The sequence below is a fragment of the Myxocyprinus asiaticus genome, chromosome 5 (assembly GCF_019703515.2).
Source record: "Myxocyprinus asiaticus isolate MX2 ecotype Aquarium Trade chromosome 5, UBuf_Myxa_2, whole genome shotgun sequence".
NCBI classification, from domain to species: domain Eukaryota; kingdom Metazoa; phylum Chordata; class Actinopteri; order Cypriniformes; family Catostomidae; genus Myxocyprinus; species Myxocyprinus asiaticus.
This window is the reverse complement of record NC_059348.1, coordinates 1,331,786-1,475,964: the sequence shown is the minus strand read 5'-3', so window position 1 is coordinate 1,475,964 and position 144,179 is coordinate 1,331,786. Positions and strand designations below refer to the sequence as shown.

General features: G+C 40.6%; 1 protein-coding gene and 1 long non-coding RNA gene across 18 annotated transcripts; one reads left to right on the top strand and one right to left on the bottom strand.

Moving 5' to 3' along the window:
- Positions 1-49,363: 49,363 nt before the first annotated feature.
- On the bottom strand, positions 49,364-110,453 carry LOC127440859 (gastrula zinc finger protein XlCGF49.1-like). Of its 17 annotated transcripts, none has more exons than XM_051697876.1 (4): positions 110,139-110,453; positions 109,852-109,996; positions 95,492-96,220; positions 93,625-95,372 (listed from the first exon to the last, which is right to left on the bottom strand). In XM_051697876.1, exons 2-4 carry the CDS (start codon positions 109,877-109,879, stop codon positions 95,299-95,301), a joined length of 831 nt encoding a protein of 276 aa, XP_051553836.1. In that variant the 5' UTR covers positions 109,880-109,996; positions 110,139-110,453; the 3' UTR covers positions 93,625-95,298. The 17 variants fall into 17 exon arrangements, 10 of the variants coding, with proteins under 10 accessions (XP_051553831.1, XP_051553832.1, XP_051553830.1 ...); XM_051697873.1 differs by lacking the exon at positions 109,852-109,996 and adding an exon at positions 96,831-96,958; XM_051697874.1 differs by lacking the exon at positions 109,852-109,996 and adding an exon at positions 96,831-96,994 and having other exon boundaries at positions 110,139-110,238.
- A 6,503-nt stretch (positions 110,454-116,956) lies between these two features.
- LOC127440935 (uncharacterized) lies at positions 116,957-138,585 on the top strand. The gene is made up of 4 exons (XR_007897244.1): positions 116,957-117,052; positions 124,393-124,497; positions 124,996-125,123; positions 137,917-138,585. It is a non-coding gene; the product is annotated as an uncharacterized LOC127440935 (long non-coding RNA).
- The last annotated feature ends 5,594 nt before the right edge of the window (positions 138,586-144,179 follow it).

Here is a 144,179-nt window from a genome sequence, read left to right as displayed (position 1 = left end):
TATTATTTGTATATTGTGTTGTAATTATGTGTATATTAGTTTCGTACATTGTGTTGTGTAAATCTGTTATGTTTATTGTAAATTGGTATATGTCTCATCACTGCATCGCTTTCCAAACAGCTTCAGGTGATGTAGATCTCAAAGTATGAGAGAATTATACAAAAATACAAAATAAGTACAGAAAAAATAGTCAATTATCATAATAATAATTAGTTGCAACCCTACTTTTGATGAACAAATTGCTTCTTTAGCAATCTAAATCATAGAATTGGGCTGAACAAGAGAAAATCCTTCCAACAGTTTTTGCTCAAGACCTTGGACACCTGATGGCCTGGGATCCGCTGGATCCACATCAGGTGTTCGCTCAAGACCTGAGACGCCTGATGGCCCGTGATCAGTTGGGTGTGCAGGGACCTCCAGTGGTGCCACTCTGCAGCAACAGAAGGTGCGCTTTACAGCCTTCCATTTTCTTCTGAAGAATGCACAAATTCCATGCCTCTCCGTAACTATTGTATTTTTTATATAAGAAGAAAAACAAATACAAGCTATTAGAATTTCTAAGCACAGATTAAATGTGAATGATTACCACCCCTGGAGTCACAAGTTTGAATCCAGGGCATGCTGAGTCACTCCAGCCAGGTCTCCTAAGCAACCAAATTGGGTAGTCACATGGGGTAACCTCGTTGTGGTTGCTATAATGTGTGGTTCTCACTCTCGGTGGGGCGCGTGTTGAGTTGTGTGTGGATGTCGCGGAGAATAGCGTGAAGCCTCCACACACGCTACGTCTCCACGGTAACACGCTGAACAAGCCACGTGATAAGATATGCGGTTTGATGGTCTCAAACATGGAGGCAACTGAGATTCGTCCTCCGCCACCCAGATTGAGGCGAGTCACTATGCCACTATGAGGACTTAGAGCGCATTGGGAATTGGGCATTCCAAATTGGTGAGAAAAGGGAGAAAATAAAAAAATAAAAAATAAAAACAAAAGTGAATGATTAGTCTAACTTGGAAGACTTGAGTGTGCTGTTGCGTGATATTGGTGACTTCGGTTCACAGGTAAATGTGCAGCTGTTGCATGTAAATTTCAATGCAAATTATTTATAAAGAAAAGTATGTAGCAATGTAATTATAATAATTGCTTTCCACTCTTTTAACCCTGTATGGTATGATTTACAGTAGGTGTATGGCAACAATTGATTTTCTTTCACTTTCTCAACTTTCAGGAAAAGCCAAAACATAATTGGAAATAAAATTATTGGAAATAAAATTAATCAATCATTTTATTTATGAAGCACAAACAACAATATAAACAACAATAGCTGACCACTGTGTTGTAAAACCACATATACAGGAGGGAATGAAAAATATGAATGTTGACAACACAGTACCACAATGAAGTTGCACTAATGCTTTTTGTTATTGGAATTTTAGATGGTTACATGTATTATATTATTGTGAGGATAACAGCAATAACTGACAATATTAAAGAATGATAATGGGGCCTGGGTAGCTCAGCAAATATTGATGCTGGCTACCACCCCTGTAGTCGTGAGTTCGAATCCAGGGCGTGCTGAGTGACTCCAGCCAGGTCTCCTAAGCAACCAAATTGGCCCGGTTTCTAGGGAAGGTAGAGACACATGGGGTAACCTCAACGTGGTCACGATTAGGGGTTCTCGATCTCACTGGGGCATGTGGTAAGTTGTGCGTTGATTGTGGAGAGTAACATGAGCCTCCACATGCTGTAAGTCTCTGCAGGTCATGCACAGCAAGCCACGTGATAAGATGTGTGGATTGGCAGTTTCAGAAGTGGAGGCAACTGAGACTTGTCCTCCACCACCTGGATTGAGGTGAGTGACCATGAGGACCTACTAAGTAGTGGGAATTGGGCATTCCAAATTGGGAGAAAAGCGGATAAGAAAAAGAAAAGAAAAAGTATGCATGATAATCATTCACTCAATTTTAGTTTGTAGGAGTTCCAATATTAATTAAATTCAAGCAGAAATTAAAAATGTTTAAGAAAAAATTGTTTTAGGACCATTTTCTATTGTGGTACAGAGTTGCCATATGGCTATGTTTCCTAATTTTTTTATTACAAATATATATATATATATATATATATATATATATATACAGTGGTGTGAAAAAGTGTTTGCCCCCTTCCTGATTTCTTATTTTTTTGCATGTTTGTCACACTTAAATGTTTCAGATCATCAAACAAGTTTAAATATTAGTCAAAGATAACACAAGTAAACACAAAATGCAGTTTTTAAATGAAGGTTGTTATTATTAAGGGAAAACAAAATCCAAACCTACATGGCCCTGTGTGAAAAAGTGATTGCCCCCTAAACCTAATAACTGGTTGGGCCACCCTTAGCAGCAACAACTGCAATCAAGCGTTTGCGATAACTTGCATTGAGTTTTTTACAGCGCTGTGGAGGAATTTTGGCCCACTCATCTTTGCAGAATTGTTGTAATTCAGCCACATTGGAGGGTTTTCGAGCATGAACTGCCTTTTTAAGGTCATGCCACAGCATCTCAATAGGATTCAGGTCAGGACTTTGACTAGGCCACTCCAAAGTCTTCATTTTGTTTTTCTTCAGCCATTCAGAGGTGGACTTGCTGGTGTGTTTTGGATCATTGTCCTGCTGCAGAACCCAAGTTTGCTTCAGCTTGAGGTCACGAACAGATGGCCGGACATTCTCCTTCAGGATTTTTTGGTAGACAGCAGAATTCATGGTTCCATTTATCACAGCAAGTCTTCCAGGTCCTGAAGCAGCAAAACAGCCCCAGACCATCACACTACCACCACCATATTTTACTGTTGGTATGAAGTTCTTTTTCTGAAATGCGGTGTTACTTTTACGCCAGTTGTAATGGGACACACACCTTCCAAAAAGTTCAACTTTTGTCTCGTCAGTCCACAGAGCATTTTCCCAAAAGTCTTGGGGATCATCAAGATGTTTTCTGGCAAAAATGAGATGAGCCTTAATGCTCTTTTTGCTCAGCAGTGGTTTTCATCTTGGAACTCTGCCATGCAGGCCATTTTTGCCCAGTCTCTTTCTTATGGTGGAGTCATGAACACTGACCTTAACTGAGGCAAGTGAGGCCTGCAGTTCTTTGGATGTTGTTGTGGGGTCTTTTGTGACCTCTTGGATGAGTCGTCGCGGCGCTCTTGGGGTAATTTTGGTCGGCCGGCCACTCCTGGGAAGGTTCACCACTGTTCCATGTTTTCGCCATTTGTGGTTAATGGCTCCTACTGTGGTTCTCTGGAGTCCCAAAGCTTTAGAAATGGCTTTATAACCTTTTCCAGACTGATAGATCTCAATTACTTTCTTTCTCATTTGTTCCTGAATTTCTTTGGATCTCGGCATGATGTCTAGCTTTTGAAGATCTTTTGGTCTACTTCACTTTGTCAGGCAGGTCCTATTTAAGTGATTTATTGATTGAGAACAGGTGTGGCAGTAATCATGCCTGGGTGTGGCTAGAGAAATTGAACTCAGGTGTGATAAACCACAGTTAAGTTATGTTTTAACAGGTGGGGCAAACACTTTTTCACACAGAACCATATAGGTTTGGATTTTATTTTCCCTTAATAAAACAACCTTCATTTAAAAACTGCATTTTGTGTTTACTTGTTTAAATATTAGTCAAAGATAACACTTGTTTGATGATCTGAAACATTTAAGTGTGACAAACATGCAAAAAAATAAGAAATCAGGAAGGGGGCAAACACTTTTTCACACCACTGTATATATATATATATACATACTGATCAGCCACAACATTAAAACCACTGACAGGTATAGTGAATAACATTTATTATCTCGTTACAGTGGCACCTGTCAAGGGGTGGGATATATTTGGCAGCAAGTAAACAGTCAGTTCTTGAATTTCATGTGTTGGAAGCAGGAAAAATGGGCAAGCGTAAGGATCTGAACGACTATGACAAGGGCCAAATTGTGATGGCTAGGTGACTGGGTCAGAGCATCTCCAAAATGGCAGGTCTTGTGGGGTGCTCCCAGTATGCAGTGGTTAGTACCTACCAAAAGTGGTTCAAGGAAGGACAACCGGTGCATAAAGTTCATTGATGCGCGTGGGGAGTGAAGGCTAGCCCATCTGGTCTGATCCCACAGAAGGTGCGTATGGGGCTGCGTAGTCGCAGACCAGTCAGTGTGCCCATGCTGTCCCCTGTCCACCAGAAAAAGTGCCTACAATGGGCACATGAGCGTCAGAACTGTTCCATGGAGCAATGGATGAAGGTGGCCTGGTCTGATGAATCCTGTTTTCTTTTAGATCATGTGGATGTCCAGGTGCGTGTGCGTCATATACCTGGGGAAGAGATGGCAGCAGGATGCACCATGGGAAGAAGGCAGGCTGGCGGAGGCAGTGTGATGCTCTGGGCAATGTTCTGCTGGGAAACCTTGAGTCCTGGCATTCATGTGGATGTTACTTTGACACGTACCACCTACCTAAAGATTGTTGCAGATCACGAACATCCCTTCATGACAACGGTATTCCTGATGGCAGTGGCTTCTTTCAGCAGGATAATGCGCTCTGCCACACTGCAACAATTGTTCAGGAATGGTTTGAGGAACATGACAAAGAGCTCAAGGTGTTGACTTGACCTCCAAATTCCCCAGATCTCAATCTTATTGAGCATCTTCTAAGGATTATTATTATTATTTAGGGCCCAAGAACTGAAAGTGCGATGGCCCTAGTGTTTGTCTAAGGATTATTATTTTTAGGGCCCAAGCCTAAAAGTGTGAAGGCTGTATTGTTCATCTAAGGATTATTATTATTATTATTATTATTATTTTCATGGGTTTGGGGGCATTTGGGGCTCTTAACATGCTTAAAAAGTCATTAAATTTTGCACACACATCAGAGTTGTTGGACATTAGGGCTATTCAAAAGTTGTAGGTGTTGCTCTGTAGCGTCCCCTTGAACATTGGCATTTAAGGGGGGCTCTGTAGCACCCCCATTTTCACCTACAGTCACCAAAACTGGTAAATATATAGTTCTCATCAAGCCAGACAACTTTCATAATTACAGTCATTAGCTCCGCCCAACAGGAATTTGGCTATTTTGGATTCTTGGGAAATTGCAGGCTCGGAACTTTTAAATACTTCTTCTAGGGGATTCATGTGACTGTCACCAAATTTAGACAACATTATGCTAAGACACTGAAGATGCTAAATTGCGAACTTATTTTTGATATATTGAACATTGTTGCCATGGCAAGGCAATAAATTAATGGTAAAAAAATGGGAAACAGGTAGTCTCATATCTTCTGAATGCACTGTGGGATTGAGATCAAAATTGAGCTGTATTTTTGGTTTTGGGGGCTACTAAGGGTCATGGTTGTAGCGCCACCAACTGGCAGCAGGAAGCATGGCACTTATAATAGACTTTGAAGTAGCCCTCTTATGTGTACCTGAATTGCTTCCAAATTGTTTACAATAATGTCAAGACATTGCTGATGTCAAATTGTGAAGGGATTCTTGATATCTTAAATAGTGTTGCATGTCAACGTGTTATATGTTATCATTCCTTTCTTCATATATATATGTGTGGTTTTGAGGCACGTGGCATGCTTAAAATGTCATGAAATTTGACACACACATCAGAGTTGTTGGCCATTAGGCCTGGGCAAAAGTTAACACATGGGTGTGGAGGGGGGCTCTATAGCGCCACCTTTTGACTAAAGTGGTGGGGTCAGTTTCACCTACAGTCACCAAACTTAATACATATATACCGAACAACTTTCAAAATTGTATTCTGGTTGTTATCGTGTTTAGTTATTTTTGTGTTCTTACCAGTTTTCTCCCTTGTGAGAGTTTTGTGTTTCCCGTTTGTTTTTCTTTTGTTTAATGCGATTGCGTCCTTCTTCCTGCTTGCGTACCTTGACAGAACATTCCGACCAAGATTGGACCCAGGAGGAATGAGTTTGTTTTCATTTAAACCTCGTTCCTCTGTGCATCATCAGGATCGCCAGCCCAAGAGCATCTTTGATCTCCATCAGGGGAACCAATTGGTGAGGGAGTATGTGCTTGAATTTTTAGCATTGCCCTTGGGTTTGGGCTTCAACCAGAAATGCCTCATTGATCTCTTTGTGGCAGAATTGTTGAGCCCATCAAGTCCTGTATTCCTGTTGGGGGTGAAGAGGGGAGTCTTATAGAGACAATAAAATTGGCTTAAAAGTGGGAATATTTTATCTCAGCCTGTGTCTCAGAGGGCTATCTCTCTTCATCCCAGCCCGAGGACAGCGATGCCCTCTCACCGACGGTGGGTGCTTCAGTCCTTCTTCCCATCACTTGTAGGAGGAGGAGGAAGAGACGGCGCTCCACACCTAAAGGCCTGGAGGCGGCGGATGTTTCTGCTGCCGACCACCAGGAGGTGGCGCCGTTCCCACAGCAGTTCTTCCGACGGAGGAGGAGAAGGAAGCTGAGTAAGGTCCCTGGTCACTGCCAGCACTCACGGCCATAGAGGCCGCTCCCCAGTCACTTCCAGCGCTCCCAGCCAAGGAGGCTGTTTCCCAATCGTTGCCAGCGTTCCTGGCCACGGAGGCTGTTTTCCAGTCGCTGCCAGTGCTCACAGCCACGGAGGCCGTTCCCCAGTCGCTGTCAGCATTCTCAGCCACGGAGGCTGTTTCCCAGTCGCTGCAAGTGCTCCCGACCATGGCAGTCACCGTACAGCCTGTCCAGTTCCCCATGGTAATCGAGTCTGTCCAGTTTCCTGAGGCTGTTGATGAGCCTGTCCTGTTCTCTGTGGCCATCAATGAGCCTGTCCTGCTCCCTGTTGCCGTCGATAAGCCTGTCATGCTTCCTGTGGCTGTCAACGAGTCTATCCTATTCCCTGTGGCCATCAACGAGGCTGTCTAGTTCCCTGTGGTCATCAAGTCTGTCTAGTTCCCTGAGGCTGTTGACGAGCCTATCCTATTCCCAGTGGCTGTCGACAAGTCTTTCCAGTGCCCCGTGGTTGTCGACAAGTCCATCCAGTTCCCTGAGGCCGTCAACGAGCTTGTCCAGTTCCCCATGGCTGTCGATGAGCCTCTTCAGTCCCCTGTGACAGTCAACTATCCTGTCCAGTCCCTAGCGGCCATTGATCAGCTCTTTGCTTAGTCCAGTAGCCAGCACCCATCAGACACCAGCTACCATTCTGTTACACATCCCAGTAACCAGCACCCATCAGACACCAGTGACCAGTCTGTTGCTCAGTCCAGTGGCCAACACCTGTCAGACACTAGCTACCAGTCTGTTATGCAGCCCAGTAACCAGCACCCATCAGACACCAGTGACCAGCCTTTTACTCAGTCCAGTAGCCAGCATCTGTCAGACACCAGCCACCAGTCTGTTGCTCAGCCCAGTAACCAGCACCTGCCAGACACCAGTCACCAGTCTGTTGCTCAGCCCAGTAACCAGCAACCGTTAGACACCAGTTACCATTCTGTTGCTCAGCCCAGTAGCCAGCCCCCATCAGAGAGTGGCCTCTGAGTGAATTTGACTCGCTCAATACACACTTGATCATCCGAGGAACCGGGATGCCTGTTTTGTTTCTTTATGTGCTGGCTCCGCCTAGTGGCTAGAGTTTGTTTTGTGGAATAATATTTCTTCGGGTCAGCTGTGGATGAATCTGATTGTTTTTTGTGCATACACCTCCTGTTGGCTGGAGTTTGTTTTTGTGGAGTATTTTTAAGGGACATTAGAATAATTACATCATCTGCTGAACTCATAACAGCACTGAACAATTGTCTGTCTGTCCGAGGAAACTGAACGGCTTTATATCAGCTGGAGTTTGTTTTGTGGAGGAACACACCTTCAAGACAGTTTTGCGAATGAATCTACACATTCTTTGTGTTTATTCTGCCTATTGGCTGGAGTTTGTTTTACAGAGTATTTTCTGTTATGTAATTTTGCCTCACAAAACCTGTGCAGAAGCCTGGACTTGAGCAATCCGATGGCAAAGTTGTCGCGGGGGTTCTCGTGTGTGTACATGGACTTTTTGAGTTTGGAGGGATTGACGGCAGTTGGCGCTGTCGTGCACAGGGTTTATGCGCATGTTTTTCTTTTTTCTGTTCGTTTTGTTCGGGGGGAAATTCGGGGTTTGATTGTTGAGTTAACGGGAAATGTGGTCTGTATAATCTTGCTTTTGACACACAATTTATTTTTTTATTATATCAATATGTCAGATGTTAATGTGAATGGGTTATCTCTCTCCACATGGAATGTGAATGGGTTGGGGCACCCCATAAAAAGAAGGAAGGTTATTTATTTTCTTAAGCGTAAGCAACGTGATATAGTGTTTCTTCAAGAAATGCATCTTTCCCCACAGGAAGCTGAAAAATTTGGGAAGATATGGGGTGGACATGTTTTCTTTAGTGCTGGCTCAAGTAAGAGCAGGGGGGGTCATTATATTGATAAATAAACATCTACAATTCAAATTCCTTAAACAGATTAAAGATAAAATAGGAAGAGTCATTATTGTTTTAGCAGAAATTCAGGGGCAAAGGTTGATTTTGGCTAATATTTACACACCTAACGCTGATGATCAGGGCTTTTTTATAGATCTTGAAGGGTTGTTGCAAACCGTTGGCACCCCTCATGATATAATATTGGGAGGAGACTTAAATTTATTGATGGACTCAATCCTTGATCATTGTGAAGCAAAAGTGTGTTAGCCCCCTAGAGCAACTGTGACACTTCACAAGATGTGTAAAAATCTTGGTTTTGTAGATATCTGGTGCCTTTTGAACCCATCTGGTAGGGATTATACATTTTTTTCATCAGTTCATAAGATTTATTCTAGAATAGATTTTTTTTATATATATATATCCAAATCCCTAATTTCATCTGTTGTTGGTTGCTCAATTGGAAACATTTTAGTCTCAGATCATGCCCTGGTGAGTTTAGAGATGTTGCCACATACAGAGAAAAAGAAATCATATAGTTGGCGCTTTAATGTATCCCTTTTGCAAAATCCTGATTTCCAACAAATGTTAAAGACTGAAATCAACATTTATATGGAAACCAACTGGTCCTCAGTATCCTCTGTGGCCGTGGTAAGGGTGTTCTTAGGGGTCAGATCATACAGTATGCCTCATTCATCAAAAAATCTAAAGCACGAGAACTCATGGAGTTGGAATGGACTATTAAAAGTGCCAAAGCAGAACTGAAGTGCCGAATGTCGTCTGATGGCCTCAGAGAATTCACCCGACTGAAATATAGATATAATACTATTTTGTCGCGGAAAGTAGAGTTTTGTTTATTCAGGGCAAGACAGTCATACTTTGCAGGGCCGGAGTGGAAATCGGGAAGATCGTGAAAATTCCCACTGGGCTGGTCAAAAATTGGGCCGCTTAGGTCCGCATGTTGATTGACAAACTTTCATCATATGTCGCATAACAATTGCCAACAGTCCGTAACATCCGGTATTTAAAGGATCAGAATTGCATTCCGTATTATAGAGAACACAGTCTGTATTTTATCATCTCACACCCAAACAAATGAGAGAGTAGCCTGTGAGAGATGAAACTGATGTTGCGCAGCTTCACTTGACAGTGCGGGAAGGATCACGGAAAATCCATCGAGAACAGATAGGCTACTAATAGCTGAATGGATGAACGTGCTTCTGGTAGCCTACAAGATCATCACAAGTTTAATACTGACTGCAGTCTCACAATCTCAATTAATCTCTGAAATCCTCTTCCCTAGCAGTGCAGAATGATAATAGCAAAATTATTTTTGTCACAAAATAACAGAATACTTAAAGTAAATGAATACAGATGCAACAGCACGACACGGTATGAAAATAATGGGATTTTACAGCTCTCAAAAGATTAAACTCAATGAAACAAACTGCACAGAGTGCCTTCAATGTTGTATCATGCGATAAAATCCTCTTAAATAGACAGTAACCATTTTGCCTTTGTCCTGAACATTTACATTCCAAGTAAAAGAAAAGTACAAATGTGTTATTTTTTGTCTTTTCTTTCACTCTTATCATTGTAAAATGGCACGTTTTTGAATGGCATGTAAAAATGTAAAAACAATCACTCAACCTTAATTGTTTCACTGGATCTGTTGCTATTTTAATTATCTAAAATACAAAGCACTGACCATTTAAAGTGTAAGCCTGTACATCTTGAAAGAGTTATAAACATTTACAGTTCTACAGTGTTATTATGTGGCTAGATAGTCTTTAAAATAAACTTAGTTTAACACAAATTAAGCTTTTTAGAAGAATTTCTCAGTTCTGTTGGTCCTTTCAATGCAAGTGAATGGTGATCAGAACTCAAAAGGTACACAAATCACATAAATGCAGCATAAAAGTAATCCATACAACTCCAGTGGTTTAATCTATGTCTTCAGAAGCGATATAATAGGGGTGGGTGAGAAACAAATCAATATAATTTTTTTTTTTTTTTTATATAAATTCTCCTCCCTGCCCAGTAGGGGGCGATATGCTTATGTAAATCACCAAAAACAGAAGAAGAACTCTTAAGAGAGAAGAGAGCTTCTGAAAGTGAAAGTGGAGATTTATAGTAAAAACTGATTTAATTATTGATCTGTTTCTCACCGCTTCTCATTTACTTGCATTGAATGGACCAACAGTTCTTCTAAACATCTTCATTCATGTTCTGCAAAAGAAAGTCATACACATCTGGGATGGCATGAGGGTGAGGAAATGATCAAATATCCCTTTAACATTGACTTATTTTTACAACATATACAATGATGTCTTATGACAAAGTGAAAATCTTAGTGAATGCCATATGTGGTATAATGACATGGAGAGCTTAAATAATTTTCAAGTAATTACATATATTGCATATTTTTGATGTGATCTTGTTTTATTGTTATCACCTTCACCTCCAACCACCCTTTTGGGTGTGGGCTGACTTGGACATGACATCCCGGGCTGAATATGAATCCCACTCCGGCCCTGATACTTTGAGTCAGGTGACAAAGCAGGAAAACATTTGGCTAGATATATAAAGCAGAGAGAGTCTTTGTCTACCATTCCCTCAGTGAAATCTGCTGGTGATTAAATTTTTACCTCAGCCATTGATATTAATAATGCTTTTCTATATTGATCTTTACAGTTCCACGTCTTCATCTATTTATGAAGATTTTAGAAACTTTGTGGAACCATTAGTTCTCCCTAAATTGACGACTGAGCAAATAAAATTCTCTTGATTCTGAGATAACCTTGGAGGAGCTTGATGAGGTAATTTAAGTCCTTACCTACAGGCAAGGCTCCCAGGCCAGACGGCTTTGCCGCTGAATTTTTTAGATCTTATGCTACAGAACTGGCTCCACTTTTGTTAGAAGTTTACACAGAATCATTAAAGAATGGAAAGCTTCCCCCAACCATTACACAAGCCCGGATCAGTCTGATTCTTAAAAAGGACAAAGATCCAAGCGAGTGTAAGAGTTACCGTCCAATTTCCCTGATCCAGCTAGATGTAAAAAATTTGGCAAAACATTTGGCTAACCGATTAAGTACAGTTATGACATCTCTTATACATATAGATCAGGTGGGGTTTATTTGGCGGTACAAACAAATGGATTAATTTCAGATTATTTCACTCTGGATAGGAGCACTCAGCAGGGTTGCCCTCTTTCCCCATTATTGTTCTGTCTTGCCCTGGAAACATTAGCAGCTGCGATAAGAAAATAGGATGATTTTCCAGGGGTGATGGCGGGAGGAGTGGCGCATAAGCTTTTGCTTTACGCAGATGATATTTTATTATTCGTCTCCAACCCCACTAGATCTATGCCTTGCCTCCACAGAATTATTAATTCCTTTTCTAAATTTTCGGGATACAGAGTTAATTGGTCTAAGTCCGAAGCTTTGGCTTTGACAGTGTACTGCCCAGTAACAGCTTTTCAGCAGGGTGCCTTCCAGTGGCCCAAACAGGGCATTAAGTATTTGGGCATTTTATTCCCAGCAAATTTATATGATTTAGTCAGAGTTAATTTTGAGCCTCTAATAAAAAGGTTTTTGAGCGATGTGGGCAGGTGGGCTTCATTACATTTATCGATGATTGGGAAGGTTAATGTTATTAAAATGAACTGCATTCCAAAATTTAACTACCTGCTGCAGTCTCTCCCTGTAGATGTCCCCCTCTCTTATTTTAAGCAATTTGATAGCATAATGAAGTCCTTCATTTAGAATGGTAAGCGTCCCAGGTTACATTTTAATAAGTTACACAGGCCGATTGACAAAGGTGGGCTAGGCCTACCCAAGATTTTGTTTTATTATTACGCGTTCGGTTTCAGACATTTGGCCCATTGGTCGCTCCCACCTGAGAGAGCCCCTCCCTGGTTTGTTATTGAACAGGAAATTCTTGCCCCTATTTTGCCATTGCAAAGCCTTTCGATGAAACTAATCGGAGAAGTTAAGTCACACCCCGTTATCTCGCATCTGCACCTGGTTTGGACGAAAGCGTCCAGAGTGTTTAATTCGGACATTTATTTAAGTGTTGCCTCAAGCATATGGCTGAACCCTAAATTACACATTAATAAGTCCCTTTTCTGTTGGTCAGAGTGGATTGGGAGGGGGTTACTACACTTGGTGACCTATATGAGAGTGGAGTACTGAGATCTTTTGATAATTTGGTTCAACATTTTAAGATTCCTAGATCCCAGTTCTTTAGGTGTTTACAGCTGTGCCACTTGCTCTGTACTATTTTTGGGAGTAGTGTACACCCCCCTAAAGTGGCAGATACTCTGGAAATGGTGATTACTGCTTTTGGGAAAGATCATGAAGCATCAGTGTATTACTCCTTGTTGATTCAGAGTCTGAGGGATGGAGTTTCGTCTTCTCTCAAGAGATTATGGGAGAAGGATTTAAACTTGGAATTGGAGGAGGGAGTGTGGGCCAGGATCCTAAAAAGCATCAAGTCTGCATCTAGAGATGCAAGGGTCCATCTAATGCAATTTAAGATTTTACATCGGTTCTACTGGACCCCCTCTAGATTGTATAGGTTGGGTCTTAAAGACACACCCACCTGCTGGCGGTGCCAAACAGAAGACGGGGACACAATACATGTATTTTGGGGATGTGTAAAGATCCAAGAATTTTGGTTGAGGGTTCAGAACTTTATGAGTGAGGTGTTGAACACTGAACTTTCATTTAGCCCCAGACTCTGTATCCTGGGTGATGGGATGACTCTGGACATTGGGGACAGTTATTTAAAAAGTTGGGTCCTAGCTGGAGTCATGATTGGTAAAAACATCATCCTCAGGGGATGAAAGTCGGCTGGGGCACCCTCATTTAGGGAATGGTGTGGGGAGATGGGCAAGGTGGTGGTGTTTGAGGAGATGTTTTTTAGAAGGCTGGGGAAATGGGATTTGTTTGTCAAGAAGTGGAGGGGGGAGTTATTTGGCTTTTTTGGATGGTTCTCAGGGAATGGCTGTGGAGAGGGATTTGTAGTTTAGTTGGGTATGTGTTTTACTGATTTTGTTTGAATGTATATCTTGTTTGTTTTATGTATTGTTTGTATTTATTTTATTTTGATGATTTAATTGTTGGTGACCACAGTACTGCATGTTTGGGGGTGGGGGGGGAAATGATAATGTTAATAATTGATTCCATTTTTTATGTTGTGTTTGAATGTTTTATTTTTGGAATCAATAAAATTGTTAATAACAAAAAAAAAAAATGTTGCTCTAGGAGGCTTGCACACTTTTGCTTCACTATGATCAGGGACTGAGTCCATCAAAAGATTAAAGTCTCCTCCCAATATTATATCATGAGGGATGCCAGTGGCTTGCAACATCCCTTTAAGATCTATAAAAAAGCCCAGATCATCCACATTAGGTGCATAAATATTAGCCAAAATAAGACTTCGAATTTCAGCTAAAACAGTAAAGACTCTTCCTAATTTATCTTTACTCTGTTTGAGACATTTGAATTGTAAATGTTTACTTATCAGTGTAATGACTCCCCTGCTCTTACTCGAGCCAACACTATAAAAAAATGCCCACCCTATATCTTTCCAAATTTTTCCACTTCCTGCGGAGAAAGATGCGTTTCTTGAAGAAACACTATATCATATTAAGAGAAATAACTTTCCTTCTTTTTATGGGGTGCCCCAACCCATTCACATTCCACATGGAGAGAGACAATCCACTCATATTAACATTTGACATTTAGACATACAAGAACAAATAGATCATGTGTCAAAACAAGATTATAAAGATCACATTCCAACATTGGTGTGATCATTAAAACCCGAACATCCCCCAGAACAAAACAAACAGAAAAAAAATGTGCGCACGTCCTTCCCTCCAAACTCAAACAGTCCATGTACGCCTACAAGAACCCCTGCGACAACTTTGCCATCGGATTACTCATGTCAAGTGTTTCTATACAAATTTGTGAGACAGAATTACACAGCAAAATATAATCTATAAAACAAACTCCAGCCAATAGGTGGAAAAAAAACCCAAAGAGTGTGTAGATTCATCCACAAAACTGTCCCAGCACCAAAAAGCACTCAGTTTCCTCAAACAGTCAAGTGAATGATCAGTGAGCCGGTCCACTTGGCTGCAATGTATCACAAAATGACTTACTCCATTGACTTTATGAAGGACATCGCTTGCTGTGGGCATGTGAATGTTTTACGGCCCTTCTTAACATCTATTCTCAATTTGGCCAGGAATATCAGTTCAAAAGCAAACTTCTGCTGATGTAAAAGTTTCTTGCATTCCTTGAATCGATCTCATTTCTCTCTTGTCGAATTCGCAAAGTCTGGGAACAAGAATATGCTGTGGTTTTTCCAAGAAAGCCTTCCTTTACTCCTCACCTCGTGTAACACAAGATCTTTATCAGATGATCTCAGAAATTTGGCCAGTATTGATTAGGGCCTGTCTCCCTCTGCAGATCTCCATGCTGGATCCCTGTGAGCTCACTCAATTTCCAGCTTATGGCCTGCTATGTCGAGCACATTCGGAAAGAGCCCATCCAGGAATTTCATCATATCCCGACCCTCTTTGGCCTCAGGAATTCCGACAATACGGACGTTATTCCACTGGCTATGGTTCTCCATGTCCTCCAACTTCTCCCAGACATGCTCAAAGTCCACCTTGGTTGCTAGTGGATTAGCAGATAATTCTCTCTCCGATGACTCCAGATATTCGATCCATTTCTTGACATCCCCCACTCTTGTAACCATTTCAGAGAACTTTGCCTGAAATCCCTGGCTCGCGGCCCTCTCGGGGGTATCAGCTTGAGCATGTAAGTGTCTTTTAATGTCTCCAGAGCCCGAGGATTTTGAATTCTTTGATATATTGTCCTCCTAGAACAGTTATGAAACAGAGTGTATCGAATCTCACTGGTTTATATCATTAAAAGTGTTAAAACTAGCAAAGTGCGCAGAGTCCGATCCTCGCAAGGCATCATGTGACTCCCTCTCCCCTATTACTTTTGTCCAGGCCAAATGGCCGACAACTCTGAAGTGTGTGCAAAATTTCACGAGTTTTTAAGCATGTTAAGTGCCTCAAAAAGCATCCAAATAATACATTTTCCAAAAAATCTAAAATGGCCGACTTCCTGTTGGGTGGAGCTAATGACTGTAATTATGAAAGTTGTCTGGCTTGTTGAGAACAATATACAGTACTGTGCAAAATTTTAGGCACTTGTGAAAAATGTTGCATTGTGAGGATGTCTTCAAAATAATGCCATAAATAGATTTCATTTATCAATTAACATCATACAAAGTCCAGTAAACATAAAAAAGCTAAATCAATATTTGATGTGGCCACCTTTGCCTTTAAAAAAGCCCCAATTCTCGTAGGTACATCTGGACATAGTTTTTCTTGGTTGTTGGCAGATAGGATGTATCAAGCTTCTTGGAGAATTCACCACAGTTCTTCTATCTGTTTTGGCTGTTTCAGTTGCTTCTGTCTCTATATGTAATCTCAGAAAGACATGATGTTCAGTGGAAGGCTTTGTGGGGGCAATGCCATCTCTTGCAGAGCACCCTGTTCTTCTATTCTAATCTTTTCTATTTGCAAAAGTAATGTTTGGGAGTATAAAATTAATTGTTCCTATTGACACACTAAAGCTGAATATATAAATAACCATCTTAAGACAAATGTTTTTGTGAAAAGTGCCTCTGCCGACAACTCTGATGTATGTGCAAAATGTTATATGTTTTTAAGCATGTTAAGTGCCCCAAAGGCACCCAAAACTTTGAAAATAATAAAATAATAATAAATACAGCTGCAAACAGCGATGACGGGTCCAAGCACCATAGGTCCATTTCCACCCGGTGGCTTTTGAAAAACAATGCAAGGTGGACACATGCATTTGGCATTTGACATTATTCTAAACAATTTTTAAGTAATTTGGGTAAATATAAGAGGATTATTTTAAAGTCTGTTGTAAGAGCCACACTTCCTGCTGCCAGGTGGTGGTGCTATGACCATGACCCAAAATAGTCACATCCATGTGATTAGCCCCCGAGTCTAAACATACATCTCAATTTTGATCTACATCACACATTGCACACAGAAGATATGAGACACTTTCTGTTTCCCATTTTTCACCATTCATTTAATGCCTTGCCATGGCAACACCATTCGATATATCAAATTCACAATTTAGCATCTTCAGTGTCCTGGCATAATATTGTCTAAATGTGTTGACAGTCTCATGAGTCCCCTAGGAGTATTATTTAAAAGTTTAAGACTGCAATATTCATAAAATCCAAAATGGCTGACTTCCTGTTGGGCAGAGCTAATAACTATAATTATGAAAGTTGTCCTGCTTGATGAGAACTACATATGTACCAATTTTGGTGATTGCTGGTGAAAATGGGGGTGCTACAGAGACCGTCTTACAGACCCATTTTAAAGGGGGCACTACAGAGCCCACCCCTACAAGCCCATGCATGAACTTTTGCCCAGCCCTAATGGCCAACGACTCTGATGTGTGTGCAAAATTTCATGAAATTTTAAGCATGCCAAGTGCCTTAAAAACACCCATAATTACTTCAAAATTCTTTAGAATAATGTCAAGACACTGCTGATGTAAAATTGTATAGGAATATTTGATATCTTAAATATTGTTGCCATGGCAATGCATTAATTGTAATTATTTATGGTAAGGGATAATCCACGGCTAGGTGCACATTAAACGATTTTAAATGCGCGACGTGGAGGCAAAAAACCACTTGATGCGAATCGGAGGCATTTAAAATAGTTTAACACACACCTAGCTGTGGATTATACCACTTATACCATGGTTACTTGCCAGAATTAATTAGTTACAGTGGTCATTGATTTTATTTGCAGTGCAAATTTTGACTGGAAGAACAAAAAATAACTTTAGATAAAAAATATTTTTATCTACGGGTCATTAGATCTACAGCTCCACCTGTTCTAAATCAGACACAGAGAAAAAGTAGTCAACCACACACTTGGTCAAAACTGTAAATTTAAATGCACAATCCAGAATCCATTTTCACATTAATGTGGAAAAACCAACGTTTCAAACGTGGCAGTGACAGTAAAAGTAGCACTTACTGTATAATAAGGGGAAAACCATTCATAACACTCTGGAACCCACAGATTTTGACCTATCCATCAAGGCTGCATGACTAACTGAATTAAAAATGAAAATGCGACGGTCACGTGACGCCATGCAACAGGCAGACGTGTGAGCAACAAGCTCTGCACACTTTGCTAAGTTTTTAATTATTTTCATGTTTTAATCTGGTAAATTTTGATACACCCAGCTACACATTTGCTCTCTGATGCAAAACATGGCAAAGAAGTCAAAATCATCGGGCTCTGGAGACATTATAAGACACTTACGTGTTCAGGATGAAAGCCCCGACAGACCTACAGACCGGGGACTCGATTTGGATGGCGCAGCAGGAGAAGGAATCCAGCGTCAGTTGTCCAACATTTCGGTGATGTTGACGAAGATTCTTGCTGACTTGGAGGATCTCGCTGTAATATGTCGATCGATTACGGCGATGGAAACAAAATTCTCTGAGTTAGCTACAAGAGTGTCTGATGCTGAAAAACGAATCGACTTTCTGGAATCTTCGGAGAGGGAATTAACCACTAATCCGCCCATGACCAAAGTCGATTTGGAACATCTCCTTGAAAAGCTTGAAGATCTTGAGAATAGAAGCCGGAGGAATAATGTTTGAATTGTTGGAATTTCTGAGCATGAGGAGGGCAGAGATATGGTGAAATTCCTTGAGGAGCTTTTCCCGAGTCTGCTCGACATAACAGGCCACAAGCTGGAAATCGAGCGAGCTCACAGAGTCCCAGCTCACAGGTCTGCTGAGGGAGACAGGCCCCGATTGATTCTGGCCAAATTTCTGAGATCATCCGATAAAGATCTGGTGTTGCGCCAGGCGAGGAGCAAAGGGAAGCTCTCTTGGAAGAACCATATTGTTTTCTTGTTCCTGGACTTTGCGAGTTCCATAAGAGAGAAACGCGATCGGTTTCAAGGAATGCAAGAAACTCTTACATCAGAAAAAGATCTCGTTTGCTCTGATGTTCCCGGCCAAACTGAGAATAGAAACGAAAAATGATCGCAAAGTATTTACATGTCCAAATCAGGCAATGTCTTTTATAGAATCAATGTCTAAGTAAACCATTGGATGTTTCTCATGTGAGTGGGTCGACTCGCTGTACTTATTCTTGAGGAAGCTATGCGTCATTTTGGTTTCTTTTTTCTTTTTGCGTTGGCTCTGCCGAGCGGCCGGAGCTTGTTTTGTGAATAACACTTTTCCTTAAAGAAACTTTTGCATTGATGAAAGATTACTTTTGCATTGAAGTTCCCGGACAGATTGAGAGTGGACACTACGGATGACCGCAAAATATCTACATGCTCACACAAAGGATGTCTTTTATGAAGTTGACGGATTATGTAAGTCATGGTATATACATTTATACGGCCTCCGAATGAATTGACTCGACCATCCGGGGAACCGGGATGCCGGTTTTGTTTCTTTTTGTATTGTTCTGCCTAGTGGCTGGAGCTTGTTCTATTGAATAACACTCCTTTGGAACAGCTGTGGATTAATCTGTTCGTTCTTCGTGCTTATTGCTCCTGCTGGTTGTAGTTTGTTTTGTTGAGGGTTTTTTTACAGGACATTGGAATGATTACGTCATCCGTTGAACTCATAACAGCTGGCTCACTGAACATTCGTTTGTCTGTCCGAGGAATCTGAAAGGTCTTATATTTACATTTACATTTATTCATTTGGCAGACGCTTTTATCCAAAGCGACTTACAAAAGAGGAAAACATAAGCGAATCGTCTTAGGAGACAGTGGTATGAAAAGTGCTGTATTACAAAGTATCACTAGCATCATAATAGTATTCAAAACAGAATAAAGTTTTTTTTTTTTAAATGACTGGTTAAGTGTTCATGGAAAAGATGTGTTTCTTTTGTGTTATATCAGCTGGAATTTGTTTTGTGAAAGATCACACCTTTAAAACAATTCTGTGAATGAATCTACACATTCTTTGTGTTCATTCTTCCTATTTGCTGGGTTTATTTTACAAAGTATTTTCTGTTATGTAATTTTGCCTCACAAATTTGTGAGGCAAAATTGAGCAATCCGATGGCAAAGTTGTCGTGGGGGCTCGTGGGCGTTCATGGACCTTTTGAGTTTAGAGAGATTTTCGCCGGTTGGCGCTGTCGTGCGTGGGGTTAATGCGCACGTTTTTCTTTTTTCTGTTTGTTTTGTTCGGGGTTTGATTGTTTCACTAATGAGAATGGTCTGTATAATTTTGTTTTGACACACAATTTATTTTTTCTACTATATCAAAATGTCAAATGTTAATATGAGTGTACTATCTCTCTCCACATGGAATGTAAATGGGTTGGGGCACCCTATAAAAAGAAGGAAGGTTATTACTTTTCTTAAATGTAAGAAATATGATATAGTGTTTCTTCTAGAAACACATCTTTCCCTGCAGGAAGCTGAAAAATTTGGGAAGATATGGGGTGGACATGTTTTTTTTAGTGCTGGCTCAAGTAAGAGCAAGGGAGTCATTATATTGATTAATAAACATCTACAATTCAAATGTCTTAAACAGATTAAAGATAAATTAGGAAGAGTCATTATTGTTTTAGCTGAAATTCAAGGACAAAGGTTGATTTTGGCTAATATTTACACACCTAATGCTGATGATCAGGGCTTTTTTATAGATCTTGAAGGGATGTTGCAAATGCTGGCACCCCTCATGATATAATATTGGGAGGAGACTTTAATCTTTTGATGGACTCTGTCCTTGATCATAGTGAAGCAAAAGTGTGCAAGCCCCTAGAGCAACATTGACGCTTCACAGTATGTGGTCTTACAGCTATTTGGAGACTTTTGAACCCATCTGGTAGGGACTATACATTTTTTTTCATCAGTCCATAAGATTTATTCTAGAATAGATTTTTTTTTTATATCCAGATCCCTCATTTCATCTGTTGTTGATTGCTCAATTGGAAACATTTTAGTCTCAGATCATGCCCTGTTGAGTTTAGAGGTGATGCCACATATAGAGAAAAAGAAATCATATAGTTGGCGCCTTAATGTATCCCTTCTGCAAAATCCTGATTTCCAACAAATGTTAAAGACTGAAATCAATATTTATATGGAGACCAACTGGTCCTCAGTATCCTCTGTGGGCGTGGCTTGGGAGGCACTTAAGGCGGTTCTTAGGGGTCAGATCATACAGTATGCCTCATTCATCAAAAAATACAAAGCACAAGAACTTATGGAGTTGGAAGGAAATATTAAAAGTGCCGAGGCAAAGCTGAAGCGCCATATGTCACCTGATGGCCTCAGAGAGTTGACCCGATTGAAATACAGATATAATACTATTTTGTCGCGGAAAGTGGAGTTTTGGTTATTCAAGGCAAGACCGTCATACTTTGAGTCAGGTGACAAAGCAGGGAAGCTTTTGGCTAGATATATAAAGCAGAGGGAGTCTCTTTCTATCATTCCCTCTGTGAAATCTGCTGATGGTGAAATTTTTACTTCAGCCATTGATATTAATAATGCTTTTAAAAAATTCTATCTTGATCTCTATAGTTCCACGTCTTCGTCTACTGATGAAGATATTAGAAACTTTGTGGAACCATTAGATCTTCCTAAATTGATGACTGAGCAAAAAAACTCTCTTGATTCTGAGATAACCTTGCAGGACCTTGACGAGGTAATTAAGTCCCTACCTACTGGCAAAGCTCCGGGGCCAGATGGTTTTGCCACAGAATTTTTTAGATCCTATGCTACAGAACTGGCTCCACTTTTCTTAGAAGTTTATACAGAATCATTAAAGAATGGAAAGCTTCCTCCAACCATGACACAAGCCTGGATCAGTCTGATTCTTAAAAAGGACAAAGATCCAAGTGAGTGTAAAAGTTACCGTCCAATTTCCCTGATCCAACTAAATGTAAAATATTGTCAAAAATTTTGGCTAATCGATTAAGTAAAGTTATGACATCACTTATACATATAGATCAGGTGGAGGGCCGCAGCTCTTCTGATAACATCATGTGTCTCATCAATATCATGTGGTCAGTAGCGAATGATCAGTCTCCGGTCGCTGCCATCTCACTTGATGCCGAAAAGGCATTTGAAATGGTAGAATGGGATTATCTTTTTAAGATTTTGGAAATGTATGGGTTCGGGAGTACATTTATTGGTTGGATTAAGTTACTTTATAGACACCCTATAGCAGCGGTACAAACAAATGGATTAATTTCAGATTATTTTACTCTGGATAGGGGCACTCGGCAGGGCTGCCTTCTTTCACCATTATTGTTCTGTCTTGCCCTGGAACCATTAGCAGCCATGATAAGAAAGGAGGATGATTTTCCAGAGGTGGAGGTGGGAGGTGTGCCGCATAAGCTTCTTTTTTACGCAGATGCTATTTTATCAAATCAAATCAAAATCAAATCACTTTATTGTCACACAGCCATATACACAAGTGCAATGGTGTGTGAAATTCTTGGGTGCAGTTCCGATCAACATAGCAGTCGTGACAGAGATGAGACAGTACCAATTTACAATAACATCAGATTAACATAGCACAATATAAACATCTGATATACACATAATTACACTCATCAATATACAAATAATAACATACACTGTACAGTATACAATACGCACTATATAGATACACATTATTCAATAAAAATAAAAAATAAAAATATATAAAAAGTATATATAGTATATATAGAATGTACAGTATTGTACTGTATTGACATTCAGGCTGTCGGTTGATAGTCAGTTGTTAAGAGAGAATATAATATAATAATAATATAATTTATGACAGTCCGGTGTGAGATACAAGAGTAAGGGTAATAAAGTGCAGTGATGATTTATTTTGATCGTGGGAGATCAAGAGTTCAAAAGTCTGATTGCTTGGGGGAAGAAGCTGTCATGGAGTCGGCTGGTGCGGGTCCTGATGCTGCGATACCGCCTACCTGATGGTAGCAGTGAGAACAGCCCATGGCTCGGGTGGCTGGAGTCTCTGATGATCCTCTGAGCTTTTTCACACACTGCCTTGTATACATTTCTTGGAGGGAGGGAAGCTCACCTCCGATGATGTGTCTGGCAGTTCGCACCACCCTTTGCAGTGCTTTGTGGTTGTGGGCGGTGCTATTGCCGTACCAGGTGGAGATGCAGCCAGTCAGGATTCTCTCTACAGTGCAGGTGTAGAACCGAGTGAGGATGTGGCGGTTCATTCCAAATTTCCTCAGCCGTCTCAGGAAGAAGAGGTGCTGATGAGCCTTCTTCACAATGTCTTCAGTGTGGATGGACCATGTGAGTTGCTCAGTGATGTGGACACCCAGGAACTTGAAGCTGCTGACTCTCTCCACTGGTGTTCCATTGATGGTTATGGGACTGTGTTCTCTGTCTTTTCTTCTGATGTCCACCACAAGCTCCTTTGTCTTACTGACATTGAGGGAGAGGTTGTGCTCCTGACACCAGTGTGTCAGAGTGTGCACCTCCTCTCTGTAGGCTGTTTCATCATTGTCAGTGATCAGACCTACCACCGTCGTGTCATCAGCAAACTTAATGAGCCACACAGTCATGTGTGTACAAGGAATACAGTAGTGGGCTGAGAACACAGCCCTGCGGGGTTGAGGGTCAGTGATGAGGAGATGTTGCTGCCTATTCTAACCACCTGGCATCTGCTTGACAGGAAGTCCAGGATCCAGCTGCACAGCGAGCTGTTTAAGCCCAGAGCCCGGAGTTTCTCATCTAGCTTGGAGGGCACTATGGTGTTGAATGCTGAGCTGTAGTCTACAAACAGCATTCTCACATAAGTGTTCTTTTTTTCCAGGTGGGAGAGAGCAGTGTGTATTGTAGATGCAATGGCATCATCAGTGGAGTGGTTGTTGCGGTAAGCAAACTGCAACGGGTCAAGAGAGAGAGGCAGCACAGAGCAGATGTAATCTCTGATTAGTCTCTCAAAGCATTTGCTGATGATGGGGGTCAGAGCAACAGGACGCCAGTCATTTAAGCAAGTTATTTTTGATTGCTTTGGAACAGGCACAATGGTGGATGTTTTAAAGCATGTGGGGACTACAGACAAAGAGAGGGAAAGGTTGAAAATGTCCGTAAAAACACTAGCCAGCTGGTTCGCGCACGCTCTGATGACACAGCCCGGAATGCCATCTGGGCCCGTGGCTTTGCGGATATTCACCCGTCGGAAGGATCGGGTTACATCTGCTACAGAGACGGAGAGTGAACTAACCTCTGTAGCTTCGGCCGCGAGAGCTCTCTCTGCGAGGGCGGTGTTATTTCCCTCATAACGAGCATAAAAAGTATTTAGCTCATCCGGGAGAGAGGCAGCGGTGTTCATAGTGGAGTTTTTATTCCCTTTAAAGTCCGTGATGATGTTAATTCCCTGCCACATGCTTCTAGAGTTGGTGGTGTTAAACTGTCCTTCAATCTTGCTCCTGTACTGGCGTTTTGCGGTTCTGATTTCGGAGGGCATAACTGGCTTGTTTATGCTCCTCCACGTTCCCAGAATTTAAAGCGGAGGTCCGCACATTAAGTGCCGCGCGAACATCGTTATTTGTCCATGGTTTCTGGTTCGGATAGATCCGTATTGTTCTGGTTGGAAAGACGTCCTCTACACACTTTCTGATGAAAAACATTACGCTATCAGCGTAAACCTCGATGCCGTCATCAGAGGCGGACCGGAACATCTCCCAGTCCGTGTGATCAAAACAGTCTTGTAGAGAAGAATCTGATTGGTCCGACCAGCACTGGATCGTTCTAAGGGTGGGTGCTTCCTGTTTCAGTTTCTGCCTGTAAGCGGGCAGAAGCAGAATGGAAGAGTGGTCCGATTTGCCAAATGGTGGGCGGGGGAGGGATTTGTAGCCATCCCGGAAGGGAGAGTAGCAATGGTCTAAAACCCAGTCCCCTCGTGTGTTGAAACTAATGTGCTGGTGGTATTTTGGTGCGACTGATTTTAAACTGGCTTTATTAAAGTCCCCGGTCACAATGAACGCGGCCTCAGGGTGCGCGGTTTCCTGCTCACTTATACTCCCATACAGTTCCTTGAGTGCCCGTTCTGTGTCGGCTTGTGGGGGAATGTACACAGCTGTGATAATGACCGCTGTGAATTCCCTCGGTAGCCAGAATGGTCGACACAGAAGCATAATAAATTCCAGATCAGGAGAGCAGAAAGACTTGATAGAATGTACATTCCTCTGATCACACCAGGATTTGTTGATCATAAAACATACACCACCTCCTTTGCTTTTACCTGAGAGGTCTTTCGCTCTGTCCGCTTGGTGCACGGAGAACCCCGCGGGTTCAATGGCAGAGTCTGGAATCTCCGCAGACATCCAAGTTTCCGTAAGGCAGATAATGCAGCTGTCCCTTGTATCTCGTTGGAAAGAGATCCGCGCTTTCAGCTCCCAGAGCTTGTTATCCAGAGACTGAACATTTGCCAGTAGAATAGTGGGTAGCGGGGGTCGATTTGCACTGCGTCTTACTCTGATGAGAACGCCGGCTCTGTTTCCCCTTTTCCTTTTGCGTTTCCGCGGCCGTGGTGCCCAGACAAAGGGCTCCGCTTGTGTGTTTGTAAACAGCGGGTCGGCATTGAGAAATTTGAAGTCTGGTTTACGGTGTGAAATTGCTGCACCAATGTCCAAAAGTGTTTGTCTGTCGTAGACAATAAGGCAGACAACATCCAAGACAAAAAAACATAAGAATTGTGAACAAAACAAACAAAACACTACTATATTTTATTATTTGTCTCTGAACCTACTAGATCTATGCCTTGCCTCCACAGAATTATTAATTCCTTTTCCAAGTTCTCAGGATACAAAATCAATTGGGCTAAATCCAAAGCTTTGGATCTGACAGCGTACTGCCCAGTAACGGCCTTTCAGCCGGGCGCCTTCCAATGGCCCAAACAGGGCATTAAGTATTTGGGTATTTTATTCCCAGAAAATTGTCTGATTTAGTTAGAGTTAATTTTGACCCTTTAATAAAAAGGTTTTCGAGCGATGTGAGCAGATGGGCTTCATTACATTTATCGATGATTGGGAAGGTTAATATTATTAAAATGAATTGTATTCCAAAATGTAACTACCTGCTACAATCTCTCCCTGTAGATGTCCCCCTCTCTTATTTCAAGGAATTTGATAGCATAGCGAAGTCCTTCATTTGGAATGGTAAATGTCCCAAGATTGCATTTTAACAAGTTACATAGGCCGATAGACAAAGGAGGGATTTTGTTTTATTACTATGCATTCAGTCTCAGACATTTGGCTCATTGGTCACTTCCACCTGAGAGAGCCCCTCCCTGCTTTGTTATTGAACAGGCAGTTCTTGCCCCTATTTCGCCATTACAAAGCATCTCTATCAAACTAATTGGAAAAGTTAAGTTATACCCTGTTATTTCGCATTTACACTCGGTATGGACTAAAGTGTCCAGACTGATTAAATTGGAGACTTATTTAAATGTTGCCTCGAGCATATGGCAGAACCCAAGACTGTGTATTGGCAAGTCCCCTTTCTGCTGGCCAGAGTGGATTGTGAGGGGGGTTGCTACACTCGGTGACCTATATGAAAGTGGTGTGTTGAGATTGTTTGAAAACATGGTCCAACATTTTGGGATCCCCAGGCCTCAGTTTTATAGGTATTTATAACAGCGCCACCTGCTTTGTACTATTTTTGGGAGTAGCACACATCCCCCTAGGGAGGCAGATACTTTGGGAGAGGTGATTGCAGCATTTGGAAAAGGTCATGAGGCATCAGTGTACTACTCCATTAATTCAGAGTCCGGGGGACGGAGCCTTAACTTCTCTCAAGAGAGTGTGGGAGAAAGATTTCAACTTGGCATTGGAGGAAGGAGTGTGGGCTAAGATTCTTAAAAACGTTGAGTCTGCATCTAGTGATGCAAGGGTGCATCTTATACAATTCAAAATCTTGCATAGATTTTATTGGACCCCCTCTAGACTGTATAGACTTGGTCTTAAAGAGACACCCACCTGCTGTAGATGCCAATCGGAGGATGGAGACATGGCCCATGTTTTATGGTGGTGTGTCGAGATCCAGAAATTCTGGTGGAAGGTTCAGAATTTTGTATGCGACATGGTGGGCACTCAGGTTTCGTTTTGACCCAGACTTTGTGTTCTGGGCGATGGGGCGGTCATCGATGTGGGGGATGGCCATATAGAGAACTGGGTTCTGACATGTGTGATGATCGTCAGGCAGGTTATTTTGAAGGGATGGAGGTTAGCTGGTGTGCCCCCATATCCGGAGTGGTGCACGGAGGTGGGGAGGGTGACAGCTTATGAGGAGGTGTCATCGGGAAGACGGGGTGGCTTGGATGAATTTATTCAGAAATGGGGCAGGTATATGCAGTTTTTAAATGTTGATGTTATATATATATATGTTGTACATTTCAGTGTTATTGTATGATTTAATAAAAATGTTAATTACAAACAATAATAATATATTACAAATTAGAAAAAAAAAGAAAAAAAAAAGAATGAAAATGCAGTTTGTCCTTGCACAGTAGCGCTTCACAGCAAAATGGTACCTGCATTTTATAAACAAACAGCGCTTCTCCTTCAGCGTTTGAGTCAGAGATGTGTGAGCATGGGGTCTCTAGTGGCTATAGGTGGCACTTCAGCACAGCAACATAACGTACACAACACATTACAGTTAAATCGCCTTGCTGGACAGTGAAAGACGCATTTAATTGGTCTTGATTTCAATCTCTCACCCTCCATGCAAAACATTATTTCCATTATATTAGCTATGCTGATGAAAGTGGTTAGTAGATGTTTTCAATTGCTATAGCTTACTCTGCTTGCACACTAATATCGAACAGATTAAAACTAACCGGAACTACCTGTGCATTAAATGGTTTTCCATCCAATCAGAATCGAGTATTCAAATAGATGTATCGTATAATGTTGTATAAAGGCTTATACAATAAAGTACATAATAAGATAGCTTATGCTAAATGAAAGGAAAAAACATAACATGCTATAAATATTTCTATTAAATGGATATTTCACCCAAAAATGAAACTTACTTCATAATTTACTCACCCTCATGCCATCCCAGATGTGTATGACTTTCTTTCTTCTGCAGAACACAAATGAAGATTTCTAGAAGAATATTTCAGCTCTGTAGGTCCATACAATGCAAGTGAATGATGACCAGAAATTTGAAGCTCCAAAAAGCACAGTAAAAGTTATCCATACGACTCCAGTGGTTTAATCCATGTCTTCTAAAGTGATATGATAGTGTGGATGAGAAACAGATCAATATTTAAGTCATTTTATGTTATGTTATGTCTTATGTGGATGTTGTTCAAGAGAAGACGGCAGAAAATGTAAGATACGCTTCACAACTTCAGATAACGTTGGCTGTTGTGTTTGAACTGATGCAGGTATTTTTAAGCATTTTATGTTGTTGAGTGTTTATTCACCAATGTAAAAGAGAAAAAAACAAGCAAGTTTTCTTTTGGTTTGGATAATTAGAAAAGTAAACAAGCACGTCATTTTTTTTTTTTTTTTTTTTTTTTTTTTTGAGTGTGGTAAATTGTGTTGAGTCCCATGTTTTGGAACATATATTCCAGAGGGACAAATAAAATAATGTAAACAGATTGTCTATGATGTAAACTTGATCAGCTAAGAATATGACAATTATCAATTTCCAGTGTCCCTTCTTGACCTCTATTATGTTGTTTAAAGTTATATATTATTTTTAATATGCCATCAGTTTTGTCAAGAGCATGTTCAATATAGATGTGTATTCCAAAATCTATCCACCATTCCAGAAGGCATATCACATTACAGGCTTAACAATTGTGTGCAACAACCTTCATCTCTAATTAGTAATATTTGAGATCAGTCAGTACAGGTTATGACATATACAGTACATCCCTCCATAAAAGATAGAAAGAGAGAAAAAATAAGAAGGGTGATGGTGCTATAAAGCTGAGACGAGGAGTTGAACCCAGATGCAGTTTATTTTCAAAGCTCAAGGAAAACACAGAACAAACAAGGAGTAATCGCTGATTAAATAAGAATTAATATAAGCAAAAGATATTGGATGACTGACGATACTAGAATAACAGAGATATAAGTCACTTTAGTGGCTGGTCCAAACAAGACTAGACAAAGGCTGATGGAGAATGGTGAGACTTTATAGTGTTCGGATTGATGATTTAATGGGGAGCAGATGAAAATAATTAATAATCAGGAGAGTGCGCGACGTTTGGAGGAGCAGAGACTGACGAGGGCGAGATAGATGGATGCCTTAACACTTTGTTCCTTCATATATTCCTTTCCTTTATTTACTAGGACTAAGGGACTATCTTAACTCTTGTCAAAAAAATTTATATAATTGAAGTGGTTTATAAAAGGTTGCCAAATTTTGTAAAATGTCTCTTCTTATTTTTTCAGAGAGAATTAAATTTTTCTCTAGTTCCAAGTGTTTCATTACATCCTTTATTAGATTTGAGTGTGTTGGTGCAGCTCTGTTTCCAATTTAGTAAGATCAATCTTTGTGCCAGTAGGTTGACGAATGATACCATATTATGTTCCACACTGTTTTTTACTATGTTAGAGTTTATAATTCCTAGAACCGCCATCAAGGGGTCTAAGTCAATAGGCCTATGCAAAATTCTTGATAAGGTCAGAAAAATATTGCTCTAATAATTTGATATCCTTGGGCAACTCCAGAACATTTGAGCTAATGATGCCGGTGCAAGCCCACAGCATTCTCACAAGGGGCCTATATCTGGAAATATCTTATTGAGCTTTTGTTTAGATCAATGTAAACAATGTATTATCTTGAATTGTAGGAGGCAGGGGCGGAGCCAAGAGTTTTTCACAGGGGAGGCCGGGCGGGGGCCAGCAATCAGTCTGTGGTGGCACAGACATTTTCAGGCAGTACATGTTAAGTCTTGTGCCCAAAAACGGTAATTGCAAGTGGGGTGGCCAATGGGGTGGCCAGGCTTCAGTCCATTGTGGCTACGGTGACCCCTGGCCACCCCCTAGCACTGCCACTTGTAGGAGGCCATGTCTTGCACACACAAAAGAGCTATGAATCTGTTCTAGGGCTGCCTGCCACTGCTCTTCTGCAACCTCTTTACTTAGGTTGTCCTGCCAAGCTGATTTCAAGTGTTCCATAGTTGTTGTGCATGTCAGCTGAGACAGTTTCTAATATATTTTTGATATAACTCCTTTACTGTGAGGATCTCACAGAAGTGTCAGTTCCATTGAAGATTGGTTTGGGGAATTAGGATATGATGGATTATTTTGCATAACAAAATTCCGCACCTGCAAATATTTTTTAAAAATGTGACCGAGGTTTGTACCTGCTCAAATGATGGAAATACCTTATCAATAAATATGTCTGTAGAGCTATGAATTCCTTTTTCAAACCAATCATCAAATATTGTATTTTTAAATGAGGGTGCAAAAGAATCAATGAGAGGGCTTTGGGAGAACCAGCCTGCCAAAAATTTTCCTGAGACCAAATCTTGAGTGTATGAGAAACTACTGTATTGTCTAATGACTCAGATCATACAGTGGGTAGAGCTGAGAATAACAAAGCTGAAAGAGAAGAGGGGGAGCAAAATGCCCTTTCTATTCTTAGCCATAACTGAGGTTGTTTTGTAGCCAGTAGGCCATCATCCTTATATTTCTCGCCCATGTAACAAAGCTGAAAATTTGGCAACCCCATTCCTCCTTGCTGAGGGTGGTCATTTTAATCATATAAATTCGGCCAGCTAATGATATGGGGATATGGGACCATTTCTGCAGATCTTGCATTGTTTGTTCAAATAGTTTTAAAAAGTTCTCCTTGTATAGATCTGCAAATGTTTTAGTGACACTGATTCCTAGGTATTTAAACTGGGTTGAAACTTTAAAAGGCAAGGTTTCAAAAGATTGTTCATCAGCTAGATCATTAATTGGGAACAATATCCTTTGGCTTATATTGAGCTTATATACTGATATTCATCCAAATGTACTTAAAAAAGAAATTATCATTGGGACTGACTTAGAAGGGTTGGAAATATATAATAATAAATCATCTGCATACAATGAGACTTTATGCTCCCCCCAAAAAAATTCCGCTGTAGGCAAGTGAGGTTCTTAAAGAGATTGCAAGAGGTTTGATCGCTAATGCAGAAAGCAGCGGAGATATATATATAAAATCAAATCATCTGCGAATATTATAAACCATTTGTCTATTTTTAATTATTGTTGGGAGCACATTTTCTAATCTAATGGCCATTATTTTAGCTAAACTTTTTGTGTCTACATTTAGTAGACTCACTGTTCTATATGACACTGGATCAAGTGGGTCTTTACCTTTTTTTTATGTAGTAATGAAATTGATGCTTGGTAAAATGTAGTTGTAAGAAGACTCCTTTCTGATGATTCATTAAAAAACATCTAGAAGGAGAGGGGTGATTTCTGCGATAAACATTCAGGTGTATATCCATCTGGACCAGGTGCCTTTGAACATTGTAAGCTATGTATTGCTAGAATAACCTCTTCCAAAGTAATAGGTTCCCCTAAAGAGTTTTTATCTCCCTCACTAATGGAAGGGATGTTCAGATTATCAAAGAAATCTTCCAAAAGTTTGACTTCCCTGGTTGATTCTGTTGTATATAGCTTAACATAAAATGTAATTCTTGGGTAATTTCTAATTGATCTTTTGTTATACAGCCAGAACCCAGTTATTAATCTTGATGCCTCAGATACTCTTATCTGATGAGCCAAATATTCTCCTATTTTATCCGCATATTCATAATATTTATGTCTGGAACAGTTTATTAATTTAGTAATCTCTGCTGTGGAAAGAAGATTAAACTCAGTTTGCAGAGATATCCTCTTTGCAAGAAGTTCAGGATAGGAGATACTGCATGCTGGTGATCTAGTTCTGAAATTTGTTCAGTTAATCTTTGTCTTTTCTCTTTTTGTGTTTTGGTCAGATGCGCACAGTCGTAGATAATTTGGCCACGAATATAGGTCTTCAGTGCTTCCCATCACATACTTTTAGAAATGTCTGGGGTTTTGTTAGTTTGCATATAAAAGACTATTTGGGATCTTATTAATTCAATGTGTGTCTCATTGGATAGTAAACTATTGTCCATTCGCCAGGTTCTGGATGTACAGTATGTCTATTGGGGAAGATTAATTGCAGTCTTAGTGTAGCATGATCAGATAAAACAATGGCCTCATAATCAATATATTTTACTGCTGAAAGTAATTTAGAATCTATGAAAAAATAATCAATCCTTGAATAGGAATTGTGTCTGAGAGAGAGAGAAAAAAAAAAAAAGAGTATTTTCGTTGAGTTGGGTGTATGTATCTCCAAAGGTCTATTATATTAGCTGTTTTTAAAAAGTTCTGGATCAGTTTGGCTGACTTAGACAAAGACTGCTGTTTGCTTGATGATCTGTCCAATACTGGATCCATCAAAATGTTTAAATCCCCAGCTAGAATTAGGTTGTGGCTGTGAAGATTGGGTAAGATAGCTAACACTGAACATTAAACTTCTCATCGTCACAGTTGGGGGCATAGATGTTTGCCAGTGTTACTGGGGTATTATAGAGTTTCCCAGTTACTATAATATTTCTACCATTTGAGTCCAAAATTATATCAGTTGGAGTAAAAGGAATATTTTTATTAATTACAATAGCAATTCCACGTGATTGGAATGAAACTGAAATGAAACACGTGTCCGACCCAATTTTTATATAGTTGTTTATGAGCTTGATTTTTAAGATGCGTTTCCTGCAAAAAGGCATCATCTGCCCCCAACTTCTTAAGATGAGCCAGTATATTACCTTGTTTCACAGTTCCATTCAAGCCTTTACAATTAAAGGTGACAAACTGCACCACACTTTCTTCACCAGTCTTAAAGTATCCCTTCATACTTCTGTCTGTGGTCTATGTCTGTAAAGGATAAGATGTGAGTAAATGAGTATACTTGCATCCACCAAAGGAAAAAACTAGACTTGGTTCTCTACGCTCCTCTTTGACATATAGCTATTTAAAACACCTGAACCTCAGTTTGTTACTGAATTTAACTATTACAATAAAGCAAGAGCAAGTAACAGCAAAGGAAAAGATATAAATATTAAGTCACTTTCATATATCATATATCCATTTATCATAAATCCAAACCGTGTCCATAAAGGTTACTTGCTTTGAAGTCAGTAACATTTCATGATGTCTTCGGTCAGCTGAAATTTCAGGAAAGCATCTTACCCCAAGTGTCTAACTTTACCTTACCACTTCAAAATAAAAACAATATTTTTTACTCAAAAATCTAAATACTTGACTGTGTCCACAGATCCCCCATTAACAAAAAGACATAAAAACTTTTAATGTCCATAAAATGTCACAGATCACTATTAGATCATTTAACCTCAAAACTGTTTGGATGGAATACATCTCACAAATGTTGATATTCAGATGAAATATCAAGATTAAGAGGAGCAGGATGCCTGGGTAGCTCAGCGAGTAAAGACGCTGACTACCACCCCTGGATTTTGCGAGTTCGAATCCCAGGGCGTGCTGAGGTCTCCTAAGCAACCAAATTGGCCCGGTTGCTTGGGAGAGTAGAGTCACATGGGGTAACCTCCTCATGGTTGCTATATTGTGGTTCGCTCTCGGTGGGGTGCGTGGTGAGTTGTGCGTGGATGGCTTGAAGCCTCCACACACGCTATGTCTCTGCTGTAACACGCTCAACAAGCCACGTGATAAGATGCGCGGGTTGACGGTCTCAGACGCGGAGGCTACTGAGATTAGTCATTCACCACCCGGATTGAGGCGAGTCAAAAAAAAAAAAAGCAATTAAGAGGAGCACAGACATTCAATAAAGGTGTTGAGATGAGATTTAGTGTCATCTATGGTCAAGAGAAGAAGTTAAGGTGGGGGGGGCATCTTCCCCATCTTACCCTACTATAAGTTTTAGAAAATTTTAATTGGTCACCATGGCTGAGATGCATAGTGTACAGTAGAGTTACAGTATGGGTCCTTTCACACTGGCAGTTTAGTTCAAAACACAGCACAGTTCGCATGAAAAATTGGTAATGTGAAAGCTGTCATGCGGACCGGGGAGCCGAACCTGAGACTACCTGTAGGAGATGGTCTGAGTTCGGTTGCAATGGAACTGTAGCACGATTTGAGTGAATGTGAAAGCAACTCGGACTCGGGTGCGCACTCGTTCAGGAAGTAAAGTAACCTGCGCATGAGTTTTAGCCATTGACGACATCTATCTATACACCTTATAAATACTATATATAAATACTATTATAGGTTATAAATATAGGGAGATAACAGTGGTGATAACTTCACCTTGGACACGAGCGTGAGTAAGCATGCAGTGTAAACAAAGATGCAAATTATTTCCTTGCAATCAGCTGTCTCCTCAAAAAACACCATTTGCGAGCAGCAGCAAGCCGACTTCCCCTGGACATCTGATGAGTTACACCATGAAGCGAACATATACGCAGTTGTCGTTCACTCTGCTGTGCATAATGGCACCAAAATAACAAAAAAACAAAAAGTATGATGAATCGCGTTGTGTTCTCCATGCGTGTTTGTGATGACGCAAGATGAACGTTCGATAGAATGAAGTGAGTGTGAAACCAGACCAAAGCTGCGGGGGGCATCGGGAACAATCGCACTCGGACTGCAGCAAACGTGCCCAGTGTGAAAGCCCTCTAAAAGTAAGAAGTAGCTCACTTGAGTACTTACCATATGTCTGAGAGGCTATTCTTCTCACTACAACTGTACAGAGTGGTTATCTGTTACCGTAGACTTTGTCAGTTCGAACCAGTCTGGCCATTCTCTGTTGACCTCTCTCATAAACAAGGCATTTCCGTCCACAGAACTGCTGCTCACTGGATGTTTTTTGTTTTTGGCACCATTTGGAGTAAATTCTAGAGACTGTTGTGTGTGAAAATCCCAGGAGATCAGCAGTTACAGAAATACTCAAACCAGGCTGTCTGGCACCAACAATCATCCATGCAATTATCTAATCAGCCAATCATGTGGCAGCAGTGCAGTTCATAAATCATTCAGATACGGGTCAGGAGCTTCAGGTAATGTTCACATCAACCCTAAGAATGGGGAAAAATGTGATCTCACTGATTTGGAGCGTGGAATGATTGTTGGTGTCAGAAGGGCAGGTTTGAGTATTTCTGTAACTGCTGATCTCCTGGGATTTTCATGCACAACAGTCTCTAGAATTTACTCTGAATGGTGCCAAAAACAAAAAACATCCAGTGAGCGGCAGTTCTGTGGATGGAAATGCCTTGTTGATGAGAAACAGAGAATGGCCAGACTGGTTCAAACTGACAAAGTCTACGGTAACTCAGCTACAGTTGTGATTAGCCTGTAGAAAATGGCCTAATTTGCACCTGGCATTAAAGGTGCTGTAAGTGATTTTTTTATGGAATGGTATCAGAAGATGTTCCTACTCCCTGAAAGATATTGTGATGTAATGTGTGGTGTGTGGTTGAATTTGTGCAGGGGATTTCCATTTCCCAGGATGCTCAGCGTAGGGCTGGAATGTTTTAGTTAAAGTAAGCTGTTAAGTGTTAAATAAGGTGTGTTTAGGAAGAAATTTAGTAAATAGGGGTATGTTTTATGTTCTGTTATGCTGGGGTTGAAAAGAGGTGTTTTTATTTTCGGGGGGGTTCCCATGACTGAGAATTCTGGGGTGTTTGGTTTAGCTGGGGCCTGGCTTTTTGAATGTTAAGACTGTTTTTTAAATTGTGGATAATAAAGTATTGTTCTTGAATCAGGAATGTTCAGTTTCCTCTTCCTCTTCATTTCCATATCCACCCAAGTTTTATGCTACAATATTATCCAGAGGGAATTAATATATTTAAGAGCTGATTTAAAACTGGCTAGTGAAGGAGCAAACCTCACATTTATGGGCAGGCTGTTCCAAAGTTTAGTGCTGCAGCAGAGAAGGCCCGACCACCCTTAGATTTACAGCGACAACGTGGGACGGTTAAGAGAAGCTGATTACTAGACCTAAGTGCTCTTTGGGGAGAGTGAGGAATCAGAAGATCACTAATGTATTTTGGTGCGACACCAGATAAAGCCTTGTACACAAAAACAGCAATTTTAAAATCGATTCTAAACTTTACAGGAAGCCAATGTAAAGTTGCTAAAATGGGAGAAATGTGATCCCTCTTTTTTGTTCCGGCAAGAAGTCTTGCTACAGCATTTTGGAATTTTGAAATTGCTAGGATAGATGGGTCAAGATGGGGTTTCTTAAGCAGTGTGTAAAACACAGCATGTTTAAAACTAACAGGTACAACTCCATTTGCTAGAGAACTGTTAATAATGGCTGTTACAGCTGGGCAAGGTTACAAACACTTCCTTGAAAAGACAAGTTGAAATGACATCGGACTCACAGTTGGAGCATTTAGCCTTTGAAACAATATCAGCTAGCTGAGCAGAGGTAACTGCATGAAAACAAGTTAGTGAATCTGTTGGTGAACAAATCAAAGGGGGATCATATGTTGATGGCTTAGTGGAAGCCTTGATCTCCAAGACTTTATTATCAAAAAAAATTTTAAAGTTCTCACAGGTTTCCCTAGATGGAACAAGAGAAGGGGCTGGTAAGGGATTTAGCACTGAATCAATTGTCTTAAACAGCATTCTCGGTAGGTTAGAAATTTCAATGATGAGTTTGGAGATTAATTTAGACTTAGCCTCTTTTACTGACTTTTGCTAACTAGTTAAACATTCATACGAGACTTGAAGTTTGTCTCTTTTCCATTTTCACTCTGCCTTATGACACTCTTGTCTAAGAGAGCAGGTGTTATCATTTAACCAAGGCTGAGCATTGCCTTTTCCCTAAGCTTTCCTGGGCTTAAGGGGAGCAACAGAGTCTATAGAAACGGAGCAGGATTTAAACACCATTTCTTCAGTGTTTAATTTGTCAAATAAGCATCTGCACTGTTAGCTTGAAAGTACTCTGAAAATAAACTGGTAGTGGAAAGTTGAATGAAATGAGAATAACTTACAAACTGAGAGCAAAAGTAGGTGGGAGAAACACAGACAGATTCAAACAAAATTGGCAAATGGTCTGAAATAGCAGCATCAATCACTCTCAGATTTGTTACAGGAAAACCATGTGACAACACCAGATCCAATGTGTGGCCCAAAGTATAAGTAGGACTAAAAACTAATTGTGACAGATTTAAAGATTCAACGCGGCATAAAAACTCTTTCACACCATGCAAGAAGCAGACGTGTGAGCGACGAGCTCTCCACACTTTGCTAAATTTTTTATTATTCTCATGTTATAATCTGGTGAAATTTGATACACCCAGTTACACATTTGCTCTTTGAGGCAAAACATGGCAAAGAAGTAAAAATCCTCAGGCTCTGGAGACATTAAAAGACACTTACATGTTCAGGATGAATGCCCCGACAGGCCTACAGACCGGGGACTCGATTTGGATGGCGCGACAGGAGAGGAGATCCAGCGTCAGTTGTCCAACATGTCGGTGACGCTGACAAAGTTTCTTGCTGATTTGGAGGAACTCGCTGTAATACGTCGATCAATTATGGCGATGGAAATAAAATTCTCTGAGTTAGTTACAAGAGTGACTGATGTTGAGAGATGAATCGATTGTCTGGAATCTTCGGAGAGGGAATTAACCGCTAATCCGTCCACGACCAAAATTGATTTGGAACACCTCCTTAAAAAGCTTGAAGATCTTGAGAATAGAAGCTGCAGGAATAACGTTCGAATTGTTGGAATTCCTGAGCATGAGGAGGGCAGAGATATGGTGAAATTCCTAGATGAGCTCTTCCTGAGTCTGCTCGACATAACAGGCCATAAACTGGAAATCGAGTGAGCTCACAGAGTCCCAGCTCACAGATTTGCTGAGGGAGACAGGCCCCGATCAATCCTGGCCAAATTTCTGAGATCCTCCGATAAAGATCTTGTGTTGCGCCAGGCGAGGAGCAAAGGGAAGCTTTCTTGGAAGAACCATAATATTTTCTTATTCCTGGACTTTGCGAATTCGACAAGAGAGAAATGTAATCGGTTCAAGGAATGTAAGAAACTCTTACATCAGCGAAAGATCACTTTTGTTGTTTCCGGCCAAATTGAGAATAGAAACGAAGGACGGTCGCAAAGTATTTACATGTCCCAATCAGGCAATGTCTTTTATAGAATCAATGGGTGAGTAAACTACTGGGTGTTTCTCATGTGAGTGGGTCGACTCGCTAATACTTACTCTGGCTTTTGATGAAGCTGGGCTTCATTTTGGTTTCTTTTTTCTTTTGCGTTGGCTCCACCGAGCGGCTGGAATTTGTTTTGTGAATAACACTTTTCCTTAAAGAAACTTTTGCATTGAAGTTCCCGGCCAGTTTGAGAGTGGGCACTACGGATGATCACAAAATATCTACATGCTCACACAAAGGATGTCTTTTATAAAGTTGACAGATTGAGTAAGTCATGGTATATACTTTTATGCGGCCTCCGAGTGAAGTGACTCGACCATCCGGGGAACTGGGATGCCAGTTTTGTTTCTTTTTGTATTAGTTCCGCCTAGCGGCTGGAGCTTGTTCTATTGAATAACACTCCTTTGGAACAGCTGTGGATTAATCTGTTCGTTCTTCGTGCTTATTGCTCCTGCTGGCTGTAGTTTGTTTTGTTGAGTATTTTTACGGGACATTGGAATGATTACGTCATCTGCTGAACTCATAACAGCTGGCTCACTGAACATTCGTTTATCTATCTGTGAAATTGAATGGATTTATATCAGCTGAAATTTTTTTGTGGAGGATCACACCTTTAAAACAGTTCTGTGAATTAATCTACATGTTCTTTGTGTTCATTCTTTTGGCTGGGGGTTATTTTACAAAGTATTTTCTGTTATGAAATTTTGCTTCACAAATTTGTGAGGCAAAATTGAGCAATCCGATCGCAAAGTTGTCGTGGGGGCTCGTGGGCGTTCGTGGACCTTTTGAATTTAAAGGGATTGTTGCCGATTGGCGCTTTCATGCATGGGGTTAATGCGCACGTTTTTCTTTTTTCTGTTTGTTTTGTTCAGGGGGAAGTTCGGGGTTTGATTGTTTCACTAATGGGGAATGTGCTCTGTATAATTATGTTTTTGACACAGTTTTTTTTTTTTTTTTGATTATATCAATACGTCAGTTGTTAATATGTGTACTATTAACAGTGTACTATTTCTCTCCACACGGAATGTGAATGGGTTGGGGCACCCCATAAAAAGAAGGAAGGTTATTACTTTTCTTAAATGTAAGAAATATGATATAGTGTTTCTTCAAGAAACACATCTCTCCCCACAGGAAGCTGAACAATTTGGGAAGATATGGGGTGGGCATGTTTTCTTTAGTGCTGGCTCAAGTAAGAGTAAGGGAGTCATTATATTGGTAAATAAACATCTACAATTCAAATGTCTCAAACAGATTAAAGATAAATTAGGAAGAGTCATTATTGTTTTAGCAGAAATTCAGGGACAAAGGTTGATTTTGGCTAATATTTATGCACCTAACGCTGATGATCAGGGCTTTTTTATAGATCTTGAAGGGATGTTGCAAACCTCTGGCACCCCTCATGATATAATATTGGGAGGAGACTTCAGTCTTTTGATGGACTCAGTCCTTGATCATAGTGAAGCAAAAGTGTGTAAACCTCCTAGATCAACATTGACGCTTCACAGGATGTGTACAAATCTGGGTCTTACAGATATTTGGAGACTTTTGTACCCATCTGGCAGAGACTATAAATTTTTTTCATCAGTCCATAAGATTTATTCTAGAATAGATTTTCTTTTTTATATCCAAGTCCCTCATTTCATCTGTTGTGGATTGCTCAATTGGAAATATCTTAGTCTCATATAGTTGGCACCTTAATGTGTCCCTTTTGCAAAATCCTGAATTCCAACAAATGTTAAAGATTGAAATCAATGTTTATATGGAGACCAATTGGTCCTCAGTATCCACTGTGGGCGTGGATTGGGAGGCACTTAAGGCGGTTCTTAGGGGCCGGATCATACAGTATGCCTCATTCATCAAAAAATCCAAAGCACAAGAACTCGTGGAGTTGGAAGGAAATATTAAAAATGCCGAAGCAGAGCTGAAGTGCCGTTTGTCATCCGATGGCCTCAGAGAATTGACTCGATTGAAATACAGATATAATATTATTTTGTCGTGGAAAGTGAAGTTTTGGCTATTCAGGGCAAGACAGTCTTTTTCTACCATTCCCTCAGTGAAATCTGCTGGTGGTGAAATATTTACCTCGGCCATTGATATTAATAATGCTTTTAAAGAATTCTACTTTGATCTCTATGTTCCACGTCTTCGTCTACTGATGAAGATATTAGAAACTTTGTGGAACCATTAGATATCCCTTAACTGACGACTGAGCAAAAGAATTATCTTGATTCTGAGATAACCTTGGAGGAGCTTGGCGAGGTTATTAAGGCCTTACCTACAGGCAAGGCTCCGGGGCCTGACAGCTTTGCTGCTGAGTTTTTCAAATCTTATGTTACAGAACTGGCTTCACTTTTGCTAGAAGTTTATACTGAATCACTGAAGAATGGAAAGCTTCCGCCAACCATGACACAAGCCTGGATCAGTCTGATTCTTAAAAAGGACAAAGATCCAAGCGACAGTAAAAGTTATCGTCCAATTTCCCTGATCCAGTTAGATGTAAAAATGTTGTCAAAAATTCTGGCTAATCGATTAAGTTATGACATCTCTTATACATATAGATCAGGTGGGGTTTATTCGGGGCCGCAGCTCTTCTGATAACATTAGGCGTCTCATCAATATCATGATGTCAGTAGCTAATGAACAATCTCCAGTCGCTGCCATCTCACTTGACGCCGAAAAGGCATTTGATATGGTAGAATGGGATTATCTTTTTAAGGTTTTGGAAATATACAGGTTTGGGAGTAAGTTTATTGGATGGATTAAGTTACTTTATAGACACCCAGTAGCGGCGGTACAAACAAATGACTAATTTCAGATTATTTTACTCTGGATAGGGGCACCCGGCAGGGTTACCCTCTTCCCCTATTATTGTTCTGTCTTGCCCTGGAACCATTAGCAACCGCGATAAGAAAGGAGGATAATTTTCCAGGGGTGGTGGCGGGAGGTATGGCGCATAAACGCTTGCTTTACACAGATGATATTTTATTATTTATCTCTGACCCCAGTAGATCTATGCCTTGCCTCCACAGAATTATTAATTCCTTTTCTAAGTTTTCAGGATATAGAGTCAGTTGGTCTAAATCCGAAGCTTTGGCTCTGACAGCATTCTGCCCAGAAACGGCTTTCCAGCTGGGTGCTTTCCAGTGGCCCAAACAGGGCATTAAGTATTTGGGTATTTTATTTCCAGCAAATTTGTGTGATTTAGTTAGAGTTCATTTTGACCCCTTAATAAAACGGTTTTCGAGCGATGTGGGCAGGTGGGCTTCTTTACATTTATCTATAATTGGGAAGGTTAATGTTATTAAAATGAACTGTATTCCAAAATTCAATTACTTACTGCAGTCTCTCCCTGTAGATGTCCCCCTCTCTTATTTCAAGCAATTTGATAGCATAGCAAAGCCCTTCATTTGGAAGGGTAAGCATCCCAAATTACATTTCAATAAGTTACATAGGCCGATTGACAAAGGTGGGCTAGGCCTACCAAAGATTTTATTTTATTATTATGCATTCGGTCTCAGACATTTGGCTCATTGGTCGCTTCCACCTGAAAGAGCCCCTCCCTGGTTCTGTATAGAACAGGAAGTTCTTGCCCCTATTTCGCCACTGCAGAGCCTTTCTATCAAATTAATCGGAGAAGCTAAGTTACATCCCGTTATCTTGCACTTGAACTCGGTATGCACAAAAGTGTCCAGAGAGTTAAATTCAGATATTTATTTAAATGTAGATTTGAGCATATGGCTGAACCCTAAACTATGTATTAATAAGTCCCCTTTCTGTTGGACAGATTGGATTGTGAGGGGGTTAATGCACTCGGTGACCTATATGAGGGTGGAGTATTGAGACCTTTTGAAAATTTGGTTCAACATTTTGGGATTCCCAGAACTCAGTTTTATAAGTATTTACAGCTTCGCCACCTACTCTGCACTATTTTTGGGAGTGGCACACACCCCCCTAAAGCGGCGGATACTCTGGAAGTGGTGATTGCTGCTTTTGGGAAGGGTCATGAGGCATCAGTGTATTACTCCCTGCTAATTCAGAGTCTGGGGGATGGAACTTTTAATTCTCTCAAAAGATTATGGGAGAAAGATCTAAACTTGACATTGGGGGAGGGGGTGTAGGCTAGGATCCTAGAAAACATCAAGTCTGCATCTAGAGATGAAAGGGTGTGTCTGAAGCAATTTAAGATTTTGCATCGATTTTATTAGACCCCCTCTAGATTGTATTGGTTTGGTCTTAAAGACACTCCCACCTGCTGGCGATGCCAATCAGAAGACGGGGACATAGCCCATGTTTTTTGGGGATGTGTTGGGATCCAGGAGTTTTGGTTGAGGGTTCAGAGCTTTGTGTGTGATGTAGTGGACACTCAATTTTCGTTTTGCCCCAGACTGTGTATTTTGGGTGATGGGGCGGTCCTGAATATAGATGATAAATATATAAAAAGCTGGGTCCTAACCAGCGTGATGATTGGCAGACAGGTAATTCTCAGGGGATGGAAGTCAACTGATGCGCCCTCATTTCATGAGTGGTCTACCGAGATGGGCAGGGTAGCGGCATTTGAGGAGATGGCATGTAGAAGGCTAGGCAACCTGGATTTGTACATCAGGAAATGGGGCAGCTATTAAGCCTTTTTGGAAGGCTCGCGGGAAGGGGCAGTAGAGAGAGACTAGTGTTTTTTTTTTTTTTTTTTTTATGTTTCTAAACATTTTCTGCTGTTTTATTGTCTATATATGTGTCTTTTTCAGTTGGCTTTTGACCACTGGGGTGCTTGTTTGTGTCAGGTTGGATGGGGGGTTAACGTTCGGGGGGAAAAGTTGTGATTTCATGTGGTTTGATTCTGCATTTTCTGTCTATTTGATTTGCAGCATGGAATCAATAAAAATTGTTAATAAAAAAAAAAAAAAAATAACTCTTTCACCAAAGGTTTAGACGGACAGCAAAGGTGAATATTAAAGTCTCCTAGAATCAACAGTCTATCACAGCGAGACACAATATTACAGAGGAACTCGAAGAATTGCTGAATGAAGTCCTTGTTAAATTTCGGAGGCCTATAAACCAGTGCACATAATACAGGATGCCCTATGTCGATTCTCATTATCTGTACCTCAAAACTGGAATACACATCAGTATGTAATTTTTTGTTTTTTAAAATTGTTTTTAAGAACAGTAGCAACACCCCCACCATGACCAGAAAGTCTTGGAGTGCTAAGAAAAAGTTCACCAAGAGATGATAATTCATCCAGTTTCAGCCATGTTTCAGTCACAAATAAAAATTCAAGCGAATTCATGATGAAAAAGTCATTTAAAATGAATGATTTGTTAGATAGTGACCTCGCATTTATCAAGGCCATCCTCACCATCAGCGGCTCAGCTTTTTCAACATTTGGAGATGAAAATTTAATTGAACAGAGATTTAACGGATTTACAGACCGTAAATCTGCACTCGACTTTGAAGAGGAATGACGGGATGAAATTACTGGAATGTAATCGCTAACCAAGGAAGCGAACTGTGCGCCTTTACAGAAACTACACCGAGATCCTCGGTGGACATATCGAGGATGGCGTAGAATTTCCAAGGAAGCACAGTGATTATATATGTCCACGGGAAGACGATATGAAGAGTTCAGATTATGCAAATCCAGAGGTGAATAGAGGAGAGCCATAACTAGACAAATATAATATCCAAGAGCCGAAGAAGCAAGGTAGAGAGGGCTAAGAGCATTAATACAGCTGTAACATACCAGAGCAGTGAGCAGAAGGGACTTCATCCTTTGTAACACCACCACAACTAAGTCTTTGTCTTAATGGTCTTAATGTCCTTAATGTCCATGTGTGCCAACACACCCGCAAACAAGCACGCAGCAGTACAGCTGCCAGCCGAGAGCAATTGATCCCAGGCCACGGCAAGTCCAGTCCAGTCCATCCAAACACAAGGCAGCGAGTGCCGAGCCTCTCCTGAGGTAAGCCGATGTTTTAGTGGATGAAAGGCAGGCAGGCAGGCAGGCGGCAGGTCGTTCAGGTGCTCCCCGAGACTAGCAGCTGATCATCCAGCCGAGAGCAGTCGATCCTAGGCCACCACGAGTCCAAACACAAGCAAGCGAGTGCCGAACCTCACCTGAGGTAAGCTGGAGTTTTAGTGGATGAAAGCAGGCAGGTAGTTCAGGCGCTCTCCGCAACTAGCAGATGATCATCCAAATAGAGTTGCTCAGAAATATATTATAAATGCCACGTGAAACTGAACAAAGACCAGACCAGAACTAATCTAAAAGTTTAAAAGGATCAAGCCGGGGAGCACCGGCAGTCAGACATGCCAGCGTACACTCCAACACTCAGCATCACCTAGACAAAGCCTGAGCGTACATCGCGAGGCAAACACCACACGATGCATGCAACAGGCAACAACACAAGACAAGTCACCTCTGTGAGAGTTTGGCCACAAAAAACAATTCTGACATTTCTGTCTTACTTTGTGTAGAGAAGAATTTTGAAATGTCTTGGAAGTCTTCATTGTTTTATTTTTGTTTTAGTTTCATAATTCCCTATCTGTCACTCACTTGACATTGTGTCAATGTAGTGACACTAGGGGTCGCCCTTGGGAGCCCCAAACACCTCTGATGTTTGAGAAAAGGCCAATGAAAATTGCCGAGTGGAATTTGCATGCCACTCCCCCAGACATACGGGTATAAAAGGAGCTGGTGTGCAACCACTCATTCAGACTTTTTGTTCGGAGCCGAGCGGTGTTGATGTATTCCACTGCCAATCCATTCGCCTCTGTAGAAAGCAAGCGACCTCCATGGCTGTTGGATTTCATGGAGCATCACAGTGGTTTCTCCCCCACTTGCACAGATAAGTGCAGAGAACGCCCCTGGGTGCTTCAACAGCATGTGTTGAACACTAAAAAAGTATATTTCTTCCACAAGTATATATTCCCTAAAAGAGTGGGCACTGACGGAAAGCGTCTTTTTAAAGATGCCTTTCCGGTTATGTGCAGTTCCTGGTTGCGGTCGTTATCTCTCCGCTTCTGACGGTCGCAATCGCTGCCTTGCGTGTCTGGGATCTAGACACACTGAGACAGCATTCGTGGATGGTTAATGCTCGTACATTGCGATCGCGGCTTTCCTTCCTCAGAGGGAAAGCCACTCCAGCCGCTTCCCGCCCCAGTTCTTCTGCCTACAGGCACAAGACAGCGACAGTTAGCGCTGGGGGCGATTGGGGGACTTCAATGGAAGTAACTCCGCCAGGTGAATCCCCACGGACCTCCCATTCCCCAGAACGCTCGTGCGCCCAGGTTGAGTTCTGGGATGAGTCAGGCGGCCCACCTCAGAGTGGGTTTGACCTCTCATTCGGTGCTCAGGAGGAGGAAGAGATCTCGATAGCAGTGTTGCCGATTCAGGGTGGTCCTGAACTGGGAGTAATGCAGGAGCTGCGCTCGGCATCTGACCTCGCCCTACAGTCACAGCGTGGGCTCTCGGGCAGGCGATGTGCACGTTGGTGGTCCAGGAGCACCACCTTTGGCTCAACCTGGTTGAGATGAGGGATGCCAACAAGGTTCACTTCCTTGACGCCCCCATTTCCCAGGCTGGCCTTTTCTGTGACACCGTCGCAGACTTCGTGCAGCACTTTTTGACGGTAAAGCAGCAGACCAAGGCCATTCAGCACATCTTTTCCCGGCATGGTTCAAGATCGCGCACCCCATCTGCCTGTCGCCACGGTGATCCTCCAATGGCTCAGCCATGCCGTAGAGCTCCCCACAGGAAGTTAACGCCACCGTCTCACGGTCCACGAGCAAGAACCCTAGGAAGGCTTCTAAGCGCCCCTGAGATAGACGACCCGGAGGTGAGGAGACTTGCGCCACATTTGGAGGTGGTGGACAGACTCCGGTGGAGGGCCGGATGGAGAATCCTTGGTTCCCTTTTTTGAGTTCGACCGCATTTTCGTACCCACATTTTCAAAAAAAGAGTGCTTTCCTCACTCTCTGGGTCGTACACTCGATGCCTTCGGCCGTCGTTGTTACGCCGTGCACCGAGCATTCACAGCCAGGGCGTTGCAGGTGTGGGTTCCTGCCTCCACGTACCCGGCAGCGACACACACACACCCACACACAGGTAGTTGTGTCTGGTTACGAGGACGCTCAGCCTCCTCCCTGTCTCTCCCTATACAGTGAGATCAGGACACAAGGCCCCCCGACGTAGCACTCCCCGTCCTGCTCCACTGCGAGACCCGTTCTGTGGGCACGTCAACAGCGGTTGGCCCCTTGGTGCCCTTAACCCGTCGCGATGGCCAGGACAATCCGACTCGGCTACACGATTCAGTTTGCCAGGCGCCCACCCAGGTTTGGCGGCGTCTGTTTCACCTCGGTAGGTGGTGAGGACGCCGCTGCCCTACTTGCGGAAGTCACGGTTCTTCTGCAGAAGGATGCGATAGAGCCTGTCCCTCCAGCCGAGATGAAGGGTGGCTTCTACAGGCCCTACTTCATCATGCTCAAGAAAGGCGACCGATCTTGGACCTGTGGGCACTGAATCAGTCCCTGTACAGGCTTCCATTCAGGATGCTCACACAGAAGAACATATTATCGTGCGTCCGGCACCGAGATTAGTTCGCGGCGGTAGACCTGAAAGATGTGTACTTTCATATCTCGATCCTACCTCATCACAGACCATTCCAAGGGTTTGCCTTCGAAGGTCGGGCATACCAGCCCAAGGTCCTCCCTTTCAGTCTGTCCCTGTCACCTCGCATCTTCAAGAAGGTCGCAGAAGCAGCCCTTGCCCCGCTAAGGGAAGTGGGCATCTGCATCCTCAACTATCTCAATAACTGGCTGATCCTAGCTCACTCTTGAGACCTGTTGTGTGCACACAGGGACCTGGTGCTCAGCCACATCAGCCGATTGGGAATTCAGGTCAACTGGGAAAAGAGCAAGCTCACCCCGGTGCAGAGCATCTCATTTCTTGGGATGGAGTTGGACTCTGTCGCTATGACCACTCATCTCATGAATGAGGGTGCTCAGTCGGTGCTGAATTGCCTGAAAGCATTCAGGGGGAGAACAGCGGTCCCACTGAAACAATTTCAGAGGCTCCTGGGGCATATGGCATCCTCGGCAGCGGCCATGCCCCTCGGGTTGATGCATATGAGACCACTTCAGCACTGGCTTCAGACTCGAGTCCCGAGATGGGCATGGTGCCACGGCATGCATCGCGTGGCTATCACGCCGATCTGCTTCGCTTGTTCAGCCCTTGGATGGACCTGGCATTTCTACGGGCAGGGGTTCCCCTAGAGCAGGTCTCCAGGCAAGTCGTCATCACGACAGATGCCTCCAAGTCGGGCTGGAGCGCTGTTTGCAATGGGCATGCAGCCGCAGGTTCCTGGACAGGCCCTCGTCTGCGTTGGCACACCAACTGCCTCGAGTTGCTCGCGGTATTGCTAGCCCTGCGGAGGCTTTGGACGTTGATCCAGGGAAAAGCATGTGTTGGTCCGGACGGTGTTGGTCCAGACGCCAAGGCGGTTTACGCTCGCCCCGCATGTTGCAACTCGCCCGCCATCTCCTCCTCTGGAGACAGCAGCGGCTCAAGTCGCTGTGGGCCACTCATATCCTCAGTGAACTCAATCGCACAGCGGACGCGCTGTCGCGGCAGGTGACAATCAGGGGAGAGTGAAGGCTCCACCCCAAGGTGGTCCGGCTGATTTGGAGTCGATTCGGCGAGGCACAGGTGGACCTGTTCAGGTTCTTGGTCACCTCCCTGACTAAGGCCCTTCTCCCCTGATTGCTCAGTTTGGCCGGGCGGCCAGCTCTAGGAAGCTACCTAGCTAACCTGGTGGTTCCAAACTTCTTCCATTTACGGATGATGGAGGCCACTGTGCTCATTGGGACCTTCAATGCTGGTGGTGGACTCCAATCAAGTTGTAGAAACATCTCAAGGATGATCAGTGGAAACAGGATGCACCTGAGCTCAATTTTGAGTGTCATGGCAAAGGCTGTGTATACTTATGTACATGTGATTTTTTTCGTTTTTTATTTTTAATAGATTTGCATGATTTCAAAATAACTTATTTCACGTTGTCATTATGGGGTATTGTACAACAAGTGGCTTTCTTGTGGCCACACAACTGTTTAGTCCCAATCCTGTAAGTTCTCGTCGCATTGTACTTGTGGAAATGCTCTTACTTTCACTATTAAGCATAGCCGTGAGTTCTACTGTTGATTTTGTAAGACATGACTTCACCAAGCATTTTAGTGATCTCCGATTATGATCATTCAAGATTTGTTGCGACCACATTTCTTCCATGAAGCCGACGGTTCACCACTATCCTTTCAGGTTTTAATAATGCGTCGGACAGTTCTTAACCCAACTGCAGTAATTTCAGCAATCTCCTTAGTTGTTTTATTTGCTTGATGCAGGCCAATAATTTGCCCCTTCTGAAACACTAACATCTTTACCACAACCACGGGATACGTCTTCCGACATGGTTGTTTATGAAATGAGAAGCTACACACTGCATCTGTAAGGGTTAAAATAATTGTTGCCAGCTGAAACATATCAATCACTGCAATAATGATCCAATCATAGGATCTTAAGTATCTTCTTATTTATATCCAAATGGTGGCTATTTTTTTGGCCAGGCAGTGTACGTAATTCAAGGACCCGATTGCAGTCGCGGAACACAGACGATGGCCTTGCGCTTACACTTTCATGCCATGCCTCGCTAACCATCAAGCACATGTAACTTAGCACATGTAACTTGGAAGCACATGTAACTTAACCTGTCCTCAGCAAGAGGTCACAATGTTAAACTGCCAAACAAAGTGTTTAAAAATGCAACAAATTCATAATTATAAATACCAAATGAAAGGTATGGATCTATGAACTTCATCCATAAGACTCCAGCGGTTAAATTAATGTCTTCTAAAGTGAAAAATATATATCTTTTGTGAAAAAGATAAATATTTAAGTACTTTTTAACTATAAACCATCGCTTCCGGTCAGCAGCAGTTCACGAGAGTGCCGAGTTCACATTGTCTCTCGTGCGAGTAACAAACAGATACAAATACAGATCTAAACCAAAACCAATTAAGCTTCTGTAAAGCGTTCCTTCTACTCAATTGTAAACAGCGCTGCTCTTCTGGGTGTGTCACACGTGCATCAGTTCTCGTGTGAACATGCCAACACGATTACGTCATGTGTATACTGCTGCTGACCGGAAGAGAGTTAAAAAGTAGGGAGGGAGTCACATGGGGTAACCTCCTCGTGGTCGTGATTAGTGGTTCTCGCTCTCAATGGGGCGTGTGGTAAGTTGTGCGTGGATCATGGAGAGTACCATGAGCCTCCACATGCTGTGAGTCTCCGTGGTGTCATGCACAATGAGCCACGTGATAAGATGCGTGGACTGATAGTCTCAGAAGTGGAGGCAACTGTGACTTGTCCTCCGCCACCCAGATTGAGGTGAGTAACTGTGCCACCATGAGGACCTACTAAGTAGTGAGCATTCCAAATTGGGAGAAAAGGGGATAAAAAAAAATTAAAATTCCTAAGCAAAACTCTTGATCTAATGACAAAATAAGGTGAGCAGGTGGTAAAATTACTGGTGATGTGCAGGTGCCCATTATGATTTTAGGAGACCTGGCCTATCCACTGAGTCATCTAACATGAAATACAGCCTTAATCTTTAAATACCACAATCTTTAATAAAACTGAGAAATCACACATCAGATGCAAGACATTTTCTAATAAACAAACAGAACAAACAACTCATTTGTTGGAGGACACAAACAGCACCATTGACTTTCAGTGAAAAAAGGGGGGAATACAGTGAAAGAGTAAAGTTAACAAGATATGCATACTGTATACAACCCGGTGACAGGATACCAAAATGTTTATTTCATTTATTTGTTTTCTTATGAAGATTAGGCTAGGTGCAGTTTCCTACAGTCGTAGGTTAGTTAAAATCATTAACATCTTATACAGAGGAGTAATAAAGCTTCAATAATAAATATCACAAGTGAATACTATGGGATGAATATAGTATTGAAATTATTTACAAATGCATAAACACTTATTCATCAATTCGATAAATGTCATATATGCACCTTACTATCACAAATGCCTTTCAACTTGTGTCTTTGAGATTCCAAATTAAATAAATGTGCACCTATTTGTACAAATAGAGACATATTTGTGAATACATATGTTCCCTTTTGTATAAATGTAACACAGTTTGTGTGTCTAATCAAAGGAAAACGTTCCGAATTAAACACAAAATGGTTGTGAAACATTGAATGTGCATTTGTGGATCAAGTGACACACTTGCATTCATTGACATGTTTTTGTGTCTATTCTGTTTTATTTCTCAGAATTTTGAGACTTTTGTTTCGCTGTTTTTACCATGGCTGAACCACACACAAACAGCTACCAAAGAAGTCCTAAATTCATCCATAAATGTGGGCGCATCTACCCACCAATTTGGGGAAAATTCGCAAATGCGTGTTATTAGCCTTATACAAATGTCCTTTTACTTTTGTCTGTGTAATTTATTATTAAATGAATGTGCAGCTATTTGTACAAATAAAGACATATTTGTGAATATGTATGGTCCCTTTTGTACAAATAAATCACAGTTTGTGTATGCAACCAAATGAAGATGTTCCAAATGAAACACAAAATGGTCTTAAGTATCGAATGTCCATTTGTGGATCAAGTGACGTGTGCATTCATTGATGTCTTTTTGTGTGTTTTCTGTTTCAATCATTTGAATTTTGAGATCTTCTTTCCGCTGGTTTTGCCTTGTACGATCCACACGTAATTTTGTGTAATAAAAGCAGCTACCACTAGATGGTGGTCTCATTTTACAGATGTACCATCAGGTGGGACGTGGTTTATTCACAAGGTCACTCGGCATGTGCAGTTTACAAGCGCCACTTCAAACAAACAGTGTCTGAGATCAGCAGAAAGAATCAAAGGTTTGTCTTAATTTTTCTCACATATAACCAAGAATCATGTCCTGTTACATTGTAAAAGGCGAAAAAGCCCATTTTAGAGTGTAAGTCCTGGTGACAATATGTTTGTGTTGCACAGAGGTGGGTAGTAACGCACTACATTTACTCCGTTACATTTACTTGAGTAACTTTTTGGAAAACCTTAATATAAAAGGAATACTTGTTATAAAGGATAACAAGAATCGCGAGGAGGACCTCTGGTGGTGTGAAGGGTGAATTACAGGTACATTTGTACACACTTGTTATAAACCACTAATGGTTGTGGACAAATAAAGGTTGTTATAAACCAATCAAGCTGTAAGCTAAAGCATTTGGCGATGCCATCAAAGCAAGAATCAATATTATTACTAGAGCTGCGATCCACGATTGAAATCCCTGCTCTTTGGACAATGCATGTTTTGATGAACCACTACAGCACTTGATGTGGTGAATCTCTTCTCACATGAAAGGCAGGGGTACGGCTTCTCTCCGGTGTGAACTCTCTCATGCGTTTTCAGCGTTCCTAAATGAGCAAATCTCTTACCACAAAGTGTACACTTGTAAGGCTTCTCACCAGTATGTGTTTTCTGGTGCTCTTTTAAACTTCTGAGCCATGAATAACTTTTGCCACACAAAGAACACACATGGGGCCTCTCATTTGTATGAATTTTCAGGTGTTTTTTGAGATACGTTGCCTCAGCGAAACTCTTGCCACACTGAGAACAGGTGTGTATTTGTTCTACCGAATGAGTTTTCATATGACTTGATAGGTTTCCTTGATGTGTGAAACTCTTCCCACACTGATGGCACGTGTAAGGTCTCTCTCCGGTGTGAGTTCTTGTGTGAATCTTCAGATGATCTTTTTGTGTGAAACTCTTGCCACACTGAGAACACTGGTGTAATTTTTCTCCTGAATGAGTTTTCATGTGACTCTTAAGGTTTCCTTGATGTGTGAAACTCTTCCCACACTGATGGCATGTGAACGGCTTCTCTCCAGTGTGAATTCGCATGTGAATCTTCAGATGATCTTTTTGTGTGAAACTCTTTCCACAGTGAGGACACATGAAAGGCTTTTCTCCAGTGTGACTTATGAGATGCCTCTGAAGATTTCCTTTTTGTGTGAATGTTTTTCCACACTCAGTGCAGGAGAAACTACCTTTTCCCCCTCTTTTTTGAGTTGAGAAAAAAAAAGATTTCTCTCCAGTTGTGGAATTATGAGGTTCCCCCTCCACTTCAACGAGTTCTTGACTTTCCTCTTTCACTTCCACCAGCTCTAAAAGTAACATTAAAAAAAATTGTAACAAGTCAATTCAAGAGCAATAAACATGAAATGTAAACCCAAATTTAAACCACAAAGTGATTTCATGTTTATGTTTGACAGGCTTCCTATCAATCAATACAACACCTCAGGAGCACCCACCGAACCAACACATTTTTTTTGTTAATGATAGCACAGCAATAATGATATACAGTGGCAAGTAAAAGTATGTGAACTCTGTAGAATTACCTGCATTTCTGTATACATTTGTCTTATAATCTGGTTTGATCATCTAAGTTACTATAACAAACAAACACAATCTGTTTTAACTAATAACACACAAATTATTGTACTGTTCTTGTACATACTGAGTACATCAATGAAACATTCACAGTGTAAGTTGGAAAAAGTATGTGAACCCTTAGGCTAATTAGAGTCAGGAGTTGGCAAACCTGGCATCCAATTAAAGGGATAGTTCACCCCAAAATGAAAATTCTCTCATTATTTACTCATCCTCATGATATCCCAGGTGTGTATTAGAAAATCAGAAAAAATATCTTCGCTCAGTAGGTCCATAGAGATTTAACTTTTTGAAGCTCCAAAAACCACAGACACCATAAATGCCATCGATACAAATCCAGCAGTTCTTCTAAAGCAACACGATAAATTGTGGTGAGAAAAATATCAATTTAAGTACTTTTGTTTAACTCTAAATCATGCTTTCGGTCAGCAGCGCATGTGACGTAATCGTGTTGGCACGTGAGACACGCTAGAACCGATGCATGTGCGACAATCCCAGAAGAGCACCACTGTTTACCACTGAGTAGGTGGAACGCTGTACAGAAGCTTAGTTGGTTTTGGTTTAGATCTGTATTTGTTTGTTTACTCACAATGGTGCATTTGTGTGCTTATTCTGGATGTCTCAACCGAGAGGAGAACGTAAGATTACGTCCGTAACATGGCAACATGAATAAGTCATACGAGTGATCTCCACTTTCTTGTGAAGCTTACCAGAAGTGTTGGATTGTAGTTAAAAAGTACTTAAATATTTATCTTTTTCACACCAAAAGTGATTGTATCACTTTAGAAGACATTAAGTTAACCGCTGGAGTCATAAGGATGACATTTATCCTGTCTGTGATTTTTGGAGTGTTATAGGAATTTATCCTCATTCCACATATGCCTTTTAATTTTACAGTTTATTCTTCTATCTTAATTGCTTTTAATGCTGTCCTCTGTTGAAATATGCTGTCCTCTATTTGAACTAATGTTCTGTGTTTGTGTTGAAGAATATGCTGGGATAACAGGGCAAGGTTAACGACTTGAGACAATTAACAGCCAAAACTCAGAGATGAAAGCAGGAACAGCTGTGTGGTGGAGTTTGCGAAGGTGGGGGCTGCACTCCACAGATACTGATAAATAACCAGTTAACAGAAGGTTCTGGGTTCGCTCACCAAGAGGAAGCTTTAGCATTCCAAATGGTGACTGTGAAACATTTCTTGCAAGAAATTAAACTTACAGAAAGACAGTCCTCTGCTTTTGAGTCTTTTATTTCAGAATGTCCACGACAGGAGCTTCAAAAGAGAAATCACCATCAACTTGCAATTTAAGGACCTACTGAGATGTGATATTTTTCTATTTTTCTTCAAATGTGTTCTGCTGAAGAAAGTCATACACATCTGGGATGGTATGAGGGTGAGTAAATAATGAAAGAATTTTCATTTTGGGTGAACTATCCCTTTAAAGAAATGAGATTAGAGGTGTGGGCATGGTGTCCATGACAGGACATAAAAGAAGCAGCTGCTTTCAAACCAAAACATTGCTGCAGGCCTGAAATTTGCCAAACACCATCTTGACACTCAACAATGCTACTGGGGAAATGTTTTGTGGACTGGTGAAACTAAGGTTGAACTGTTTGGGAAGAACATTATGTATGGCGTAAAAAGTTTACCGCATACCAAAATAAAAACATCATCATGATTTGGGACTGCTTTGCTGTTTCGGGGCCTGGACTGCTTGCCATCATCAAGGGAACAATTCTCAAGTTTATCAAGATATCCTACAGGATAATATTAGGGTGGCTGTGTGCCAGCTGAAGCCCAGTAGAAGCTGGGTATTGCAACAGGACAATGACTCTAAACATTTATGAAGTAAATCCACTACAGAATGACTTCAAAAAAGAAAATCCACCTTTTGGAATGTCCCAGTCAGAGCCCAGACCTTAACCCAATTGAGATGCTATGGAATGACCTCAAGAGAGCCATTCACACCAGACATCCTAAGAATGTGGTTGTGCTGAAGCAGTTCTGTAAGGAAGAATGGTCCAAAATTCCTTCTGGTGCAGGTCTAATACGCAGCTACCGGAAACGCTTAGTTGAGGTTATTGCTGCCAAATGAGGATCGACCAATTATTAAATCCAAGGGTCCACTTACTTTTTCCAACCAACACTGTGAATGTTTGAACGATGTATTAAATATGTGCAAGAATAATGCAATAATTTGTGTGTTATTAGTTAAAACAAATGTGTTTGTTCATTATTGTAACTTACATGAAGATCATACCAGATTTGAAGACAGACTTGTGAAAAAATGCAGGTATTTCCAAAGGGTTCACATACTTTTTCTTGCCAGTGTACATGTTAAGAGAACCCATATGAGAAAATATGTTAAGGCATTTGATGCAAATAAAATACACATCTTCACTGCTGGTTCAGGATTTTTTCCTTGAGTTCCTTCAGCGTTTAATGTCAGTGGTCAAAACAGCTTTTTGTGCTTTACTGCCACCAGATAAGCTGGTTTTAGTAACTGCAGTGTCTTCTGACATGTGATCTAACGCACATATTTTATTGGTCAGGGCATTTCATCGCCAGGCAAAGAAAAAAAAACTGGTGCAAAAGTCTGGTTGAAACATTGGATTTTTTTATATATATATTAAAAAAAAAATTTTAAAAACATATATATAATGTTTTTTTTTTTTATTACATTTATTTTTATCTTTTTATTTAAACATTTTCATGAAAAAAAGAACAACAACAACATAGAAAAGGAATCGAGTAGTTTTTTACAATTACATACAGTTGTGCTCAAAAATTTGCATACCCTGGCAGAAATTGTGAAATTTTGGCATTGATTTTGAAAATATGACTGATCATGCAAAAAAGGATAGTGATCATATGAAGCCATTTATCATCACATAGTTGTTTGGCTCCTTTTAAAATCATAATGATAACAGAAACCACCCAAATGGCCCTGATCAAAAGTTTACATACCCTTGAATGTTTGGCCTTGTCACAGACACACAAGGTGACACACACAGGTTTATATGGCAATTAAAGGTTAATTTCCCACACCTGTGGCTTTTTAAATTGCAATTAGTGTCTGTGTATAAATAGTCAATGAGTTTGTTAGCTCTCATGTGGATGCACTGAGCAGGCTAGATACTAAGCCATGGGGAACAGAAAAGAACTGTCAAAAGACCTGCATAACAAGGTAATGGAACTTTATAAAGATGGAAAAGGATATAAAAAGATATCCAAAGCCTTGAAAATGCCAGTCAGTACTGTTCAATCACTTATTAAGGAGTGGAAAATTCGGGGATCTCTTGATACCAAGCCAAGGTCAGGTAGACCAAGAAAGATTTCAGCCACAACTGCCAGAAGAATTGTTCGGGATACAAAGAAAAACCCACAGGTAAACTCAGGAGAAATACAGGCTGCTCTGGAAAAAGACGGTGTGGTTGTTTCAAGCAGCACAATACGACGATACTTGAACAAAAATGAGCTGCATGGTCGAGTTGCCAGAAAGAAGCCTTTGCTGTGACAATGGCATAAAAAAGCCCGGTTACAATATGTCCGACAACATCTTGACACGCCTCACAGCTTCTGGCGCACTGTAATTTGGAGTGACGAGACCAAAATAGAGCTTTATGCTCACAACCATAAGCGCTATGTTTGGAGAGGGGTCAACAAGGCCTATAGTGAATAGAATACCATCCCCACTGTGAAGCATGGTGGTGGCTCACTGATGTTTTGGGGGTGTGTGAGCTCTAAAGGCATGGGGAAATCTTGTGAAAATTGATGGCAAGATGAATGCAGCATGTTATCAGAAAATACTGGCAGAAAATTTGCATTCTTCTGCACGAAAGCTGCGCATGGAACGCTCTTGGACTTTCCAGGATGACAATGACCCTAAGCACAAGGCCAAGTTGACCCTCCAGTGGTTACAGCAGAAAAAGGTGAAGGTTGTGGAGTGGCCATCACAGTCTCCTAACCTTAATATCATCAAACCACTCTGGGGAGATATCAAACGTGCGGTTCATGCAAGACGACCAAAGACTTTGCATGACCTGGAGGCATTTTGCCAAGACGAATGGGCAGCTATACCACCTGCAAGAATTTGGGGCCTCATAGACAACTATTACAAAAGACTGCACGCTGTCATTGATGCTAAAGGGGGCAATACACAGTGTTAAGAACTAAGGGTATGCAGACTTTTGAACAGGGGTCATTTCATTTTATTCTTTGTTGCCATGTTTTGTTTTATGATTGTCATTCTGTTATAACCTACTGTTGAATATGAATCCCATAAGAAATAAAAGAAATGTGTTTTGCCTGCTCACTCATGTTTTCTTTAAAAATGGTACATATTTTACCAATTCTCCAAGGGTGTGCAAACTTTTGAGCACAACTGTATACAAGCTATTTAGTGTTTCTATGCCAAATGTAAGATGTTTTTATTATACATTTTCATGTCAGAAATGTACTTGATGCAAATATACATAGTGGGAAAGGGCCTTAGGACAGTGATTCTCCACCAGGGCCTCAGATGCTAAATAATTTAAAATGAGTTATATTAAAATAACCTTAAACTTAAAATTCTGAAAATCAAAATCTATAAATAACATCTAAACACAAGACTAAACACAAGTTCCTGAAACCTCTGGAATTATTAAATGAAACATGATTAATTATTATATGAATGATATCTTCTTTTCTATGTGGGGACTGAAAAAGTTTGAGAATCATTTTATGGATGTAAAAAAAAAAGGAAAAGGATGTATTTGTGCCTTTGCATCTAGGGAATATATTTTCTGATGTTTTTACTATACAATGTCCCAATAACATTCATAAACTTATTTGCATTTCATATATTAGGGCTGTCAATCAATTACAATTCTTTATCAAATATTAATTACATGATATAACATAAATTTAATTAAATCACAGTTATGCTAATAAATTAGTATTTGTTAAGAAATATATTATTTATTTATTATAAACTGTTATATTCAAATAATTATAAATATAATATATTATAAAAATAATTCAGCATTATATTATTGTGGCAGACGAGTAAAGCATTGATAAGACAATGTAAAAAATTGCTTTAGAAGGCAAAATATTGTTTATTTCCATATTATTGAACATAATTCTATCATCGTTCTACAGTCCACAGCAATCCAATTCACAACTGAATTCGTCAATCTGTCCGAGATAGATTTAATATAAGGGTTTTTCTAAAGACGTGTCAACAATGTACAAGTGTCAGACAGGCATCTAATTTTGGTTATGTTGCATCCAGGGGTGGAAAGAGTACTGAAAAATAATACTCAAGTAAAAGTATTGTTACTTCTTAAAAAATGTAGTTTGAGTAGAGTAAAAGTACCTGTACTAAAGACTACTCAAGTAAAAGGGTAGCTCATTTAAAAGTACTCATGAGTAGTGAGTATTGAGTTGCAAAAGCTACCCCATTCTAATAAAAACTGTACGCTGCAGTTTAAAAATGCTGCACACATACCATAATTCACATTCCCTTTTATAGCTGTTTGCCAGAAAGAATAAAAAATATAGGTATTTTATAGGTGTTTGTGATTGACCACTTTTCAAATACATCACTTCTCTATGATACTGTAAACATTACATGAATCTGATGGAAAAAATACAAATAAAAGGGTGACATGATTACAGAAATGTATGAAAAAAGAAAGTTATTTTCAATATCATAATGTATGAAACGATTACATTAAAATCAGTTTGTGTGTAGGGTCTAAATTTCCCTTAATGCCGACTGAGTTACTGTTGTGCATAAAACATGTTCAAAACAATGCAAGGAATGCAAAAAAAAAAAAAAAAACACTAAAAAAGCAGGGTCAATTGGCACGTCATGTCAGCACAATAGAGGCGGTAGAGCAGTTGTTTGGAACAGGGGCCACATCGGGCTTCAAAGGAATAATTCACACAAAAATGACAATCCTCTTCTCATTTAGTCACCCTTATGCCAACCCGGATGTGTATGACTTTCTGTCTTCAGCAGAATACAAATTAAGATTTTAGGAAGAATATCTCAGCTCTTTTGGTCCATACAATACAAATGAATGGGTGCCAAAATTTTGAAGCTCCACAAATCAGCATAAAAGTAGGCTAATCCATGTGACTCCAGTGGTTAAATCCATGTCTTCAGAAGAGATTCGATAGGTTGCGTGAGAAACAGATCAATATTTAAGTCAGTTTTTACTATAAATTCTCCTCCCTGCTCAATCAATCTCCAGTTTAACTTTCACTTTCTTCTTTTGATTTTGTTGATTCACATTCTTCATGCATATCGTCATCTACTGGACCGAAAGAAGAATTTCTAGCAAAAATGGACTTAAATATTGGTCTTTTTCTCACCCACACCTCTCATATCTCTTCTGAAGTCATGGATTAAACCACTGGAGTTTTATGGATTACTTTTGTGCTGCCTTTATGTGCTTTTTGGAACATCAAAATTTTGGCATGCATTCACTTGCACTCTATGGACCTACAGAGCTGAAATATTCTTCCAAAAATCTTAATTTGTATTCTGCTGAAGAAAGTCATACATATTTGGGATGGCATGAGGGTGAGTAAATGATAATGAGAATTTTTATTTATGAGTGAACTATTTCTTTAAGTAGCACATGGGGGGCTACATTGTCCTCCTTTTGAGATACACTGTTCTACATTGATTTCGTTCTTGTATCTTTTAATCCCAGAAATAGTTGTGTTCTCATTCTAATGCATGATGCACAATTTTCTGAAGTTTGTGACTGGTGGAATATTCTGCCTGAAGTATTGCTCTGCAAATGTTGATACTTTTCTAACAGGCATTAGAAAAAACATGATAAAGCAGATCACCTAAATAACTACAAACTCCGTTGCTTGCTGCAACTAGATTATAACATGATGGCTCGCGACTTATTGAATCATATTACATGTGTCACTGTGCATTTCTTATCGTGAAGAAAACTGGCAATACACAGCTTTATTAATAAGAGAAAGTTTGTTTGTGAGTTAAAGATGTATTGAAGTGAACAGAAAGGTGAGAGAGGGTAGTCTTCGCCCCATTATACACTGCAACAAATTATGTTTTTTATTTTTATTTATTTTTGTCTTGGCTTGTTTTCCAATATAAATATCTAAAACTCCTTTAAAACAACATACATTTACTTTAGCAGCTATACTGCAGAATAAAAAATTGTTCTCTGAGGATGTTGAATATAATATTAAAAATACAAATATTTAAAAAATCCAAAAATCATTAAAAAAAAAAGATACATTTTTTATAGTATATTTTATATGGTAAACCACATATAGTATAACCACATGAAAAAAATACACATATACAAAATACACTTATATTTAAGATCCATTCTCTTAAAGCAAGTCTAAATATCTTATATGCTGCTTCTCAAGTAAATGTATCTTGTTTTAAGGATTTTTAGACAATTTTAAAAACAAGACAAAAACACTTGATAACAACAGGACTTTTTTTGCAGTGAATTTCTTTACTGAATTAAATTTAATAAAAAGTATTTTTTCCCTTTAATTCAGTGAATGTCATTTAGAGGTATTTTTAAAAGATGATTTTGTCCTCTATTTTTAGTAAGCAAGTTTAATACAACCTTTTAAAGTCGGGGCACAAGCTGAATAATCGGTTAAGAGCTAGTGATAAATCAGTGCAATAATAGCCGAATAATAATCATTCTAATAATCAAAATAATCGTTAGTTGCAGCCCTACATTCTGATATGTTATTCTTCTCACCACAATTGTACAGAGTGATTATCTGAGTTACCGCAGACTTTGTCAGTTTGTGGCATGGGGGGGGGCATGGTCATGTGTCTGTCTGCAGGAGAGGGAGAGCGGTGAGGATTCCATAACGGCGTTCTCCTCCAAAGCCAGGTTTTTGGCACCACTTTGATAGGACTGAGTTCGTGGGCAATGGAGGAGTCAGAAGACAATGAAACAGGTTCAAGGTCAGTGTTTATTTTTGGTCCCATTGCACACTCTTAGTCTTAGGACACTCCACTCAAACGTAAACAAACATAAATTCTCAGACACTCTTTAGATTCTTTGACAATGTCGACTTCTCCGGTACTACACTCTTGTGTCACTCTTTCTCCCACACTGACGCTCTGGCGTGCCTTATCAGGTCTCCCTCCACCATCACTATAATGACAGACAGGGGTTAGAGTAATCAAAACCCAGGTGACAAGCCTTACCGCTCTCCCTCTCCTGCAGACAGACACATGACCACAACCCCCCATGCCACACAGTTCTAACCAGTCTGGCCATTCTGAGATGATATTCTTCTCACCACAATTGTACAGAGCAGTTATCTGAGTTACTGTAGACTCTGTCAGTCCAAACCAGTCTGGCCATTCTCTGTTGACCTCTCTCATCAACAAGGCATTTCCGTCCACAGAACTACCCCTCACTGGATGTTTTTTGTTTTTGGCACCATTCAGAGTAAATTCAAGAGACTGTTGTGTGTGAAAATCCCAGGAGATCAGCAGTTTCAGAATACTCAAACCAGCCCATCTGGCACCAACAATCATCCATGTGATTATCTAATCAGCCAATTGTGTGGCAGCAGTGCAGTGCTTAAAATCATTCAGATACAGGTCAGGAGCTTCAGTTAATGTTCACATCAGCCATCAGAATGGGAAAAAATGTGATCTCAGTGATTTGGACCATGGCATGATTGTTGGTGCCAGATGGGCTGTTCTGACAAAGTCTACGGTAATTCAGATAACCGCTCTTTACAATTGTGCTGAGAATAATAGCATCTCAGAATGCTATTCCAAGATGCGGTTTGGCACTGTTTTGGTGGCATGAGGTAAAGCTACACAATATTAGGCAGGTGGTTTTAATGTTGTGGCTGATCGGTGTATTTATCCTGCATTATGGTGTAGATAAAAATACAATGAATAAAGTACAAAAAAAGTTCAAAGTAGTACAATAATTAAATATGTTGCAAAAAAAATTATAAAAATAAATCCACTGTGTGATCCTTTATCTTTAGTTGAAACAATGTATCATGTTTTCCACCATGAACAAGCCTTGATCAGCCAGAATAATGCTGCCTTCATGTGCTGTCGGAATTTTCCTACTTCCCAATTCTGAAGTGGGAATTATGAGTACGTCGTGTTCACGTGCTTTGTTTTTGGAAAGAACAGGAAATATGGACGATGCCAGGTTCATTCATATATGTTTCTTGAGGAACGTTTATTTTGACACCATAATACATATCACTCAGTTAGCCTGCTGACGATAATGGAATTTTGGTCAAATACAAGCTATTTTCACAGTGTTAAAATGTACAACATGCATAGAATAGTTGCTGATATACATAAATCAGAATGAGCTTTATTGCCAAGTATGTTTACATACATAAGGAATTTGTCATGGTGACAAGCTTCCTGTGCAAAGAGAATGCAACCATATATACATACATACAAACATATACATTTAAACATATATACATACAGTGACATGAAAATAAAAAATAAGATATAACAGATGAAAAAAAGAGAAATATACAATAGCGCATTAATGTTGTTCGAATATTTTATATACAGATATACAGTTATGTGCAGGTGATGTTATGTGTTGAAGAAGAGGTAGGATATGTTAAAGAATATAAATGAAATATGGATACAAGTAGGCATGGATGGACTGAATATTGTACATGGTTGTACTGACCAAAGAAAAGTATTTGGTGGCAAATGGGGTGGATGGCCTGAGGGAAAAAACTGTTCCTTTGCCTGGCTGTTCTGGTGCTCAGAGCTCTGTAACAGTTCGAAAAGCAAATGTGCTGGGTGAATGGGGTCAAGAGTGATTTTACCAGCCCTTTTCATCTCTCTGGATTTATACAGTTCTAGCAGGGTGGGTACAGAAGCACCAACAATCCTCTCAGCAGTCCAAACTGTCCTTTGAAGTCTTTTGATGTCTGACTTGGTAGCTGAACCAAACCAGACAGTTACAGAAGTGCAGAGGACAGACTCGATAACTACGTTTCCATCCAAGGATTTTTAGCGAAAAATGTTTTAAGCGCATCAAAATAAAGCTGATGGAAATGCAAATTAGCGCTAAGTGTCGATATAATATTTTTCCTTTAACTTTAGTGCATAAACTCTATGTCGATACCTCAAATGTCACGAAAAACTGGTTTGGAAACACTTTTTGTCGAGAAAATTGGCATTAATGCAAAAATGTAGTGTCACATGACAGAATTTACCCCAATCGTTAGCCTGTGTTAATCATGATGACGGTATACATCCTTGAAAGCCAATATATTGTACGTGATTATGGATTGATCTGAACGGCATATAGATCCGGTGCTGCAAACATGACACTTCCAGGAGTGCCAATTAACCCTATAACCCTAACTTGGACTCAAGATGGCGCCAAGTATTTTGTTTACAATTCTTATGTTTTTTTGTCTTGTATGTTGTCTGCCTTATTGTCTATGACAGACAAACACTTTTGGACATTGGTTCAGCAATTACACACCGTAAACCGGACTTCAAATTCTTCAATGCCGACCCGCTGTTTACAAACACGCAAGCGGAGCCCTTTGTCTGGGCAGCCCGGATGCGGAAACGCAGGAGGAAAAGGGGAAACAGAGCCGGCGTTCTCATCGGAGTAAGATGCCGCGCAAATCGACCCCCGCTACCCAGTATTCTACTGGCAAATGTTCAGTCTCTGGATAACAAGCTCTGCGAGCTGAAAGCGCGGATCTATTCCAACGAGAGACGAGGGACTGCTGCATTATCTGCCTTACGGAAACTTGGATGTCTGCGGAGAATCCAGACTCTGGACGTGCGGTGTTCTCCCTGCACCGAGCGGACAGAGCGAAAGACCTCTCAGGTAAAAGCAGAGGTGGTGGTGTATGTTTACAAATCCTGGTGTGATCAGAGGAACGTACATTCAAGTCTTTCTGCTCTCCTGATCTGGAATTTCTCATGCTTCTGTGTCGACCATTCTGGCTACCAAGGGAATTCACAGCGGTCATTATCACAGCTGTGTACATCCCGCCACAAGCCGACACAGACCGGGCACTCAAGGAAATGTATGGGATTATAAGCAAACAGGAAACCGCGCACCCTGAGGCCGCATTCATTGTGACCGGGGACTTTAATAAAACCAGTTTCAAATCAGTTACACCAAAATACCACCAACACATTAGTTTCAACACACGAGGGGACTGGGTTTTGGACCACTGCTACTCTTCCTTCTGGGATGGCTACAAATCCCTCCCCCGCCCACCATTTGGCAAATCAGACCACTCTTCCATTCTGCTTCTGCCCGCTTACAGGCAGAAACTGAAACAGGAAGCACCCACCCTCAGAACGATCCAGTGCTGGTCGGACCAATCAGACTCTACGCTACAAGACTGTTTTGATCACACGGACTGGGAGATGTTCTGGTCCCCCTCTGATGACGACATCGAGCTTTGTGTTTCATCAGAAAGTGTGTAGAGGATGTCGTTCCAACCAGAACAATACGGATTTACCCGAACCAGAAGCCATGGATTAACAGCGATGTTCGCGCAGCACTTAATGTGCGGACCTCTGCTTTTAATTCCGGGAACGCGGAGGAGCTTAAACAAGCCAGTTATGCCCTCCGAAAAACAGAACAGCAAAACGCCAGTACATGAACAAGATTGAAGGACAGTTTAACACCACCAACTCTAGAAGCACGTGGCAGGGAATTAACATCATCACGGACTTTAAAGTGAATAAAAACTCCACCATGAACGGAGTTCTGCCTCTCTCCCGGATGAGCTAAATACTTTTATGCTCGTTTTGAGGGAAATAACAACGCCATCGCGGAGAGAGCTCTCGCGGCTGAAGCTACAGAGGTTAGTTCACTCTCCGTCTCTGTGGTGGATGTAACCCGATCCTTCCGACGGGTGAATATCCACATAGCCGTGGGTCCAGATGGCATTCCGGGCCGCGTCATCAGAGCGTGCGCGAACCAGCTGGCTGGTGTTTTTACGGACATTTTCAACCTTTCCCTCTCTTTGTCTGTAGTCCCCACATGCTTTAAAATGTCCACCATTGTGCCTGTTCCAAAGCAATCAAAAATCACTTGCTTAAATGACTGGCATCCTGTTGCTCTGACCCCCATCATCAGTAAATGCTTTGAGAGACTAATCAGAGATTACATCTGCTCTGTGCTGCCTCTCTCTCTAGACCCATTGCAGTTTGCTTACCACAACAACCGCTCCACTGATGACCCGCATCAGGACCCGCACCAGCCGACTTCATGATAGCTTCTTCCCCCAAGCAATCAGACTTTTGAACTCTTGATCTCTCACAATCAAAATACATCAGCACTGCACTTTATTACTCTCACTCTTATATCTCACACCGGACTGTTATAAATTATATTATTATTATTATATTATATTCTCTCTTAACAACTGACTATCAACCGACAGCTGAATGTCAATACAGTACAATACTGTACATTCTATATATACTATTTTTTTTTATTGAATAATGTGTATCTATATTGTGTGTATTGTATAATGTGCATTGTATGTTATTAATTGTATATTGTGTTGTGTAATTATGTGTATGTTAGATTTTAAACTGTGTTGTAAATCTGATGTTTATTGTAAATTGTCTCATCACTGTCACGACTGCTATGTTGATCAGAACTGCACCCAAGAATTTTACACACCATTGCACTTGTGTACATGGCTGTGTGACAATAAAAGTGATTTGATTTGAACCCTATAACCCTAACATGACACTTCCAGGAGTGCCAACACAAATATCTCCTGTCATGCACATCGACAAGTGCACGGAGAACAAATGAATGGCCACCGTTTGTGATTAATTTAATCGCGGTAGTCATCTGTTTATTTATTAAAGTTGCTTTTCCACACCATTCAGAATAATAGATGGCAGTCATGAATAAGCCCACAATCCAAAAAAAAAAAAAAAAATAATAATAATTTCTGTGCAAAGGTGTTTTAAATTAAAAATAAATACACAATACTAAGAGAAAAATATAAGTGTGCTTTTTTGGAACACTAACAGCCCAATTCTATAAAATTATTGTTTATACTTTTGAAAGAATGCCGGCAAAATTACTTGTATTAAATAAATTACCAAATGAATAAAGCATTAAATTAAAAAAATAAATTACCCAATTATTATTATTGTTAGGCCTATATATGCCTTTTACTTACACTAACTTAAAGATAGTAGATGAAAAAAGTCTAAATGACATTCATTGTCAGAATGTTCTAGACTTTTTTCAAGACTATAAACTATCAGAACTATTTGTCCAATGCTGAGTTTACTTTCAGAAAACTAACTTTTGAACATTTTAAAACTTTTAAATATTTTAAATCTAAGCCTCTTTACCTCTGATCGCATTTGCTGAGCTTCTTCAGAAAATGTAAATTGCATTATGACGCTAAAATTAATTTTAGATGACAATCAAGTTCAGCTGGTCATTAAAAGTTGCTGGACAAATATGCGGGACATAACGCAGTTGTGATGGCGATGCTTTAGATTAGATGATTGTTCAAAATAGTCTATTGAATATCAGAAATGTATCATATGTTAACCCTGATATTACACCGCATCAATTTCTTTAATAGCTGTGCACACAGCATATAGCCTAAACATCAATGGATGGTCCCTATACTAAGACCGAAAGTTTCCCCCACTACTTGGTGCAGGTTGCCAGCTTGAACAGGGCCATGATGATTCACTTTCGGGTCGGAACAAGTGGCAAATTGCGAAAGGCGCAACATCAGGACCAATATTACAGTCCAATCAGAAGCGCAACTGCTCCCTTGTGATTGCAGTCCCTCATCTTCTGATTGCATTTATTTGTGAAATTAAAATGACAGTAAGCTGGCTAATTTCAATGAATTTTCTCAATACTCTCCCCATTTAGGGACATCTGGGAGGCGAAAGATACACAATTAGCGATAAACACACATTTCTGTATGGAAACGGCTTAAGGGCAGATTTCTTTTGCGACAAAGTGTTTTTTTAGGCATGACATCATCACGCACACCATTTTTATCAATAAAAGGCCATTTGAATGGAAACAGGCAAATTTCCCAAACTTTTTTATGCATTTTCACTTTGTCGATAACAAAATAGTGAAAAGTGGATGGAAACTAGGCTATTGACTGCTGAGTACAACTGTATCAGCAGTTAAATGAATATGATCAAAATGCAAGTGCTAACAATTAGATGCATTTAGAAAAATGAACAAAACCTGTCATTCACTTCAGAAACTGTACTCTCCTCCATCATGTTGAAAGTTTAGGACTCCTCCTTTCTCGCAAACTCGGGTATCAAAATTAGCTCTGAGTTTCCCAGTCATAATTAAGAATTGAGGGGTCATTCATGTACAACTTCCTAGTGGGAAACTTGTATTTACAATAATTCTGATGGCATGTGAAGGCAGCATAAGAGCAATAAGCTAAACTGTAAGGCACCTCCCCAACATCTCCCAGAGAATGGCCTTCCATGTAGATGAACACTGTGTCAAAACACTGTGAACATCTAAATGCTTTCTACAGAATACACAGATGAAATGAGCTTCATGTGGCAATTTACAGGAAAGATTAAACATCTCCATAATGAATTAGGTGGCAACAGGGAATTATTTGCATGAAATAACAAACATTCAGCAGCTATATTAAAAGTGATGAGCCTGTTTTGAATTAACAAATCAATTAAATTAATAGATCAGGCCAACTGGCTTGGAATCCATGGCCCAGAATAAGTTGTCTGACCTGTTTTGAGTGCTTAATACAGTTATGTTCACACACAGCACGGTTATTTACGAGTGACAACCGCATTCTCAGCAAACCTGTGCTGTGTGAACTGAATCATACTGGTCTGTCACGTCATAATGGCATATCATTTTAGTGTTCATTAAATAGCTCATTTGATTAATTTCTGCAAATAAAGCAGGAATACCGCTATAGGTATGACGTGATTATACGGTTTCATTCTTAACCACGATTACAAATGTCAAGTTTAATTTAACTGTAAGAATGTAGAACTCTTATAGCACACGTGCGTCATGAAATGTGTTTAAGAGTGTATCATCCGGAAAGTGTTGCATTCAAATTAACATCTGCTAAACATCTTAAAAAGATCAGATTTACACACAGTCTGAATCATAAACGTCTTGAAGACATCTGCTGAATGTCTTATAATTTCATAATAGAATGTACATTAATTATTCTGTTAAAACTCATTATTTGAGCAATAATGCTGTTTTTATGGTCGTTTTATGGTGTTATGTCATCGTCATGGCAACGAAATTGGAAAATTGTCTATAACTTTACACAGATGTGGTTAGTAAATGATTTAATCACAGTAAAATCATGTTAACACACATATTGTTTATGTCTTGTGTCTATACTTTTGAAACAGTGAGTATTTTAATGTTTACAGATTGACCCCATTGACTTCCATTGTAAGTGTCTCACTGGGTCACTTTTAAAATGAATGGGAAAAATTGGACTGCACAACGGTCAACGGATGTAGAAAAGGAAGTTCCGCCTTACACGTAAAAGAGCCAATCACCTTTTAGATACAGACATCGCCTGTCATTCAACTCGAGAACGCGCATGCACATTAGCTATAAAAGCTGGGAATTTTCTTTTTTTTTGTCTTTTTTTTTTTTTTTGCGTAATCTGAGGTAAAGAAGCACCATTTGTGATACCAGTGTTGTCAGATTTTACTGCTGATTTGAAATATGATCTTTGATCGTAATATTGACCCACCGTTTTGGAGATGTTGGTCTTTCTCCATTCAAGTAGATAGGAGCTGCACTTTCATGACTAGAAATAGCTGCCCGGGGTTTTTCCAGAGATGGCCACAGAGTGGCCTGACTTGCCTGAAGAGACTTTGTTGTAACCCAGATTTTTGCTTTTTATATATATAAAGAAAAGGAAGGAGAGTCGAGATTTATTTAGGTGGTAATCAATATTGCCACAATCAATGCCTCAAATGCTGTCGATTGAACTGAACTTGTATTGAATGACTTTATGAATGAAGAATGGAAACCAACCTCTTTGTTCTTCAGTATCTTCATTTTTCACTCCGCATGTTTCTGGATCGCCCATGTCCACAATCTCCACTTTAATAACCTCCATCTTTACAATACGTATATGACGCAAATGTCTATTTTAACAACTGGAGTTATTATCCCTGCTTGTTTGAAACGGCTCTTCGTCACGCTAATTATTGCTCGCACGCTTCTACTACGTCAAAGTTTTTTTGAGTGAAGTTTGTCAGCATTAATACTATCACAACATCACATTCCTTTGTCACCTTGCCGAAATGACCAAAAATCCGTCGTCAATAAAACCCTTCCCCTTTCCTTTGCTTTCTCGTCGTCTTTTTCTTCTTTTGTGTTTTCAGCAGTTGGCAAACCAGCTTTTGGTGCTTTACCGCCACCAACTGAACTACAGTTTGTACAATGATCGTTTTTTCCCCCCTTTTCTTTTAGACATTTGAAATAATATCTTACTCTACAAGTAAATTACTGTTTTTTTTTTTTTTTTTTTTTTAATCACGTTCTCTAATTTTCTGCTAGGTTTCTTGGTAGGGGACAATGTTAAATTGTGTTACCATGAATTTTTTTCTTTACAGGAAACTACTGACAATTAAAAAGTGGATATTTGTAGAAATATCAGCATTAAATTCTCACACCTTGTAGTGTCATGACCATAAACATAAATCTAATAATGGCTAAATGTTCTGTAAAACCGTCAACTTTGATCATGAGGGCCTGCATGATTTAATCTGAGGGTACTTGCCAAATACACTATATTGCCAAAAGTATTCGCTCACCCATCCAAATAATTGAATTCAGGTGTTCCAATCACTTCCATGGCCACAGGTGTATAAAATGAAGCACCTAGGCATGCAGACTGCTTCTACAAACATTTGTGAAAGAATGGGCCGCTCTCAGGAGCTCAGTGAATTCCAGCGTGGTATTGTGATAGGATGCCACCTGTGCAACAAGTCCAGTCGTGAAATTTCCTCGCTACTAAATATTCCACAGTCAACTGTCAGTGGTATTATAACAAAGTGGAAGCAATTGGGAATGACAGCAACTCAGCCACGAAGTGGTAGGCCACGTAAAATGACAGAGCGGGGTCAGCGGATGCTGAGGCGCATAGTGCGCAGAGGTCGCCAACTTTCTGCAGAGTCAATCGCTACAGACCTCCAAAGTTCATGTGGCCTTCAGATTAGCTCAAGAACAGCGCATAGAGAGCTTCATGGAATGGGTTTCCATGGCCGAGCAGCTGCATCCAAGCCATACATCACCAAGTGCAATGCAAAGCGTCGGATGCAGTGGTGTAAAGCATGCCGCCACTGGACTCTAGAGCAGTGGAGACGCGTTCTCTGGAGTGACGAATCACGCTTCTCCATCTGGCAATCTGATGGACGAGTCTGGGTTTGGTGGTTGCCAGGAGAACGGTACTTGTCTGACTGCATTGTGCCAACTGTGAAGTTTGGTGGAGGGGGGATTATGGTGTGGGGTTGTTTTTCAGGAGCTGGGCTTGGCCCCTTAGTTCCAGTGAAAGGAACTCTGAATGCTTCAGCATACCGAGAGATTTTGGACAATTCCATGCTCCCAACTTTGTAGGAACAGTTTGGGGATGGCCACTTCCTGTTCCAACATGACTGCGCACCAGTGCACAAAGCATGGTCCATAAAGACATGGATGAGCGAGTTTGGTGTGGAAGAACTTGACTGGCCTGCACAGAGTCCTGACCTCAACTCGACAGAGCACCTTTGGGATGAATTAGAGCGAAGACTGCGAGCCAGGCCTTCTCATCCAACATCAGTGTCTGACCTCACAAATGCGCTTCTGGAAGAATGGTCAAAAATTCCCATAAACGCACTCCTAAACCTTGTGGAAAGCCTTCCCAGAAGAGTTGAAGCTGTTATAGCTGCAAAGGGTGGGCCGACGTCATATTAAACCCTATGGATTAAGAATGGGATGTCACTTAAGTTCATATGCGTCTAAAGGCAGATGAGCGAATACTTTTGGCAATATAGTGTATCTGCCTAGAGGTCTGCACGGGCCTTAAAATGAAACCAGAACCTGAAACCGTCAGATTTTAAGCCTGACTAATCGCTTACTATCTAATTTCTTCTCCTAGTATAGCTGTGTTTTATGTAAGCATATAGGCAACAGTCGTAACAGTACTGAAACTGTAAACATACACAGTTTTAACAAGACACAGCAGCCCCTCAGTACACTAGATCAGAAGGGGGAAAAAGTACTGCCTTACCATTTATTTGCTGATACTTCACCTGGTGCAGAACCATCTGGAATAATATGAAAAAATGTAACAGTCCCCTATTGGTGCAGAACAATCTGGAATAATATGAAACACTGCAACAGTCCCCTCTGTTCAGCCTGAACTTGTTTAGAGTGATGAATCTTTGTGACAACTGCGCTAAAAACAATCTAAACTCAGCGCAAAGAATGAAACAGAGCGCAGGTGTCTCAACATGCGTTTTTTTTTTTACTTGACATGGTGTTTAAAATGTGCCGGTCCTGCACAAGACACTGTGCAAATGTCAAAGATATTTGTCCAGCAAGTGTTTAAACAATGGGAAAACAGAACAGAGGTGCGCAAAAACACATTCGGTGTGAATGGCCCCTAACTCATCCATTTGCGTGTCTGTGAGTGAGAGCACGTGCGCAAAACAAGATTGGTAGGCCTGTTTATTTTTTCATTAATTATAAATCTGAACCCAACCCAAAACCTGTGGGGTTGCAGACCTCTAAATCTGCTTAATAAACCTTATATCTAGGGGGTTCGGGGACATGCTCCCCCATGAGATTTTTTTTGTTGCAAAAAACATCAAAGCGTTCAATTCTGGTGACTGTGAGATAAGCATTTGTTTTATTTTCTCGAGTATGAGTAGTTTCATTAACTACTGGCTAAAGCATTTCTTCCAGTAACCATTCAGACAGACACGTTTTCGTGCTAAAAAAGCAAAACACACCACAACGAATAGAGCAGAACGCAGGTGTCTCAAGAAGCGTTTTTATCAGTTCTTTTTAACTTGACACAGCATCTAAAAATGCAGCGCTCCTGAGATGTTAAAAACAGTGAAATGTGACGCAGTTGTCAAAAGACATCCGTCTAGGGAATGTTTACATGAAAAACAATTGAAAAACACATTCAGTTTGAACAGCCCCTTGTTCACATGACACAGCACTAGCTGAAGTTTCTCAGAGTTACTTCTCAAAAAGACAGCCTTTTGTTTCAGTTGACTGTTGGTAAATTTCCACTGTATCCAGCACTGTATTCGTAAATATCCCGATGTTTTACTGTGTGAGAAACCGCTCCAAATGATTCAGCGTGAGAGCACTCTGAACGAATCGCAAGCCCATTTGCTCAATTCACTGAAAAGAACCGACACAAAAGTATTATTCATTCACAGACTGGGCATTGCTAGTTCTTTTAAATAGCCAATAGAAATACAGGACACATTTCATGAGTGATGAAATATTCTGAGAGTAAATATTTTTCAGGTCAGTCGGTGCGCTCATGGTATGTACAGTGCGTACGGCCGTACAGCTGCAGGCACCACTGACTTTGATCAAGGCATATAGCTACTGTAGAACCAACTGTGACAAGGAGGAGGGTGTGGCCAGGCAGTGGGGACACGTGCCCCGTGCTGAATTGTCCTAATCAGCCCGTGGGGGGGATAAAGATGAGCCGGAGGCGCCAGTTCAAGAGAGAGACAAACACAGCTGCCGTTGGGAAGTGGAGGAACTGCTGCCATCTGCCAGGAAGGGGAGGAGCCGTTACCGTCTGCCAGGGGTCAGAGGACTCGCTGCCGTCCACCAGAGGAGGAGCGGCTGTCATCCGCTAGAGGGCGGAGGAGTGGCTGAGGACCAGGCGACAGCGTGTCCAGGGACCGGCGAGCAAGTTTTTCTCTCTCTCTCATCTCTCTGTCTCTCCCCCTCCCGTCCTTCCCCTCATATCTCCCAGGGCTCCAGAGAGGCGGGGAAGACCTGCCGGCAGAAAGACGGCCAGAAGGGCAACACCTCCCCTCCAGGAAGGGAGTACATCACGCCGGAGGTTTCCCTGGCCTTAATCAGGCGGTGGAGCAGTGTAACAAGGAGGAGGGCGTGGCCGGGCCGTGAGGACACACCCCAGCGCTGAATTGTCCTAATCAGCCGGAAGGTGGATAAAGACGAGCCGGAGGCACCATTTCGAGAGAGAGAGAGACATGCGGCCGCTGTGTGTCTGTGTGTTTATGTTTGTTTAAGTTGATTTATGTCATTAAAGTTATGTTGACTGTTCTGCCGGTTCCCGCTTCCTCCTTGCCCATCCTGAACTGCGTTACACAAACATTTATTGAATTTTCTTAATTCAGTTTGAGATGGCACAATGCAACTTCTTAACAGTTCAAGAAACACTTTGTCTGATAGAATGTTTATAATTACTTAGTTTACCATTATTAACAAATGTTTAAGCACTGGAACTGTCCCTGAATGCCTCAAACTCACTACGGTGACACCTTTCCTTAAGAAACCTAATCTTGATCCCAACCAATTTAGCGAATTTTAGACCAATTTCAAATCTGCCTTTTATCTCAAAAATCTCAACAAAAAAAAAAAAGTGGTTGTAACACAATTACAGTCGTATTTGAGCACTAATTCCATCAATGAAATTTTCCAGTTTGGTTTCAAAAAGCTCCACTGTACAGAATCTGCTTTACTAAGAATAATGTTATGCAGATGACACCCAAATCTATTTACCTCTAAAGCATAATGACAAAAATGCCCAAGCCACTACTAGCCTGTCTAAAGGAACTGAAAGCATGGTTGACTTAATTTTTTTTTAATTTTGAATGAGAACAAAGCAGAAGTTATTTTGTAATTCCCAGAACTGCAGCAGCAACTAGAAAAAAAATTCAATAAAAGATCTATTTATATATTTAGAGAAGAAATTATGAACAAAGTACAAAATAGCACAAGTAGATACAGTAATCTTTGTACTGATGAACTCTTTAAAGGGGACCTATTATGCAAAATTCACTTTTACATGGTATTTGAACATAAATGTGAGTCAGCAGTGTGTGTACATAACCACCCTACAATGTTAAAAGTACACCCACTCTTATATTTTCTTATATTTCTATTAATCTAAAACAGTGTCTCAAAGTGATTGGTTTTCGTATCCGCTCTAAAGTGACGTCACGTTAGAGCAGGCCACGCCCACGACTGGTGACGGACTCCACCCTATTATCATAGATCCTCCCATGAGTGATCGACACACAGTCCGCCATTGTTTTCCGTGCTGGAGCACCTACGGTGAGAAGAATAATGTCTCTGCTTCATAAAGCGTCATAAGTGTTCTGTTGTTGGCTGTAAAAGTGAATATAAGAGTCTTCATGTACTCCCAGCATCAGAGCCACTGTAGACGCAGTGGATAAGTTTTGTTTTTGAAGCAAATGTGCCCCAAAACATACCAAAATTCGTGTATGTTTGAGCAAATCATTTTACACCGGACTGCTATGTGAATGAAGGTCAGTATAAAGCAGGATTTTCCAAAAATGTTATTCTTAAGCATGGATCAGTACCAACTGATCGTGTTCCAGCTTTATATCCTGAAGATGTAAGTATCGCACTTTATATTTTGTGAATGTTTGCAAATCGCCTTTCCGAATGTGCTCGTTAGTGGATTCCATGGCTAATGCAGCTAAAGTTACCATTGTCTCTGACTGTATTCATGGAGACCAGAGCTATGTCGTTATAGCTTGTTTGCACATGACGTCACGTCACTGCGTTGCTGTGGCGTGAAATGCAGATGGAGGGTAGGAAGTGATTTTCTACATAAGAAGCACTATCACAAACTCAAAATGCCACAGTGTCAGTCATATTGGTTCTGATTTGTTGTTGCTGTAGTATCTGAAGCACGAGCTGTAAAGGCACAGCCCTTTTCCAGAAAGGGGGCGGGGAGCATCAGCTCATTTGCATTTTTTGACACACACGAAAACAGCGTGTTTTTGATTCCACCCAAAAAGAGGCATTTACAACATGGTATAATAAATGATCCGTGGGGTATATTGAGCTGAAACTTCACAGACACATTCTGGGGACACCTGAGACTTATATTACATCTTGTAAAATGGGGCATAATAGGTCTCCTTTAAAACTCACCAGCTTTATAGAAATCATGCCTTAATACCTTTGAGCCCCCAAAGATGAATGTGGCCAGAAAAAAATAAGAAAAATCAAATCCTTAAAATGTTTAGTTAGTGACGAGAGGACCCAGACTCAGCTGGGGATGCCCATCCTCCTCTGGCTTAAATCTAATTACTAATGTAAAGTAAACTACAGTATTACTACAGAGTTGAGATACATTGAAAACCGTTTCTATTATCAAATTAAATGTTTTTCCTGATCATTAAATAGCTCATTTGATTAATTTCTGCAAATAAAGCAGGAATACCGCTATAGGTATGACGTGATTATACGGTTTCATTCTTAACCACGATTAAAAACGTCAAGTTTAATTTAACTGTAAGAATGTAGAACTCTTATAGCACACGTGCGTCATGAAATGTGTTTAAGAGTGTATCATCCGGAAAGTGTTGCATTCAAATTAACATCTGCTAAACATCTTAAAAAGATCAGATTTACACACAGTCTGAATCATAAACGTCTTGAAGACATCTGCTGAATGTCTTATAGAGATCCAAGAAAAAATATGTCTTCCAGACGTAAACACACACATCAAACAGACATCTGGGTGATGTGCGTGAGCTTTCAGGGAATCTACGGTTAAATCCTGTGAAAAGTTTTATTTACACTGGGCAAAAATATTATAAATATATAAAAGAGTTTTTCGGTGTAAACTTAAAAGCGACTTAAATCGGCTGTTTGGGAGCATTTGATTGACTGAGGGTTACTGGAGATGACGGATATAATAAAGACAATCACAGAAGTCATAAAAAGGTATACTTCCAACAACTGGGACAGAATGTTCCACTAGTCATCAGATTTTAAATCGCCTTCTGTAAGCAATGTTTGTGTTATTATTATGCATAGTCCACAGGTTTATTTGTGAAGTGTTGTGGACAGATTTAAGGACAGTATTTTTATGGAGTCTGTTGCTGATTCTTGATGGTGGGTGTCTGACAGACAACACTGCAGAAGAAAAAACTGTTATATGTCCTGAACAATTTGTTGCGCACACACAATATTCTTATAGATCTACACTTCTGAAGTAACTCAAAGCGCTCTGGTAACAATGAAGTGAATCATTCTGTGCCTGGGATGCAAATAAGCGGTGTTGTGCCCTACATTGCCAAATGAACATCGGAGCGTCTCTTATATTTTGAGTATTTATCAGTTTTCCTATTGTATGGCTGCACTTAAGAGTCCAGATATCCCTAAGAAACGTGTCCACTAACAGTTCAATTGTGATGGAAACTGGGAAAAACTGGACATATTACACTGATGACTGTGACAACTCTGGACAATGCTTTGATTTATGAGTCAGTAGAGTTCCTGACGTGGTGAAGCTCATTCCACATGAAAGGCAGGGGTACGGCTTCACTCCGGTGTGCACTCGCTCATGCGATTTCTGCATTCCTAAATGAGTGAAACTCTTTTCACTGTGGGAGCGCTTTTGAGGCTTCTCACCAGTATGTGTTTTCTGGTGCTCTTTTAAACTTCTAAGCCATGAATAACTTTTGCCACACAAAGAACACACGTGGGGCCTCTCATCTGCATGCATTTTCAGGTGTTTTTTGAGATACGCTGCCTCGGCGAAACTCTTGCCACACTCAGAACACTGGTGTAATTTCTCTCCCGTATGAGTTTTCAGATGACTTCGTAGGTTTCCTTGATGTATGAAACTCTTCCCACACTGATGGCACGTGCAAGGCCTCTCTCCGGTGTGAATTCTTGTGTGAATCTTCAGATGTCCAATTTGTTTGAAACTCTTTCCACACTGATCACATGTGTAAGGCTTCTCTCCGGTGTGAATCCGCATGTGATTCTTCAGGTTTTCTTTATGTATGAAAGTCTTGTCACACTGAGGGCAGACGAAAGGCCTCTCGCCAGTGTGAATTCTCATGTGGATCTTAAGGTTTCCTTTTTGAATGAAAGTCTTCCCACACTGAGGACACGTGAAAGGCCTCTCTCCGGTGTGAATTCTGAAGTGATCCATCAGGTGGTCTCTACATGTGAAACTCTTTTCACATTGAGGGCAGCAAAAAGGCTTTCTGGGTTCTCTTCTTATCTGTGAGAAGCCAGTCTGTGAGCTACTTGAAGAGGTTTCTCTAGTTGTGACATTATGAGGTTCCTGATCCTGATGTTCCTCCTCCACTTCATTTGGTTCTTCATTTTCCCCTTCCATCAGGTCTAAAATGAACATAGCAAAATTCCCAAAATTAAACTCAAGAGGTACAATGGTGAAATGAATGGAAATAAAAGTGATGGCAGAAATCAAATCTTGTTTGAAGTTATGATCAAGATTTTTCCTCTAGCAGTCCCTGTAGTATTTAACTACATTATTTCACAGCTTTTATTATTTTATAGGCCACTAAATCTGGTAAACTGCCAGAATCGTTTGTTCCTCAGTGGTTTTTAAAGGAATGTGCAGGGTTCAATACAAGTTAAGCTCAATCGACAGCATTTGTGGCATAATTTTGATTACCACAAAAATTAATTGACTTGTCCCTCCTTTTCTTTATAAAAAAAAAAAAAAAAAAAAAGTTACAATGAGACATTTACAATGAAAGTGAATATAGACTATATTTAGAAGTTATAAAGACAGAAATATGAAGCTTATAATTTCATAAAAGCACTTATATTCATTCTTCAGTTAAAACTCATGTATTATTTGAGCAATAATGCTGTTTTTATGGTCGTTTTAGGGTTTACAGTGTTATGTTGTCGTCATGGCAACGAAGTTGTAAAATTGGCTATAACATTCCACAGATGCGGTTAGTAAGTGATTTTATCACACTAAAATCATGTTTACACATATTGTTTACGTCTTGTGTCTATATTTTTGAAACAGTATTTTAACGTCCAAAAATTGGCCCCCATTCACTTCCATTGTAAGTGCCTTATTGTGACCCAGATTTTGGCTTTTTTTTTTTTTTTTTAAGAAAAGGAAGTACGAGTCCAAATTAATTTGTGTGGTAATCAATATTATGCAACAAATGCTGTCGATTGAGCTCAACTTGTATTGAACCAGGAATAATCCTTAAAATTTTTATAACTAAAGCCATTAAATCGGAATAAACTGCCGGAATCGTTCAAGTTCCTCAGCAGTCATTAATGAAAAATTAATGCACACCAACCTCTTTGTTCTTCAGTATCTTCATTTTTCACTCCGCATGTTTCTGGATCGCCCATGTCCACAGTCTCCACTTTAATAACCTCCATCTTTACAATACGTATATGACGCAAATGTCTATTTTAACAACTGGAGTTATTATCCCTGCTTGTTTGAAACGGCTCTTCGTCAAGCTAATTATTGCTCGCACGCTTCTACTACGTCAAAGTTCTTTTGAGTGAAGTTTGTCAGCATTAATACTATCACAACATCACATTCCTTTGTCGCCTTGCCGAAATGACCAAAAATCCGTCGTCAATAAAACCCTTCCCCTTTCCTTTGCTTTCTCGTCGTCTTTTTCTTCTTTTGTGTTTTCAGCAGTTGGCAAACCAGCTTTTGGTGATTTACCGCCACCAACTGAACTACAGTTTGTACAATGATCGTTTTTTCCCCCCTTTTCTTTTAGACATTTGAAATAATATCTTACTCTACAAGTAAATTACTGTTTTTTTTTTTTTTTTTTTTAATCACGTTCTCTAATTTTCTGCTAGGTTTCTTGGTAGGGGACAATGTTAAATTGTGTTACCATGAATTTTTTTCTTTACAGGAAACTACTGACAATTAAAAAGTGGATATTTGTAGAAATATCAGCATTAAATTCTCACACCTTGTAGTGTCATGACCATAAACATAAATCTAATAATGGCTAAATGTTCTGTAAAACCGTCAACTCTGTAACTTTGATAAAGGCATATAGCTACTGTGTAACCAACATTTATTTAATTTTCTTAATTGAGTTTGTGATAGCACAATGCAACTTCTTTTCAAACACTCTTTGTCTGATAGAATGTTTAAAATCTTTTTAAAATTTACTTTAAAAATCACTTTTTTGAAATGGAAAAATACCATAATGACCATGAAATACCATGAAATGACCATAATAATAATAAAATAATAATAACCACCATCCATTTATCATTATTTATATTTTCAACTCCACTCCTGGAGCTTTTGGAAAACCGAAGACAGCATCTCTCATCCCTGCTGAGAAAAACAGTTGAACCCTCCGAAATTCCAATGGTTTTAATGGCAGCTGTATTTGTTTTAATTGAAACTCTAATGATACCTGTGGGTCTCTACTAATAATGTGTGCTGGCTTCTATTGGTGGCATGTTATTATCACCAATGTCTATCACTGAGGACCAATACATATCTGTAATTGAAACCAATACAAACCATTAAAGTCGCCATGAAATCAAAATTAAAATGTAGCTGCTTTTAGTCTATATTTATTCCCTTTAAGGTCATCAATATGCTAGTGTACTTCCAAATGCTGACAAAATTATTTTTCAGGAGATATAACATTTAAAATCAGCAGTCTCTCTTCCGGCTTGACAGACACTACATCACAGTCATGACGACACAAAGCGCCTGAGAAACTTTGTCCAATCAAATGCTTTCTCGAACAAGAACACTCCCTCCCCTAGCGTGTCTGGCTGTGTTCTAACTGCCGCTGATCATGCCTTCGCCAGGTACTTCGAAAGGAGCACAATCCATGTTATTGGGTCAATTCCAAACAGATTTTACGATAAGAATCCCTAAAAAATGAGTTTTGACTTACCATTATCACCTTTCAGCCTTCTGAAGCTCTCACAGTTGTGGGTCATTGTCTTCGTATAGAATAGGGCATTGGAATGATGACTTCTAAATAAGATACGCTGATGCCGAAGCTGGACAAAAGGAAACTCGCTGGAGTTTATTTATATTTTTCTGCAGACAGAGGTTTCTTGGATAAACCGCTCGAGTAAGTGTTCGTTATTCTTTATGCTTAGTGTATTGTGATTCAAAGCGAGGACAAATGAGCTTCTGCTTACTTGTTTCACATTCATCTGTATTTGCACAATTTTCTCTTTCGAAAAGCCATTTCACTCAGAAATACGTCACAATACAGTTAAGTCGGTCATCACTTCCTAATGGAATGTGGCCCAAAACTATACCAGACTGTGTGTTACAGAAGGCATGCTTCTTCTGTCACCTTTTGTCTGTGATTCTCAGAGATCAGTTCCAATCTTTGATTGGTGGCCATTGTTTATGACTGAATCCTTTTTTGAGTCAAGTGAGCATCCAGTGCCTATCTGGATGTTAACCCTAGAATGCATATGTGGTTTGAAAAAGACCCAGGTGAAAGCTAGATGCTTGTTCTTTATGAAACTACTTTTTACATTTACATACAGTACATACATAGCCCCAGTAAGTACTTGAAATGTATTAAAACATGATCTGTCAAAATAAAATTAAAAATACTAGATCTGAGACTGATATTAGGGAAAGTATCAGTACAAGATTTGCCAGATTATAAAATAAAAAAGAAATGAGTTTTAAACGGATCCCCCATATATTTACCTTTTGTCCCATTCTTTTTTTATGAATTACTAAATTAGTATTATTAATGCCTGTGTTTAAAAGAAAAAATATTTTTGTAGTTATTGCTGCTAAAAAAAAAAAACTGCATATAAATGTGGGTAGAAACAAAACATTATTTAAATTGTTAGACCAGAGGCCACACTGTAAAAAAATGCTGTAAATTTATGGCAAAATTCCTTCATCACCGATCCTCCACCAAATTTCACAGTGGGTGTGAGACACTGTGGCTTGTAGGCCTCTTCAGGTCTCCGTCTAATCATTAGACGACCAGGTGGAGGATTGGTGATGATCTGTGGGTGCTTCAGCAAGGCTGGAATCAGGCAGATTCATCTTTGTGAAGGACACATGAATCAAGCCACGTACAGGTTATCCTGGAAGAAAACTTGCTTCCTTCTGCTCTGACAATGTTCCCCGACTCTGAGGATTGGTTTTTCCAGCAAGACAATGCTCCATGCCACACAGCCAGGTCAATCAAGGTGTGGATGGAGGAGCACCAGATCAAGACCCTGTCAAGGCCAGCCCAATCTCCAGACCTGAACCCCATTGAAAACCTCTGGAATGTGATCAAGATGAAGATGGATGGCCACAAGCCATCAGACAAAGCCGAGCTGCTTGAATTTTTGCGCCAGGAGAAGCATAAAGTCACCCAACAGCAATGTGAAAGACTGGTAGAGAGCATGCCAAGACACATGAAAGCTGTGATTGAAAATCAGGGTTATTCCACCAAATATTGATTTCTGAACTCTTCCTAAGTTAAATCACTAGTATTGTGTTGTTTATAAATGAATATGAACTTGTTTTCTTTGCATTATTTGAAGTCTGAAAACACTGCATCTTTTTTGTTATTTTGACCAGTTGTCATTTGCTGTAAATAAATGCTTTAAATGACAATATTTTTATTTGGAATTTGGGATAAATGTTGTCAGTACTTTATAAAATAAAACAAAAATGTTCAGTTTACTCAAACATATACCTATAAATAGTAAATCCAGAGAAACTGATCATTTTGCAGTGGTCTCTTAATTTTTATCCAGAGCTGTATATAAACTCAGACAAAAAAAGAAACGTCCTCTCATTTTCAACTGCTTTTATTTTCAGCAAACTTAACATGTTTAAATATTTGTATGAACATTAAAAGATTCAACAACTAAGACATAAACTGAACATGTTTCACAGACATGTGACTAACAGAAATGGAATAATGTGTCCCTGAACAAAGGGGGGGTTCAAAATCAAAAGTAACAGTCAGTATCTGGTGTGGCCACCAGCTGCATTAAGTACTGCAGTGCATCTCCTCCTCATGGACTGCACCAGATTTGCCAGTTCTTGCTGTGAGATGTTACCCCACTCTTCCACAAAGGCACTTGCAAGTCCCCGGACATTTCTGGGGGGAATGGCCCTAGCCCTCACCCTCCCATCCAACAGGTCCCAGACGTGCTCAATGGGATTGAGATCTGGGCTCTTCGCTGGCCATGGCAGAACACTGACATTCCTGTCTTGCAGGAAATCACACACAGAACAAGCAGTATGGCTGGTGGCATTGTCATGCTGGAGGGTCATGTCAGCATGAGCCTGCAGGAAGGGTACCACATGAGGGAGGAGGATGTCTTCCCTGTAACGCACAGCGTTGAGATTGCCTGCAATGAGAACAAGCTCAGTCCGATGATGCTGTGACACACCGCCCCAGACCATGACGGACCCTCCACCTCCAAATTGATCCGGCTCCAGAGTACAGACTCGGTGTAAGGCTCATTCCTTCGATGATAAACGCAAGTCTGACCATCACCCCTGGTGAGACAAAACCGGGACTCGTCAGTGAAGAGCACTTTTTGCCAGTCCTGTCTGGGTTTTTAGGTTTTATTTTTCGTTCACATTTTTCATTATTGTTCATTATCATATTTGATTCTTTTTCAAAACATTTCAGAGAGGTTGACTTACAACAATGGATGAAAATAGTGAAGTAGGCATTTAATTAAATAAAGAAAATCGATAACAGTAAATTACATTTGAATGCATTATAATGAACAGATGAGAAAACATTCAAGAATACACTACCTTCCTACCATAATATATTATCTTAATATTTAATTACATTAGTCGCTGTCTGATAGTTATTCACCTTATTCAGCCCCACACCTTTTCCATGCTCCACTCTTCCGAATTTCGTCATCTAACTTCCTGTTTGTATTGACTCTTCTCAGTAGCTTCAATCTAAATGGATTACGTGTGGGAGCACAGAAAGTATTTTTCTCCAAGAGTTGATGGTGTGAGTCTACAGCACCCCTTTACTACATGAAAATGCTCGTGAGGTGTTTTCTGTCACTGTACAAGTTTGTTTTCCAACACTCATGGAGGTAAATTGGTCCTGGCAGATCACATTCAGACAGATATGACAATGCACTTTTTCATAATACAAACATTTAATTGTTATACATATAATTCTGCTTAATTTTTATGTTTCAACTTGTTAATAATTTGTGTTAAAATGTGTTCTGAAATTTCAGTGACAGCTTATATTACACATGCAAGTTCAACATTACAATTGTACTTTTTAAAATTAAATTGTCCCTACATTTTTAGAGGCTTAAATGTGATTAAAATGGTTGTAAACGGAATATAAAATAAAACACACTTCACATGTACAATCGAAGTCAGAAGTTTACATACACCTTAACCAAATACATTTAAACTCAGTTTTTCACAATTCCTGACATTTACTTGTAGAAAACATTCCCTGTCTTAGGTCAGTTAGGATCACTACTTTATTTTAAGAATGTGATATATCAGGATAATAGAAGAGAGAATGATTTATTTCAGCTTTTATTTCTTTCATCATATTCCCAGTGGGTCAGAAGTTTACATACACTTTGTTAGTATTTGGTAGCATTGCCTTTAAATTGTTTAATTTGGGTCAAATATTTTGGGAAGCCTTCCACAAGCTTCTCACAATACAGTGCATCCAGAAAGTATTCACAGCACTTCACTTTTTCCACATTTTGTTATGTTACAGCCTTATTCCAAAATGGATTAAATTCATTATTTTCCTCAAAATTCTACAAACAATACCCCATAATGACAACGTGAAAGAAGTTTATTTGAAATCTTTGCAAATTTATAAAAATTAAAAAAAAACGAAAAAAAAAAAAAAAATCACATAAGTATTCACAGCCTTTGCCATGATACTTGATTGGAGTCCACCTGTGGTAAATTCAGTTGATTGGACATGATTTGGAAAGGCACACACCTGTCTATATAAGGTCCCACAGTTAACAGTGCATGTCAGAGCACAAACCAAGCCATGAAGTCCAAGGAATTGTCTGTAGACCTCCGAGACAGGATTGTATCGAGGCACAGATCTGGGGAAGGGTACAGAAAAATTTCTGCAGCATTGAAGGTCCCAATGAGCACAATGGCCTCCATCATCCGTAAATGGAAGAAGTTTGGAACCACCAGGACTCTTCCTAGAGCTGGCCGCCTGGCCAAACTGAGCGATCGGGGGAGAAGGGCCTTAGTCAGGGAGGTGACCAAGAACCCGATGGTCAATCTGACAGAGCTCCAGCGTTTCTCTGTGGAGAGAGGAGAACCTTCCAGAAGAACAACCATCTCTGCAGCACTCCACCAATCAGGCCTGTATGGTAGAGTGGCCAGACGGAAGCCACTCCTTAGTAAAAGGCACATGATAGCCCGCCTGGAGTTTGCCAAAAGGCACCTGAAGGACTCTCAGACCATGAGAAACAAAGATTGAACTCTTTGGCCTAAATGGCAAGCGTCATGTCTGGAGGAAACCAGGCACTGCTCATCACCTGGCCAATACCATCCCTACAGTGAAGCATGGTGGTGGCAGCATCACTCTCCAGTGGGGATGTTTTTCAGTGGCAGGAATTGGGAGACTAGTCAGGATAGAGGGAAAGATGAATGCAGCAATGTACAGAGACATCCTTGATGAAAACCTGCTCCAGAGCGCTCTGGACCTCAGACTGGGGCGACGGTTCATCTTCCAACAGGACAATGACCCTAAGCACACAGCCAAGATAACAAAGGAGTGGCTATGGGACAACTCTGTGAATGTCCTTGAGTGGCCCAGCCAGAGTCCAGACTTGAACCCGATTGAACATCTCTGAAGAGATCTGAAAATGGCTGTGCACCAACGCTCCCCATCCAACCTGATGGAGCTTGAGAGGTCCTGCAAAGAAGATTGCCCAAAAATAGGTGTGCTAAGCTTGTAGCATCATACTCAAAAAGACTTGAGGCTGTAATTGGTGCCAAAGATGCTTCGACAAAGTATTGAGCAAAGGCTGTGAATACTTATGTACATGTGTGTTGTGTGTGGTTTTTTTTTTTTTTTTTTTATAAATTTGCAAAGATTTCAAAAAATTCTTTCACGTTGTCATTATAGGGTATTGTTTGTAGAATTGAGGAAAATAATGAATTTAATCCATTTTGGAATAAGGCTGTAACATAACAAAATGTGGAAAAAGTGAAGCGCTGTGAATACTTTCTGGATGCACTGTAAGTTGCTGGAATTTTGGCCCATTCCTCCAGACAGAAGTCAGGTTTGTAGGCCTCCTTGCTCACACATGCCTTTTCAGTTCTGCTCACAAATTTTCTGTCGGATTGAGGTCAGGGCTTTGTGATGGCCACTCCCATACCTTGATTATGTTGTCCTTAAGCAATTTTGCCTCAAATTTGGAGGTATGCTTGGGGTCATTGTCCATTTTGGAAGACCCATTTGCGACCGAGCTTTAACTTCCTGGCTGATGTCTTGAGATGTTGCTTCAATATATCCACATAATTTTCCTTCCTCATGATTCCATCTATTTTGTGAAGTGCACCTGTCCCTCCTGCAGCAAAGCACCCCCACAACATGATGCTGCCACCCCCATGCTTCACAGGGTGGGATGGTGTTCTTCGGCTTGCAAGCCTCACCCTTTATCCTCCAAACATAAAGATGGTCATTATGGCCAAACAGTTACATTTTTGTTTCATCAGACCAGAGGACATTTCTCCAAAAAGTAAGATTTCTGTCCCCATGTGTACTTGCAAACTGTAGTCTAGGCTTTTTTATGGCAGTTTTGGAGCAGTGACTTCTTCCTTGCTGAGCAGCCTTTCAGGTTATGTTGATATAGGACTCATTTTACTGTGGATATAGATACTTGTTCAGGGATTGATTTACACTTTTCGCACCAAACTATGTTCATCTCTAAGAGACAGAATGTGTCTCCTTCCTGAGCAGTATGATGGCCACACGGTCCCATGGTGTTTATACTTGCGTACTATTGTTTGTACAGATAAACGTGGTAGCTTCAGGCATTTGGAAATTGCTCCCTAGGATGAACTAGACATGTGGAGGTCCACAATTTTTTTTCTGAGGTCTTGGCTGATTTCTTTAGATTTTTCCATGATGTCAAGCAAAGAGGCACTGAGTTTGAAGGTAGGCCTTATAATACATCCACAGGTACACCTCCAATTGACTCCAATTAGCCTATCAGAAGCTAATTGCCTAAAGGCTTGACATCATTTTCTGGAATTTTCCAAGCTGCTAAAAGGCAAGTTAGTGTATGTAATCTTCTGACACACTGGAATTGTGAGATAGTCAATTAAAAGTGAAACAATCTGTCTGTAAACAATTATTGGAATAATAATATGAAATATGTGGAGTGGTTAAAAAATGAGTTTTAATGACTTCAACCTAAGTGTATGTAAACTTCTGACTTCAACTGTATGTGTGTGTGTGTGTGTGTGTGTGTGTGTGTATAAATATAGTGTCACCCCTCTCCCCATCCCGATTTAATGCTCAAAATATCTGCTTACCTTAACTATAACGCCATGGATGAATGACATGAGAAGATGGTCAGAGGTGTCTTACAGAGATATTTTTAATGACTTTGCATTGTCTCGTGGAGTTTCATGACCACAGTGGCATATCAGTATGTCAACAGCGTGAAGGTAGGATCTTGTGTATTAATGAATGAAGTACTCTTTTAAAACCTCGCCGCTCTGCTTCCAGTTACGACATCCCCTGAACACTTTAAAATACTCATGATAACTTTTGACAACTCTATATCCTGTAAATCTACTTCGCTAGCTAATTACACTTTGACATCAATGCCATAGAAATCCATATAGAACCGCTAGAATGGAAGTTCAGAGACAACATTTCCAATATGGCTGCGTGCTATACTACATATGAACGTGCATTTGATCTGCAAGCGTTTCTTTCAGCCACAGAAATTCGCTCTTGCACAATTTAAAATTAACAGTCATTCGGAGACAGACTCACTGACTGACATTCTATCGCTTAATAAATAATTACTTCTAAATACGAGGTTAACTATAGGCTAAATGTTATTGATTTGATACAGATTTGACTCATAAAATCAAAAAGAATATGATGTGTAAGTTTAACCGAGAGGTTTTCTGTTTATTGGCTACAACTGAAGAGAAACAGAGATGTCTCCACTAAACTGTATGGTAAGAAATGAATCTAACGTTAGCCTGGTTAAAGTTAATAGAATGGTTTATTGAAAGTTTATTTGATTTTTTTGTGTCTTTCAATAAATTTCTTATTTTAAAAACCCTTGATTGTGTTGGAGTCATTGGTTATTTGGAATAATTTCCTTTAATATCTGTATATTAATGGTGCTGAGCAAGTTTTTAGGGAACAGAAAAACAAGGCACAGTTTTCAATGTTGAAGCACAGAAGGGTTGCTGAAAGGATATATCAGTCCTCCAAACTGTTGTATGGCTGGTAAAGAATACATTTTCTGGAAAACCAAAAACGTACCTTAAAGCTCTGTTCTGGGAATGTTCTGGAAACCAAACAATGTTAGTTGGGGAAACTTGCTTGATTAATAATTATAGGCTAATCATGATCATGATGTAAACTCACTCTCTTCATGAAGAGGAAATAACATAATATTAGATTACTATAGCGTGTCCTTTAACATAACTGTTAACAGTCACATTGACTGGCTGCTGCATTATAAGTGAACACTTGACTGGGCAAACATAAGTAGCTGACTGTAAACGCGTCTCTACACGCTGCCCTATGGAAAGCCAAGAGGGTCAGAATTCACGTGTCTTGTATCACCATATTAAGCTTTGAAATGCCGTTTTCTAAACGCCGAACACAGTCACACGTTAAGTTAACGCACGTTATTTTAGTGCCTCACGTAACTTAATTAGCGCATTCATTTGCTCATGTACATAACTCCTCCTCTATCGCGTTTGAGGTATCTATGGCAAGTTGGAGGATTCAAATAATTAACAGCAACGACTGATTTTGTTTCACAGTGCAAACGCACATTAAATGACTGCTTTTGCTGACACATAATCCATGACCTGATGTCCTTTTGTCATCACTAAATAGGTAAGGATTTTGTCTCCGCTGTCCAAAACTGTTTATTCAGCTACTACACAGAATTTGACTCATGGTTTGAGTTCAGGTTTAACAGCTAGGTGACTAACTAAACTGGCTACTGGTTTTCACAAACTTTGCAAGCTAACTAAAATAGCAAATTCTTTCAAAACATGAAAAAAAAAACAAAAAAAAAAAAACATTTTTAGTGATTCCAAACTCCTGAAGAGTGTGTGTGTTGCAAGAATTGGAAAAGCATTGATGTACTCATTCTCATAACTACTTTTACATTTTCAGAATTGAAACCATGCATTGGAGTCTGGATTGGGCAAGGGGGAGACTTCTAAATGCTCAGGCTGCAGATTAAATAATCCATGGGAAAACAGAGTTTATTCGGTTGGTTCAGAATTTAGACAGAAGAACACATGAAGGAAAACGACATCACACTGAAATGAAATTCATTCAAAGATTAAAATAAAAATGCTTTTCTTGAGGTTGTTCTAAATAGTAATTATTGAGACAATCATAATATCATTCAAAAATCATATAGTTCATGGAATAATTATTTAGTTTGCTTTACTACTTACTCAATAGTCTAATACAAAGCATAGCAGAATAATATTTCTTCAGACGGATCTGGGTATCGACCGCCATTGATTAGTGGATCACAAGGTGCACCATCTTCTGCCATTACTCGGAGTCAGCTGTCATTTCAGAGGTCTTGAAGTTTTACAGTACCACAGATGGCAGATACTCTCCACACATCTTTATCTACAATCAAAAGACGATTAGGGTAAGTTGTCAGTGTATTACATACACTGTAAATAGTGGTAACCTGCAATGTTTGCTTGCTCTTTATTAATTAACCCATAAAAATTTTTCTGTTGGTGTAACAATGTATTGAGGCTGATTCAGTCATGTTAAGTCATATTTTTGAGTTTAATAAAATGAATTAATTTTCATTTTACTACATGCACACATTTTAGATTAACAATTTTTTGTCAGTAAAAAAATATTTATACAACAGCTAGTTCCGGTCTTCTAATCTGATTCACACACTTGAATATTTAGTTTTTGCATCACATACCTCAAACGCGATAGAGGAGTTGTGTACATGAGCAAATAAATGCGCTAATTAAGTTAAGTGAGGCGCTAAAATAACGCGCGTTAACTTAACGCGTGACTGTGTACGGCGTTTAGAATACGGCGATACAAAACACATGAATTCTGACCCTCTTGGCTTTCCATACTGCCGTTATCAACACGCGCGTCTTAAACCACCAACAAGCAGCAGATGAAGTACGTTTCCCACGGTTGTATTTCCGGTCTTAATATATTTAAACCACCTCTGTTCACAATAGTCTGTTCGCACATTTTCATTGTAAACCATATGACGTTTCAGATGCTCCGTTTCTCCGCGTCGAGAAAAAAATGCAGTGTTTTTTATTATAATAAAACAGCTATACACCTTCCACGTGGAACCAGTCTTGGACGAATGGGAAACAAAAAGTAGGAACGCTAATTAAATGAAACTAGGCCTGTTTATGGAAGACAAATTCATCTCACATACGACTTCATAGGAGTCTTTACAGTGCGTACAGTGACTTTTGGTTCACCTGGGGAAAATATATCTCTTTTACAAGAGAAAGCATTTTATGAAAACTGTTGTATAAAAGCTTACTTTGTTGTTTTGTCCAAGAGCTTGTTTTGTTGTTGTCAAGTTCACAGCGCTCCTCTTACAAGTACTGCTGATGATTCAATTGGTGCTCTGTAACACGCATACTCGAGAAAAGTGGGAGTGGAGTTTAAGAGGGCAATTCTAACTAAACATTTGCTGCTCCTTGCTGTTTTATTATTAATGTTAAATATGTAATGTCTGATAATACACATTATTCTGAGTTAAATACAAACTGTTATAATGAGCATGGTGAATGGCGTGGCCAGCAGGAAGCGTCACTGCCTAAAGCAAACTACTTTTTGATGCGAAAGCTAAGCATCTGCGTACCATCGAATGCTAGACTTTAAAAAGTATACTTCATTTGACTGTTTGCTAGGGCTGGGCAATATGGCCAAAACTATTATCACAATATTTTTTTCATATCATTCAATATTGATATTTATCATAATATATACAGGTGAATCTCAATAAATTAGAATGTCGTGGAAAAGTTCATTTATTTCAGTAATTCAACTCAAATTGTGAAACTCGTGTATTAAATAAATTCAATGCACACAGACTGAAGTAGTTTAAGTCTTTGGTTCTTTTAATTGTGATGATTTTGGCTCACATTTAACAAAAACACACCAATTCACCATCTCAACAAATTAGAATACATCATAAGACCAATAAAAAAAAAAAAAAAAAAAAAAAAACATTTTTAGTGAATTGTTGGCCTTCTGGAAAGTATGTTCATTTACTGTATATGTACTCAATACTTGGTAGGGGCTCCTTTTGCTTTAGTTACTGCCTCAATTCGGCGTGGCATGGAGGTGATCAGTTTGTGGCACTGCTGAGGTGGTATGGAAGCCCAGGTTTCAGCTCATCTGTATTTTTTGGTCTCTTGTTTCTCATTTTCCTCTTGACAATACCCCATAGATTCTCTATGGGGTTCAGGTCTGGTGAGTTTGCTGGCCAGTCAAGCACAGCAACACCATGGTCATTTAACCAACTTTTGGTGCTTTTGGCAGTGTGGGCAGGTGCCAGATCCTGCTGGAAAATGAAATCAGCATCTTTAAAAAGCTGGTCAGCAGAAGGAAGCATGAAGTGCTCCAAAATTTCTTGGTAAACGGGTGCAGTGACTTTGGTTTTCAAAAAACACAATGGATCAACACCAGCAATGACATTGCACCCCAAATCATTACAGACTGTGGAAACTTAACACTGGACTTCAAGCAACTTGGGCTATGAGCTTCTCCACCCTTCCTCCAGACTCTAGGACCTTGGTTTCCAAATGAAATACAAAACTTGCTCTCATCTGAAAAGAGGACTTTGGACCACTGGGCAACAGTCCAGTTCTTCTTCTCCTTAGCCCAGGTAAGACGCCTCTGACGTTGTCTGTGGTTCAGGAGTGGCTTAACAAGAGGAATAAGACAACTGTAGCCAAATTCCTTGACACGTCTGTGTGTGGTGGCTCTTGATGCCTTGACCCCAGCCTCAGTCCATTCCTCGTGAAGTTCACCCAAATTCTTGAATCGATTTTAGTTGACAATCCTCATAAGGCTGCGGTTCGCTCGGTTGGTTGTGCATCTTTTTCTTCCACACTTTTTCCTTCCACTCAACTTTGTTAACATGCTTGGATACAGCACTCTGTGAACAGCCAGCTTCTTTGGCAATGAATGTTTGTGGCTTACCCTCCTTGTGAAGGGTGTCAATGATTGTCTTCTGGACAACTGTCAGATCAGCAGTCTTCCCCATGATTGTGTAGCCTAGTGAACCAAACTGAGAGACCATTTTGAAGGCTCAGGAAACCTTTGCAGGTGTTTTGAGTTGATTAGCTGATTGGCATGTCACCATATTCTAATTTGTTGAGATAGTGAATTGGTGGGTTTTTGTTAAATGTGAGCCAAAATCATCACAATTAAAAGAACCAAAGACTTAAACTACTTCAGTCTGTGTGCATTGAATTTATTTAATACACGAGTTTCACAATGAGTTGAATTACTGAAATAAATGAACTTTTCCACGACATTCTAATTTATTGAGATGCACCTGTACTTCACTCCATTAATGGGGGAGGAAATGGAATCCACTTGTTTGTTAGACTTCAAGAATGAATTAAACATGATTTGTTCATTTCCAATTAAACTCCATAGGGTAAGCTACCTTTAAAGTATACTCCATTTAGGATATAATCCTACATAAGATGCGTAACCTCTTTTTAATGAAATTTCACCCATTTCATCATCTTCAGCTGATGTTTGACTCTACTGAAAGACTTCCTTGTGACATCCGCACTCCGGCTCAGTAGGTGCCGATAATGCACAATAAACAGGATTGCCAACCGCCAATAAACATCTCAAGAAGAAGAAACACTTTATTGCCTGTGACAGCGCTATGGATCATTACAAAAATGTTCAACTAGGGGGCCTGGGTACCTCAGCAGTTAAAAGACGCTGACTACCACACCTGGAGCCGCAAGTTCGAAACCAGGGTGTGCTGAGTGACTCCAGTCAGGCTTCCTAAGCAACCAATTGGCCCGGTTGCTAGGGTGGGTAGAGTTACGTTGGGTTAACCTCCTCATGGTTGCTATAATGTGGTTCTCGCTCTCGGTGGGGCGTGTGGTGATTTGTGCGTGGATGCCGCGGAGAATAGTGTGAGCCTCCACATGCACTAGGTCTCCGCGGTAACGCGCTCAAGCCACGTGATAAGATGCGCGGATTGACTGTCTCAGACGTGGAGGCAACTGAGATTCGTCCTCTGCCACCTGTATTGAGGCGAATCACTATGCCACCATGAGGACTTGGAGTGCATTGGGAATTGGGCATGCCAAATTGGGGAGAAAATCCCCAATGCTATAGTGTTGACATCAGAGTTGTTGTTGTGTTCAGTCAAAAGCTGTATTGCTTTGTCAATAGTGTCTTGTTCGGTACACAACATCACATTAGCCAGATAGCTACCTAGCGGCTACCGAGCCTCATTGCGGGTTTTCATGACAGCAGGGCTATGTAGAGCTGCTAGCCTGCCAACACTTCCTAACTGGCTGATTTCATGACTGTGATTCAGTTTGCTGTGTGTATTACTTTACCAAACTGCTTGTGTTTTTAGCGACCCGTACCTGATCGCCTAGATGTAGAACATAGGCCAAATATCGAAATTATTCAAAAGCTTATCATTGATATCAAAAATATATTTTTTTCTCGAAATATTAATAGCGTTTTTATCACCCAGTCCTTCTGTGCACGCATACATATGTGGTTGGCACACGTGCTACGACTGCTATGGGACATTGTCCTATTTCTCTTCAGGAGTTTATACCTATAAAGATAGTCCTTTATAGTCCTTCAGACTCGAGGTATACAAATCCAGGTATCTCCTGACCTCCTCACACATGTGCTCTTGACATGCACATCCCCTATTGTTGTTTCTACCTTCAGGCCGCTGATGTTTAACGGCAATTACGTCTTCTTTAAGTGCTTCTTTGTGACAGCACAGGCTCAGCGATGAGTGTTGCTACCTTGTGAACCCACAAATTACTGTAAATAATTCCAGGTGCATGCGCATTCTGTGCTTTCAGAGTGAGCGCGGTTAGAAAAATTGGGCAGCACATTTACTTCGAGCACTCTGCGAATGACGAAATATGCATCACGTGTGCGGTGCGCAGACGCATTGCGTTCACGTCGGACCGAAGTTTACTTTGGGTTTTAGTTATCGTATCGGCAAACCCTACTTTTGGTCAACCTCTAAAAACAACAGTGTCCACATTCATGGGCTCGGACAGTGTCAATGCAAGATAACAGTGTCCTTTTTCACTCGGTTTACTTAACGGTCCACTTAAGGGGGTCTCAGTTTGGTCCTTTAAAAGAAGACTCAAGTGTGAAATTTGATGATCCAGCTTTGCTACCTTCTGAATCCATTTCTAGTGAAAAGTAAACATTGTAGGAATTAAATATTTGCTTGCTTATGTCTAAAGCACACTTTAGATCATTAATTAGACATGGCGTCATGTCTTTTTCTTTTCGCAATATGTACACTACAGTTTACCAGTATGTGTTTTTTGGTGTGCTTCTAAACTTCTGAGACTTAAATAACCATTGCCACAAAGAGAACACATATGGGGCCTCTCAACTGTATGTATTTTCAGGTGTTTGAGATATGTTGCCTCAAAGAACCTCTTGCCACACTGAGAACACTGGTGTGGTTTCTCTCCAGAATGTATTTTCATATGACTTAATAGATTTCCTTGATGCGTGAAACTCGTCACATTGGAGGACACACGTAAGGCCTTTCTCCACTGTAAATTCTGAAGTGATCCATAAGGTGGTCTTTGCATGTGAAACTCTTTTCACATTGAGGGCAGCAAAAAGGCTTTCTGACTACTCTTTTTATCTGAGAGATGACCTTTCCAGTCTGTGAGCAACTCAAAGAGATTTCTCCAGTTGTGGAATTATGAGGTTCCTGATGTTCCTCCTCCACTTCATTTGGTTCTTGACTTTCCTTCTTCACTTCCTTCAGGTCTAAAATGAACATATAAAATTGTACAAATTAAATTCAAGAGGGACAAAGTTAAAAAAAGATATAAAAGTGAGTCTCATTTAATAGTAAATATCAACAGGACTCAATCAATTTTTAAATGATCTTTAATTCAATCAAATATGGTACATGACTGTATACAAAGTTGTGACCATTTAGATTTGACTCTTTAGCAGTCCCTGTATAATTTAACTACACTACCCTTCAAAAGTTTGGAAACACCAAGAAATTTTTGTTCTGGGGGTGGGGGGGGTGCTCTCGAGCAGTGGAGAACATATTTTTTTTTAAGCTCCTGCAATCCGAGCGCTAATTTTGACAAAAGACAATTTATTACTCTATCACATAACGAAATTGACAGCGGACAAATTAATAAGCAAAATGACTTCAAACAAGACCAAGAAAGCGACTGACAAAGGGACACTGAAAGAAAAGCCTGGTAGAGGACATCGCCCATGAACAACATGGTGATGCGTAAGTGCCAGAGGCCTCGGCTGCAACAACGAACCCAATCCTCAATGCCATGGCAGCTTTATATGTGTAATGACTATCCCATTAAGCTGAAATATGTGCTACGCTAAGTACTGAGTTAACTCGAATGTCTACTGACCCGAGAAGCGAAATGCTCACCATGCAGGGAGAGATGCGAACAGAGATATCGAGCCAACGGACAACGACAGATGCTCATAGCTCCACTCTTCGAGATCTGGAAGAATCCGCTTCATATAATAAGACCTGCTGACCACCTTACAGGCAGAGGTGAAGCGATTAGGCGCTGAGGTTGAGACCCTAGCGGTGAAACATGACACTTGGAGAGTTACTCCAGACAGTGTAATCTAAGGATTATAGGACTGGCTGAAGGAACAGAAAGAAGTAATCCTAGAGAGTTCATAGCTAAGTTGTTACAGGATCTGTTAACATGGAGAAAACTCCTCTATTGGACTGAGTGCACAGATTGCTACAGAGAAGACCGGAGGAAGGTAAACCTCTGTGGCCAGGTCCACTACTTTCATATCCACGAGGAAATTCTTTAGCACGCTCGTAATAAGGGCGTACTCCTTCATGGTGAACAGAGGCTACACATATTCCATGATTATTCATCTGCAGAGTCTAAAAGTCGAGTTTCATTTGATGGGGTCAAGTGTCTCCTCAGTGATCGCAAGGGAGTCAAATACGGGATGTCATACCTGGGTCGATTTAGAGTGAGCCACAGTTGGACCATGACAGATCCTGAGGAAGCCATGAAATAGGTCAAGCAACATATTATTAAAGAGGCTTGAACTTTCACTCTCAGATAGCTGGCTAACTGCTTATATGCAAACACTTTGGGCTGGTTGGCCGACAATTAATGTTGCCCGGTTTTATGTGGCTAAGAGAACTATCAACACCAGCTAATCCTTTTGTTTTTGATTTTATGGATCCGTGTTAAATTTTGGAGAAGTTCATGCAGACTTAAATTATTAGTCTAAGGACTGCTGTCTGATCAAGATGTGAATAAAAATGACTGAGATTAGTCTTTCGTCTGCCAGTGTTGCAAAATAGCCTTGCAGGGGCTCACTGTTAATCACGTTTTGTAAGTTCTAGAGCACTGTACTGCTTTATAGTTGCCCCTAAGGAAGTTTTCTTTTATTTTGGTCCTCACTTTTGGTCGACCTCTAAAAACAACACAGTGTCCACTTTCAAGGCCTCGGACAGTGTCAATGCAAGAAATGCAAGATAACTGTGTCCTTTTTTGCTCCGTTTACTTTCCGGTCCACTTAAGGGGGTCTCAGTTTGGTCCTTTAAAAGAAGACTCAAGTGTGAAATTCGATGATCCAGATTTGCTGCCTTCTGAATCCATTTCTAGTGAAAAGTAAACATTGTAGGAATTAAATATTTGCTTGCTTATGTCTAAAGCACACTTTAGATCATTAATTAGACATGGCATCATGTCTTTTCACAAAATGAACACTACGGTTTACCATTATGTGTTTTCTTGTGTGCTTCTAAACTTCTGAGCCTTAAATAAACTTTGCCACAAACAGAACACATGTGGGGCCTCTCAATTGTATGTATTTTCAGGTGTTTTTTGAGATATGTTGCCTCAAAGAACCTCTTGCCACACAGAGAACACTGGTGTGGTTTCTCTCCAGAATGTATTTTCATATGACTTAATAGATTTCCTTGATGCGTGAAACTCTTGTCACACTGAAGGCATGTGTAAGGCCTCTCTCCAGTGTGAGTTCGCATGTGAATCTTCAGGTGTCCCTTTTGTTTGAAACTCTTTCCACATTGACCACACTTGAAAGGCCTTTCTCCTGTGTGAATCCGCATGTGATCCTTTAGGATTTCCTTATACGAGAAGCTCTTTCCACACTGAAGGCAAGTGAAAGGCCTCTCGCCAGTGTGAATTCGCATGTGGATCCTGAGGCTTCCTTTTTGAATGAAACTCTTGCCACACTGAGGACACACATAAGGCCTTTCTCCACTGTGAATTCTGAAGTGATCCATAAGGTGGTCTTTGCATGTGAAACTCTTTTCACATTGAGGGCAGCAAAAAGGCTTTTTGACTACTCTTTTTATCTGAGAGATGACCTTTCCAGTCTGTGAGCAACTCAAAGAGATTTCTCCAGTTGTGGAATTACAAGGTTCCTGATGTTCCTCCTCCACTTCATTTGGTTCTTGACTTTCATTCTTCACATCCTTCAGGTCTAAAATGAACATAAAATTGTACAAATTAAATTCAAGAAGGACAAAGGTAAAATGGATATAAAAGTGAGCCACATTTAATAGTAAAAAGCAACATAACTCAAATTTTTAAATGATCTTTAATTCAATCAAATATGGTACATGACTTGTATACAAAGCTGTGACCATTTAGATTTTACTCTTCAGCAGTCCCTGTGTAATTTAACTACACCACCCTTCAAAAGTTTGGAAACACTAAGAAATTTTTGTTCGGGGGACACTCGAGCGATGGAGAACACATATTTTTCTAAGCTCCTGCAATCAGAGCGATAATTCTGAAGAAAGAATTTATTACTCCGTATCACATAACGAAATGTACAGCGGACAAATTTATGAGCAAAATGACTTCAAACAAGACCAAGAAAGTGAATGACAAAGGGACACTGAAAGGATAGAAAGACCTGGTGGAGGACATCGCAGATGAACAACATGGCGATGTTAGTGCCAGAGGCCTCGGCTGCAACAACAAACCCAATCCTCACTGCCATAGCAGCTTTACATGTGTAAATGATTTCCCATAAAGCTGAAATATGTGCTACGCTAAGTACTGAGTTAACTCGAATGTCTACTGACCTGAGAAGCAAAATGCTCGCCTTGCAGGGAGAGATGCGAACAGAGATACGGACAACGACAGATGCTCATAGCTCCACTCTTCGAGATCTGGAAGAATCCACTTCATATAATTCAGACCTGGTGACCACCTTACAGGCAGAGGTGAAGCCAAGTTGTTACAGAATCTGTAAACATGGAGCAAACTCCTCTATTGGACTGAGTGCACAGATCGCTACAGAGAAGACCAGAGGAAGGTAAACCTCTGAGGCCACATCCACTACTTTCATATTCATGAGGAAATTCTTCAGCGCGCTCGTAATTAGGGCATCTTATTGGTGAACAGAGGCTACACATATTCCATGATTATTCAGCTGCTGAGACTAAACGTCGAGTTGCATTTGATGGGGTCAAGTGTCTCCTCGGTGATCGCTAGGGAGTCAAATATGGGATTTCATACCCGGGTCGATTTAGAGTGAGCCACAGTTGGACCATGACAGATCCTGAGGAAGCCATGAAATACATCAAGCAACATATTATTACAGAGGTTTGAACTTTCACTCTCAGATAGCTGGCTAACTGCTTATAGGCAAACACTTTGGGTTGGTTGGCCGACAATTAATGTAGCCTGGTTATATGTGGCTAAGAGAACTATCAACACCAGCTAATCCTTTTGTTTTTGATTTTATGGATCTGTGCTAAATTTTGGAGAAGTTCATGCAGACTTAAATTATTAGTCTAAGGACTGCTGTCTGATCAAGATGTGAATAAAAATGACTAAGATTAGTCTTTCGTCTGCCAGTGTTGCAAAATAGCCTTGCAGGGGCTCACTGTTAATCACGTTTTGTAAGTTCTAGAGCACTGTACTGCTTTATAGTTGCCCTTAAGGAAGTTTTCTTTTATTTTGGTCATCACTTTTGGTCGACCTCTAAAAACAGTTTAATTTTGAAGAAATTCATGCAGACTTAATTTATTAATCTAAGGCAGTGTTTCCCAACCTTTTTTTCTGCCACGTCAAACTTTTTACTACTAAAAACTTCTACGGCACACCACTATCCCACATAGGCTAACCATCGTCAATATTTTTTCCTTTTCAAGAACTTATCCTTGTTTTCTGTCCGTCTTAGTAGCGTGTTTACTTGTAATGTTTGAAATTCGGCTATGCAAAAAAAACCAAAAAACAAATCACATAGGTAGGCTACGCTCTGTGAGGTCACAGGTGGCAAGAGCGCTAAATGGGTTATGAAAAAACAACAAATTTGCTTCTCTTCTAATTTGCAGATTTGTTCTTGCAATGCCACAACAAATTACAGGGATGCAAACTCATGAGGGGCGAAAAAGGTAAGACAATCACTGGTCCACGAACATTGTTTCTGGGAATTTGTTTTTTTAAGAATAAGCTAAAAGCACCAATTCCAGCTATTTTAGTGATTCAAGTTTATTCAAGTTTATAATTGTGCAGAATTAGCTGCAAAATAAAGAGTGTTTTGGTGAGGATTGCTTCTGTTTCACAAATTTGTTCAATTTTATTAACTGATTAGTTCAGTGACCCCTTCTGGAAATGTCACTAGGTGGCAACAAATGAGCATCTTATGTGCTATGAGCGAGTCAGTGAATCATTTTGAGTTGTTCATGACCGAAATCAACCAAGAGACTTTATAGTGTTTAAGCATAAAAAGAGCAAAGCAGATCTATAGTCTTCCTTCAGTCTGAGCATTATTTTTCAACCAAAAAGACAACAACAATAGTCTAATAATAGTGAGTTTCAATAACGTCCTTACCTTCTCCTTTATTAAAACTTGCATGGCTACAAATAAACCGACTTCAGTATAAGAATTATACACACAAAGCAGACCTACAGTATTATTTTCCTACAGTAGCCTATTTAAACTGCTGAGCATGGCTTTTATCAGAAAAGACCACAATAATAGACAAATAATAATAATTTTGTGTTTCAATAATGTTCTTTCGTCATTGTAAAGTGCATTTCACATGAGTTGAGTCGAGGCGTCAATGCTCCGTACAACGCCAGCGTCAAGCGCCGCATTGCCCTCCACATGACAAGAGTTGCAGAAAGCGTCACAGAGGGGCGATTTTACTAGTTTGCCATGTAAAAATGCGGGAGGTGTGCACAATAAACATTGAAAACATGTATTTGGAAGAGAGAAAAAAGCTCGCAGTTGCTTTGATAGCAGAAAGAAATAAAAGGACTCGTTTATGTTTAGGTCTAAGCGTTTTCTTGGTGAATTTAAATTAGTTCAATAACTGGGGTCTCTGATATTCATAAACAATAAGGTAATATTTAATTAAAAGAAATTATGAGACATTCAATGTCTCTTCACACATTTGGACAGTTTTTAAATATTTCTTGTTGCTTAGTACTCTCAAAGAGTGAAGCAAAAACGTGTGTGTGGAAAACACTTTGGTGTAAAGTGACATCACTTCATAGACTTCAATGTATTCTGCAGCGCTGAAGCGAGTCATGTGAAAGACCCTTAACCCGTATAAATATCAGTCACTTTTGCACATTAATGATTGCTCTTCACAAAAGTGATCGATTATGGTTTCAAAACGGCGAATTTCTCCGAAAGGTGAAGAGTTTGGATCCCTGAAATAATTTTTTTTTCATGCATTTATTTATTTTGTGGAATTTTATAATTTTCCACGGCACACCTGACAATCTAGTGTGCCGTGGCATAGTGGTTGGGAAACACTGGTCTAAGGATTGCTGTCTGATTTTAAAAATTACTAAGATTGTGACTGCCAATGTTGCCAAACAGGATTGCAGGGGCTCACTGTTAATCACATTTTGTAAGTTCTAGAGCGCTGTACTGCTTTATAGTAGCCCTTAAGGAAGTTGTTTTTATTCTGGTCGTGTCGCACATGTGTGCGTGTTTGCAACATTAGCGACTAGACATGGGGCACTTGTTGGGGAGGGAGGGAATGGAGGGTAGGCTCGCTCTGCTTCTGATTTCGGTTGTCTGGCACTGAGATGTGGGATGACTGTAGTGGAAATTTTTGATGGTTACTAGCACTGATACCTTAGCTCCTAGTAGCCAACAGGGAATTATTTCCGCCTTGTGAAATGTGAAAGGGTTAAATCACCTGGTCCAGCGTGCTAAAGTATTCTCACATCTAAAATCACTTTCAGTAGATATTATACTCCTCCAAGAAACCCTTCTGAAAAATACAGCCCATGTTAGATTGAGAAACACATGGATCGGTCAAACCTTTCACTCTACTTTCTCAGCTAAAGCAAGAGGATTTGCAATACTCATTAAAAAGGGCATACTCTTTAAACATAAGGGCATGATTGCAGATACAAATGGCAGATTTACAATAGTAACATGTGAAATTCATTCCACCCCAGTGACTTTGGTTAATATCTATGGCCCTTATTTTGACAACCCTAAATTTTACAGACATGTTATTCCTCTCATACCTGAGACAAAACCCCAGGGTAATGTGATTTTGGGTGGGGATCTGAATTTTGTTTTGTACCCTGTTTTAGATAAATCCTCCCCACCCAAAACAAAGATGCTTAAATCAGCAGAAATATTAAAGGATTTTGTGTCAAATTCTATTGTGTTCGATCTATGGAGGGTTATCAATCCAACGGGGAGGAACTTCTTATTTTATTCTCCAGTGCATAATACATACAGTCAGATCGATTACTTTCTTGTGGATGCTAAATTACAACCATATGTACAAGTGAAGTATCATAATATTATCATTTATGACCACGCTCCTCTTACTTTCTCACTAAATTTAAAATGTAACTCAGCAGTAAGACGAAATTGTTGGAGATTTAAATCTATACTTCTCAATGACCCAGTATTTTGCACTAATCTTGAGACCCAAATAATTTTTTTAGATGAATGATCCTGAAACCTCCTCAAATCTACTATGAGATACTCTTAAGGCATATCTGAGGGGCCACATCATTTCATTTGAAGCACATAAAAATAAAGAGGAAAGAGATGCGTGATTTAGAAAAACAGATTCAATTGTTGGACAAAGAAAATGCCTCACACCCTTCTATGGATACATATAAACAAATATTGGCCATAAATTATAAATACAATAAAATTAACTCTTCTAATATAAGTAAATTATTTTTGAGCTTAAAACAGCAAAACATTTTAACTGTTAGAAGCCTCACAAACAGTTACCGAGACAGCTACGTAAGCTAGATAATGACCGGACAATACATAGTATTAAAGATAGAAATATAAGTCTCTTATTCAATCCGGAAGACATTAATAATAGATTTTATTAGTTGTATACGTTTTTATATATGTCCAGAACTACTGCGGACTCAGGGCCCATGGATGCATTCTTACAGAAATGCAATTTACCCCAATTGGATCAGAAGGACCTGGAGTCTCTGAATATGGATTTGTAAGTAGAGGAAATTAAACATGCGATTAGTACCCTGGTCCTGATGGCTTTACGGCTGAATTTTTATAATGTGTGACGTTTACTTAATATTATGCACTCTTCCTGCTTTCCAGATGATGACCTGGTCATCACCTCCTTGGATGCTAAGAAGGCTTTTGATCAGGCTGAATGGAATGATCTCTTCGCTGTACTTAAAAAGATGGATTTTGGAAAACACTTTCTGCCATGGATTAAAATACTGTATAACGAACCCATGGCATGTCTTCTTACAAATCAAAACCTGTCTGAAAAATGTCCATTCTGTAGAGGTACGTGGCAGGGCTGTCCTTTAAGCCCATTGCTGAGACTATTTGGGAAGACACTGTGATATGTGGCAACGATATAGACAAAACATGCAATAGAATTGCTCTTTATGCGGATGATATTCTGTTGTACTTTCAAAAACCTGAAATCAGTATTCCTCGCATTCTAGATTTGGTTGACACTTTTGGCACCTTTTCTGGATACAGAATAAACTGGATGAAAAGCATACTTATGCCTATTAGACTTCGAGACCCGAAGGTTTTAGAAGGGCTACCATTTATGGTGTCCTCCGATAAGTTTTGTTATCTGGGTATTCAGATAAATAGAAAATGTAAGGATCTTTTTAAGGCCAATTTCCCTCCTTTTATTTCAAAAATACAGTCAGGGGACCTAGGTAGCTCAGTGAGTAAAGACGCTGACAACCACCCTTGGAGTTTGCGAGTTCGAATCCCAGGGCATGCTGAGTGACTCCAGCCAGGTCTACTAAGCAACTAAATTGGCCCGGTTGCTAGGGAGGGTAGAGTCACATGGGGTAATCTCCTCGTGGTTGCTATAATGTGGTTCGCTCTCGGTGGGGCGCGTGGCGAGTTGTGTGTGGATGCCGTGGTGGATGGCTTGAAGCCTCCACGTGCGCTATGTCTCTGCTGTAACGTGCTCAACAAGCCACGTGATATGATGCACGGGTTGACGGTCTCAGACGCAGAGGCAACTGAGATTCGTCCTCCGCCACCTGGATTGAGGCGAGTCACTATGCCACCACGAAGATCTAGAGCATATTGGGAATTGGGCATTCCAAATTGGGGAGAAAAAGGAAAAAAATAAAAATAAAAATACAGTCAAATATTAATTATTGACAAACATTGCCACTCTCCATAGTTGGTAGAATAAATGCTATAAAAATGTCTTGTGCAGCTACTTATATTCCTGTATTTATTCCTAAATCCTTTTTTTGGGCAGCTTGATTCTACGATAGGCACCTTTCTTTGGAACAAAAAACAACATAGGAATTATGTAAACCTAAAACAGAACGTTTTAGCCATCCCCATTTTATCTTCTGTTATTGGGCAGAAAATATGCACATGTTGGCCTTTTATTTGAATGGTACCACAGCTGTCCCAAACTGCTTAGATATGGAAAAAAAAAAAATGCTCGTATGCACTTGAGATGATTTTTTTAGCGTCCTGTTTTGAAAAAAAAAATCGGACTATGGTGAAAATGTCATTATACATTCATTAATCCGTATCTGGGAGCAATTATGCAGACATTTGAAACTGCATTCTCCTTTTTTCTGATGCCTATTAGTGGAAACCCAGACTTTCCCCCTTCTGTCATCGATACTTTTAAAAATTTGGGAAAATCTAGGAATCTTAAAGATCTTTATATAAAAAACATTTTTTTTATGATTTGGTAATGAAATTTAAGCTTCCTAGGACCCACTTTAAGTACCTTCAAATATAAGATTATATGCGTAAAATAAATATCCAACTCTCAATATCACAGAATACTCACCCCTTGATAAGATTCTTATGCTTCCCCCACATACAGAGCATTTTATATCCCTTATATACAGTGCATTACAGAGATTCAGAGCATGTTCCTTTGTTATTATAAAGGAAGTATGGGAAAGAGATGTGGGTAGTGTCATTACAGATGAACAGTGGAAATGGGCGCTGGGGCACGTACACAACTGTTCTATAAATGCTAGGCACTGTTTAATCCAGTTTAAAATTATACACAGATTACATTACTCCTCAGTGAAATTGCATAGTATCTACCCACAGATCTCTCCAAGATGTTTGACGTGTTTATCAGCTGAAGGAAAACCGGAGGTTGCGTAAATAAAGCCGGAGGTTTTACTGATATTATTTGGTATATCTGATTCTGTGAGTAGACTACCTCAACCAACGCAACGCTTTATAAGGTACATTACTGTCTAATTATTGCCAAAAAGGTTATATTTTTATTCTGGAAAAAATCTGAGGTACCGAAAATGTATATATGGCTAGCAGAGCTGACTAATGTGCTGGGGGTGGAGAGGCTAAGATATATGAGTGACGGACAAGAAGTAATGTTTGACTGCTTCTGGCAAACTTTGGAGCTGTATTTGGAACAAACATCGAACCCTTAAGAGATCTAGTGGCAAAGATAATTGTTAATGGGTGGATGCGGACCCCAAACAGGTCCTAAACTGGCAGTTTCAATCACCAGTACAGACTAGTTGTCGATCGATATGGGTGTTTTAATGGCCGATGCCGATATCCAGAGAGCAGGATGGCCAATGGGCCGATACAATGCCGATATATAACACAATTTAATATAGTAAATAACATAAACATAAAATCTGAGGTAAAGAAGCACCATTTGTGATACCAGTGTTGTAAGATTTTACTGCTGATTTGAAATATGATCTTTGATCATAATCTTGACCAACCGTTTTGGAGATTTTGGTCTTTTTCCTTTCAAGTAGATAGGAGCTGCACTTTCATGACTGGAAATAGTCTCCCGAGAGCATTCCAAACATGGCCGACAGTGGACTGACTTGCTAGAAAGACTTTGGTTGCACTCACGCGCTCGTGCAGATCCAGCGTGAGCATCAATCACCTTTCAGTTTAAACAGCCTGGATTGCCTGCTTGGATTGTCGCCATGATTTGTGAATCAGAGGAACTTTTGATCTTGACCCTGAAGTTTTGATTCTGGCTGATGGAATACACGCTTCAGAGGAAGATATTAGTTGAGCGCTCAACTGGAAGAAAATGAATTACATCTGTTTAAACGGGATATCTGCATATTTGCAAACGGTATATAATAGAAGAAATTAGAAAAGTGACAGGGAACTGTTGAGGAGAGACTGTTAAAATATGTGCTTTAGAGGAAGATAAATGAGCGCTCCACATTATGCTGAAGTTGTGAGGTTGGTTTATTACATCTATTTAAACGAGATATGCGCATATTTGCAGACAGTATATGATATTAGTTTTATTGATATTTGCATTTTCATCATTAGACAAGACAGTTAAAAGTTACATTGCACTGTTGAGGAGAGAGAGAAAGAATGAAACAGGCGAGCACTTTAACATTATGAGCTCAAACGTGTCTGCCGCGGCTCTGATATGCGGAACATTTAAATGAGACTGTGTTGCACACCGGTCTATTACTGTAGTAACACAATGGTACGTGACAAGAAAATGAACCGTGACTGGCCGTTTACATGTCTCAGTTGATTCACATGCAACCAGTCGATTCGCAGTGCCCTCAAGAAACAAACTGGCCAAAGGGGAAAATCTGTCTGTACTAGTGGTCGACTGATATATCGCAGAGACCGATAAATTGGCCGATATTCTGACTTTTTTTTAATTATCGGCAACGGCGATATATCAGTCGACCACTAGCGCAGACATGGTCGGATTGGCCAGTGGGAGCGGCAAGACTTTTCCCAGTGTGCCGCTAGGATGACAGATGCACATTATGTATAAAATAAATAAATAAAATTATTAAAATAAAAGACAATTCAGTTCAAATCCCCTTAAACTAAACTAGCTTATCATATTATTATTATTGTGACGATTTTTACGGCATAATTGTTTTTGCGTATGTAGCAGCACTGCGCCATCTACTATTTTGAAAGAGGACATTGCACAGCCCATTTGTGAGAAAATCTGCATTGATGCACTTGTGAAAAAAATCAAGAATGATTGAGAAAACTGTGCCAAAAGTTACATGACTCAGTAGTGCTATGTATTTGTTCACATCGGATTTTGTATTTGTTCAGTATCATTCAGAGAATTTCATGCTCTGAAAGCAAGTCTAAATACCTTGTGTTGCTTTTCAAGTAAATGTATCTTGTTATAAGGATTTTTAGATATTTTAAAATATTTAAATATTTAATATTATATTCAACATTCTCAGATAACAAATTTGTCTTCTGCAGTATATCTGCTAAAGTAAATGTACATTGTTTTGAAGGAGTTTTAGATATTTATATTGGGAAAAAAAAGCCAAAACAACAAAACAACAACAAATCAAAAACATATTTTGTTGCACTAGATTATGGGCGAAGACTACCCTGTCTTGTTCGATCCATCTTCAACTCACCAAAAAAAAAAAACAACAAAAAAAAAACTCTTTTTAATAGAAATGCATATCACCAATTTTCTTCATGACAAAATACACACCGCAACACAAATATTATGATTCAATATGTCGCAACCGATTTCCTTCATGATTACACACCGCAACATTCAATATTCAATATTAGGGCTGCAACCAATGATTATTTTGATAATCAATTAATTAATCTAATGATTATTAGAATGGTTATTCGACTATTCAGGCGATTATTGGTACGATTAATCATTAGCTCTTAACCGACTATTCAGCTTGTGCCACCACTTAAAAGGTTGTATTAAACGTGCTTACTAACAATAAAGAGGACAAAATCATCTTTTAAAAATACCTCTAAATAACATTCATTGAATTACAAGAAAAAAAATACCCCTGAATTTTTATTACGTTTAATGGGGTTGCAAGCATGAAACATTTACATTTTACATTGATCACCGAATATATAATGGGGGGATACCTAGTTTGAAACCCTCTCTTGCCATTTTTCACATGACTTGTGAATTTTTAAGCAGCACAAAGAAATGCCAGTTTCAGATTTTGTGCTTATTTACGCAACCACTTTTTATTTTAATTTTAATAAAGGATGCATTTAAGATATAATGCCGGGGTGTTTAAATTTCGCTCAAGTGGAACGGCAGGTAAGGTTCCGCTTTATTTCACGTCAGGATGACACAGCTTCTATATTTACTTATTTTGTATTTTTGCATTATAATTCCCCTCATACTTTGCGATCTACATCACCTTTGCATCTGGACTGTGAGCTGTGTTTTCTTCCTCTCTTCATTCAGGCGTGAGCGGCTGTGCTGCTCTTGTGTATCATAAGTGTTTCAAATGATCTGTTACATTAAATTAGATCAAACGACTATTCGACAACGAAAATTCTGTCGGAATTTTTTTTTTACTGTCGATGTTGTCGATAAAATCGACTAATCGTTTCAGCCCTATTCAATATGCCATAAGCCACGCATGCGAGAGACGAACGTCCCCGCGCCAGAGTGTGCATCAGCCGGGACGAGTTTCAATCTCTCCCCCTTAGATTGGGTCACTTCATGCGACTCGTAGAAGAGGCGTTGACTGCACAGAGAAAAGCCAGTTTTGGAGTTTGTACTTATTTACATGACCTGCTTCCTTAATATTTGAACTTTAATAAAGGATGAATTAAATCTATAACGCCGGGGTGTTTCCTTTAAAGACACTCTGATAGGCAAGTTTTGCTCAAGCGGAACTGCAGCTCCACTTCATTTCACAATAAGAGTGCTTCTGTATTTACTTATTTTGTATAATTCCACATACTTTGCGATCAATATCTCATTAAGCTGTTTGGAAAGTTTAGAGTGCATCTGTGAGCTGTGTGTTCTTCCTCTCCTCAGTCAGGCGTGAACTGTAGTGCTGCTCTCCACGCACCATCATTACAGTTTAATGTGATCTCATGTTACGTTAAATGAGATCAAATAACTATTCGACAACGAACATTTTTGTAGACAATTTTTTATTGTCTACATTGTCGATAACGTCAATTAATCAATTCAGCCCTAATAAACATTCACTTTTATTAAATAATATCCATCAATGAGTCAAAGTTTCAATATTACATGAAAATAAAACTCGTTTAGCAAATATGTGCAGAGACCAGTGTTCAAAATACGTTAAATTATACTGTCCTCTGATAACTGTACACTTGTAGAACAAATACTAATATTTCAGGATCGTTTACAAATGTGGTTGCTAGGAGATGTCCCTGACAATCGTACACCTCAGACCGGGTTCCAGATCAAAATCACTGAGGGTCCTTCTGAAAATAGTGGGGGTGCTCTGTATAAAGTGGAGTTGCATATTAAATCATGTTTAAATGCTACTAAAACAACGTAAATAACAGTTTATGTAGCACTTAACCAGTCATTAAAAAAAAAAAAATAAATAAAAATCCTTGTTGCACTTTAATCTGTTTTGAATACTATTCTGATGCTAGTGAAACTTTGTAATATGGCACTTTTTGTACCACTGTCACCTTAAGATGATTCGCTTATGTTTTCCTCTTTTGTAAGTTGCTTTGGATTTAAGCATCTGCCAAATGAATAAATGTAAATGTACAAAACATTTATTGCTTTCGTTTTTTTCCGCACATGATCTGTCACTGGAAATGAGAGCAAAATGCTGCAGATTAGGACATACTGATTTGCACAATCATACATGTTTAGAAGTTTTGACTGCAGGGATTTTTGTATGTTTGCTGGGATTCAAGGAAATCTGCTTGCTAATTTACAGTATTAGTCTTACATATTCAATTGAGCAGGTGTGTGCGATTATTTTGGTACAGGGGCCATATCAGCCGTTAAGTAGAAAATGGAAGAGAGAAGATGAAAAGTTCTACATAGCTGTATCTTTTAAACCCAGAAGTGCACTCATGCACTCAATGAATGATGCACGATTTTCTGAAGTGTATACAGACTGATGGGACCATTCTGTAATTGCTTGATGTACTGCAGCTACTTTTCTATCATGTGTTAATAAAAATGAATAAAGTCTGAACAAAATTATTAATTGTTTATTTTACCATACTTCAATGCAGTGATAATTTAGTATTCAATTTAACACTGTACATCAGGAGTCTGGTTTAATAGTAAAATGAAATATTCCGAAATTATAGATTCGAAAAGCTTATTTTACCGTTGACTTGTTTTATTCTGAAAACATCAACCCTTTTACACACTCATGGGTCATTATGTGGGTCTCGTCAATGGTTTGTTTGGCACCCCATTCAGCACACCACTGAATAAAACAGGCTGCATGACACCGATAAATGATTACTGCCAGAGTCACATTCACATACAGGTGTGAGGGACTTTGACAAATAACAAAGAATAAATATATTCCTCTCTCACTTGGTTTTGCTCGTGTGTCCCCTCCGTGTGCGAATGATGTGAAGATGTATTGGGATTTTAAAGTTCATCACTGAAAAGGTTTGCTCGCAGACTTGGCACTAAACAGCACATGGAGCCTCACGATGCATCACACTTTTCTTTGAGCTATTTAAGGTTTTTTGCCCGAAGAGGAGAAAGAGCGCAGTATGACATAAGGCGAAATATTTCCAATTTGTGCAAGTATAAATCTCTGATTGGGGTGTTGCACCTATTATCTGGCAACTCTGAGCATATTAAAAGCAGATATAGTGGATAGTGGATGCGCGATAAGTCCCAAAGCCAGATAAATGAAAGATCTAATAAAAAACGGTCATGATAAATTGACCCGCGGGCAGTAGTTTGCCCTGGTCTGCAATTGAGGGTGCTCTAAGGTTCGTAAGCACCCCTGTACAACCGGGCCTGCTGTCACGTCATAATGGCATATCATTTTAGTGTTCATTAAATAGCTCATTTGATTAATTTCTGCAAATAAAGCAGGAATACCGCTATAGGTATGACGTGATTATACGGTTTCATTCTTAACCACGATTACAAATGTCAAGTTTAATTTAACTGTAAGAATGTAGAACTCTTATAGCACACGTGCGTCATGAAATGTGTTTAAGAGTGTATCATCCGGAAAGTGTTGCATTCAAATTAACATCTGCTAAACATCTTAAAAAGATCAGATTTACACACAGTCTGAATCATAAACGTCTTGAAGACATCTGCTGAATGTCTTATAATTTCATAATAGAATGTACATTAATTATTCTGTTAAAACTCATTATTTGAGCAATAATGCTGTTTTTATGGTCGTTTTATGGTGTTATGTCATCGTCATGGCAACGAAATTGGAAAATTGTCTATAACTTTACACAGATGTGGTTAGTAAATGATTTAATCACAGTAAAATCATGTTAACACACATATTGTTTATGTCTTGTGTCTATACTTTTGAAACAGTGAGTATTTTAATGTTTACAGATTGACCCCATTGACTTCCATTGTAAGTGTCTCACTGGGTCACTTTTAAAATGAATGGGAAAAATTGGACTGCACAACGGTCAACGGATGTAGAAAAGGAAGTTCCGCCTTACACGTAAAAGAGCCAATCACCTTTTAGATACAGACACCGCCTGTCATTCAACTCGAGAACGCGCATGCACATTAGCTATAAAAGCTGGGAATTTTCTTTTTTTTTTTCTTTTTTTTTTTTTTGCGTAATCTGAGGTAAAGAAGCACCATTTGTGATACCAGTGTTGTCAGATTTTACTGCTGATTTGAAATATGATCTTTGATCGTAATATTGACCCACCGTTTTGGAGATGTTGGTCTTTCTCCATTCAAGTAGATAGGAGCTGCACTTTCATGACTAGAAATAGCTGCCCGGGGTTTTTCCAGAGATGGCCACAGAGTGGCCTGACTTGCCTCAAGAGACTTTGTTGTAACCCAGATTTTTGCTTTTTATATATATAAAGAAAAGGAAGGAGAGTCGAGATTTATTTAGGTGGTAATCAATATTGCCACAATCAATGCCTCAAATGCTGTCGATTGAGCTGAACTTGTATTGAATGACTTTATGAATGAAGAATGGAAACCAACCTCTTTGTTCTTCAGTATCTTCATTTTTCACTCCGCATGTTTCTGGATCGCCCATGTCCACAATCTCCACTTTAATAACCTCCATCTTTACAATACGTTTATGACGCAAATGTCTATTTTAACAACTGGAGTTATTATCCCTGCTTGTTTGAAACGGCTCTTCGTCACGTTTGCCATGAATATTCATGTCCTGAATTCAAACTCACACACTTCTACTAAGTCCAATGACGGTAAAATACTTGTGTGAGTGAAGCATCCGGTATTAAGACACATCGCGCCATAAAGCGTCAGATGTCTTTTGTCTACAAGCCGCCATTAAAAAGAGCAGAAAAAGCACTTCCTGTTCCGCAGCGCGAGGGGTTCTGGGCAACAGTAGTCCAATAAAGCAAGCACTACTGAAATTCATTCATGTTAATATAGGCTATTAATAGAAAAACACACTTTGTGGTGCCACTCAGGCAGTAATAGATACTCTTCAAAAGATCATATATGTCTATGGAGGGTCCTCATAAGGATAGCTAAACAAACGCGTGTGTGTGTTTGTGTGTGTAGTAAAACCTGTGAAAACCTACCTTGTGGCTTATTAAACATACTAAACTATGCTTTTTTGAAAATGTAAAAATGCAAAAAAGGTTTCTGTGAGGGTTAGGTTTAGGGGTAGGGTTAGGGGATAGAAATTATCATTAGATCTGTATAAAATCCATAAAATGCTATAAAAACATGGTGTGTGTGTTTGTGTGTGTGTGTGTGTGTGTGTGTGTGTGTGTGTGTGTGTGTGTGTGTGTGTGTAAGAGAGTGTGTGTGAGTGTGTTTGTGTGAGTGTCTGTGAGTGTCTGTGTGTACAGGTTTTACTATCCTTGTGGATAGTAAAACCTGAGATCACCTACGTTGTGAGGACCAGCCAGCGGTCCTCACAAGGGAAATGGCATATTATATGATGATTTTTTTGAAAATGTAAAAATGCAAAAATGTTTCTCTGAGGGTTAGGTTTAGGGTTAGGGTTAGGGTATAGAATCTATAGTTTGTACAGTATAAAAATCATTATGTCTATGGAGGGTCCTCATAAGGATAGCTAAACCAACATGTGTGTGTGTGAGTGTGTCTGTGAGTGTGTGTTTGAGTGTGTGTGTGCATGTGTGTGTGAGTCTGTGTGTGTGTGTGTGTGTGTGTGTGTGTTTCACTCGGGGCTTGCCGTAGGCGGGCAGTTCAGGTGAGAGTTGCAATGTGCTGCATCAAATAAATACGGAAGAAGTTCTGTTCAAACATCCGTTTCTTATTTTATTATTTACAAGTGTTTGACAAACCCGATACGAATGCTTGGTTACATTAAAGTTCTTGTCCCGGAGGAGTCAAAACAACAGGAAAAAAGGTAAGAATCAAATTAGATAACACATTTACTCAACAGTGATTTAATGTGGAGTCGCGTGGTGCCATGCAAGGTTTGGACATGTGAACAGCGAGCTCTGCGCACTTTGCTAGTTTTAATACTTTTTGTGTCATAAACCGGTGAGATTCGATACACCCAGATTCTTAACTGTTCTAGGAAGACAATTTGTCAAAGAATTCAAAATCCTCGGGTTCTGGAGACATTAAAAGACACTTACGTGCTCAAGCTGAAGCCCCCAAGCAGCAGGCTGAAAGCCAGGGAGTCAATTTTGCCAGTGAGGTGAAGGAAATTCGGCGACAATTGATGAACGTGTCGGCAATGCTGGCGAAGGTCATTGCGGACTTGGAGGATCTTGCTGTAATATGTCAATCGATCGCTGCCATAAAGATGAAATTCACTGAGGAGATTACAAGAGTAGCGGATGCTGAGAAATGGATCGATTAACTGGAGTCATCGGAGAGGGAATTAGCTGCTAAATCGCTGGCAACCAAGGCAGACTTGGAATACATTTGGGTTGGAAATATATGGAGAATCGTAACCGACGGAACAATGTCCGAATTGTTGGAATTCCTGAGCGAGCAGAGGGTTATATATGGTGGAATTTCTGGATGGGCTCTTTCTGAGTCTGCTCAACATAACAGCCATAAGCTGGAAATCGAGCGAGCTCACAGGGTTCCGGCTCGGCGATCCGCTGAGGGAGACAGGCCCCGATCAATTGTGGCCAAATTTCTGAGATTATCCAATAAAGATCTTGTGTTACGCAAGGTGAGGAGTAAAGGAAGGCTTTCTTGGAAGAACCACAACATTTTCTTGTTCCCAGACATTGCGAATGCAAGAAACTCTTACATCAACGGAAGGTCGCTTTTGCACTGATGTTCCCGGCAAAATTGAGAATAGATGCTAAGGATGGCCGCAAAGTATTTACATGTCCCCAACAATTATTGTCCTTCATGAAGTCAATGGAATGAGTAAGTCATTGTGTGATTCTCAAGTTGCAGCCGAGTGGGCCTGACTCACTGAACATTCACTTGACCTTCCGAGGAAGCTGGGCACCTTTTTTGTTTCTTTTTGTGCTGGTTCCGCCTAGCGGTTGGAGTTTGTTTTGTGTAGTAACACTCATTCAGGACAGTTTTGTGGATGAATCTGCACATTCTTTGTGCCTCCTATTGGCTGGAGTTTGTTTTGTGGAGTATTTTTTGCAGGACATTAGAGTGATTAGGTCATCTGCTGCACTCATGTAACAACCGAACATTCGTTTGACTGCCTGAGGAAACTGAACAGCTTTTTTTAATACATTTTTTGCTGGTTTCACTAGCGGCTGAAGCTTGTTTTGTGGAGGAACACACCTTCGGGACAGTTATGTGGATGAATCTACACATTCTTTGTGTTTATTCTGCCTATTGGTTGGAGTTTGTTTTATTGATTTTATTGATGTAATTCTGTCTCACAAAATTTGTATAGAAACACCGGACTTGAGCAAACCGACGGCAAAGTTGAAAGGGGCTCTCGTAGGCGTACATGGACCGTTTGAGTTTAGAGGGATGGACGCCGGTTGGCGTTGTCATGCGCGGGGATAATGCGCACGTTTTTCTTTTTTCTGTTTGGTTGGTTCGGGGGGAGGTTTGAGGTTTATTATTTTGTTTTTGACACACAATCTATTTTTTCTAATATTTCAAAATGGCAAATGTTAATATGAGTGGATTGTCTCTCTCCACGTGGAATGTGAATGGGTTGGGGCACCCCATAAAAAGAATGAAGGTTATTTATTTTCTTAAACGTAAGAAATATGATATAGTGTTTCTTCAAGAAACGCATCTTTCCCAGCAGGAAGCTGAAAAATCTGGGAAGATACAAGGTGGGCATGTTTTCTTTAGTGCTGGCTCATGTAAGAGCAGGGGAGTCATTACATTGTCATTACAATTACATTGTAAACATCTACAATTCAAATGTCTCAAACAGAGTAAAGATAAATTAGGAAGAGTCATTATTGTTTTAACAGAAATTCAGGGGCAAAGGTTAATTTTGGCTAATATTTACGCACCTAACGCTGATGATCAGGGCTTTTTTATAGATCTTGAAGGGATGTTGCAAGTCGTTGGCACCCCTCGTGATATAATATTGGGAGGAGACTTTTCATCAGTCCATAAGATTTATTCTAGAATAGATTTTTTTTTTTAGATCTAAGTCCCTCAATTCATCTGTTGTTGACTGCTCAATTGGAAACAAACATCTCAGATCATGCCCTGGTGAGTTTAGAGATGTTGCCACATACGGAGAAAAATAAATCATAAAGTTTGCGCTTTAATGTATCCCTTTTGCAAAATCTTGAATTCCAACTAATGTTAAAGGCTGGTCCTCAGTATCCTCTGTGGACTTGCCTTGGGAGGCACTTAAGGTGGTTCTTAGGGGTTGGATCACACAGTATGCCTCATTCATCAAAAAATCCAAAGCACGAGAACTCGTGGAGTTGGAAGGGAATATTAAAAGTGCAGAGGCAGAGCTGAAGCGCCGAATGTCGTCTGATGGTCTCAGAGAATTGACCCGATTGAAATACATATATAATACTATTTTGTCATGGAAGGTGGAGTTTTGGCTACTCAGGGCAAAACAGTCATACTTTGAGTCAGGGGACAAAGCAGGGAAGCTTTTGGCTAGATATATAAAGCAGAGAGAGTCTTTTTCTACCATTCCCTCAGTGAAATCTGCTGGTGGTGAAATTTTTACCTCGGCCATTGATATTAATAATGCTTTTAAAGTATTCTATCTTGATCTCTATAGTTCCACGTCTTCATTTACTGATGAAGATATTAGAAACTTTGTGGAACCATGAGATCTTCCTAAACTGACAAATGAGCAAAAAATTATTTTGATTCTGAGATAACCTTGGAGGAGCTTGGCGAGGTAATTAAGGCCTTGCCTACAGGCAAGGCTCTGGGGCCAGATGGCTTTGCTGCTGAATTTTTTTAGATCTTATGCTACAGAATTAGCTTGCCTGGATCAGTCTGATTCTTATAAAGACAAAGATCCAAGCGAGTGCAAGAGTTGCCGTCCAATTTCCCTGATCCAGCTAGACGTAAAAATATTGTCAAAAATTTTGGCTAACCAATTAAGTAAAGTTATGACATCTCTTATACATATAGACCATGTGGGGTTTATTTGAGGCCGCAGCTCTTCTGATAACATTAGGCGTTTCATCAATATCCTGTGGTCAGTGATGAATGATCAGAGGGTTGCCCTCTTTCCCCATTATTGTTCTGTCTTGCCCTGGAACCATTAGCAGCCGCGTTAAGAAAGGAAGATGATTTTCCAGGGGTGGTGGCGGGAGGTATGGCGCATAAGCATTTGCTTTATACATATGATATTTTATTATTCATCTCCGACCCCACTAGGTCTATGCCTTGCCTCCACAGAATTATTAATTCCTTTACTAAGTTCTCGGGATACAGAGTTAATTGGTCTAAATCCAAAGCTTTGGCTCTGACAGCGTACTGCCCGATAACAGCTTTTGTTTTATTATTATGCGTTTGGTTTCAGACATTTGGCTCATTGGTCACTTCCACCTGAGAGAGCCCCTCCCTGGTTTTGTATTGAACAGGAAGTTCTTGCCCCTATTTTGCCATTGCAAAGCCTTTCTATTAAACTAACCAGAGAAGTTAAGTCACACCCCGTTATCTTGCATTTGCATGCGGTATGGACAAAGGTGTCCAGAGTGTTTAATTCAGACATTTATTTAAATGTTGCCTCGAGCATATGGATGAACCCAAAATTACATATTTAAGTCCCCTTTCTGCCGGTCAGAGTGGATTGTGAGGGAGGTTAATATGCTCAGTGACCTATATGAGAGTGTTGAGATCTTTTTAAAATATGGTTCAACATTTTAGGATTCCCAGATCTCAGTTCTTTAGGTATTTACAGGTGCGCCATCTGCTCTGTACTATTTTTAGGAGTAGCATACACCCCCCTAAAGTGGCAGATACTCTGGAAGTGGTGATTACTGCCTTTGGAAAAGGTCAAGAGGCATCAGTGTATTATGTCCTGTTAATTCAGAGTCTGGGAGACGGAGCTTCAATTTCTTTCAAGAGATTATGGGAGAAAGATTTAAACTTGGTATTGGAGGAGGGAGAGTGGGCTAGTATTCTAAAAAAACATAAAGTCTGCATCCAAGGGTGCACCTTATGCAATTCAAGATTTTACATTGATTCTATTGGACCCCCTCTAGATTGTATAGGCTTGATCTTAAAGACACACCCACCTGCTGGCGATACAGGAGTTTTGGTTGAAGGTTCAGAGTTTTGTGTGTGATGTATTGGACACTCGGGTTTCATTTTGCCCCAGACTCTGTATTTTGGGCAATGGGGCGGTCATGAATGTAGAGAATAGACACATAAAGAGTTGGGTCCTAACAAGTGTCATGATCACCAGACAGATAATTTAAGGGGATGGAGGTTGGCTGGAGCGCCCTCATTTCAGGAGTGGTACTCGGAGATGGGGAGGGTGTCAGCCTTTGAAGAAGGGTCATTTAGAAGACTGGGGAAATTGAACTTGTTTGTGGGGAAATGGGGCGGATATCTGGCGTTTCTGGATGTGTGATTATTATTATTATTATTATTATTATTATTATTTTGTATTTTTCGTCTATAATCATGTATGACCACTGGGATGTTGTTGGGGGCCAGGGTGGGGTTGGGGATTGGGAGGGGGAGGGGAATTGTGGGGGTTAATTGTTGATTCTGTGTATATGTTTTGTTTTTCTGTGTTCAGTATGTGAATCAATAAAAAATTGTTAGTCAGAAACAATGATTTAATGTTGTACATACCCTTATGTACAACATTAAATCATTGTTTCTGACTAACAATTTTTTAGGCAAAATACTTGTTAAATGAGCTGATTCATACATTTATGATGAGCCATGTATTGTAAGTACATTTTGTTAATGCTAGTCCTGCCATAAATCAATGATTACCTGCAACTTGAGTTATGTAAGCCGTATAATTTTGCTTGAATTTTATATGAATTCAGCGAAGGAGCTTTAGTTGTGCACTCATTGATAAAGCTGTCTGTTCTCTGTCATTTGGATTAATAATCAAAATGTTTTGTCTGTGTTTGTGTCAACGGTTTAGAAATGCAGATTGTACGTCGTTACCTACAATTTCAAATCTTTGCCAAGACTGCCATGCGCGAGAGAGAGTGCCAAACTGAAAGATGTAAGTCGTTATTTTATTTGTTTATTAAGTCATTTTTTAACATATGAAGGAATAATTGACTGTAGAATTACTGAAAATGTATGCACATTCGAGGTGTTAATACAGACGCGAAGTGCAGAGACCGTTACACCAAAGGTGTGCATTAACTTTCAAAACTTGGTGTTGTGATGTTTTGATTAAGTTTTTCTGCTTTTGTTTGTTTTCTCACCCAGGGGCGGAGCCAAGAGTTTTTCACATGGGTGGCTGGGCAGGGGCCAGCGATCAGTCTGTGGTGGCACGGACATTTTCAGGCAGTACATGTTAAGTCTTGTGCCCAAAAACGGTAATTGCAAGTGGGGTGGCCAATGGGGTGGCCAGGCTTCAGTCCATCGTGGCTACGGTGACGCCTGGGCAACCCCTAGCTCCGCCACTGTTCTCAACACATATTCAGGTTTTTATCTTGAGCTGATCACTTTCTGTATACCTGTAACTAGCGATGCTGTGTTGCGGATTCGGGCATAATAAAGATATGCCGCGTACAAATTAAAAAAATTCGTGAAGGCTGAATCGCGTGAGGGACATTGCGGTAAAGTTGTTTTTATATTGGATATTCGTTAGACATTCGATCCTTCCTTTAACATTAATTGGTATGTAATTGCAAAATAGTGGCGGTTCATGCTGTAAATCGTTCAGATAACATTGTAAAACATAATAGCAAAAGTAATAATTATGTTAATTGATAAATTTAATTGTTTTAAGCATCAAAAGTGAAAAACACAAAACGATCCCAACGAGGGCAATCCAAGTTAGGGAGTGTCTCAAAAGTGCAAAACGCACAAATATCAGTTAAGATATACATTATTCCATGACTACATTAAAAAATGTGTTTTTTTTTAATTTTTTTTTTTTTTTTTTACACGTGTAATGTTTATTTTGGTAGACAAATTAAGTTAAATTTGGATATTTTTTTATTTTCTTATTATTTATATTCCTGTTATAATGTAAACTTTAAGCTTTAATAAAATAAATCTTAACTTTCTGGCTTTTGTACCTAAAGATTTCACATCACCTGCAATGTATTTCTACACACCTGCTACATATTGTACACAGCTTTGATTGTGGAAATATGTTTTTGTGTATTTTTCTGGAATTTATAAAATACTAAATTCCATTTAACTTATTTGGCCTGATGATGTCATACCACCTGTAAAATATTCACACACATCTTACATGACTTGAAATTTGGAAATATGATTTGTGTATTTTTTTATGACTTTTCAAAATTTTCAAATCTGTATAACTTATTGGTCATGCGACATAGTGATGTCACACCACCTGTAATGCATTCACAAACATCTGACACACATCTTACATGACTTGGATTTTAGAAATATAATTTTGTGTTTTTTATTTTTATTTTTTTTTTATGAATTTTTGAAATTTTCAAATCTATATAATTTCCTGGACATGTGACTTAGTGATGTCAGACTACCTGCAATATATTCACAAACACTATACTCACAAACATCTATATCACATCTTACACGACTTGGATTTTGGATTAACATTTATTTTTTAAGAATTTTAATTTTTGAAATATTTTAAAAAACAATTAACCTCCTTTGACACAAGACAGACTTCAACTTATTTTACCAGCATGCCTACCTTAATGAATCACAGCAAAGCACTAGACCACATCTCAGCATGCTTTGCTGCAATTTAATGTGAATCAATCAGCAATTTTAATAAGTGACCATAACTTGCAGTTTAGATGATTTCTGGCATGGGATCTGAACCCATGCTCTTGGTGTTGCCAAGACCCTGTTCTATCCATTTAGCTACAGGACTTACTCCAAATAACCTGGAATGCTTACATGACATCTGGATTACTAACTCAAAGGACAGTTTACCCACAACTAAAACATCAGTCATTACTGCCATTGTATGCTCATGTGAAACCCTTAATATTGTTCTAGTTCCATGTTACACAAAAGTTACTTACATGCAAGTTATGTAGCTGAATATCCAAGCAGATGTTTTCCATTCAATGAAAGCAGATGCTGGTGGATGTCATGCTCCAAACAGGAAGCAAAAGAGTAATACTCAGTTGTCCTTGTAACTTGTGATAAAGTCACTAAAGCCATATAATACATATAGTATATACATTTGAGTGAGGAACTGATTTAGGGTGTAATTAATTGTAAAAACCAATGAAAACAAGTTTCCCTACATTTAAAACTGTCTCATTCGCATGAGTATCAATTGTTCCTTTTCGATTATGGTCTCTCAGCATTGCATTGCTGACGCTATGGGAAATTCCTTTCTCAACAACCTAGTTGAAGCCCTGTGTATAATAATGGCAATTCTAAAATTGGCAATGGTGTTTGAGCCCCACCCCTTTAAGCATGCAGTTGGCCTACATAAGTGGGTGCAAAACCACCATTTCCTCAGAATTCTTCTCCTTCAAGACAGCAATTTCATCTCTCGTCTTGACAAGCCCTCTCATCTCCACTTCACCGTCAAGAAACACTCCACCAGCGGATGGGTTCTTCACCCTCAGACGCAAGCAAGACAACTCGTCGCCTTGACAGCACAGTGCCTGCAGTGAGACGACTGACCTGCTCCCCTGCAGTGTTCCAGCAGAGACATTTGTATCCTTTATTATTGCTATGATATATTGTGTACAGTATAATTACATTTGTAAATCTAAAAGAGTGTGGCAGGGTGAGCAAGAGACAGACACAGTGAGTGTGGCGTCAAGCCTCGGAGAGGCATTTATTGGAAACAATAATAAACGTAAAAATGTCCAAAAGGGAATATTGTTCATAATAAAGGGGGAATCTGGCATCCTCGCGGTTAATGGGGCGACTCATTACAACATCCGGGGGTCTGAAGAACAGGTCCGGCAGCGCGTCCGATCCCTCCCAGCTCTGGTCCTGGGCGTGCGAGGATGCCAGTATGTGCACACATGGAGATTTGAAGCCGGCTCCCCGAGAAGAGGTGCACACTGCGTTTTAAAGACAGTGGTGATGAAGCATTATCCCCATCAGGTGTGCTTCATTCACCGCTGACCAAACGAAGCTTCTTAATTATGCACCTCTTCTCGCTCTCCCGCCCAACTCCCGTCGTGAGCCTGGCTGAAGGGCAGCCCTAAGAGGTGGGGCGACGATGACGAGCCAGAGGAGTGGATCATTCCGCCACATCTCCCCCCCCCCCAAGTGTCACCCCGTCGGCACCTCCTCCCACGCTCACATCCAGTCATGGAATCCAGAGCCGGAGGTGCACACTCTTTAGCTGCCCACACGGGAATGCTACTTCCTCAACCAGGCCCTACGGTCGGAGTGGACGTAAGGGGGATACCTCTCCCGGCCAACTCCTCCTCTCACTCGCACCCAGGTGGGAACAGAGAAAAAACACGAATTAATATGACAGCCTCAGCCAGCTACAGGGTAAATGCTTATTAAGTGCCACTTACCCTTTGCTGCAGATGGGAGGCCGTCCTCGTGTTTTCTCCATCCCACTCCAGGATTTCCATCGAACCGGCGAATGAGAGGAAGAGTGATGTAACTGTTGGTGCCCAACTGTGCCGTCTTTGCCCACAAAAGTGCCCGCATCCTCCACTACTGTGACAGGGTGAGCAAGAGACAGACACAATGGGTGTGGTGTCAAGCCTCAGAGAGGCATTTATTGGAAACAATAATAAACGTAAAAATGTCCAAAAGGGGTAATAAAGTGTCCAAGGGGGAATAGTGTTCATAATAAAGGGGGAATCTGGCATCCTCGCAGTGAACGGGGCTCCGTGAAAGGGGCGGGGTAGTGTTCATAGGAAAGCCCAGGCACGGGCTGGGTCAGTCAGCCGCTCACGCTCCCCTTCAAAGTCCATGGCGCGTGGAGCGGCAGCGTCACTGGCGGCCTGTCTTCCCAGGCCCGCGGCAAGCGTGAGGGGAAGGCGGCCCGGCATCTAGCCCGTCGACGGCAACGTGAGCAGTTCACCCCCGACGACTCATTACGACGTCCGGGGGTCCGAAGAACGGGTCCGGCAGTGCGTCCACTTGTCCGATCCCTCCCAGCTCTGGTCCTGGGCGTGCGAGGATGCCAGTGTGTGCACACATGGAGATTTGAAGCCGGCTCTCCGAGAAGAGGTGTGCACTGCGTTTTAAAGACAGTGGTGATGAAGCATTATCCCCATCAGATGTGCTTCATTCACCGCTGACCAAACGAGGCTTATTAATTTTGCACCTCTTCTCGGTCTCCCGCCCAACTCCCATCGTGAGCCTGGCTGAAGGGCGGCCCTAAGAGGCAGGGCGATGATGACGAGCCAGAGGGGCGGATCAATCCACCACGAGTCTGTGATTGCATTAGTCTAAGGATGCTCTGCTCTAGAATCCTCATTCTGAGGGACAGTCTGCCTCCCGAGTGGTCAGGCCTGACAGAAGACATTGTTGCTTCTCCTTCTGGTGAGGGTGAAGAGTGCACACATGCCACTGTTACTGAGCTGCTTTGCATCCTCTCATAGGAGGTCAGGGAACTTAGAGTGGTCCCCTTCAGTCAAGCTGGAAAGATCTCGTCTGGATGAATGGTTCCTACAGGCCGGTCGCCGTCAAAAGACTGCATCCTAAAGAGTAGCGCCATTCTTCCCGGAGGTCCACATGGAGCTCACAAAGACGTGGCGCATGCCTTACTCTGTGCGGACTCAGGTTGGAGGGGCTGCTTCTTTCATGTTGTTAGATTGGACAACATAACAGTAGTAGCTTACATAAATATTCAGGGCGGAATCCGATCGCTGAAATGTTTAGCCTGACACGGGGCCTCCTCCTTTGGAGAGAGCACTTCCTCCTTTCCATACGTGCAACAAATGTCCCAGGCCACCTGAACTGCAGCGTGGATCTGATGTCCCATCAGGAAGCAATCCACTGTGCCCTCTGGTACTCCATTTCCCAAGCCCTGCCAGGGGTGGATGCCATGGCTCACAAATGGCCCACAAAACGCAAGTATGCATTTCCTTTGGTAAACCTCCTCCATTCTGTCATCTGCAAAATTCGAGAGGACAGGAAAGCGGTTCTACTGGTTGCACCAAAATGGCCCAATCAGTCATGGTTTCCAGAGATGATGGAGCTACTGGTTGGCCCCCCTTGGGAAATACTACTGAGGAGAGATCTCCTCTCTCAAGCACAGGGCACGATCTGACGATCTGTCAAAATTGAGAGTGCCTCTTATTAGTCTCTTCCTTCCCAACCCTGGTTGTGAAGTACTTATACTGTGTGTATTTATAAGATTCATATAAATTCCCAGTCTAGATTAATTTTCACTCCTGGGTTTTCACTATGTAGGGAGATTGATCATTGATCATTACAATATACACTTTGAGGCATATTTTCACCATCCTATGCAGCCTGTGACATCCTATACATATTATTCCTCAAGTGTCTATTCCTTGGGCGAGGCCCCTCTGTGGGGTGTGATGTCACGTCAGTAGTGCGGCTTGATTGGACGCTGTTCCCACAGCGTCAGCGCCACAATGTTGAGAGGCTATAATTGAAAGGGAACGTCTTGACTGCGCATGTAACCTCAGTTCTCTGAGATGAAGGGAATGAGGCATTGCATAAGCTGGCCGCACTACTGACCCAGAGCTTTGAGGTGCGAGCGTTGCACTCCTTGTCCCTTAGTTGAAAAAGTCTGAGGAAATGGTGGTTTCGCACCCGCTTATATAGGCCAACTGCACGCCTAAAGGACGGGGCTGAAACACCATGACGAATTTTAGAATTGCCATTATTGTACAGAGGGCTTCAAGGTTGTTGAGAAAGGAATTTCCCATAGCGTCAGCAACGCAATGTCTCGATCCTTCATCTCAGGGAACCGAGGTTACATGCGTAACCAAGATGATTTCCTGCACTGCAATTACAGCTGCAACAATTCAACTTTTAGGACTTTATATTAGTGTGTAAGAACATAGGTAAGTATGCAATGAGTTATTCAAAGTAAAACATGTTGTTACTGTAATAGGCTGTTTTTCTAGAGCTCCTTACACATTTTGAGTGTTGTCAGTGCTACTACTTAAATTAATATAAGGGCCTAATAAGTGTGATGTAGCCAAGTAAAAATACAAAATGTTATACGCCAAGTCCAAATGTTCAGGAGGATATTTAAAAAACTAAAGATGGGAAAGATTTTTTTTATTCTTCTTCTTCTTATTATTACTATTTTACTATACTATATTTTACTATAGTTATTATTATGGGTAGGATGTGTTTGTGAAAGCCTTAAATGTGATCACTGATCATCATCACTGATGTTATAGGTGTTTTTAAATATATAACAGGTGGTGTGACATCATCAGGTCACATGAACAAGAAGTTATATAGATTTGAAAATTTCAAAATTTATAAATACACAAAATCATATTTCCAAAATCCAAGTTGTGTAAGATGTGCTATAGGTGTTTGTAAATATATAACAGGTAGTGTAACATCAGGTCACATGACCAAGAAGTTATATAGATTTGAAAATGTCAAAAATTCATAAAAATTACACAAAACCATATTTACAAAATTCAAGTTATGTAAGATGTGTGTCAGATGTGTGTGGATGCATTACAGGTGGTGTGACATCACTAGGTCACATGACAAGGAAGTTATATAGATTTTAACATTAAAAAAATTAATAAAAATACATAAAATCATATTTACAAAATCTAAGTAGTGTAAGATGTGTTTGTAAGTGTATAACAGGTGGTATGACATCATCAGGTCATAAACAGGTTTTATTTTTTGAAAGTAAAAGTTAAAATCATAAAAAAAATTATAAAGTTACGATTTTAAAATAAAAGTCATTTAAGGTGGAAAGGTGTTGTGTATACAGTGCTATAGGAGGACTAACATTCATCTATTTCTGTTAGCTATAAGTTAAATGCAATTTCAGTTACATTACATTGTTATAACATCATTACATATCTTAGGGAATAAGCAATATATGGCTTTAAATGTTTATTTTTGTACCATATATTTCTGCTTAATTTGTTTGACAATATTACGTTACATCTGGATAAAGCTACACATGTTTTTATAGCCACAGAGTAATCGGTTTTTCACCAGCCTTTGTCCGTTTCACACTTTAGAGACACTCCCTAACTTTGCCTGCCGAATGTCTAACGAATGTCTAATATAAAATCAACTTTACCGCAGTACGAGAGATCGACGCCGTTGGGGACCTGTAACTGGAAGTACTTGAAACTATTTTTATCATTTTAAATAAGCAATATTTGACGACGGACCAACGCACCACCGTGTGTTCTATCAATCATTCTGCTCATCCAAAGATTATCACATACATTTATTTTAGCATATCTTTCAGATTTTCGTTCTCACAACGCTCTTCAGGGTTTTACTACAGTAATATTAATTATCCATGTCTTTAGATTCTTTTTTTTACAATAATAAAATTGTAACAGCAATCATTTTACTGCAGTAATACTGCAGTATCCTTATAGAAACCATGGTTTTAATAAAATAATATTGTAGTAACTGACTGTAGTAATCATGGTTAATTTTGTGGTTCTGATTTTACCTCAAATACCATGGTTTAACATATGCTTACTAAAACCTTGGGTAGTTTATGCAAATATCTGGCTGTGTTTGTCTTTTTTCTTTACTTTGATAAGTTTTGAATCCTGACTCCACTTCACAGCTCGAAGAGAACTAGGTGCCTGTGTTTAAGGACAAGATCCTGCACTTTGCCAACAGAGAGAAGTGGCTCTTTATCTGCTTTCCAATCTGGAAACTATGACAGCAGGTATTGGGGATAAAGAGCATTATCTTTATTTAAGAACAGCAAGACTATTTAAATTACATAAAGGAAATAGTTTACCACCAAAATAAAATTGTCATTACTTGCACTCATGCCATTACACACCAAAGGGGAAACTGCTTTTATGTCCATTTTGGTGGTTGACAGACTGGTCACTATGTCCTGGCATCGTATGGGAAAAAATTAATTTGAAGAACATTACATTTTTTTCCATTTTTTTTTTTTTGTTACATTGGAAAAATAACAACATACGAGTTTAGTATGGCATGAGGTTAAAGTAAATAATAACTAATCAAGAGTAGGATTCATACTAAGAGTAAGTGATGTTAGAATTTTCATTTTGGGGTGAACTATTCCTTTAAGAAAGTACATAAATTAATTTCACATCATACATCCAAATGTCATAGCAGTCAAATTTTCTTAAGACTTATTTAGACTTTTTTAGTTTACATTGAACAATTGTATGTTCTTGTTTTATTTTAGACAAACAACTTAATATCGCCTTTCTGGTCCCTGCTCTGCTCTCAACATTGATACATGATTGGAAGGAAAATGTTTGGACCAAGCTTCACAGGAACCAGGAAAGCCTTCAGTGACATGCATCCTATAAGGTAACACAGACATTTCTAAAATCATAGGATTAAATGCTAGACTTGCCACGATATCATAATTTTCACACTGGTGCGTTGTTCACGTTCAAACCGACACCGGTATTATCGCTGGATGGACGCTAAGTGGTACTATGGGGTCATTTTCGTTAAGCAATAGCCTACACAATAACACAAGGCAGCTTGATTTCAAACTTTTAACTTTATTTTTTATTTATTTTAACTAAAAATTCAAATGAAACTGAAAAAAATTAAGTGCAATTAAAATGTATGTTCAGCTTTTTGAAAGATGGCTTTTCAACAGTTGTGAAGGGCAACATCTCTTTGGCAACGAACCTACTTCATCTGTGCATTTTCTCCATCATGGGCTACCGCTCTGGTATTTAATTTTCCCGGCAAATACATCACTTATTGTGGGTTGTTGCAGGTTTAATGTTGGTGTTTTATTACCTTTCATCCCAGGACCCACTTCAGCTGCTTCGGAAGAGTAATGACTTTGAATGTGTGTGAATAAATTCGATTTGTTCCCTCCTAGGGCTGGGCAATATGCAAGAAATATGTTCACGATATTTTTATTAAAAAACAAATATATCACAATATTCAATTATATCATCAACCCCCTGGCTGAGGGATCGATGAATATTCTTGCTTAAGTGATTTTGCATTGAAAATTAAATTCATTTAGAAAAACTAAAACCAAAGACATTTCTAAATTCAAATTGCACTTCAAACGAAAAAAAAAAAAAGCAATTAAAATAATGAAGTGGTAAAACAAACAAACAAACAAACAAAAAAAACATCTATAACCACCTTTCCATTTACCATCACGCAAGTATCCATCTATGATGACAGGTTGAAATTAATCATACAAATTAAGATCTAAAAACAATTATAAATGTAAACATAACAATTACAGTGATAATAATCACTGAAATATAAATCATGGTTCAAGGTGAACGTGTTTTTGTATTATTTTATGATTTAATCACAGATGTATAGGCTATTTATAAAGTGACCCTGCAGAGTTGCGCTCACAATGAACTGCTCTGTGGAAATAAAGCGAACTGAATTCAGAGCACCTCCTGAGCTGAGATGGTCTGAGGTCATTTGCAGCATTCTCATAGACGATCCTATTCTAGCAATATTTCTGACGCGCTTCCTGACTCCTCCTCCATGTGACGTGTGACCTTACCAACGAGCTCACGTCATCCCTCTCATGAACGCACGTCACAGAGATGTACGGATGTACGGAACATTTGTAGTTAAAAAGTATATAATTATTGTTTTGTTTCTAAAAATAATCAATCGTTTGCGTTCAGAAGAACTTTATTTGTCGACTGGAGTCGTGTGGATTATTTTGATGTACCCTAAATATGCATTTGGGACCATCAAAAAATGGAGTACATTCACTTGCATTGTTTAGATGAAGAGGCCTGAAATGAAATCCTAAAAGTCTTAAATTCTGTTTTGTTGAAGAAAGAAACTCAGATACATCTTGGATGGCTTGAGAGTGAGTAAATTATCAGCAAATTTTCATTTCTGGGTGAACTATTCCTTTAAGGCTATTCTATTCGTTAGGCTATTGTATTGATATTGGAAGTTCCATTCATAATGTTTTCCAATTTTACCCGCTATAAAATTTCACACGGTGTTGTCCCTTGTACAAAGTAAAACTGGTAACACTGTACACTGTGGCAACCCTATTAAATATTTGCACTTACACATACCCATGGTCAGTTGCATGATGCCCCACCATCAAAATTGCCCTGAGATCTAGCAATATCCTGAAAAATGCGTTGTATTTTTGCAAACAGTATGCCATTGCTTAGCTGTTTCAAACTTCTTTTTGGCTCGGAGCGAAGATTAAAAAAATAACTTCTCAGAGACTATGCCAGGGCATTTATGGAAGCCTTCAGAAGGAAATACAGTAACACTACAATAAGGTTCTAGGCCTATTTGTTAACGGTAGTAAATGCATTTCTTGCCCTTGACCCATCTGCAGAGCACTGTACATATACACTACTCATGTACACGCTGTATAAATAACGAGAGAATTCTAATTTTTTTGGGGGGCGAACGATTTTAACCACTGTGTTAACATTAATGCATTATGAACTAACAATGAACAAATTTCATAAATGTACATTAACCCAAAATATTGTTCATTGCTACTTTAATCAAATTAAATAAAAAATCAAATCACTTTTATTGTCACACAACCATATGCACAAGTGCAACAGTGGGTGAAATTCTTGGGTGCAGTTCTGAGCAACATAGCAGTCATGACAGTGATGAAAAATATACCAATTTACAATAAACATAACAGATTTACACAACACAATTTACATATCTAATATACACATAATTACACAACACAATAATAATATACAATGTACAATATACAATTCACACAATATAGAATACACATACACATAATATAGAATACACATACAATAAAAATAGTATATAAAGTATATATATAATATACAGTAGGTTGTATTGTACTGTATTGACATTCAGGCTAACGGCTGATAGTCAGTTGCCAGTGTGTTGTTAAGAGAGAATATAATTTATGACAGTCCAGTGTGAGACAATAAGATTAATAAAGTGCAGTGCTGAAGTATATTGATTGTGAGAGATCAAGAGTTCAGAAGTCTGATTGTTTGGGGGAAGAAGCTGTCATGGAGTCGGCTGGTGCGGGTCCTGATGCTGCGATACCGCCTGCCTGATGGTAGCAGTGAGAGCAGCCCATGGCTCGGGTGGCTGGAGTCTCTGATGATCCTCCAAGCTTTTTTCACACACCTCCTGGTATATATGTCCTGGAGGGAGGGAAGCTCACCTCCGATGATGTGTCTGGAATTTCGCACCACCCTTTGCAGGGCTTTGCGGTTGTGGGCGGTGCTATTGCCGTACCAGGCAGTGATGCAGCTAGTCAGGATGCTCTCTACAGTGCTGGTGTAGAACTTTGTGAGGATGTGGTGGTTCATCCCAAGCCGTCTCAGGAAGAACAGGTGCTGATGAGCCTTCTTTACAATGGCCTCTCAGTATGGCTGCTGCGTTACGAGCTCCGACACAACATTGCAGTTTTTTGTTTGTTTTGTTTACAGTTCTTATGTTTTTTGTATTGGATGTTGTCTGCCTTATTGTATAAAATAGACAAACACTTTTGGACATTGGTTCTGCAATTGCACACCGAAAACCGGACTTCAGATTCTTCAATGCCGACCCGCTATTTACAAACACGCCAGCGGAGCCCTTTATCTGGGCAGCCCGGCCGTGGAAACACAGACGGAATAGGGGAAATAGAGTGTTCTCATCAGAGTAAGACGTCGCACAAATCGACCCCCGCTACCCAGTATTCTACTGCCAAATGTTCAGTCTCTGGACAACAAGCTCTGCAAGCTGAGAGCGTGGATCTCTTTCCAAAGAGAGATGAGGGACTGCTGCATTATGTGCCTTACAGAAACTTGGATGTCTGCTGAGATTCCAGATTCAGCCATCGAACCCATGGGGTTCTCCATGCACCGAGTGGACAGAGTGAAAGACCTCTCAGGTAAAAGCAGAGGTGGTGGTGTATGTTTTATGATCAACAAATCCTGGTGTGATTAGAGGAACGTACATTATATCAAGTCTTTCTGCTCTCCTGATCTGGAATTTCTCATGCTTCTGTGTTGACCATTCTGGCTACTGAGGGAATTCACAGCGGTCATTATCACTGCTGTGTACATCCCCCCACAAGCCGACACAGACCGGGCACTCAAGGAAATGTATGGGAGTATAAGTGAGCAGGAAACCGCGCACCCTGAGGCCGCGTTCCTTGTGACCGGGGCCTTTAACAAAGGTAATTTCAAATCAATCGCACCAAAATACCACCAACATATCAGTTTCAACACACGAGGGAACCAGGTTTTGGACCATTGCTACTCTCTCTTCTTGGATGGCTACAAATCCCTCCCCTGCCCACCATTTGGCAGCTCAGACCACTCTTCCATTCTCCTTCTGCCCGCTTACAGGCAGAAACTGAAACAGGAAGCACCCACCCTCAGAATGATCCAGTGCTGGTCAGACCAATCAGATTCTACGTTACAAGACTGTTTTGATCACGTGGACTGGGAGATGTTCCGGTCCGCCTCTGATGACGACATCGAGGTTTATGCTGATAGCGTAACGTGTTTCATCAGAAAATGTGTTGTTCCGACCAAAACAATACAGATCTACCCCAACCAGAAACCATGGATTAATAGCGATGTTCGTGCACCACTTAATGCACGGACCTCCGCTTTTAATTCCGGGAACACGGAGGAGCATAAACAAGCCAGTTATGCCCTCCACAAAACTATCAGAGCAGCCAAATGCCAGTACAGGTACAAGATTGAAGGACAGTTCAACACCACTGACTCTAGAAGCATGTGGCAGGGAATTAATATCATCACGGACTACAAAGGGAATAAAAACTCCGGTGTGAACACAGCTGCCTCTCTCCCGGATGAGCTAAATACTTTTTATGTAACTCGATCCTTCTGACAGGTGAATATCCGTAAAGCTGCGGGTCCAGACGGCATTCCGGGCCACATCATCAAAGCATGCACGAACCAACTGGCTGGTGTTTTTACGGACATTTTCAACCTTTCCCTCTCCTTGTCTGTAGTCCCCACATGCTTCAAAAGGTCCACCATTGTGCCTGTACCAAAGCAATCCAAAATCACTTGCTTAAATGATTGGTGTCCTGTTGCTCTGACCCCCATCATCAGCAAATGCTTTGAGAGGCTAATCAGAGATTACATCTGCTCTGTGCTGCCTCCCTCACTGAACCCACTGCAGTTTGCATACCTACAACTGCTCCACTGATGATACCATTTCATCTACACTACACACTGCTCTCTCCCACCTGGAAAAAAGGTACACTTACGTGAGAATGCTGTTTGTAGACTACAGCTCAGCATTCAACACCATAGTGCCCTCCAATCTTTATGTGAAACTCCGGGCTCTGGGCTTCAACAGCTCGCTGTGCAGCTGGATCCTGGACTTCCCGTCAAGCAGACACCAGGTGGTTAGAATAGGCAGCAACATCTCCTCATCACTGACCCTCAACACTGGAGCCCTGCAGGGCTGTGTTCTCAGCCCACTCTTGTATTCCTTGTACACACATGACTGTGTGGCAACACACAGCTCCAATGCCATCATTAAGTTTGCTGATGATACGACGGTGGTAGGTCTGATCACTGACAATGATGAAACAGCCTACAGAGAGTAGGTGCACACTCTGACATGCAGGTGTCAGGAGCACAACCTCTCCCTCAACGTCAGCAAGACCAAGGAGCTTGTGATGGACTTCAGGAGAAAAGACAGAGAACACAGCCCCATCATTATCAATGGAGCACCGGTGGAGAGAGTCAGCAGCTTCAAGTTCCTCTGTGCCAGAGGAACTCACATGGTTCGTCCACACTGAGGCCATTGTGAAGAAGGCTCATCAGCGCCTCTTCTTCCTGAGACGGTTGTGGATGTTTGGAATGAACCACCACATCCTCACACGGTTCTACACCAGCACTGTAGAGAGCATCCTGACTGGCTGCATCACTGCCTGGTACGGCAATATCACCGCCCACAACCGCAAAGCCCTGCAAAGTGTGGTGCGAACTGCCAGACACATCTTCAGAGGTGAGCTTCCCTCCCTCCAGGACATATATACCAGGCGGTGTGTGAAAAAAGCTTGGACGATCATCAGAGACTCCAGCCACCTGAGCCATGGGCTGCACTCACTGCTACCATCAGGCAGGCGGTATTGCAGCATCAGGACCCGCACCAGCCAACTCCATGACAGCTTCTTCCCCCAAGCAATCAGACTTTAGAACTCTTGATCTCTCACGATCAATAGACATCAGCACTACACTTTATTAATCTTATTATCTCACACCGGACTGTCATAAATTATATTCTCTCTTAACAACATTGGCAACTATCAACCGACAGCCTGAATGTCAATACAGTACAATACAACCTACTGTATGTTTTATATATACTTTATAACTATTTTTATTGTATGTGTATTCTATATTATGTGTATGTCTATTCTATATTGTGTTGTGGCAGGATGAACGAGGCACAGACAATTATTCTCAAGTGCACAGTCCCACAAAGGGGGTGTTTTATTGTGACAATAAGTAAAAGGAGAACATAGTGGTGCATGGTGTCTTCAGTGCAAGGGCGGGGTGAGCGTGTCGGGTGTCTGTGTTCGTGAATCCGGTGTTTCGTGAAGTTTCCATGGAATGCGTGTGGTGATCGGCGCTCACTCATTGCTGGAGTCTGGAATTGAGAGAGAGCGAGAAGAGGATTAGTGTCATGCCTTGGAGATGGTGCTCACCGTCTTCCTCTTCCTCCGGCGTTTAAATCCCCTCCAGCTGATCATTCACAGGTGACGCCGATCAGTGTCTCTATTCCACGGTTGATTGGCAAATGAGCTCCAATTCCAAGTCGACGCTGAAACGCACGCATCCCCGCCCCCAAGCGACGTCCTGGACCTGGAAGCACACAGAGGGGATGGGGGGAGGGAGTGAACTTTTACACAGACCTGACCAATCTTTGAACATCCTGAACAGGCCGTCGGCATTGCCGTTGGCTGCCCCCGCTCGAAGTCCTGGAGGGCAAGGAACCAGCGGATTACCTTGTCATTAGAGTCCTTCGCTCGTGCCATCCATTGCAACGGGGCGTGGTCAGTCAGCTGAGTGAATCTCCAGTCCAGCAGATAGTACCGTAGCCCCAGGATGGCCCACTTTATGGCCAACGCTTCCTTCTCCACGGCCGCATACCGGGTTTCAGCTGGGGTCAGCTTCCGGCTGATGTACACTATGGGGTGTTCTTCCCCCTGTTGGTCTTGGGACAAGACGGCCCCCAACCCCGTATCTGAGGAGTCTGTTTGTAGGAGGAAGGGGCAGCTGAAATCTGGGGCATGTAGGACCGGAGCTGAGGTCAGGGCGTTCTTCAACTTCTGGAAGGCTTCCTCTGTGGGGTGGCTCCATTGCACCTTCTCAGGCTGCCCCTTCTTGGTCAGGTCTGTTACGGGACAGGCTATAGTGGAGAAGTGAGGTATGAAGCATCGATAATATCCCGCCAACCCAAGGAATGCACGTAACTGGGTTTTGGTGGTTGGTCGACCAAAGGAGCGTACTGCCTCTGCTTTCTGTTCCTGGGGCATGATCAGACCCCTTCCAATCTGATATACCAGGTAGTGTGCCTCCGATGCTCCTAGGTGGCACTTCTTTGGATTGGCAGTGAGTCCAGCTTTCCTCAGTTCAGTCAGCACCCTCCGCAGACGGTCCAGGTGGTCCTCCCACTGCTCCGAGTGGATCACAACATTGTCCAGGTAAGCCGCTGCATATGCCTGGTGGGGTCTCAGGAGGATGTCCATCATCCGTTGGAAGGTGGCAGGTGCCCCATGTAGACCGAAGGGTAGCACCAGGTACTGCCAGTGGCTGTTAGGTGTGCTGAATGCTGTCTTTTCCCTGGACGATGGGGCTAAGGGTACCTGCCAGTATCCTTTGGTCAGATCCAAGGTGGATATATACCGTGCTTGGCTCAGCCGCTCGATGAGCTCATCCACTCGGAGCATGGGGTATCCGTCAAAGGTGGAGACTTCATTCAACTTCCGGAAGTCATTGCAGAAGCGGAGGGTGCCGTCGCCCTTCAGAACCATCACGATCGGGCTGGACCAGGGGCTTCTGTACTCTTCGATGACCCCGAGTTGTAGCATCCGTTGCACTTCCTCCTCTATAGCCTGTCGGCGAGCCTCTGTGACCCAGTAGGGATGCTGCCGTACGATGGTTCCAGGAGGTGTGTGAATTTCATGATGGATCATGTTGGTCCGCCCGGGGCGACTTGAAAACATGTCACTGAACTGTCCGACCAGGGCTTCCAATTCCTTCTTTTGATTAGCGGGAGTTGGTTCCCCAGATGTACCACTGGAACCTCTGTTTGGGCGTACCCATCGACTCGTCTCTCGGGATCAGTCCAGCGTTTGAGGAGGTTAATGTGGTAGATCTGCGCCGCCCGTCTTCGTCCCGGCTGTCAGATGCGATACGTTACCGGCCCTGTCCATTCCACCACGGTGTAGGGACCCTGCTAGGTGGCCAGGAACTTAGACGTGGCACAGGGGATCAGCACCAGGACCCGGTCTCCTGGGTGAAATTCACGAGCTTGTTCACGCACCAGGGACATCACTTTCTTGATGCTCTCCCTCATCTCACGTACATGCTCAATTACTGTTTGGTGCGGTGAGGGCTGTTGCTCCCAAGCCTCCCGGGCGATGTCTAGCAGGCCCCGGGGCTGGTGACTGAACAGTAACTCGAAGGGAATCCAGTGGATGCCTGAGGCACTTCCCTGATGCCGAACAGCACGTAGGGTATCATGAGGTCCCAATCGTGCCCATCCTCGGTTACCACCCACTTCAGCATCCGTTTTAGGGTCTGGTTGAAACGTTCAACTAATCCGTCCATCTGGGGGTGGTAAACTGAGGTGCGGAGTTATTTCACCTGCAGCAGCTTACACATGTCAGCCATGAGCCGGGACATAAATGGTGTGCCCTGGTTGGTGAGGATCTCTTTTGGGATGCCGACTTGGCTGAACAGCAGGAACAGCTCTCGAGCGATGTTCTTGGAGGTGGCTTTCCTCAGAGGCACTGCTTCGGGGTACCGAGTCACATAATCCACTATGACCAGGATGTGCTCATGTCCCCGGGCAGACTTCGGCAGCGGTCCCACCAGGTCCATCCCGATGCATTTGAAAGGGACCTCGATGATAGGCAGGGGTATGAGGGGGCTGGGGGGAGGTCTTTGTGGAGCCGTTCTTTGGCAGACCGTGTAGCTCTGGCAATAGCACCTCACTTCCGCATCCAGTCCGGGCCAATGGAACCGGTCTCTAATTTGTCGGGTGGTGTTCTCAATTCCTAAGTGCCGGCCATGGGATGCGAGTGGGCCAACTCAAGCACGGTCTCCGTCTTGGTACATGGCACCACCAAGAGGCGTTTCTCTTACCCCTGCCTGTGAGCGACACAGTACAGCAGATCATTTTCCACAATGAAGTGAGGAGAAGGGTGGGGGGCGGGAAGTCATACCTTGCCGTTGACTACTCTGACCTGAGACCAACAGTTTCTTAGGCAGTCGTCCTCCCATTGTTCCCTGCCGAATGCACCCCCTTCCATTATCTGTTGGAAGAGGCCAGAATATACATTAGGAGCAATCACTCTCAACTCATCATCTCGCTCGATGTCAGTGGCCAGCAGCACCGGGTGTCTTCGTGGTCTTGGTTGGGGTCCTCCGCGGCGTTGCCCCCGGCGGCTGGCAGGTTGGACAGCTTGGGCCAACAGCTGTTCGAACCCTGGCGAGTCTCGTCCTAAGAGCAGGGGCACCGGCAGATCTTTGACAATCCCGACTTCCACTGGACAGCTGCCTGGTTCGGCCTTGATGGTAACTGACCGTGTTGGGACGTAGCACGTGTCGCCGTGCACACAGGTGATAGGGATTGAGGTTTTGCTGTGTGGTCGGAGAGAAACTATCTGGGGCTGGGCCAGGCTTACCGTGTTCCCGGAATCCAGTTGGGCTTTCACACAGTGGCCCTCGACCTTCACCTCCCTTTCTGGGGCTGAAATGTTGAAATGCATGGGATACTCGCCACAGTGTGTATTGTATACTGTACATTGCATAATATTGTTGTGTTGTGTAATTATGTGTATATTAGATATGTAAATTATGTTGTGTAAATCTGATGTTTATTGTAAATTGGTATATGTCTCATCACTGTGATGTTGCTCGGAACTGCACCTAAGAATTTCACCCACTGTTGCACTTGTGCATATGGTTGTGTGACAATAAAAGTGATTTGATTTGAATTGATCAGTGTGGCTGGACCATGTGAGTTCCTCTGTGATGTGGACACCAAGGAACTTGAAGCTGCTGGCTCTCTCCACTGTGTGCTCCATTGATGGTGATGGGGCTGTGTTCTCTGTCTTTTCTCCTGAAGTCCACCACAAGCTCCTTGGTCTTGCTGACGTTGAGGGAGAGGTTGTGCTCCTGACACCAGTGTGTCAGAGTGTGCACCTCCTCTCTGTAGGCTGGTTCATCATTGTCAGTGATCAGACCTACCGCCGTCGTATCATCAGCAAACTTGATGGCATGGAGCTGTGTGTTGCCACACAGTCATGTGTGTACAAGGATGTGGCAGCGGGGGCGTGGTCAAGCATCTCTCCGGAGAGAGAGAAAGCGGTAAGGGCGCTTACACCTGAGTTAAATTATGTCTAACACCTGTCTCTAATTTCATTGAGCACGGGGAGAGTGGCATAAATAGAGCCACACAGCAGTTAGAGGGGAGAGAGAGCCTGGGCACGGACTATGAAGCCAGAAGTTTTGATGATTGTAAATTTGAAAGTTTATTTTGTAAGCTAGTTTGTGGATATTTTTAGACTGTGTTTGCCAACAACGTAAAGCCCTGAGAGTGTGTTTGTACTGCACTGAGGAAAATAAAAAAATGCTTACCTGAACCAGGAAATCTGCTTCTCGCCTCCTCCTTCCACTGAGAAGTGTTACAAAGGAATACAAGAGTGAGCTGAGAACACTGTTTGTCTACAAACAGCATTCTCACATAAGTGTACCTTTTTTCCATGTGGGAGAGAGCAGTGTGTAGTGTAGATGCAATGGCATCATCAATGGAGCGGTTGTTGCGGTAAGCAAACTGCAATGGGTCCAGTGAGGCAGGCAGCACAGAGCAGATGTAATCTCTGATTAGCCTCTCAAAGCATTTGCTGATGATGGGGGTCAGAGCAACAGGACGCCAGTCATTTAAGCAAGTGATTTTGGATTGCTTTGGTACAGGCACAATGGTGGAAGTTTTGAAGCATGTGGGGACTACAGACAACGAGAGGGAAAGGTTGAAAATGTCCATAAAAACACCAGCCAGTTGGTTCGTGCACGCTCTGATGACGCAGCCCGGAATGCCTTCTGGACCCGCGGCTTTACGGATATTCACCCGTCGGAAGGATCGGGTTAAATCCGCTACAGACACTGAGAGTGAACTAACCTCTGTAGCTTCAGCCGTGAGAGCTCTCTCTGCGAGGGTGGTTTTATTTCCCTCGAAACGAGCATAAAACCTATTTAGCTCATCCGGGAGAGAGGCAGCAGTGTTCACGGCGGAGTATTTATTCCCTTTATAGTCCGTGATGATATTAATTCCCTGCCACATGCTTCTAGAGTTGGTGTTGTTGAACTGTCCTTCAATCTTGACCCTGGACTGGCATTTGGCTGCTCTGATAGTTTTGCGGAGGGCATAACTGGCTTGTTTATGCTCCTCCGTGTTCCCGGAAATAAAAGCGGAGGTCCGCGCATTAAGTGCCGCATGAACATCGCTATTAACCCATGGCTTCTGGTTTGGGTAGATCCGTATTGTTTTGGTTGGAACAATGTCCTCTATGCACTTTCTGATGAAACATGTTACGCTGTCAGCGTAAACCTCGATGTCGTCATCAGAGGCGGACCGGAACATCTCCCCGTCTGCGTGAACAAACAGTCTTGTAGCGTAGTATCTGATTGGTCCGACCAGCACTGGATCATTCTGAGGGTGGGTGCTTCCTGTTTAAGTTTCTGCCTGTAAGCGGGCAGAAGGAGAACGGAAGAGTGGTCCGATTTGCCAAATGGTGGGCGGGGGAGGGATTTGTAGCCATTCCGGAGAGTAGCAATGGTCCCCTCATTTGTTGAAACTGATATGTTGGTGGTATTTTGGTGCGATTGATTTGAAATTGCCTTTTTTAAAGTTCCCGGTCACAATGAACGCGGCCTCAGGGTGCGCGGTTTCCTGCTCACTTATACTCCCATACAGTTCCTTGAGTGCCCGGTCTGTGTCCTGTGTCTTGTGGGGGGATGTACACAGCAGTGATTATAACCACTGTGAATTCCCTCGGTGGCCAGAATGGTTGACACAGAAGCATGAGAAATTCCAGATCAGGAGAGAAGAAAGACTTGATAGAATGTACGTTCCTCTGATCACACCAGGATTTGCTGATCAAAAAACACACACCACCACCTCTGCTTTTACCTGAGAGGTCTTTTGCTCTGTCCGCTCTGTGCACGGAGAAACCCGCGGTTGGATGGCTGAGTCTGGAATCTCCGCAGACATCCAAGTTTCTGTAAGGCAGATAATGCAGCAGTCCCTCGTCTCTCTTTGGAAAGAGATCTGCGCTCTCAGCTCGCAGAGCTTGTTGTCCAGAGACTGAACATTTGCCAGTAGATTACTGGGTAGCGGGGGTCGATTTGCGCAATGTTTTACTCTGATGAGAACGCCGGCTCTATTTCCCCTTTTCCTTCTGCGTTTCCGCGGCTGGGCAGCCCAGACAAAGGGCTCCGCTGGCGTGTTTGTAATCAGCGGGTCGGCATTTAGGAATTTGAAGTCTGGTTTTCTGTGTGCAATTGCAGAACTAATGTCCAAAAGTGTTTGTCTATCGTATACAATAAGGCAGACAACATCCAAGACAAAAAACATAATAACTGTAAATATAACAAACAAAAAACTGCAATGTTGTGTCGGAGCTCGCAACGCAGCAGCCATACTCGGCGCCATCTTGACTCCAAAAAAGGACTCAAAGGAGTTAATTTACTTAATTAATGTTAACGAATACAAAGTTATTGAAAAGTGTTACTGAAAATACTTGTAAGAAGCACTCAGATGCATAATGATTGTACTGCTCCTAAAGATGTGTACTTGAAGGTTTTAAACTTAGTCTTCATGCTTTGATGCACAGACATTTCTGTTTTTACAGGTTGGTACCAGTGGCTGATTTCCTGCACTGTGCAAAAGATGTCATTTTTCCATACACACCAATGCTTGGAGAAAACAATCAGTGCTTTCAAGCATTTGTTGTCATTCACTGAGAAGTGTTTCAAAATACATTGCAGGGCACAGTGGACATTTACTTCAAAGCGTTCTACGTCTTAAATATTAATTACCCCAAACAGGATTTGTGTGAATTTCTACAGACTGGAAACTTGTTTACACAAACAGACTGAATACATTTGTACCATTTAAATTGTTATTGTAGTCTGCCTGCCCCTCTCTCACTGTGTGGTTGTGGTAAAGTGATTTTGATGACCAAGAATTCTGTTTAAAATTTTCAACCCAGCATGCTGCAGTGACTTTGCAGCAAAGTTACTGACAACAACAGTCCAACAGTTGGGATAGTCATTAAGAGGAGCAGAGGTTTATGATGTTTCAGATGTAAAGAAAAATGTACCTTTTAGGTTTATTTGCATATATATATATTTTTGGGGTGTAACGGTACATGTATTCGTCCCGAACCGTCACAGTTCGGTGCATGCAGTCAGACGAAGAATACATCTGAGTCAGTCACAGGTGATCCACTCCAATCCAGAAGGGGGTGTGCGTGGTAATGCAACACTTTTTTTTTTTGCTAACCGCCACAACAGGAAAAAGAGCACAAGAAGAAGAGACCATCTATGCCCCAACCCAAAACAAGAATGGCTTCTCCTAATGCACAAGTTTTATTTTTCATTATTCTATTTATTTTGTACTTCTGTAACACAATAGATGCTTTTCAGTTTTGTAGCTGATTGTGACCAAATACCTTTTGTTTTTTATTAACCCTACAAAAAAATATGGCCTATGCAAGAGTGCATTCTGTTTACTGCTTAGTGCTTAATGCACTAAAGGAGGCTGTACTGTACCAACTACCTCGGGGGGGGGGGGGGTACTAAATGCCTCTAGGTGGAACAAACTGTAATTTGCACTACTGTCTGTTCAAAATAAATGAAAAGAAACCTAGCATTTGGGATTTGTTGCTTTTTCCTGTTGTACCGAACTTGTATCGAACCGTGACCCCAAAACCGAGGTACGTACCGAACCATGACTTCTGTGTACCGTTACACCGCTAATATATATATAAACCAAAAAAAGAAACGTCCTCTCACTTTCAACTGCTTTTATTTTCAGCAAATTTAACGTGTAAATATTTGTATAAACATAAAAAGATTCAACAACTAAGACATAAACTGAACAAGTTTCACAGACATGTGACTAACAGAAATGGAATAATGTGTCCCTGAACAAAGGGGTGGGGGGGTGGGGTGGGGCGCAAAATAAAAAGTAACAGTCAGTATCTGGTGTGGCCACCAGCTGCATTAAGTACTGCTGTGCATCTCCTCCTCATGGACTGCACCAGATTTGCAGATTTTGAGATCCGGGCTCTTTGCTGACTATGGCAGAACACTGATATTCCTGTCTTGCAGGAAATCACACACAGAATGAGCAGTATGGCTGGTGGCATTGTCATGCTGGAGGGTCATGTCAGGATGAGCCTGCAGGAAGGGTACCACATGAGTGAGGAGGATGTCTTCCCTGTAACACACCGCATTGAGATTGCCTGTAATGACAACAAGCTCAGTCCGATGCTGACGGACCCTCCACCTCCAAATCGATCCCGCTCCAGAGTACAGGCCTCATTCCTTCAACAATAAACACGAATTCAACCATCACCCCTGGTGAGACAAAACCGTGACTCGTCAGTGAAGAGCACTTTTTGCCAGTCCTGTCTGGTCCAGCGAAAGTGGGTTTGTGCCCATAGGTGACATTGTTACCGGTGATGTCTGGTAAGGACCTGCCTTACAACAGGCATGCAAGCCCTCAGTCCAGCCTCTCTCAGCCTATTGCGGACAGTCTGAGCACTGATGGAGGGATTGTGCATTCCTGGTGTAACTCGGGTGGTTGTTGTTGCCATCCTGTACCTGTCCCGCAGCTGTGATATTCAGATGTACTGATCCTGTGCAGGTGTTGTTACACGTGGTCTGCCACTGCGAGGACGATCAGCTGTCCTTCCTGTCTCCCTGTAGCGCTGTCTTAGGCGTCTCACAGTACGGACATTGCAGTTTATTGCCCTGGCCACATCTGCAGTCCTCATGCCTCCATGTAGCATGCCTGAGGCACATTCACACAGATGAGCAGGAACCCTGGGCATCTTTCTTTTGGTGTTTTTCAGAGTCAGTAGAAAGGTCTCTTTAGTGTCCTAAGTTTTTATAACTGTGACCTTAATTGCCTACCGTCAGTAAGCTGTTAGTGTCTTAACGACCGTTCCACAGATGCATGTTCATTAATTGTTTATGGTTCATCGAACAAGCATGGAAAACATTGTTTAAAGCCTTTACAATAAAGATCTGTAAAGTTATTTGGATTTTTACAAAATTATCTTTAAAATACAGTGTCCTGAAAAAGGGACTTTTCTTTTTTTGTTGAGTTTATATATATTAAAAATTAAGTCCACTTCAAAATTATACGTTTCTCTGGATTTACTATTTGTAGGTATATGTTTGAGTAAAATGAACATTTTTGTTTTACTCTATAAAGTACTGACAACATTTATCCCAAATTCCAAATAAAAATATTGTCATTTAAAGCATTTATTTGTAGAAAATGACAACTGGTCAAAATAACAAAAAAGATGCAGTGTTTTCAGACTTCAAATAATGCAAAGAAAACAAGTTCATATTCATTTATAAACAACACAATACTAGTGATTTAACTTAGGAAGAGTTCAGAAATCAATATTTGGTGGAATAACCCTGATTTTCAATCACAGCTTTCATGTGTCTTGGCATGCTCTCTACCAGTCTTTCACATTGCTGTTGGGTGACTTTATGCTTCTCCTGATGCAACATTTCAAGCAGCTTGGCTTTGTTTGATGGCTTGTGACCATCCATCTTCATCTTGATCACATTCCAGAGGTTTTCAATGGGGTTCAGGTCTGGAGATTGGCCTGGCCATGACAGGGTCTTGATCCGGTGGTCCTCCATTCACACTTTGATTGTCCTGCTGGAAAAACCAATCCTTCAGACATCCATTAACGAGTCAAAGTTCTTACATTAAAAGATAATAAAACTTGTTTAGCAAACGTTTTGCAGAGATAGGTGTTCAAAACACGGTTAATTACACACTCTTATAATTTTCGTAATGATGGCATTGCAGCATCATATATCAGTTTGGTTGCTATGAGACGTCTCTGACAATCAATGTACCCCTCAAAATCACAAGGTAATCAATTTCCAAATTAAAAATAAGCTCCCTCTTTGACACGTTTGTGTTTAGTTGTCAGGTAATGGTCACTGAATTTCGAATTAAGTGAAAAGTCACATCATACATAAATCACCATCGATCATCGTTTTCATGATCGATCATCGCTGGCATGTCAGAGCACCCATGCCCATCCCTAATATACAGTATATACAGTACCGTTCAAAAGTTTAGGGTCACTCATAAGGTAACTCATTCTTAATTTTTTTTTTCTTCACATTTTAATAGTAAATAATAATAGTAAAGTCATCACAACTATAGAATAATTGAAATGGAAATATGGGAATTATGCTGTGACTAAACAAAATCCAAAATAAATCAAAACTGTGTTATATTTTAGCATCTCCAAAGTAGTCACCCTGTGCCTAGAATTTGCAGACATGAACTCTTGACATTTTCTCAACCAACTTCTTGAGGTATCACCCTGGGATGCTTTTTAAACAGTATTGAAGGAGTTCCCATCTATGTTGGGCACTTATTGGCTGCTTTTCTTTATTATTCGGTCCAAGTCATCAATTTCAAAAAACATTTTTTTTTTTTTTTTTTTTAATTTTAGTTTTATAATGAAATAAATTAATATGTTGGCACAATTATATTTTTGTCTACAAAACTAATTTCAAACATTTAAGCATACGCCTTCAGAGCAAAAGATTTTTAATATCATGAGAAACATTTCAGGCAAATGACCCCAAACTTTTGAATGGTAGTGTGTATATATATATATATATATATATATATATATATATACACACACACACACTGGTGGCCAAAAGTTTGGAATAATGTACAGATTGTGGTGTTTCGGAAGGAAATTGGTACTTTAATTCACCAAAGTGGCATTCAGCTGATCACAATGTATAGTCAGGACATTACTGATGTCAAAAACAGCACCATCACTATTTGAAAAAAGTCATTTTTGATCAAATCTAGACAGCAGCCATCACTCCAACACCTTATCCTTGAGTAATCATGTTAAATTGATCATTTGGTACTAGAAAATCACTTGCCATTATATCAAACACAGTTGAAAGATATTTGGTTCGTTAAATGAAGCTTAACGTTGTCTTTGTGTTTGTTTTTGAGTTGCCACAGTATGCAATAGACTGGCATGTCTAAAGGTCAATATTAGGTCAAAAATGGCAAAAAAAGAAACAGCTTTCTCTAGAAACTCATCAGTCAATCATTGTTTTGAGGAATGAAGGCAATACAATGCTTGAAATTGCCAAAAAACTGAAGATTTCATACAAAGGTGTACACTACAGTCTTCAAAGACAAAGGACAACTGGCTCTAACAAGGACAGAAAGAGATGTGGAAGGCCAGATGTACAACTGTACAAGAGGATAAGTACATCAGAGTCTCTAGTTTGAGAAATAGACACCTCACATGTCCTCAGCTGACAGCTTCATTGAATTCTACCCGCTCAACACCAGTTTCATGTACAACAGTAAAGAGAAGACTCAGGGGTGCAGGCCTTATATTGGAAAAGAGTGTTATGGATCTTAACCCCATTGAGCTTTTGTGGGATCAGCTAGACTGTAAGGTGTGTGAGAAGTGCCCGACAAGACACATCTATGGCAAGTGCTACAGGAAGTGTGGGGTGAAATATCACCTGAGTATTTGGACAAACTGACAGCTAGAATGCCAAGGATCTGCAAAGCTGTCATTGCTGCATGTGGAGGATTTTCTGATGAGAACTCTTTGAAGTAGTTTAAGAAGATTTATTTCAAATTGTAATAGTAATTTTTCATGTCATTAATGTCCTGAATATACATTGTGATCAGTTGAATGCCACTTTGGTGAATAAAAGTACCAATTTCTTTCCATAAGAGCAAAATCTGAACATTATTCCAAACTTTTGGCCACCAGTGTATATAATTCATTCATTTCTGTTCAGTCTTAAAGTGTATCTTTGTAGTCATGTTTTAATGTGTTTTAGTGTGGCATATTAGTTAAAAATGTTTTTTATTTTCATTTTTTATTTTTATGTAAAATTGCTAATTAAACAAGTAGCTAACAATGTTTGCACATTCTTCTTAATTATGAAGTTTGCAAAATGCATTTGTCTTTGCTACTGTCATTTTTTGTTTTTAAATTTGTATGTGATGTTGCTTCAACATTGTAAACTTCACAGGTACAACCCCAATTTCAAAAAAGTTGGGACAGCATGAAAAAGGCTAATAAAAACAAAAAGGTTTAGTTGTAATTGAAAGCACTACAACTAAACATAATTTTTTTATGTATAGTAATTTCAAATCAGCTGATTGCAACATGCTCCAAAAAAGTTGAGACAGGGGCAATTTAAGACTAATAACAATTTGACGAGTTGAAATAACAAGGCGATGTGAAACAGGAGATGTTAAACAGTTGAGGCAATCGTGTCATAGTAAATAAGGACCCTCCAAAAACAGCCTAGTCCTTCAAGAGCAAGGATCGTTCGAGACTTGTCAATTTGACAACAGATGCTTCAGCAAATAATCCAGCACTTTAAGAACAATGTTCCCCAAAGACAAATTGGAAGGATTTTGGGCATTTCACACTCTACAGTACACAATATAGTTAAAAGATTCAAGGAACCTGGTCAAATCTCGGTGCGTAAAGGGCAACATGAAAACCAATTCTGAATGCTGGCTGAATAAGCAGAGAGTGCGGGTGCTAGATTGGCCTGCAGTCCTGACCATCTCCAATTGAGAATGTGTGGTGCATTATGAAGCGCACAATACGGCAACGAAGATCCCGTACAATTGTGCAGCTGAAGACCTGCATAGATGAATTGGGGAAAATGTCACTTTCTAAACTTAAACTCGTGTCTTCAGTGCCCAAATGGTTAATAAGTGCTATTAGAAGAAATGGTGATGTTTCACAGTGGAAAACACTCGACTGTCCCAACTTTGTTGGAGTGTGTTGCAGTCATCTGATTTTAAATTACTGTACATAAAAAAAATAAA

Bases quoted from the DNA above. Each gene is read 5' to 3' on its own strand.
- LOC127440859 (XM_051697868.1), bottom strand. From the start codon at position 110,223: ATGGAGGTTATTAAAGTGGAGATTGTGGACATGGGCGATCCAGAAACA. The intron at 76,641-110,138 runs GTTGGTTTCCAT...TGTTCATTTTAG, and splicing joins AGATACTGAAGAACAAAGAG to ACCTGATGGAAGGGGAAAAT.